Here is a 133,722-nt window from a genome sequence, read left to right as displayed (position 1 = left end):
AATGTACTGTACATGAGCTAGTGGGAAAAGTAGCAATAAGTGGTGATATTAATTTTCCTTATGAAATCTAAAGTGTTAAATAAGTATTTTATCTGTCAACACAATGTAATCTTTAACTGAAGATTGTTTATATGTACTATTCTTAGATCTAAGTGCAATACATGGCTAACACGATATACCACATGGATGGCACATTGTTGTTGTTCTAGATGTTTTCCTGGGGTGTTAGGAATCATTCCAGAGCGGTGCGCTGGCCCAGTAGAGCACAGTGGACTGCATTTTCAGGACAGCTGCATCCTTTGCCGAGGAAATGACTAACTGTCTTAAATTAGGGCTGTGCTTTCACGTCTGGGTCCATTTATCTACTCCACTCAGTCTCATTTTCTGTCCTTGAGTCAGCATGTGTGTACATATATCCTTTCTATTATGAACATATTGGTATCCAATGGTATCTGAGAAGGAACTGTCATTTTCTTGACTAACAATAAATAAACATTTCTCAACTTGTATCCACATCACTTAACGACTGACCCATATGTGTTTGCTCTGGGTGTTTTTGTTTGTCTGACCCTGTGTGCACTCATTCATACTCACATAACTCTGGGTTGTTCCAATCCTGTATGAGTTTCTTTCTTCTATTAAACACAAAATAAGACATTTGGAAAAAGTCAGTAACCAAACCTTTGAGAGCAGCCATTTACTTCTATAATAAAAAAATAAACAAAAAAATACTGAATAAAAATAAAGTCAATGGCTACCAACAACTGTATGGTTACCAGCATCCTGAGGGTGAGTAAATGTCGACAGAATTTTGGTTGAATTGACTATTTGAAAAAAAGACTATTTGATTTCAAAGTAGAACTCTACTTATTTTACTAACCCTAACCTAACAATCTACTAATATTCTAATGAAAGTTAGTTGACATGTAGTTGCAAAATTACTTATAGTTCTATGTCTAAAGTGGACTATCAGAAAGTGTAACCTTTGTGTGTTTTATATAAATATTTTAGTTTAGTTATGTTATACTATCATATCAGTATTTTACATCCCTAGAACCCCACCAAAATCCTTAATGAAACCACTCAGTTACAAAGGCAGGTAAATTTATAGTCACATTATTTTTGTGACATTATTATACACATATGTTTGAGCACCTCTCTATTTCTTAACAATATAAAATACATAACATGCAAAAAAACCTAGCTTTATTATTTGCATTGCATTAATGGGTAAAGGAAAATGTGCTAAATTGTCAGATTTCTTAAATAATGGAATAAATGACTAACATTAAATGAATCAATCCACAAAGAGATGATTCCAGAACACATTCCAAGAAACCCTAACATACTTGACATGTTCAAATATGGACACAAGCATACATACACTGACACAAATGTTTGTGTGGACAGTTGAAAGGCCAGCTTGGCGTTACCGGACTGGGAATAGAAAGGAATGTGGTGTCCTGTGAGAGTGGGGGATTCTGAGCGGCCCAGGAACGGAGGAGAAAGTGTCACAGTACTGTAGTTACAATATGCATCCAAACATATTGCAGTTCACTAGAAACAGAAGAAATGTAACCTCAGTAGCTATAACTTTAGGAGGCACATACTGTAAGAAACAGCAGCATTTAAAGATTTACTGTATGCACTTTGAAAATGCTTTGCAGAATGTAAACTTCTCTATTATTATGATTTGCTTAAAATTACAAGTGGCTCTATCCATACAACGTGAATGAAGAGGAACCTTGGCTATAAGTCTCCAAAAAGATTATTAACATTAGTTTCAACTCCAAGACCGCAGAGAACTTGCTAGAAGCACCACTCACCAGCGATGACTAAAGTTTAGCAAGCAAGCAATAATAATAATTCCTCATACTTAAAATAAGTCTGTTTTGTTTGTCTCAGCGGCCACTTCCTGCAAATTGATCAACGAAATTTAAATAAATTAAAATTGACAATGAACAGAACAGGTGTATTAAATAATTAACAACCAAGAAATCTAATGATAAGTCAAAACGAGAATAAAACAAAACCAAAACAGGTTAAGACTCGGACTAGTTGCACGAAAAGGGTATTTTGTATATAACAAGCAAATGAAAGCAGACACACAGTACCAGGAAATCGTCTTGTAAATAGTCATTATATTATTAGAGTATTGTGACTAAATCTGTTCATTAAGTTTTAAAACCATGCAGTGTGACAGAAGAAATGGGATGTTTATGTTGTTACTAATGTAATTACGAATAGTCCATCCATGCTGGAAGCTTGATTACTCACACCATTAAAAATGTACTAGAGGGGTTAATCAACAAGGCTACTATGAAGAGCACAATCACGCACAGAAGCCATGAAGAGACCTCGGCCAACTACTGTGGACTCAAGCATTAGGGTTACATTCACACGACCAGTGTTTGGGATTGATTACCTCAATTATAAGTATACAGTAGGTGTGAATCTTCAAATGTCCTTTTCACACAGCAGCTTATAACAGTGGCTCAAATCCTATCTGAATGAATGTGCATCAGTAACTCATGTAATACCAAAGAGATGCTGACATAAAACTGTAAAAACATATCACATTTGAGATGATAAAAGAGGATCTCTTGGATACTGTGTTTGTCCAGTCCGGTTCTGTTCACACAGTAGGAATTCAGTGAAAGTTGCTGTAAGTCCTGGAAATTAGTTTGGTTTATAGAATTTGTTTGTCGCCCATATATATATATATATATATATATATATATATATATATATATATATATATATATATATATTTGTGTCCAAAATATTTGAAATAGGTGAGCAATGGGGTGATGGAGTTCAGGGTTAAATCTGAAGGGCTGGGGTAATACAGTTCAGAAATGACATTCAGCAGCTTGGGGAATTTCCTGACCCATGTCATGATACTGTCTCTGCCCCTGCCTTCGAACTTCCTCTAAATAGTTTCATGCTGCTGTGGGAGTGGGATTTTATGAGAGTCTAATATACATTTATTCTCACAAAATTTGAACTATATACAGCCTCAAAAATAAAGCCTCCAAAGAATCAGAATCTGAAATCATATAAAGATATCTTTAAAATGTCATGGTCCTGTCATGTGATCGTCACTTGATGTCTTTAGGTGTTTTGCACTTAGCATCGTTGTATGACATCTAAGTACAGCGAGAGCTATAGCGAGCTCTCTAGCTCTAGAAGTGCTTTGATGTCATACACAGATTAGTCTGCACAGCACTGCTTTAAGTCCTCAACTTTGAGTTCATGAGTCATACTCTTGGTTTTGTTGCTTCTTACTTTTCATCAGTTCTCTTTTTTATTGATTCTTTTTTGATTAGTTCCACTTTGTCATTGGTTGTTTTTAATCATGTCATTCCCTGTGACCATGTATTAATGTCCATGCCTTAATGTTTGGTTGGTATGTATTGTTATTGTAACCTGTAACCTGCGTGTAGTCAATTCTGTTTCTGGTCATGTTTTCATGTTTAAGTCAAAATCTCATGTCCGTGTAATGTTTTAGTTGTGTTTGTTTGTATTTGGTTTACATTCTACTCAATAAACTGCACTTGAGTTCAGACTACTTGATCTCAGTGGAACTTGTACCAGTTTCAACGAAAGATGTGTCGTGAAATTTCCTGAAACAGATTACTGTAAATGTAACCCTGGAGCACAAACCAGTCTTAAGTTGCACAAGTATATTTGTAGCAATAGCCAACAATACATTGAATGGGTCAAAAGTTTCAGGACTGGGTTTTCATTAAGGCTATCTCAATATTTTGGTGCATTGAGCTTTTCTACACTGATGAGGAAAAAAGTAATTTGAAGCAGTTTAACAGAAGGCTGGAACATAACAACACATGATGAAGGGGTATGAATACTTTCGCAAGGCGCATAAACATAAATGAATAAACAAACAAAATAAACAGAAAAATAAATAAAACAGTTTCTCCTGAGTAAACCCCACTGGTCTTCAGAAAAATCCTCAAGCTCCTACATTCTTGGTTTCCTATCATCTTCTGCATACTTGAACTCTTTCCAGCAGTGTCTGATTGTATGACATTTAATTCCATCTTTTCACACTAAGGACAACTGATGGACTCTGAGGTATGCAGAAAAAAAATGCAAACACTGATTGATACTCAAGAAAGAAGCACAATGCGTTAAGAGCCAGGGGTGTAAACTTTTGAACAGAATGATCAAGGTCAATTATTCATTTTTTTCTTCTGGGAAAATATCTTATGCACATTCCTAAGTGCAGTAGGCTACTTAAGAAAGAATATCTTTAAACAACATAAGAATTTTCACCAATGGTGCTGTTCCCCCCACCTGGCTCTTAAATTAGTGTGATGCCTGGAGCATCAGTGAATGTTTGCAGTTTTCATCATTCAGTATAAAGAATAAAGTGCATGTAAAGTTTTGAACTGAGTTGTTGGTGTAAATTCAAACATCAAATAGAGATGTGCCGGTCGACTGGCCATCGATAAATAAATGACTAATTAATCTAATTGGATTAAAAAATGTAACTGCTCATGTCACATGACGTAGCATCTTTCTTTTGATTGTGATTAAGATGCAGTGTTTGCCTCTAATTTCAAATGGCTACATATAGCCTACCGTTTGTTGTTCTACTTTCTTTTCTTGACTCTTTTTTAATGGAAAAAACAAGCAACTAGTATTGCAATCCGGCCATTTGCTTGTAAAACATTAACAAAAGATTCAGAATCAGCCATGAAAATGAAAATCCTAATCAGTGCATCCAGACATCAAATAATACAAAATGACAGGGATCAAAAATAGTGTAGTAGCCATGTTTGTTACAGCAGCATCTCAGAGACATCAAATCAATTAATTAGCAGAAGTGATTGCTCAACCACCTGTGTGTAATGTCATTTAACCCTCATGCGGTGTTGGGGACGTTTTCGTCCAATAGGGGGTAAAGTTGAGTCTTATTTTGGCCACAACTTTTTCTGTGTTTCATCAAATGGAATGATTTTTGGTGACAAATCTCATTTCGACACATATTTTGGGAAAATGCTTTGAAATTTTTCAAACACTCAACAATACACTGTGGGCAAATTCACTACCCTTTCGTTATGTCCGTGGATGAAAACATCCACTAAATGAAACTGCTGTAAAAATGTATCAGATAATTTTTTTTTTTTTTTTTTGCATACATCTATTAATAAACCTCAGTCCTGATCAAAACTACCAAATGTTTAAAAAAAAAATCCAAGATTTTAACTCTTTAATTACTGAGTTCCTAAAAATGATGTCACTGATTTGGGGAAAAAAACACACAAAATGACTTATTTTCAATTTAAAAAGTGATTGTGGACTGGATATTTTTTTACCTTTTATCACAGTCTTGGGCATGTCAAAGATTAGTAACAACATTGGCTTTGATGCATTGTTAGTTTTCGTGCAGCGTTAGATTAAAAAAAAATTCTCCCTCATTTATTGTTCGTGTCTGTTTTTACCCCATTGACCTCCATTATAATGACATTTTTTGATTGCAAAGCCATGACACCATATAATCATGCATTTTTGATTGTTGGTGATTTTCCCTGTTGGGAAGAAGTAAAATTTTTTATTTTTGCAGTTGATCATTAGGTGCGACCATTAACCCTTTTGATTGGCCTGTCCAAAAATAAAAAAAATAAAACGTAGTTCCTGGCTTGTATATGGAGTTATATGGAGTATAACAGCAAATTATATTGTGTGTGTGTGTGTGTGTGCGTGTGTGTGAGAGAGAGAGATTCTTGTTTGTTGGTAGTTTTCACTGTTGGGAAGAGGTAAAATTTGTTATTTTCTACAGTTGATCACTTGGTGGGACCATTAACCCTTTAGACAGGCATGTGGAAAAAAAAATTAGTTTCTGGCTTGAATATGGAGTATAACAGCAAATTATATTTGCGTGTGTGTGTGTGTGTGTGTGTGTGTGTGTGTGTGAGAGAGAGAGAGAGAGAGAGAGAGAGAGAGAAAGTGTGAGGTCTCTTACCTTGATGTATCTGAAAAAAATCAAAATATAGACCTCAGCTCTCAGAACTACATGGAGTAAACAATAAAAAAAGAAGTGTGTTTATGCACCAGCTGCCTTTTGATGGTGAAAAGTACAGGCCAAAAAACAAAAAAACAAAAAAAAAAACAAGTGGATTTAAACACTTGCATGCCATCCTGCTGGTCATTTGATACTTAGAAAAGCAGCAATCAACATGAAAAAGGGCTTGATTTGTACCAAAGTTTCAGAAATTATTTTTTAGCTTGACCCCTCCAGCAAGCTGCAGGATGTCTTCTCCCTCTGACACCACAGAATCAGGAGAGTCAGATCCTGATTTTGTTGTGGCACCCTCATCATCCTCTCCAGCTTCCACTGAAGGCGAGGAGGATTCCAAGGATCCTGTATCGGGGTGGATTGGGAGAAACAGTAAAGTGTGGTTTTAAACCAACATGGAGACTCGCTTTCTTCAGCCTGCCAGAGGCGTGACTCCAGGGACAACGCATTATCCAGAAGTGTGTGTGTGTGTGTGTGTGTGTGTGTGTGTGAGAGAGAGAGAGAGAGAGAGAGAGAGAGAGGGAAAGAGAGACCTTTGTGCACTTAACTTGATGTATCTGAAAAAAAATCCAAATATGCACCTCAGCTCTCAGAACTACATGGAGTAAACAAAAACAAAGTAAGTGTATTTATGCACCTGCTGCCTTTTGATGGTGATAAGTATGGACGGCCTATGTGTGAAATGCTTTTCTTTTCTTGATGGTAAAGACAGTTTAAAACCTTAAAATCCTTCATTGATACACTTTTAGATTTTTCTGTAAAAAAAATCTACTTTGCATCAGATTTATGAACATAATTTAATATGAACCAAAATGCAACACCAAGTTCAAATAAACTGCGGCTCGCTTGCTGCTCTTCTCACCATCAAATGACCAACAGTATGGCATGCAAGTGTTTAAATCCACTTACCTTTTTTTTTTGTCTGTTCTTGTCACCACCATTAAAAGGCAGCAGGTGCATAAATACACTCACTTTGTTTTTGTTTACTCCATGTAGTTCTGAGAGCTGAGGTGTACATTTTGATTTTCTCAAATACATCAAGGTAAGAGCGCAAAGGTCTCTCTCACACACACTCTCTCTCTCTCTCTCTCTCTCTCACACACACACACACACACACACACACACACAATATAATATGCTGTTATGCTCCATATAGCTCCATATAGAAGTCAGATACTAAGCTTTTTTTTTGCAAATTGTACCTCTTCCCAACAGGAAAAACCACAAACAATCAAGAATGCATGATTATATGGTGTCATGGCTTTGCAATCAAAAATTTTGTTAAAATGGAAGTCAATGGGGCAAAAACAGCCACGAACAATAAATCTGGGAGAAAAAATGTAAATCTAATGCTGCAGAAAAACTAAAAATGCATTAAAACCAATGTTGTTACTAATCTTTGACATGCCCAAGACTGTGATAAAGGGTAAAATATATATATATATATATATATATATATATATATATATATATATATATATATATATATGTATATGTATATGTATATGTATATATATATATCCAGCCACAATTACTTTTATATTGAAAAGTCATCCCCCCCCCCACACTTTTTACATTTGGTAGTTTTGATCAGGACTGAGGTTGATTAAATGTGATTTTATTAAAAAAGTTCGGGAGGTGCACGATCAGATAATCATCCAATTTGGCACAGGTGCATCTCGTTTAGCTAATCATCTTAACTAGCACACAAGCGTATATATATATCCAGTCTTCCTACCTCCTGTCCCACGAAAGTTTTTCGGCATGGACGGTTTGTCAGCATTCAGTTCGCTCTGTCTGTCATCTTATCACAGGCCCAATCTTCCTTCCAACGAAGATATGTATACCGGGGATTTTTTCAGATCTGCTGCTTTTTGCACTACTACCGCGCCAAACACGGCCGCTGAACACCAACAAGCATCATCGCGTCAGCTGCTCTTCTCGCCAAGCCACATGTTGTGGCCAAAGGATCATGCAAATCCCTTAGCTCGCCTCACTCGACAATACGATTGTCCCGCCAGGACCGGGCTCTCTTATAATGCTGGATCGCACCAGCAGCAGGCTTTCAACCAGCCCGGGCCGTGCCCCAGTTCTCACCGCAGCAAGCCTCTCTTGCTTTTTCGGCCGTGGCGCAGTTCGATGCTGCCTCCACTATCGGCGAAGACCGTGCGTTGTAGTGATGCGTCGTTCGTGAAAGAATAATTTTTTTTTTTACGAATCTTTTTGGCGAACGAATCGTTCTCAGTTTACTCTCATTTATGAGGAGTTTTCCAGAGTTGTCATCCACACTGAGCGAGTTTCATATGAGTCTCAAAGAGATCGAGAGCTCTCATTTATGAATGAAAGGACTAAACCGGTATACATGTCGAGTTGATTAAACGGATACATGTCGTTCGTAAACGCCATGAACTGGTACATATCTTATCTTAACAAAATTGATGAGAGTAAACCGGGTCAGTTAGCCATTTAGCATGTCAATCTTGCAAAATGCAAAGCGCAGTTATAGGTACTGTGCACATATGCTTGTTTACATATTTAGCATACAAAACATAATTCCAAGCTTAATCCCAGATTTATGAACGTGAATATATAGACCAATATATGAACTGTCTGATCAAACAATTAAAATGCTAATTATGCAAGAAAACCTCGTGCTTTGCTCATCTGAACAATTTAAATAGACTTTATATATAGAATGCGATTATGAAGACGCTAAAGTTTGTTAAACGACGTTATGACTTAACTCTGTCGGATGACGATGCCACTTTTTAACCACGAAGCAAAGGCATTTTTCCAGAGTTGTCATCCACACTGAAATGTCTCAAGACATTACATTTGCTTTACTGTGCATGTTTAAACCTCACTGAGATGATACAGACATAAGTTTCATGCAATTATTCTGGCATGATCAATTATTTAGGGACATATTTCACCATTTACTGGCATGATTACTCAGAATTTTTCAAAAAACGCAACTACCCTCGTGTTTGGCCGCAGAACAGCAAGTCTGAGTAAATTTTCTATTGTCTTTTTGGGACTGTAATATGAAAAGCATGCGAAGTAAATATCTTTAGAAACCGCTTGAATTTGAATATCACATTACTGCAAATAACGTTACTGCTATAGACATGTCTATTGGTACAATGGTTTACAAAACTAAACATGCTACATCGCTTCAAAAGCCTCTGTTTCCGCAGTCCATACTACAACGGGAAAACAGCATCCCAAATTTATCTGCTCTGGAGGCCGTTTAAAAAGGCCTGAAGGCCAAAATGAGAGGAAAATATGCTTTTCCAACAGGATCGTATTAATTCAGACAAGGTTTGAGCAATTGTCAAATCAGCCAACAACTACGGCAGCCAAAGCAAGCACGAAGCTACTTTTACTTGCAACACGGGCCTCCACATCCCAGTATTTCCATCCTGTTACTTCTAACCCCGTTTTCTTTTCAGCGTCCTCGTGCTCACGTAGCAGCCATTAGCATAAGGCTGCCTCTGCTAGCAGTGCAGGCTACACAGGTTCTTCAAGACATCACACACCCCAGCCCCTTCCCACGACCCACAGCTACAGCAGGTGAAGCAAACGTGAGGCCGCCTCCATTTGTAAACGCGCCCTCAACTCTTCCGCTCCCTCATGCTACTAACCATTTTTCTGTTCAGTGGCCACCAGCTCCAGATTTGCCAGAAGGCAGAGGGTACCAAGACCTATTAGTGGTCAGACCGATTATATATATATATATATATATATAAAAAAATTAACCGAACCCTCTTCAGCCAACCCCTCTAACGCCAGCCCATCCCCTTTCACTCAAACTCCTTATCTACCATAGCTAACTCTCCTAACATGCCCTATCTATCTATAATGGTCAATCCTCACTTCAGCCATCCCAGCAGTGCCCGCCCCTGCAGGAGCCTTTTTTCCATATCTCCCCACTGCCGCAGCAGTGTACGCTTCTGCAGGAGCCTTCTCTGTATCTCCCCACCGCCGCAGCATTGTCCGCTCCCGCAGGAACCTTTTCTGTTTTTTCCTCACTGCCGCATGCAGTGTCTGCTTCCGCAGGAGCCTCTACCTATATTCCACCACTGCCGCAGCAGTGTCTGCTCCCGCAGGAACCTCTACCTATATTTCACCACTGCCACATTGTCTGCTCCCGCAGGAGCCCTTTCCATCCTTCCCTACTGCCGCAGCAGTTCTCGCTCCCGCAGGAGCCTCAAAAAAAAAAATAAATAATAATAAAAATAGTTCATTATTCACCTCATCAGGCTCACTTTTATGTCCAACTCCGGAACCCTCAATCTAAATTCGCGCTGGACCCTCTCTTCATCAACGACTTTGGTTCAAAAAATTTAGTAATCGAGTATTCTACCAAAAATTCCATCGATTAATCAAGTAATAGGATAAAATGTGTTTTTGCTTAATTATATTTATGCGATATTGATATGCGCAATAAATCTGATGGGTAGGATAAAATGTCAGGACACCGGACTTTTATTTCGATGGGTCGACGTACCTTTTCGGTCTGTGTATGTGATGTGACGCTAGTTTTACTTAAATCAAATGGTCAAATGCTCATGAAGTGACTGTCAGAGCAGTTCTGGAGATGTTGTTCATGTGTTCAATTCCTTATTTAGTGAGACAGCAGACGCAGAAATTACCGCGAACGTCACGCGCGCTTCAGTGTGTGTGATAAAGGAAGTCGCGCTTCTGCTCCATTCATTAACAGAGACACACAGAACATGCAGGATTTACATTTAAATAGACTGTTCCGGCTTAATATTTTCAGATATTAGTCCATATCATGATTTGATGTAAGTCCAATGACCTATTTTGATTAATTCATTCAAAAAAAAATTGGCAAATTCTGTGCCATTCCACGTTAAACTGTAAATTCCGTTTTTATGACTGGATTCTGCTATTCCCTCCACGTTTTCTGCATCGCGGAAATCATAGGGCCCTAGTCGTGGTATGTCAGCTCTATCTTGCAATGGACACATGCCACAACGTTCTCTTTATGCCCTCAAATCAAAACACTGCTGACTCCTTGCAGTATGCAATTTCGGACGCAGCGCTTGTCTCCTTCCGCCAACAAAAATGCGTTGTCACCATTTAAAAAAAAAAAAAAATCATTACGAAAGAACCTGACGTGAGATTTAAAATAAATTAAAAGAGGCTTCGAGGCAGAGGAATTTGCATACATCATTTTTTGTAATCGAGTTACTCAAGGAATCGTTTCAGCCCTCAACTTAAGCAGCTCAAAAGAGGCCTCTCACATAATCAGATAGAGGCCCTTGGTTGTTGTTCATCAGACATAAAAAAAAAAAATCAGCATTTTAAATCATGTTGTTTACTTGATTAATCGAAGCTCTCAGTTATCGTTTCATCGGCCAAAGTAAGGGCCCTCCAGCCATCGTTACAATCTCCTTGCCTATTTAGCATTGTACCGGGCTCTCCCTTCCGGTGTAGCAGGGCAGTGGCTCCCTTCGGTCGCAGTGTGAGCCTTTCGTCTGTCATTGAGTTGCGCTGCACACTCAGTGGCGGACGGGGTTCTCCCTCCCGGTGCAGCAGAGCCACAGGCCCCCTTCGGTCGTCGTGACAGCCCTCCATCCGATGCATCAAATTACACCTCGTATACAGTCGCAAGGGGGACTCTCCCTTCCGGTGCAGCAGAGCCGCAGCTCCCTTCGGACGCAGCGAGAGTCCCTCCATCAGTCGCGTTTTCTTGCCTACTCCGCATCGGACGGGGCTCCCCTCCCGGTGCAGTAGACCCATCGGCTCCCTTCGGTTGCAGGGTCATTCTTCAGTCTGTCGTTCTGAGTATGATGCATGCTCGGCGGTGGATGGGGGATCTCCCTCCCGGTGCAGCAGAGCCGTTGGCTCCCTTTGGTCGCAGTGGGAGCCCTCCTTCTGATGCATCAAACCACGCCTCTTATTCAGTCGAAAGGGGGACTCTCCCCTCCGGTGCAGCAGAGCCGCAGCTCCCTTCGGACGCAGCGAGAGTCCCTCCATCTGTCGCGTTTTTTCTGCTTGTTCAGGATTAGACAGGGCTCTCCCGTCAGCAGGAACGTGGCCCCCTCTGGTCGCTGTGAGAGCCCTCCATCCGACGCATAAATCATGCCTCATATCCAGTCGCAAGGGGGACTCTCCCTTCCGGTGCAGCAGAGCCGCAGCTCCCTTCGGATGCAGTGAGAGTCCCTCCATCAGTTGCGTCTTCTTGCCTACTCTGCATCGGACGGGGCTCCCCTACCGGTGCAGCAGACCCACGGCTCCCTTCGGTTGCAGGGTGAATAACCCCGCCTGAGGTATGTTGCATGCTCAATGGCGGACAGGGATCTCCCTCCCGGGGGAATAGAGCCGCTGGCTCCCTTCGGTCGCAGCAGGAGCCCTCCATCCGATGCATCAAACCATGCCTCGAATATTCTTGCCTATTCTACGGAGGCTGGGAGAACCCTCCGAGGCGAAAAACCGCGCCTCATGTAAACCCGCAATGGGGGACTCCCCCTTCCGGTGCAGCAGAGCCGCAGCTCCCTTTGGATGCAGCGGGAGTCCCTCCATCAGTCGCGTCTCTTTGCCTTCTCAGCATCTTCCGGATTATGTTGCATGCTCAACGGTGGCTAGGGATCTCCCTCCCGATGGGGTACAGCCGCTGGCTCCTTTCGGCTGCATTAGGAGCCCTTCAGCCGACGCGCCAAACCCAAATTTAGCTCTCTGGTTGCTGTCCTAAGCCTTTAAGCTTCTTTTGGGGAGTTATTTGGGTTCGGGCTATGCTCCGGGCCCGGACCCCTCCCCCAGGACAGCACGCCAAAATATGCCTACTATTCGCCTTCAGATTAGATGCAAGGGTGAACTCTTACATCTGAGTGAATAGATTTATGCAAAAAAAAAAGAAAAAAAAATTATCTGATACATTTTTACAGCAGTTTAATTTAGTGGATGTTTTCAACCTGAACAACGCACAAGGGTTAATGACCTATATTTCTCTATATAACTGTTAAACTAATGCAGTTCAAATAACAGAGGTGAGACCATGTTTAGGGCTGTTTTAGTTTTTCCTAAATACCATTTTATATTTTTTCAAATTATTATTATTATTTTTTTCAGGATTTTTCTTGTTCGTGACTCCTTATTAATGTTTTTTTTTTTTTTTTTTTTATTAATCAAAAAGCATGTCTAATTAATTAAAACCATGAAACATGCATTTTCATATCAATTTATTAAAAGTTTTATAAAAATTACGTTTAGGGCCTATGAAATGTTTTTTTTTTTATTGTTAACAAAATGACCTGATTTTTATTTTTAAAAATATACTGCCCCTTTAAATAACTGGTTGAAGTAGCTTCCCCAACTTATCTAGACACAAGGACTAAAGTTTCAGGCATTTTGAAAGCTAAGTGACATCAACAGACAGTGAGAGTCCTGGGCAGGAAGGGAGGGTAGTGTGAATGGAAGAGCTTTCCAAACATCACATTAGTCTTTTTCTTTTTAGAAAATCCCTCATTGAGTTACTGACTATGAGTCAGCCTTGACCATGCCTCCAAACACAAGCCAGACTACACACATTGACTCATAACAACTCCAGTCTGAAACGCTCCCATCAATACCACACATACTGACTGACCCAAAATACACATTGACACAATGTACTAATTTAGACAAATGTCTACAGACTAAAAATAGCTTCCAGTGTCATCAAGCCTTAATTGGAAAAAAAAAAGGATACATATATTTGTAACATCATGTCCAAGTAACATTTCAAACCTAAAACAGTACTATAAAGTCATTCACTTTAACAAACAAAAATTACACATTACACATACACAAATGGCGTGTGGGTGTGGGTGTGTGAAGATCTCAAGTACAAATTATTCTCAAAAACATTCCTCCCTCTTGATTCGCTCCCTTTGATGTGAAAACTGTGGTTTCCTCTCTCAAAGATCAAAAGAGATATCACTTTGAACCTTAATATATGAATCCTTAAGATCTTCTATGACCAACACATTATTATTATATTATGGTCATCCAGTGAACAAGTGTGTGCGTGTGGTCTTGTTTTTTTTTCTTCCCATTTTATATTGCTTTCTCTATTCCTCTTCTTTGTTCTTCCCCTATCATACCGAGTTATGTAGAGGTGACAAAGGGTTAGGGAGCATCTTCAAAGTGGCATTATGAATTGAAAAGAAAAAAAAGACAGGCACATAGACAGATAAGGGTAATAAAAAAGACATGCTTTGCTCCCCTGAATAAGTTTGTGATAGTTATCTTCCAGGTGTAAAAAGAAGGAGAAAAGGGAAGAAGATCCTATAGAAAAAAAGCAGGTTTGTAGATCTAACGAGATATGATGTTCTGTACATGTTAGATACAATGTTTGTTTATCTTTATTATAGTTATTCAATTTAATATTTTGCTAATGTTGTCATGTTTCTACCACTGTACAAATGAATGTAGCTTGCAGTAGTTCTGCATAGAAATTTTTAAGAATTTCATTGAACTTGGTGGACTGTACTCTGAATATATGATACTGTAAAGCTGAAAAATGCTCAAATCCCCTCTAAAACCAGCAAAGAAGACCAGCCTTACCAGACTTTGATTCTAGTTAAAGACACCTATTATGCAAAATTTTACCTTTTTTTTTCAAAATCCCTATAAATCATAAATACGGAGCCCCGGACATGACATGCAAGAAAAAAATTAATTGTGTGCACGATTTACTAATTCGTTTCCTCACTGTACTAAAACGTGGACACGATTACTATTGCGTTCAATCGATTTACTTTTGCGTTCCCTTGATTTACTATTGCGTTCCTTGGATTTGCTAAATCGTGCACACGATTTAGCAAATCAAGCGAACGAATTAGGAAATCGTGCACACAATTTATAAATCGAGTGAACGAAATAGTAAATTGAGGGAACGCAATAGTAATCGTGTGCACGTTTAAGTACATTGAGGTAACGAATTAGTAAATTGTGCACACCATTTAGCCTAAAAATTTTTCCTGCATGTCATGTGTGGGGATCCGTACATAAGCACTGTCTTTGAGCAAGCCATTCACAGAATTCTTAAATGACGACTCTTGCTAGAGCAATTAAAAGCAGTCTTCAAGTAAGAAATGTCTTCTTATTAGCTATATGTTATTCAGTCCAGAGCAGTAAGTGATTTTCTGTTTTTATTTTATTGTTTGGGTCATATTAATAGCATTGACAGCAGTATAGGTGCTGTATAGTATGCTGCTGCCACATAATACACATATCTAATATAAACATGCAATTTATTTCCCAGCTGTTTACCTTCACAGACATAACTGACTGTGTTAAACGTATGTGTATTTGACCGTTTAAGCTCAAAAAGACATGAAAGAGAGTTAAGTACTCACATGCCAATGTAATACACAGGCATAATAATCAAAACCAAACAGATGTTTTGTTTCGGATGAGATCTGAAGTACAAGCTGCAAATGCACAGCTCTATTCTGGAAAAGGGGGCGAGTAACAGCAGCTCATTTGCATTTAAAGAGACATGCCTGAAAAAAAAGCATGTTTCTGCTCTGTCAAAATAGGCTTTTTTAAAATTATATAATAAATCATATGTGGGATATTTTGAGCTGAAACTTTACAGACACACTCTGGGGACACCTGAGAATTATATTACATATTGTAAAAAGGAAATTCAGGAAATGTTACGGCACATCAAAAGTTTATGTAAAAAAAAAAAGAAGGGTTTCTTATTTTTTAATTTAAATTTAAGTAGTTTAATGTAGATACATTAGCTTTTTGTTCTGAAATTTGGTCCTTGTCCTCTATGCACACATTACACAACTTCTCAATAACAAGCTTGACATATTTTGAGATATCGGGATGGACAAGAGTACTTCCATACTTAGAAGTCACAACAGCAATTAATTATGAAAACAATAATTTCATGACTTCTCATTTTTAAATGTGTGATCAGTTACTATTGCATTTTGGGTGGTGCCTGGTGGATTGATTAGTTAGTTCTGGGTCAGGAACTGAATACTGTACAAAGTGCTTCCTCAATGATTATATAACACTGTAAGTTCATGTTTACAATCTCGATCAAGTTGCTGGTTGTGGAGCTTTCACAATAAAGCGTAGATACCTGTATTATTTCCATCAGATATAATATATATTGTTTGAAATTAGTAATTTTTACATTTCATTTTGTTTTAGAGTTAAAATTGAGTTTTACATTTATGTAAAAGATAATAAATAACTAAATCTAAGATTAGAAGATTCAAATCATAATATGTTCAGAAAAAAGTTACAATTGCAAGAATAAAGTGAAAGGAAGCAAGTGCAAGCTAGTGATTTTTAATGGAAACAATAAACAAGGTACATGAGGACAGGAACACAGGTAATACTTGGCAGGAATACACAGTCCGGGAAGATGCTGGTGTGCAGAGAATCCGAAGTGCGGTGGTGAGTTGGCAGCAGGAGAGGGTGACACAGGAACTGCGGGGAAGCGAGCCGAGAAGGTAAGTGAAGTATCCAGCGGTGAGATGAGATGAGATGAGTGGACGGGGTTCCGGGGAGACAGACAATTCAACGAGGAAAACAACACAAGGAGAGCAGAACATGAGACACGGAACTGAAACAACGCTCTGACAAACACAAGACGCTAGACAGGGCAATATATAGGGAAAAGTAATGAGTGACAGCTGCTGCTGATAACAATTAGCGGAGACGCCCACATGAAACAATCAGTGCTGACGTGAAACACACAAACTTCACCCACATAGTGAAAAACCCAGAGATCACGGTTTACCAACCGTGACAAATATGAGATTAAAGTTGCAGTATTTTCAGAATAAAGTATATTGTGTGAATAAAGTTAATTCATGTGAAAATCTCAAAATACCATGACTTATTCTCAAAATATTAGAGCTTTAATCTCATATAGGTATGACATTAGTCTAGTAATTTCAAAATATTATAACATATACTTCTCAAAATATTATTATTATTATTTTTATTCATGCTAGAGTGCACAAAGTGCTCACTGAATGAGTGTACTGAGATGTATTTACAATGCATATTTGTTCCAAAGCAGCATTAAGGCAGTATAAACAGTATGTCAAAAGAAAAGTCTCTGGAAAGAAAAACAGGCCTTCTGGCCTCAGGCACTGGGATAGAATCCAGCATCTGCAACCCTACGTGGGACATATGCTTGGATAATGGATCCTTCAAGAGAGTAAGTCAAAGGTGACAAAATAAAACTCCCTATAGAATTTTTGTGGATGAGAAAAAGACTTCAGGAGGAACCAAGACAAGTGAATTTAGTCCAAGGCTGAAAAATTGGTTTGAAAGTTGGCAAGGATATACTGGACAGAGTAATGAAGCAAAATTGTCTTTTTTTAAGATTAAGAGGCACAGGACCATGACCATATTTAAAATTAATTTTAGTGTAGGAAATTAAAGTATTTCAGCACATTTCAGCATAAACTAACTTAATTATTTATAAATAATTTAATTAATTAATTAATTAATAAAAAGCTTGTTAAAGGGATGGTTCACTTTCAAATTAAATTTTGATATGTTTTAGCTTACCTCAAGGGCATCCAAGATGTAGGTGTCTTTGTTTCCGCAGTAGTTCCCATTTAGATATTTTTAGGTCAAACCGTTCTTGTCTGTGACTCATTTAATGGAGGTCTATGGTCACCACCTCAAAAAGCATGCACAGAGGAGTCCAAATTAAACAATTCCCCACATAGCAACATTGTGTCGGCCCTGATCCGGCCCACATCTGGCATCCGTGGAAAGATGATCTGGCCCACATGCAGCGTGGAATGATGGCACTTGGGCGGACCGCTCCTGTTTGCCAGAATTGAGCCACAAGCAGGCCATAGCAATGCCACCTGTCAGCCAGAGTAAAGAAATTAACCAGAACTGGACCTTATCTGAGCCACAAAATCTATGTATATTAAATATGAAGTAATTTTAGCCTTAATAAGCCTGTTAACAAGCAGAATCACTGAAGGAAAGAAGAGAACATAAAAAGAGAAGAGCAGAAACACAAAAACTACAACTGACTTCAGCCACAACCTTAGATGAAATCAACATTACATCATTAAATCATTAAATCAGACATTAAATCTCTCAAGATCTCAGCAGAGGAGGATTAAACAACTCCACAAACAGCTTTACCAGCTTCTCTTATTACAAACCAGATTGACTTTATTTCTGTTAGACATCTACAAAAGTTTTTATTGAGAATTAACAGAGGTTTAACTCTAATGTGTTTCACCATAACAGTGATTAGTGTTTTCAAAAAATTCACATTGATGACTTGAGACACGAAACAAGCAGTTTGTGTAAAAAAACGAACAGTATTTATATTGTTTTTACCTCTTGTACACAACCACGTCCAACTGATCTGAGGGCGCGCGTGCTTTCTGTTTTGTGACGTGCACTCGTGCTCTGGCTTAGTCTGCGCAAGCGCGGACAGAGCCAGAAGTGATCTCTCACGCAGGTACGTCACTCATTGTTTACACTTACTGTCTATGGTTTACACAGAGATTTCGGAAGTGTGACCTTTCACTGTGAAGATCTAAACATATTTAGGCATACAGGAAATTGCAATGGAAGACGATTTCAATATATCAACAGACAACGTTGAATTTTTTTCACAACCATATTTATTTGAAGATCAAGTACTCAGGAGCGATGGAGGAAGCATCCGCTGCAGCAGCATGTCTTGAAGCCTCAGAGAGACAGAGATCTCTTCAAAATGGGTGGTGTTTTAGTAGCAAGTGTTGTGAGATGCCAACAGAAGTGGAGAGCATATGTTGTCATGAATGGAACAACTACAAGACGATGAGGATATTGACAGTATCGCATCACACACCTGCCTGACTGAAGAACCTGAGTTTTCTCCACAGCGTTTTGCACGTTGTGTTTAGTTTGCCACATATAAACTGGAGGCGACGTCCAATGCCAGAGGGACCCAATGGCATGCTGTCAATAGAGTGAGTAATGTGTTGTGTTTACTATAATCGCAACGATTATAGGGTGCATTATAAACAAATTAATTAATTACAATTACTGCATTATATTTCAGACAGTGCAGATTGGTGGCGTATCGTGTGATAAACAGTAAACAATGAGTGATGTTCATGCGTGAGAGGTCACTTCCGGCGCTTTCCGCGCTTCCACAGACCAGAGTTGTACCCGCGTACACGTCACACTATAGGAAGCACGCGCGCCCTCAGAATAGTTGGACTTGGTTGTGTACGAGGTAAAAACCATATAAATACTGTTCGTTTTCTTACACAAACCGCTCGTTTCATGTCTTAGGTCATCAGTGTGTACTTACGATAGGGAATTGTTTCATTTGGACTCCTCTGTGCATGCTCTTTGAGGTGGAGACCATAGACCTCCATTATATGAGTCACAGACAAGAACAGTTTGACCTAAAAATATCAAAATAGAAACTACTGCGGAAACAAAGACATGTACGTACATCTTGGTTGTCCTAGAGGTAAGCTAAAACATACCAAAAATTTTGAAAAGTGAACTATCCCTTTAAACTGTTTATATCTAAAACATTTCCCACCAGAAGTGTGTTTGTGTAAGAAGGTGTGTGTTTTTGCATTGCAGCATTGTTGCAGTATGTCAGTTTTTCTGTGGTAGGTTTGTGAAATGAGGACGTACTCCCTTTCAGTTCCAGTGAAGTGTCCTCATCACCACTGTGCTTTTCATTATCTTCCGTGGCCTGTGATTTAGAATGATGGAACTGTGGGTGTCACATTTATATGATTAAAAACAAAGAAAGACAAACAATCACTTTTTAGCATGACAACCACATGTTGACTTTGTGCTGTCTTATAAAACCCAAAACAGTACAAATGTGTTTAGCAGTAAAACATAATTTTTTAATCTTTTAGGTTAGATGCTAAAAAGGTTAGGTTAGAGCTTGATTAGTTAAACAGAAGGGTGGATTTAAGGACACACGGAAACTTACTTATTTTTAACTGTTCTTTTCGATGTGAACACTTAAAACAGATTTCTGTTCCTTTGCCGTATTTACAAGGGTGTATGAGTTAATTTTACACAATACAAATAGCTTAAAAAATAGTGCTTGTTGGACTTGATTGACCAACTATCAACAAAACTGACCTATCTGAAGAGGGGTTAATGCATTACATGTAATGCAACTTACATAATCAGATTACTTTTTTTCAAGTAACTAGTAAAGTACTGCATTATTTAAATTACGACAAAATATCTTAGTTATCTGATTTTTGAATACATAATGCAAGATAATTTGTTTTTCCATTTATTCACTGGCACCTCTCTTGTCCCAGTGTTGATATAAATTTGGTGTGTGGAAGCAGGGGCATGTCCTTCAGTCTGAGGCTTATTGATTTCACTTTTGGTGTGTAAAGTCCTTTTTCAGTTGCCTTTTTTTAAATTAAAAAACAAACAAGCAAGCACAGCCCAGGTGACAAAAATTAACAAAAGTATCGTAATTTATTACTTTCCATGCAACTAAATAATACAATTAGTTACTATTTTTTAGAGTAAAGCAACATTTGTAATGCATTACTTTTCAAAGTAACTTTCCTCAACAATGGAAAAGAATGAAGTGGCTTCAACAACTGTCTGCCTTTTTATATCATTTGAAAATGAAAGAATGTCTTCAAAAAGCTCAATATATTAGCAAAATTACATTTAAGTGTGTACAAAAAAGATAGTCTTTTCAAATGTATATGGATTAGTGTAGACATAGCCTTAAACATTTCCTTTGCGGCTCTGTACATATTTTAGATGGACTCCTGTGTCAGGAGCAAGAGGATTAACTGTTTTAATGGCATTCTGGATCATGTCAGAGGACTATATTTTTGTTCTGAGCTGACTTTTACTGCAGAACGAGGCACATTGCAATGGAGAGTTTCACAAAAAACATTTTTGAAAGATAAAGTAGTACTGGATCTGACAGCAGCTGGATTGCATACTGTAAGTAAATGATTTCATAATGCTTTATCTGTAAATGACAGTTTCAAATTGATAATGTTTGACTTGTGGGCAGTAGCAAGAGGACATTGATACTGTTTTTTTATGCAATGACTTCCAATCAAAACAATGGTCTGTTATTGAAAAGCCTTAAAGGGATGGATAACCCAGGAATTAAAATCATCTGTGAAATGTAAAAAATAATATATTTTAAAGAATGTTGGTATCCAAACAGTTGACGGTAGCCATTGACTTCCATACTATGAAAATCAGTGGCTACCATTTGGTTACCAATGTTCTTCAAAATATGTTCTTCTACAGAAGACAGAAGCTCATACAGGTTTGGAACAACTTGAGGGTGAGCAAACGGTGAAATTGTTTTTATTTTTGGGTAAACTATCCCCTTAAAGAAGCCTCCTCTTAAAAACTGATCATTTCAGACAAAGGGTCAGAATGAGGGTTGAAAATAATATTTTTTTCACATTTTTTTCTTTTCTATTTTTCTTTTTATTGTAAAAATAAATAAATAAACCTTGAAAACATGCAGACATAAAAAAAAAATCCATGCCATGGCCGCTTTAAGATACTCGTTACTTGGTAGATAAAACACCTGCTTTGGCTTCAGTCTGACTTCATCAAAGAGCTATAGACACTGCTGGAACACGCCTTCTGTGGATGTGTGAGTGTTTCAGATGACAGACCTCATGTTTGTTATACAAGCAGAAACATGGAGCGTAACCACTTCACATGTCAGTGTGGGAACAATGGCGAAGACCTTGATGAGAATTCACAGTGTATATAAATTCCCCTGAACCTATCGTCTCCAGTGCAGCTGTTGAATGAAGCTCGTTTGAGAACACAGAATGTTATCGGCCTACTGGGGCTCTTATATTAGCACCCTGAAAGATGTACATGACATTTAACAACCACGCCAATTTAGTTCATCATCAGTAGGACTGCAGAAGAAAACACATGGACTTCTGTGATGTGACTCATTTCTAAGGATTATGGTATAATTGACAGAAAATTTAAGGACAAATTTGTTTGTGCACTTATGTATGATTTATGATAAGACTAGGAGCATTTATTAAATAAAGCAAATAGAACATGAAAGTCTCATAAGGGTAACATCTTTAAAAAAGATAAATACTAAATTTGGCATGTCGCAATTGGTCCCAAAACACACAAGAGCCAATGGTAGTTACATCACTGATGTCAAACCTGTGTTGTAACACTTTTTGAGGTGGTAATCACTGAATGAGTACAAGAACTGTAAGATTCAAGTCTAAAGATTTGGATTATAACTAAGATAGAATTTATATTATTATTGACTATTATTGCTATTTTTTTGTTGTGTGTCAAAAGTATACTTGATATAAACTAAAAAGAAGAGAACATATTTTCAGTCTACTTTTTATGTAATTACCAGTGACATAACAAAACTATACTTAAGTAAACATGGCTTATACTGACAATTATACACAAAAAGTCTAAGTATATTTGCCCTAAACTTATCCTTAATCTTTTGATTGAGATATACTTAAAAAAGTGAAAGTATTTTTTTTTTCTCACACATATTGGATTCTTTGAGGCAGTACTGTTGCAAATGTTTTACATACATCATATAAACATATGCTCAAGTTTAGAGTAACAAATCAGCTTTGGGTGAAATTGCTTAAAGTAAATAATACATGGGTGGAGCCACTGGTAGTGTACAAAGCTTCAAGTATAAAAATTAATAGTTGCAACTTAGTAGTATACATAATGTGCAAAAAACAATATATACAGTAGTAAACTTTGAGGAAGATGTTTATATTTATTTAAATTAAATTTACAAGTTTAATTTCAGTATAATTTTTTTTTCATTGGTATGCTGAGAGAATCCTTCAAATTGTACTTCATAAATGAAAAGTTGGCTAGAAGCAAAAAACTAGTACCGTATTTTTCGGACTATAAGTCGCACCTGAGTATAAGTCGCATCAGTCCAAAAATAGGTCTTGATGAGGGAAAAAACATATATAAATCACACTGGACTATAAGTCGCATGAACACGAGCTCGGTTCATGTCAAATTAATTTTGATAAATAAGTCGCACCTGACTATAAGTCGCAGGACCAGCCAAACTATGAAAAAAAGTGTGACTTATAGTCCGGAAAATACGGTACATTAAAAGTTAACCTATAAGTTCACTTGAAATATAGTTCAGAATATAGTTGCAATACAAAATATTTGTATACATTCTCGGCCCGCCTCTTCATCCCCGTTTCCGATTATATGGCAATGTTCCAGGGTTGAACGAGCGCGGTTATAGGGCGATGCCTCAGGTTGAACAGACGCTCGTGAGCTATCTGTCCCCGGGTGCTGCATCGTCCTAGACGGCTCTGGCCTAGCCCTTCTAGCCACTGTGAACAACTTCAGCACTAGTGGTCAAGGGGTACGTGGCAGCAGGTCAGGCTGGTGCATGTCTGCACACCATGGCGGTGTTACAGGTGTACCAAGCTGACCTGCTTAAAGAGTTGGATGAAGGCGAGGAGATTAGCTCAGGAGGACCACTGATCTTTCTCTCCGCACCACCAAAGAGGCTGTCTGCGCCATTGGGCAGTCCATGGCAGTTATGGGTGGAGAGGCATTTATGGTCCACCCTGTCAGATATGAAAGAAAAGGACTGCACACTGTAGAAAGGGGTTACAGAATCCAGTTAGACTCTCCTCCTCCTCCCTTCAATGGGGTTCTTCCCACCCTGGTGGGTCCCGAGCAGGCTCTGGTAATGGAACAAGAGGTACAGTAGATACTTTCTTGAGGAAGTAGGCCGTCAAAGTGGTCCCTCCTCACCAAAGAGAGTCCCGGTAATTTATAGTTCAAAATAAGGACTGGGGGTTGAGTACAATTTTAGATCTGCGTCAGTTAAACTGCTCAGTCATGACTGAAGTTCAGGATGCTCACACTCAAACAAGTCATGTCTCGGATCAGATCCGAGGACTGGTTTGTCATGATTGATCTAAAAGATGCATACTTCCATGTCTCCATCCTTCCCAGTCACAGGGAGTTCCTGAGGTTTGCTTTCGGGGGGGAAGCTTATTATCAATTTATTCTTTGTCTTCTTTCAAGGTTCTTCCTTTTGGCCTTGCACTCTTAGCCCGCACTTTCACAAAATGTGTGGCTGCAGCTCTTGCTCCCCTGCGACTCCAAGGCATCTGCATACTTAATTATAAAGACGAATGGTTGATTTTAGCTCATTCGAAGCAGATGGCGGTTCGACATCGAGATTTAGTTCACATAAAACAATTGGGGTTAAGACTAAATGCAAAGAAAAGTGTGCTTTTTCCAGCTCAGAGGACCACTTATCTGGGCATGGTGTGGGATTTGACCACGATGCAGACACTTCTGTCCCCTGCTCAGATCGAGGAGATCTTCACTTCAGTAAAGAAAGTGAGAGGAGACCAGTCACTCGTTGTCAAGCATTTTCAGAAATTGCTGGGTCTGATGGCAGCTGTGTCCAATGTAAGCACAGAGCTGTGGAGAAGGGCGGATAATTTGCTTGTTTGCCATGGTCCCCCTAAGAGAGGTCTTCCTGCTACAAAATGGACCCTCAGCCGGAGGATAGTTGATGACATCTCCATTGCTTATGAGTCCTCTGACCCCCTCCCCCCATGCAAGATCAAGGCTTACTCTACTAGAAGTGTGGTGGCCTTCTTGCAGGTGTGTCTAGGACATCTGCAATGCTGTGGCTTGGTCCACTCCCCTCACGTTTGTCAGGTTATATGGCCTAGATATGTTCTCCTGTTCTCTCGCCCTAGCTTTCACAATGGAGCCAGGATTTGTAACTCTGCTGCAGTGGGCATACTCGTTCCCATAGTGTTCGAAGCAGCTCGAGTTCCTGGAGGGGAATGTCTCCAGGTTACACATGTAACCATGGTTCCCTGAAGTCAACAAGACGCAGTGTCTCAGGCCATACTTCTGGCACCTCTGCAGGCGCTTGCTTCATTTCTAGGAGCTGATGCCGGTTCCACTGCACATGCTTTTATAGCTTCCTGGTTATTTTCTCACCCGCCCATGATGTCTCACCCATCTATTGGACTGATTACACATGAAATTTAGAGCATGGTCACGCTGAAGGCATTCCAATAACTTTCGAGGCAGCGTTTCGTTCCATGGTTACAGGCTGAACCTGGAGACGTATATATAATGCCATTCTGAAAAATAAAATATATATATTTGAGATAATTGTGAGATAAAAAGTCCCAGTTACCTTTTTTATTTTTTATTCAGTGTTAGAAACAGACTTCCATTAACATTTCAGTGGTGCAGGATAAAATAGTAATGCTTCTATATGAGAATGTGTTGCAATAGAATCAGTTTTGATTTAATGTTAACTTGAAAGTTGTTCAAAGCTCATTCTGTGCCTTAGCAAAGACAGAAACTAATTTGCTTAATGTGTGCTTGTTAAAAACCTCAAGGGGTGTCAATTAAACAATACTGATGATGTTTGAAGGGAAGCATTTGTGTGAAGATGCCTCCAAGTCAGAGTTTGATGACAAGAGTGTGCAAAAATGTTAGAATGAACAAAACAGTGCAGTAGGTGATCGAAGCTTTTAGCCATTGCACTCTGCATACAACTTATGTAAAGGCTTGCATGGATGTTGTGGTGTGAGGCTCACCAGCGTGTGTATTTGTGAACTTTTCCATAGAGTCATCACTACAAGTTTAAGATCGGGTCTGGACACGCATTTGTCATTTCAAAAGCCTGAGCAACCACATGTCAGTAATTCCGAGAGGGAAGTGGAGAAAGGACAAAGTGGAAAAGAAACAACAACAAAAGAAAACAGAAAAGGACCTTAGACTGAGAATTAAAGGGGTCATGACATGGGTTTTTCTTAATACTTTTAATATGTTCCCTGAGGTTCAGTTATAATGTTAATAAAGTTTGTTTTTTCTTCTGTGTTTTTTTTTTGCACAGACACACACACACACACACACACACAAACATATATGTATGAGATACATTTTCAACTTGACAGGGTGCTTTGGAAACACTGGAATTATTGGGGTTTAGGTCTGAAACTATACAGGGTTTGAAAGTATTGTTTGCCCCAATGCATGCTACTTACACATTTTGGGTTTCCAGTAGAAGTCCATGGGAGTGATGCAATTATTTTTTTCTTTTAAGTCTTTTTAAGGCAACTCATTTTAATCTGCGGCCATATTTAAAATGGCCTTCTGGATGACATCAAGTGATCTCCAAAAAGCATGGCAAATGGCAGCTGGGATGAAGTGCATGGCAAATACGGTTCAAAACAGGCAAAGCTAAAAAAACAAAACAAATAAAACTCATCATTGAGAGGCAAAGAAGATCCAGGCTGAACTTTTCAAAATACCAGAGTCCAGTTTTCAGCTTTGCATAATCTGGTCATCTAATAGTTAGCTGGAGCCCTGGAGAGGCCTACAAGCCACAGTGTCTCGCACACAGTGTAAAATTTGGTGGATGATCACTGATGATCTGGGATACTTCAATTAGACTTGAATCAGACAGGACAATGCTCTGTGCCACACACCCAGGTCATTCAAGGTGTGGATGGATGACCACCAGGTCAAGACCCTGTCATGGCAAGCCCAATCTTCAGACTTGAACCCCATTGAAAACCTCAACCGCATTGAAAACAAAGCTGAGCTGATTGAATAATTACACCGGGAGTGTGAGGCTTTAAAGTCACCCAACAGCAAGATGAAAGACTGGTGAAGAGCATTCTATGACACATGAAAGTTATGATTGAAAATCAGGGTTATTCCACCAAATATTAATTTCTGAAATACAGAGTTCTGGTATGAAACTCTGGATGGCACAATCCCATAGGTCTAACTCAATCTGACCTAATTACATCATTATCACATGGTACAGCTGATTGATGCTCTTCTGTAATGGTAGCCAATGAGCTCAACATTTAAAAATATGACTAGTGCTTGCTGTAGCAGTTTGCAGCATGCTTCAGAAACCCTCCACCTTCCCCAGCTCTACCTGTATAAATCTGATACAAGGTGATTCATGTATGTTATATGGGGGTTATTTTATGTATGTTGTATCTGCAGCAGCAGTATTTCTTACATGCTCACAGCAGCATGTTGTGGATGCAGCAGCAGATCTATTCTGCCAAGACCAAATACATTAACACTGTAAAGTACATTACCATACCAATCCATCCAAGAGTTGTCATGATAGAACTCTTTCTAAGTTAAAACGTGCTGTTCAAAAATGAATATGAACTTGTTTTCTTTGCATTATTTGAAGTCTAAAAATGCTGCTTATTTTTTTATTACATTTTCTGCAAATAAACATACATATAATAAAACATATCAGATATTAAAAAATGCTGATATTAAGATATGCCTATTTACATACACTAATAAATTAAGCACTAACAATAATATATAAAAGTATAGTTGTTTGTAAAGCACAATTTGCTGTAGAAAAGTAGCTTTAACTCCATTATTCCACCTACAGTAGCCCTAATTGTATTTAACACTAATATATACAACTTATATAGACTTTTTGCCAAACTGCTTTATAAAGGATTAATGTAGAAATGTTATATAACTAAATGTGTTACAACACTCCCCTTTCTCCTCTTGTTAACTTCTGGACAGGATTATTTACTGTACTACTACATTTCATGTAGTACAATACATTATTTCACAATACAGTATTTTAATTTGTGCACAACAATCTGTCTTTCCATTAGATATTGTGGACTGAATTGTGATTTTTGTTTATTGAAACAATTCATTTCACAATTGCATAAAATAAGTGCAAAAAAGGAAATGTAATTATATAATAAAACACTGCATGGATGTAAAATGTTTGTCAAAGGAATTCTGTAGCAATTTCAAACACTTGCAGTTGTCAAAGTATAGCAAAGATGACAGTATCCTCAAGGGACTGTAGTTTTACAATAACTAGCCAGTATTTTTCAGTTAAGAGTGACACTGCATTCATTTTGCAAACAGTGTATTCTCAGCCGTGTTGTCTTTAAACTAACATACAGAACACAATTTTCATCACTCAACACCGCCGATGTCAAACAGGGCAGAGAAAGACATGAAGCCTCTATAAATAATGTTCCTTGTAAAGATGTCAGTACTAGGCCAACACAGCTGAACACAACACAACAAACATACACATGCATGGATGGAGACTCATCAACACAAAAACATAATGTGCACAAACATGGCTGAAACTAGCAGAAAAAAAAATCAGGAAAGTATTACGTTTTTAGGTGCAGATTATTTGCATTTTGACAACTGAGCACATTCTTGTTAGCGATTCATTACTTTAATTTAATAATTTAATATAAGTATTTACAGATAATGTATGTATTTGTTGTACTGTCTGTCCTTTTACTGTAAAACAATAATAACTGAACTGAATAGATACATTACAATTTTATGACACAGAAAATAACCCAATGCAAACAATCTTAATGGTCCTAAAAATAAGATTCACCACCTTTGTGTGAAATTATTTTATTTCATATATGTGAAATGTGTCCCAGACGTGTTTCGCTGAGATTGCTAACAAACCCTACTATGGGAGGACCTGAAGAGGCAGACATTTTCCCGTGACACACCGTAGAGTGCATACAGTGCAATATGAAGTTTGAAATGTTCACCATTCAATCCTTTACCTCTAGTGTTCCACTCAGACCATGTTCACATAAACAGGCTTCAAAGCACAGCTGTGCATGACAATAAAACCTACTGCGCACATAAAAAATATATATAAAGCAGTTCATTGACCCATTCTCCAATCCCATTAGCTTTCTTGTAAGTCTCATACTGCACGTCATGAGCCTTTACTTTCATCATTTAGTGCAAACACTTCTCTTTTATGTGTTTACTTTTAATTGAAATTTGAAATGTTCCTTTGACATGATTTCCTCTATCAGTTCAGCACCATTGGAAATCTTCATTGAACATTTGGCATGCAATGCTACACGGCTGCCTTCATGGTACAATCAAATGATGAACTTAGAAAGCACAATAAATTAATGGGAACTGATAATGTAAATAAACATTTAAAAGCATATACTTGGTTTAATATTGAGCTTGTTTTATGAAATGCTTTAACAAAATGTCTTTGTGTGCCACTGTAGAGGGGCATCATTGAGAAAGTATTTTTCCCTCTTTGCTTTTGCTTCCATTTTTGCCCAATTGTCCCTTCTCCTTTCTCCTGTCCATTGTCTTAGCTCCTGATTTTCCTTCCGAGACTTTACGTCTATCTCTCTGTGTATTTGCTTACTTTTCGTCCAGAGAAAGATATAAAGCCACGGAGCACTTCTGAAGATAACATAATTTTATGCAGCCAGATGAACTCTAACTGCACTTGCAGCTCCTCACCACCATGTTGGACAACTGCTCCACCTAGAAACAGAGCCAAGACAAAATGACTCATTCATGTTAATTCATTCAGGCGAAAATTACCATTTTAACCACTTGAGCTGTTATTTTGATTTTTTGAGAATTAGGCATATGCAATATTGGACCCACCGGTGGGTCCCCAGAGTTGATGTGGTTAAGAGACTGGGGAGATACAGATATTTTTTGTGCATAACATAAAGTACTTTCCACTTAAACGTTTCAGATAATAGATATACCAAATTGATGTAACGCCAAAGAACACACTATTTCTGTGATGCCTTAAAAGTATATAGACACCAGTTCTGGGATATCTATTAACCTATATGCAGGAAGCTGAGAAGCAATTAAATTCTGAAATCCGTCAGAAAGAGGCCTTTACCTTGTGTTGTCTTCCCACATAGTACAGAATGGGCAGAGGGTCGAAGACTTCAGGTACGCAGCATGGCTGAGCCGATGCACCAGGGTTGTGATGTTTGTACAAGGATAATATCTATGAGACACAAATACACATGCTATTTGATGCTGCAATGAGACTGCAAAATAAGTGTTCATAAGCGCAAACTGTTATGTGAAATCACATTGAAATGCATTGAGACAACTGACCCCTGATCTAATTTAGAGCACAGAGTGATTTGCACATGATAACAGAGGGCTTAAAATTGTATTATGGTGTCTTTTAATCATGAGTTTAGTTGTGTATTTGGTAGAATATTTTAATGTAAACAAAATGGTAAATGGTGTAAAATTGCACGATGAAACAATTCAAATTGGTGTAACATTAGTTAAAATTTTGTGCATGAATTTATTCTGTTAATCGGATTCACTTAAATATTAAAATATTCATTATATAAATTATAACATTTCTTATAATCCCCTGCTAACTATTGCATTTTAAGAATTTACTGTGTAGTGACCAAAATAACATTCATAAATGACAAAATGATCCTAAATTGTAGCTCAAATTAGCAGTCCGTAGTTTCCAGCTCTTGGCATTCTCTCAAACAACTTCATGGAGTGCATCTTTACGGCCTTTTAAACAGTACTGAAGCATTTGTCAAGTATGTTGACTGCTTTTCCGTCACTATCTAGTCCAACTTTCGCAAATCTTAAAACTATTTATATTTCCATACAAAAATAATTTAAGCAAAAGGATTTATATCAAATGGATTTACAATAATAGGAATCATTGCTAAACATGTATGGCAACATTTGATAACTTTTCCAAATTAGAATTTCTAATAACTCATCAGATGTGAGATGTTGGTTTGGTGGTGTACTCAGTTCAGGATGAGTATGGCAGCATTCTGAAGACAAACTGTCTGTCTATTTAATTTCAAATAGTTGTTTGTGTTTCGTTAAGTCAAGTGACCTTTATTTATATAGCACTTGAAACATGTTTTGATGCAAAAATAATTCAGCTCAGCTGTAAAGCAGCTCAAAAAAGACAAACATAAAGAGACATTATTCAGATCAATTTGATCACGCTTTGATTCACAGTGTCGTTTCGTTTACATATATGCGGTTGTTACACTAATCTTGCCTTCTAAGTGCCTCACATATCCATCTGGATACTATCTACATTGTAAATGAACTAAAGTACTTCACTGCTGTGAAGAAGAAAGTTTCCCTAAAAAGGAAAATCCTGTCATTATATAATTTCCCTAATGCATTTCCAAACCTGTATCAGTTTTATTCTTCTTCCACAGAACACAAAGAAAGATTATTTTGTAAAATGTTTCAGTTTTTTTTGTCCATACAATGAAAGTGGAATTTGTTTTGAACCCCACTGACCTCCATATTATGGGCATAAAAAAAAGCATTCTTAAAACTGGTGAAATTTGAAGCATGCATAGGTACAACTCAAAAAGCTAAAAAGAGACCACTAAAAGAACATCACTGTTATAATTCTAGATGTAATGACATAAAATGTATGACATTTCAGCCCTTGGGGTAACTAGTCATTCAAACCTGGTTTTTGCCAACTTTGCACTTCTTCTCAATCCTTCACAAATGCCCCTCTGGATAATACTGTACTTCTACATTGAAAATGAACTACTGTTCACAGCCACAGGTGCAACACTGCATACTTATTACACAGATTTCAACTCAAAGAAATCTGTCATCAGTTTTTCTTAGCTTGGTGTTGTGTATCCTTGGCTCTAGAAACGACAGGAAGCAACCAGAGCAAAGCAAATACTGCAAGCAGGAAATTCAAGGCTGCATTTACACTGCAGTTCTTGATACCCACTTTCTGTACTGTATCCGATTTTCTTCTGATGACTAGCTTACATTTTCTTTTAAAAGTCACTTATATCCGATGTCTGCATTTACACTATACACTTGGCAAAACAATCCATGGTTGGTGGAGAAATCAATTTAACCTGCGGACTAAAAAACTTGAGAGCGGCTATGTATGAGGTGTTTCTTGTTGCTTATAGTGCATTCAAGAATGATCATGTGACTTTTATGTTTGCCAAGTTAGCTGTAAATGCAAAAAAATCGCATTGCCTGAAAACCCCCCTCTTGTGAGCACAAAAACTTTTTTGAGATATATGGGAGTTTTTGCTAAATTGACATGTTTTCAATAGGCATATTTTTTAAATTGCAATTTTAATTTGTGCAATTTCAGTTTGTGCAATCTGACGGGTACAGAATCGTGTCTAGTGTAAAAGAAACCAATTTCACTGGAAAACTGTGGACTTGGCAACACTGCCCAGGAAAAGTGTCCACCGCAGCTGACGTCATTCACCACCTTCGCTTTTTCTATGATGTACAACTCACATTAATGGGAATAATCGATCAGTGTGCTTACATGGCAGATACAAATGCACATATCGAATTCATATCAGATTTATTTCCACATATGAATAAGGCCTAAAATTTATCTGAGAATACCGGAATAAAAAAGCAACAAAAAAACAAAACAAAACAAACAGTGTGTCACTTGAACCATGTAATCTAAATGTGGCCTAAACGTGATGTTTTTTGTACTAAATTGTAAACAGACTAGAAATAGTGCATCCCAAATCGTGTAAAGAAAATATTTACCCATAAAGGTTCTGGTGTTCCGGGAAAGTGTTCCTGTGTGTGGTTTCAGGCTAATATTGGAATAAGCCTTTGCACAGCACCAAAAAAGATTTTAAATATTCTTTTCAACTTGTCCAGGTGAAGAAAACTGGCAAGGAGCATGTTCAGACATTCTGTAGCTTTTGTTACGCAGCCACTGGTGAAGTACATGCTTTTAAATACATATGTGTCAGCTGCACTGGTCAAATGGGACAGCTCCCTACCTGAGAGTATTTGTTCTCAGCATTCCAGATGTAGGTACAGGAGCCCATGCAGTAGTTGGCAAAGTATCCCTTCGGCTTGTGGATCCACTTCCAACCCAGATCTTTCCGAAAGTCAATGTAAAGCTTCCGCATACAGCAGGTCTCGGTTTTTCTGCCAGAGAATGTTGGGAAAGAGTGAGTCTAATTATCTTATTGTGTGTTCAGTGGTGCTTAATTGCATTAAATTTTTACACCTCAGCTTAAGATGAGTGATGGTGAATTATTAAATTACAGTTTTTTTTTTCTGATGTATTTCTGTGTGGCAGTCCACCAAAAAATGCCAAACGTCCATCTTGGTGAGTGCTTATTTAAATGCAATCAGTTATTAATAACATTAGTAACTTTAATAACAATCAATGTATTTAATAATGCATTACATCATTCAATTTCTGTAAAGTAGGATATTATTTTTAGTAGGCTAAATTATTTAATTTGTAGCTTTTTCCTATAAAATTTATCATATTGTTTGTAATTTTTTGACGGGTCATTTTTGAGTTTTTACGAATGCACTGACAGGGGCCACATGACAAAGTTGTGCTAGGGATCCCTAGAAGTCCAGAACCAGCACTGCCAATATCACAATATAAAGCATATCCAAATTTGGTCCAAATAAGAAGAGTATAAGTATTTGTTATCTGTTTTCCTATACTGTATCTATAAACAAAACATAAAAAGTGAGAGAGAGCAAATAGACTTACTCATCACAAGTTTCATCAGTACCAACAGCTCGTTTCCTGCGAGCGGATGCAGGGGAGATGCCATTAGAAGGCAAAGATAAAGCCAGAATATAAGGCTTTGCCATCATGTGTTCCAGAACAGCAGTGTCACCTCTCTGCTTGTCTAGTCCTGAAAATACCCACATACAGTACACAGAGAAAAAGAAAAAATATATATATAAAAGATTATATCGGTTTCTTTTGGCATACATTTCCAGAACTATTTTTCAGATTATTTAGATTTTCATACCTGATATACTGAAGAGGAATTTATCATTACTCTGTTGGTCTGTTTTACAGCCACAGTATAACCTCAGCTCTAAACTTTCTTCCTCTTCTGTTAAACACACAGAAACACACACAAGTTTATTGGGGTTTTGCACTATATAAGTCATTTAACACATGCACTAACATCAAGGGTACATAACAATTGGTCACATAATAATAATATAGTGGTTTCAGCTAGTTTCCAATCAGTCAGCCAGTTAATCTTTTAAATTAAGTAGATGAAGCTATCAGTCGTTACTTGTAGCTACATAGCTTTGCTTTCCAAATGTACTACACTTCTGTGAAAGGTGGCCATAGTTTTACCGTGGTATTTCGAATAAGACCGTAGTCACATATAAATTCATAATTCTGGATTATAATGGCTAAATTAAAGAAACCCTGACTGCTTTATTTGTTTCTGAACTTTTTCACCTTTATTAGACATGACAGTAGGAGACAGGAAATGATTAATCTCAGTCTCAGACGTCAGAAAGCCCACACTCTGTTAGCTAACTGTCTGATGCATATGGCACACTAAAATGAAGACAATTTCTAAAAATGTCGAAATCTAATTGTCTGACTTTTACAGGATTTCAGGGAGACTAGTATGCATCTATCTTTAACAGTCTGCCAAGAAACAAAGCCATTTTTCAGAACAGTCTTCCAAAAGACAAGTTCCAGAACTGCAATAATAAGGACTTAAGAGGAGCAAGTAAAAAAAAAAACATTCTGTATAGTATCTTTAACTTCTTAACCCTTTGTAAACATAGATGTAAAAATGCTGAACTTAAACCTTGCTTAAAAAAAATGCTTTGGAAGAAAGACCTAAGGTTGATTATTGATGAGGTGAAAGTTATAATGAGTTAAAACATGTAGTTATAATGATATAAAACACTTACTTTCTTTTATATAACACAATTTTGTATGTTATATAAAATAATTATTGCACAAAATATAAAAAAAATAAAAGCCATATGTCTTACTAAGTAATGCTCCCAATTTGAAGTTGATATCGCAAAAAATGAAAAATATGATTTTGTTTAGGTGCTATATCAAAATAGCTAATGAATGAATCCTTAACTCCACTGTTTTTATTTAAATGCATTTTCCTGTCACTAGTGTATGCATTTCTGTTACAATATTACTAATATTAAAATAAATAAATAAACAACCCCCAAAATATGAAACATTGAGATTCAGACCTTTCCAACAATATGTTTTGTAAATATTAGAAAAAGTTTTAATTATAAAATATTATAGCAAATTCTTTAAGGCTATATAAAAAGAGAGCCAAGCAGTTAACAGGTTAAAATACATTTAAAAGTTTAGTGAAAAGGACTTACAATTCCCTGAATAAACATACTGAAATTGCGAAACGTTACTGCTAGAGTTTTACATTTTCTGAAGGTAAATGGTGTTTGTTTGTACAAAAATAGTTTTGTTATAATTATAGTGTTCTGAAAAAAGCCCACTCACAAACCATGAAATTATGAATAAGATTGTGCTATTCCTTCAATCATTTTTTGTGCCAGATCCAAATAAGTAAAGTAACAGTAAACCTCTCAATAGAGTTTCAAGAATTATTCTTGTTTGTTGCCTGATTATGTGCCAACATTCAATGCTTAGTGTTTCTAATTTATTCAAATCCTAATCATAAGTATTCAAAATAATAATAATAATACTCTAGCAAACACCAATAATAAAACAGATTTGCTCACTTCCCTAACATATATTTTAGTACAAGTAACATTTCATCCAAATTATGGTGCTTATGACAATATTCATAATATATTTATTAAGTATAACATGTACCATCATGATTATTATACTCTTTTAAGTGTTGTGGTCTGCAAGTTCTTATTTGTTCTCATTTCAGCTCCCATAACAGAATCCTGCATTATTGACTCACTGAGGTTTTAGGTTATTACATTTTTAAGTACATGCCCAAGAAAAGGTAGACTGTTTTAACCAAACAGATTACGTGGAACATAATTTGGGAATGAGTGCATCTCAAATACACTCATCAATCACAACTGGGAAACTACAACTGATGTTAGCTGAATGCTGCCATGACCTTACCTGAACCCTGCAGCCATTCTATCATGGTCTGTTTCACGTCAAACGAGAGCCAACGATTGGACAAGTCTTTGGAGACAAAGCGAGTGCCCAGATATCGAGCCTGATCGCCCGTTCCACGATACAGCTCCAGCCTCTGCTCCTGGTCCATTGTAGGATTCTTAATCCGAAGCCGAAACTCTGCTTGAGACAGCAGCTGGTAGTTTTGAATCCTCTGCTTCATCTCTGACACATTAAAAGTCATCTGATGCTTTGTGCCATTCTGAACTAGAGAGAAAGTGAGAGACAGACAAGTCACGGTTATTTTAAAGCTCAGACAACAGATCGCACTTTTGTCAAATTAACCATTAATGCACAAAAGAACAAAAATGTGCCAAAAATCTGAAAGATATTTCGAGTTTTGTTTGTGGCACTAAATAAACTAGATAGCTATCCATGAGCAGAACTGTATGTTCGGCTTTGTTTGTGAATTGATCATTATTTATCGGACTGTAATTTATTGCTTTTTATGTCAGTCAGATGGCAGTTCTTGGCCTTTATATAGAGGCAAGACAGCATTTGTGTTGTATGGCTTAATGAGGCTCATCCTGCCCTTGCCTGTATTGTGGCTGTAGCTGTGTAATTTAAAAAGAAAGCTATCATTAACCTGTGTTCAGGGTTGCTATAACTGCTTTTGCTGCTGTTTAACATGGGGCCTATGGTGTGGGATGAGTTTCCTCAGTATCATTATGTTAACAGTCATCTACTACTGGCTAAACCTCAGCTCTCTGATTTTTCAACCTGCTGGATAGACTTTAGGAGCTTTTCTAGCACCTAATGCCAGTTTGACCTATCCCAATCGTCTAGCAAAAGAAGCTAAAGGCCATCTGCATAAACATAGCCACAATATTAAGACCGTGTCTTACTTACTGTTTGACCAAAGCAGTTAGCCAAGTCTTTGTTTTCATATTCGAATAATACCAATTTATTATTAAAACACAATTTACCATAAAAAAAGATACCTATACGACCAAGTGTCAGCTGCTTAAAATAGTTTTCAAAGTTGAAGACTGAATGAAAAAAGACAAATTAGTTTATAATATAGGGGCTATGTTTATGCCACTCGTCACAGTATCGATGAAAAAAATGTCAAGACTATCAATCCAATGATATCAATCCACAAATGTGCCTTTGAACGCAGCCTGGAATCATAAACACCACACTTTTTGTTCAATCGGACAGATGAGACTGAGTCTGGGTGATTATCGCTCTCGCTGTGGGTTTTGTTTTGCTGGGGTTTAAGAGACACTTAACATTCAGTATACTGCATTATTGATTTGACTGCACTGACACTATTGGATGAGAACTAAATTTGAACTATTTTGAGCTTGATGATGACATTATTGTCTTCTGTTTAGCTGCTTTAATGATTAATTTCCTTTGTTTTATAATTATTTATTAATTTCTTTGTCAGTGAACTAAACTGAACTGACTCTAGCTGAATAATGACACTATTGACTTCTGTAGAACTGCTTACTGAATTATTTATAAGATTGATGAACTTTACACAGTTACTGAAGTGAACTGACTTGAACTGAATTATGACATTTGAATTCCTCATATTGGATGAAGTTTGCATCGTTGATTCTGTTATTTTCCTATATACTGTATTACTGTGAAGCTGCTTTTACACAATTTGTATTGTATAAAGCACTATAGAAACATAGACGACTTGACTAGACTTGCCAGCAGTTTATTACTTGGGGTTTAATTAAAATAAATCTTAATCCTAACTGTAAGAATCTGACCTAGCAAACGCACATCAGACGGAAAACTTAAAAGAGACCACGCTGAATGACACATCCATCACTCATCCATGATTAGTAGAGTATATTAAAGCAATTATATCTTTGTTTTCAGCGTGCTTAAATAAAACTTAAAAAGAAGGAATAACTGGATGATTTATTCAGATAGCTTGTAGTGATACATTTTAATTAGCTTGGCACTAACGGGATCAGTTGAACCAGTTCAGTCTTGATACATGAGATCTATACAATGGTAGTCACACCATCCAGTGTTACATTCAGAGCACTAGGGTTACAGTGGAAGGTTTATAGCTCTAGAAAATTGAAATAACCATCCAGCTGCACACAACTACTATCTTCAGCAACACTTGATTAAACTAAGAGTTTTCCCTCAGCAAACTCTTAATTTGTTGCTTGCTGAGTAAGAAAAGTACTTGTAGTTGTTAAGTTTTGGTGTGGTGTGGTGTAGGATTAAGGGATGTAGAATGGGGTAAGAATAAGCCATAAATATGTGCTTTATAAATACTGATAAATAGACAATAATAATAGGCTGTGCATGCTAATAAGCAACTAGTTAATAGTGAATAGTGTTCCGTCATCTAAAGTGTTACTCCTACTGCTATCAATTTTTCTTTTGATTTTAGAATGAAATGTGACCTGGATATGTTCTCATAAGATTTACACAATAGCAATAATGCTTTCTCATTAGCTTGGTTATAAACAGAGAGAGAGAGAGACATTTAATTATATCACTAATATTACGTGAAAAAAAAGAAATGTACTGTAGTATTTGTTGTATTGTCTTAATAAATAACCACATGGTAAAACATCCAGTAATGTGAGAGTATATATATATATATATATATATATATATATATATATTATTGTTTTGGGTTGAAATGTGACCCACATGCTTTTCATAAGATTATGGCTATAATGAATAGTTTTTTTTTTATTTTTTTTTTATTAGCTTGGTACATGTTGGACATGTTCTATTCCCTGTTGAGGGATATGTATCACATTGATTTGGAAACTGTTTTATAATGGGTCCAATGTATCAACACCTGTGGTCATATATAAAAGGTGCCAAGGACTGAAGGCACTGCTCTTTGTTGATGGTGGATCAGATGAGGGTGGAGAGGGATTTCTAGTGTGTGTGTGTGTGTGTTTACGCAGGCTGGCACTCAAGTAAACCCAGGACAGCTGTCCTAACAGGCACTGAGACAGGCCTATCATTAGTAATGGGTGCAACCAGATTCCAGCAGGCTTAAAAATCTGCCTCTACAACACACGCTTTACACTCCTCTCCTCTTACTATCGCCATCAATAGAATCATGACTATCTGTGCTGCTCCAATCACATTGAGACATGACACACTTTCCCGGCAGATGAGCTGTGCAGTCAGGACAATCTTTGACATGTGATAACATGAGATGTAAAACAGCACACATGCAGAAGAACAGACTGAAGGGCCTGAAGAAGGACATGGAAACTTGGGCATTGCTGCAGGGCATGGCAGTAAATCCAGAACTCTTGATTTGACAGCATAATTTATGAATACACAACAGTACAGTCTTTTTCTTCATCTCTTTCATCTACCTTCAGCTAACAGATACGGAGTCTAGCAAGCCATGAGGAAAAATAAATGTTCCAAATCAAATACGATGTGGCAAAATCTGCATTGTAGCAAGTTAAAACATCTATGCCACTGAAAGAAAACATAATGGAAAGAACCATGAGCACCACATTAGACAATGACAGAAATCCATAATCCTACAAAAACCTGAAAAATAATCCTGAAAAATATTTTAACACACTCATTTGCTAAAAGTAGTGGTTCTATCTATTTCAAAATGGACAACACGCCCAGATAGCAACATTGTGTCGGCCCAGATCCGGCCCACATCTGGCACCCATGGAAAGATGATCTGGCCCACATGCAGCGTGGAATGATGGCACTTGGGCGGACCGCTCCTGTTTGCCAGAACTGAGCCACAAGCAGGCCATAGCAATGCCATATGTCAGCCAAGAGTAAAGAAATTAACCAGAACTGGACCTTATCTGAGCCACAAAATTTGTGTGTATTAAATATGAAGTAATTTCAGCCTTAATAAGCCTGTTAACAAGCAGAATCACTGAAGGAAAGAAGAGAACAGAAAAACAGAAGAGCAGAAACACAAGAACTGCAACTGACTTCAGCCACAACCTTAGATGAAATCAACTGAAGATAAAAGAAGGCATTAAATCTCTGGAGATGTCACCAGAGGAGGATTAAACAACTCCACAAACAGCATTACCAGCTTCACTTATTACAAACCAGATTGACTTTATTTATGTTAGACATCTACAAAAGTTTTTATTGAGAATTAACAGAGGTTTAACTCTAATGTGTTTCACCATAACAGTGATTAGTGTTTCCATTAGTTGGGCTCTTAATTGGGCTCTTATTATATAGTTTGTTTTTTTTGGCTGCTGTGACGGGTGTGTTTGTTAAACACATTTGCAGCTTCAAAGAAAGCTAGAGTGACATGATATCAAGTGTCGGCTGTTATCTGTTGATGGTTTTTTAATCATCATGAAGTACACTGGTTCATTGATGTTTTTTTTTTAATCGAACAATTATGTTGTTCCAGTAATACATTCATATTACAAACCCTGTGTTTCTGCCACATAAGATCCAGCAGTATTATAACAATCAGTTAAAATCTTTTAACAAACAAGAGTTTAAAAAACTTAACCTATGCTGACACACACAGATATAAACAATCAACACATGAATCTCAATAATGGTTACTCAATAACTCAATAAATATTAGTCAATATTTAGATAAACTGATCAATTCAGAACTTCACTGAAAAGCTACTGTCACAACAAAAACAACAGCAAAATATAAGCAAATATTCTGAATTAAACAAAATAATAGGACAATTCAGCTGCATAATTTATTCATGTTGCAATGCATGCTGGGAGTTTTGTACTATGCTAATACCCAGCATGCATTGCAGCAAGGTACATTTGATTGTCACCATTGTTGAGATTCATGTGTTGATTGTTGATGTCTGTGTGTGGCATCATAGATTGAATTCTTTAAAATCGTTAAAAACTTCTAACTGATTGTTGTAATATTGCTTGACCTCATGCTGGAGAAACACACTGTTTGTGATGTGAATATATTAATGAAACAATTGTTAGATTTAAAAAAAAATATTAGCAAATCAGCCTGTTTCATGAGGATTATAAAATCATCAACAGATAACCGGCATCACCTGACCTCAATTCTCTTTAGCTTTCTTTGATGCCGCAAATGCGTTTCACAAACACACCATCGCAGCAGCTAAAAAAGACTAAAGATAAAATAAGAGTTAAAAGAGTGCAACTAATGGAAACGCTAATCACTGTTATGGTGACACACATTAGAGTTAAACCTTTCTTAATTCTCAATAAAACTTTTGTAGATGTCCAACAGAAATAAAGTCAGTCTGGTTAGTAATAAGTGAAGCTGGTAATGCAGTTTGTGGAGTTGTTTAATCCTCCTCTGGTGAGATCTCCAGAGATTTAATGTCTTCTTTTATCTTCAATTGATTTCATCTAAGGTTGTGGCTGAAGTCAGTTGTAGTTCTTGTGTTTCTGCTTATCTCTTTCTTTGTTATTTTCTTTACTTCAGTGATTCTGCTTGTTAACAGGCTTATTAAGGCTGAAATTCATATTTAATATATAAACAGATTTTGTGGCTCAGATAAGGTCCAGTTCTGGTTAATTTCTTTACTCTTGGCTGACATGTGGCATTGCTATGGCCTGCTTGTGGCTCAAATCTGGCAAACAGGAGTGGTCCGCCCAAGTGCCATCATTCCACGCTGCATGTGGGCCAGATCATCTTTCCACGGGTGCCAGATGTGGGCCGGATCTGGGCCGACACAATGTTGCTATGTGGGACTGAGCATATGATGCTTTTCTATTTTTTGTTCAACAAGTTAAGAGGATTACAAGAGGATTGTTCTGCTTTCTTAAATGCATGTAAAAGTATTGCAACAATAAAAATCCACAAAATAAATGATTATTGGTGTTTCCTAAGGCAAACATAGTTATGTCTACTACTAGAACAAACCTTGATGTTTAATATATATTTTCACATACAGGCTGGAATACATTACACCACTTTTGCCCTGATTTACAGTCTGGACAAGCTGATGCTAGTTGCCAAAAGTTAGAGTCAGTCTGCAAGTTTGAGTTGAAAGATTTCATAGATTTTTTTTTTCTTTACCTTCAGACTATGATTCCATCAAGTCGGAGGATTTCAAAACCTGTGTTGGAAAAAGTTACTTTGAAAGTAATGCATTACAGTATCGGGCTACTCCACAAAAAGTAACTAATTACGTTACTTAATAATTACTTACTTTTATGAAGAGTGATGCATTACGTTACTTTTGCCTTACTTTTTGTCACCTGGGCTGCATGGGCTTGCCTTGTTTTTAATATCAGAAAATATCTTGTTTTTGGCACTTCTAAAGGCTCTTTCACGCCAAAAGTGAAATTATTAGCCTTAGGTTGAAGGAAATGCCTCACTGCCAATCTCTGTTAACACAGAGACCGGAGAGGTGTCAGTGAATGAATGGAAAAACTAAATAACCTGTGTTATTTATTTGAAAAATTTATTTTGTCGTAAATACTTTAATAGTTACTTGAAAAAAGTAATCTGATTACATTCCTTGCAATGCATTACCCGCAACACTGATCAAAACATGTTTGATATTTTGATCTGTTTTTAGAAAACATGTTGTTTTCTTTTGTCACATGTTTCTATGTCAGTTTGAGCCATGCAATTTTGCTTGAAACCACCTAGCAACATCCCATTACAGTTTAGCAACCAAATAGAAATGTTCTAAAAACTTACTCTAAATTCTTAGAAAGACCCAGGAAACCACACACTACACCCTAACACTGGGGCTGTGATATTTGCTTGGTTTAAGCATGGGGTAACCATAACCTCAAAGCCTACTAATACTCTAATGAGCGTTAGTTAACATGTAGATTGCAAAGTTACTAAGAATCAACAAAATGTTTTACGCAGATTATCAAAATGAAGTGTAAACACAGATTTCTTCAGCAAATGTAAATATCTAATTATTCATTTACATTTGTGGCTCCTTGCAGAATTGGAATTGCTTCACATACTGCCCATCCATTAATTCTTGTGTAACGTAGTCTTGCCAAAGTAAGCAATTACTACAGTACAACAGACTGAAAATATTGAGCGTGGGAGGCCTTGCACTTGCATAAGGACTTATTTCTTTAAATGTATTCCAGCTTAAACAAATGTAAGAAGCCTTACACAAACACAAGAACATAAAGAGGACTTTTGTCCCATGAGGGAAACCGCAAAAGGGGGAATTCAATGTTGCTATTTGGGACTATTTCCTCTAAATCTTAGTCACACCTCAGAAACAAGCCTGTCAAAAATAGAGCAAAAACACAGAACCAGTAAGAGACACAAAATAGATGGCTCAGTTACAGGAAAGCCCCTAACCCCAGAGGAATACACAAAAAGAAAACAGAATAAGCGAAAAGGACAGCGGATCTGACTTTTCTACCCTTATCAACAGTTTCTCGCCCATATTTCTCTGTCTCTTTGTCCTAGGTTTACATCCTTCGAGCAAGACCTGTCTCCACGGAGGTCTTTATTCACCGCACGTATCACATCACAGGCCTGATGTTTATGTCTGAAGTGTTTGAAGTGGTTAAATGAGGTAAAGAGTGTGCGGGATGAAAGCAAGTGGGTGGTAAGCATCAAATGTAAAGGTATTTTCCCATCAAAAAACAGATGTTTTAACAAGAGGTCTAACAGGTTCAAGACAAAAACTGTGAAAAAACCCCAGCTTGATCAGAGCAATCAAACAAACTGATTGTTCAGAAAGAACAGACAGAAGTGTGTTCAAAATGTTCACCCCCTAGCAAGAACTTGTTGTTAAGGCTTCGAGTTTAACAATCTAACACATGAAGCCAACAGCAAAAACAACTAGCATATTAAAATACCCCCGATAGTCTGAGCGCAACAATGAAATAGGATGAAATGCTTCCTCGCTCCCCGCGCGGCTGCATGACGGGATCTGAAGTGAATGCATGAGGGGTTTTTAGGGGAACACAGAACACAAAGCTATGAGATCATGATTCATCACATGCGAGTTGTTACAGCATTAGAGAACCTAACATTAATCATCTGAACTGGAGATGTCGCTCTGCTTTCCACAGAGCTAAAGAAACTAGACTTGAATGACACTAATATTTCTGTAAAGAAAAAATATATAAAAGATTAAACCTTTGTAATGACTGGATGACTTCATACTTTTCCACTTAATTACAGTGGCTACTTGCCAAATCAGCGTATGCATTACATTTATGTATATGACATGAGTTACACATATGTAAATTATTAGAAATGAAAACAATTTCATAGCCCATATAAATATGAATGTTCATGTACTGTATGTGTGCTGCGTTTTTTGACATATGACACATACTGATGTATATATCCTAAAATCATCAATACATGTTGATGTTATATAAGTAAATCTAAAATATACACATGTATTTAAAGGTAATCATACAGATTTTTTTATAAAGATGCATATATATATATATATGTTGCTGCATATAACATTATATAAAAAAGTTCATCTTATTTATATCTCATAGGTAACATATGGCAGATTCACTCTTGATATAGGCAATATTTGTCATATTTTACATTTACATATAAGTAAATAGAAGACATGTATTTTTGGTGTCAGTTCACCATATTTAACTATGTAAAATAACCTAGACTGGCACATACATGCAGAAAATCATTGTCTAGGAAATAGCTCAATTTTACAGCTGTCCAATATAATTATAATGTGATTATTATATAAAAATATATCTCTGCAGAATGCCGACATCAATAGGACATGATGTTAAATTGTCTCTAAAGATGGACACTTCTGAAGACACTTCTTACCTTGCCGGATGACGAACTTGTGCACCTCCTTGCCAAAGTAATCTTCATTTTCAGCTTGCACAGAAATGGGCTTCATCTTCATTTCTTCGCTCAGTTCAACACTGCTGTTGTACAGAGAAATCATGGTATCTGGGATCTTCTGTCCTTCACTGTCTTTCTCTGATTCGGGCTCTTTGTCCATGCGCAGTTTGCTGAGGATCTGACCGCGGATGGCCTCTATCCGTTTCTTCTTCACTACCTCCAGGTCCAGTGTTTTGCACGTGGACATACTTCCTGTTCTAGCCACCATGCACAGAGCCATCAGTACCAAGCAAAACAACCTCATGCTGCCAAATCTGAGAGCAAACTGTCTTTAGGTAAGGAGAGAGGCTCACAAGAGTCTGTGATTGATGCAGAGTGTTTGGATCAAACAGACACGGCAGTGTTGTTATTATAGAGGTGATGCTACCGATGATGATTCTGGAAAGCACCTTGAATAATGAAGCCAGCAAAACAGCTGATATATAATAAGGGAAATCCCTGATGCTTCACCTGTTTCAGAGGTCCATCCAGGTGCAGTTTGGCCAAACGGAACAACACATAAACTAATAATGCACTTTTACATATGCCTCTAAGCATACATTATTTAAGCATAAGCTTTTCTCCTTTCGCCACAACTTTATTGCCGGCTCACTGCTGGCAGTCATACACAGAAATGCTTATGTGAGTCCATACGTCTGTCTCTTTTTCTCTCCTCTGGTCTTGGATAAAACATGCAGAGGTCCAGATACAATGACAGATCTGTGAGCGTGTTTGCTCACTAACTTTCCTCTCTACTCGCAGCTTCTCTGGTCTTGATGTTTCAGCAGATGTTTTGTCATCTCACATGAGAACCACTAAAGAAGTCCTGTCAACTATTGGGCTAAACCAGACCCCATCCAGCTGCATCCTGCATTCGTAATGAGACAAAGGGACGTGTCCAGCTTAGATTTCCTCAAAAGTTTGCTTTTACAACTTTAGGTTTTCCTATGCTGGTCAGACTGATTTTCCAGAAGCATTCGGACAATCGGATAAAAGTAACGGTGACTTGCAGAGTTTGAAAGATCTTAATTTAATTAACATGCAAACCTTTTGTAAACCCCCCCCCCCCCTGCTGTAAGGCTCTGTAAAGCACCTAAAACATGGTCAAAAAGGTCAGTCAAGTTTAAATAACTGTACAGAGCAAAGACTTCACAAGTTATCAGTCAAAATAACTCTTTTGTATTAGACTTTTTTTTAAGGGCTACAACCTCATGCTCTCTTCAAATAAGCTTTTTCCGCTACAAAGACAAGTGGAAAGATCCATTGACACGGCTAACCAAACACACTGGTCGCTCACACACAGTTCAATTGAAAGGAAAACAGATCCTCTCGGAAAATACCCTGACGTGTTGGCCCCGGTGAAGTAATATGTCAGGAAAAATCAAACTAACCACGTCCAACCCACGAGTTTCCAGTGTCAGATGGAGTAAACAAAAGGAGTGAAACAAATGAACCGTCCACCAGTACTCAGGCAGTAAACGCGGCAAGCGCAGCAGTGACAGCCAATGTCCTTTTTCCTTCCCGTCTTGCCTTTGTTCTTTTCTGTTTGTCCACCTTTATGCCTTTTGACCTCAGTCTGGAGTAAAAAAGACCCTCCTTCTCTCTCGTACAGCACTCTTTTTATTAGCTCCCTCTTGTAACACACTCCCTCTCCTTCCTTGTCAGAGCTTGCTGGTGACAAAATGATTTGCGAGAGCTTTATGTTCCAATAACTTCCCACTCACTCGCTCTCTCTTAGGGTTGCTTTTGCTTTACTAGTGCTCTCCGCCCAGGAAATGAGGCTAGCAGACTCTCTGAAATCTGTAGCTCAAACAGCACTTCTCTTATACTGGCCAGGAAGCCCTTAGCAGCTCCTGGAAGACACAGTGAAAGGACAGACAGGTAAATAACATGGGCATGACACTAATGTCTGGCCAAACTAACCACACACCTTTTTAAATGACTGCCAAAAGTGCCAAGGTAAGATGATGAGAGACACACTGGAATGCTCTCTATTGGATAAACACACTCCCAAAACCGAACCTGACGAGCTGCACAACACAGCACTGTTATCAAGGCCACATTTATGTCATGCGGTGAGCTGATGTCCACTTTGATGTTTATTTTCTGGCGTCTGCATCAAATGTTTTGAGGCAGCTAAATAGATGTGAAACTGAAATGTTAGACACATGTGATCCAAATATACATTTGGCTGGATCCAGCAGGCATTGGGAGTTTTTTTTTTTTTTAATAACAATGCCATCTCTGTACTGAAAGAGCTAAACAGAATGATATTTTAAATAATCAGTCTGCACAACACTATAGCAACCAGTTACTTGCATGCTCTCAGATAACCTCACTGCCCTAGGAAAATACATTGAGTCAAAGGGAATCTACAGTGTACTATACTGTGCTGGAAAATAATTCCATCATGCATTTTCATAAAGTATCAAACATTATGCAAAAAACTGTTCCCTTTTCATTGTGCTTTTCAATTGGATTTGCTTGATTTGTCTGAAATGTGAGTAGCAAGGAAATTAAACGTATCTCTATCATTTAAATATATTGTCTTTTCTATGCTTTGGTAAGGTGTAACTGATGTATTGTTCTTAAAATAAAGCTAATCAAGCTTCAATATGTTTTGGCAGCATCCTTTTTCGTGTGTTTCTGGCCCCCTCTTGTGGAAATGAGAGCAGTAAACTTGTCTGCTGGTTTGAAGTCTTAACAATAAATTATTGCAAATTATTTAACAACTGCTATTCTATTGCTATTTAACATGACAAAAAATCGAAACAATACATCCATCACCATAGCTATATATGGATGTAATACTTCAAACTCCCTGAGGTTACTGTGGGACAGGGTCAGTCCAGCACCATTGGTTTGTGTTTGTTCAGCCAACACTGACCTGCAAACTATAGTCAAGGAAACAAGCAGGCTCTGAATCTGAGAGATAATCTATGATTAACTATTTAGTGATTGTAAAAGAAAATCTATATTTAGTAACTAAACAACACTAACGATATACAGAAATTTTGATAACATGCCCAAATAAATAGAAAACAACTTATTTCATATTTAGTTTATGTCGTAAGTTTTCCTTTTAGTGAACAAGATTTCAGCAATAACAGTTAGAGAGCTCTTTAATTAAATTCTTAGTAGGAATTCACTTGTAGGGCTATCTACTGAAATTACATTTTTAATTAAAAATGCAGTTACGAAGAATAACACTGGGAGGATTTTAAAGGGATCATTAATTAATCATCCTCATGCTGTTTCAAACCAGTAAGACCTTCGCTTCATCTTTGAAACACAAATGAAGATATTTTTGATCAAATCTGGGAGCTTTCTGACCCTTCATAGACAGCGAGGGAACTACCACGTTCAAGGTCCAGAAAGGTAGTAGGGACATGTTAAAATAGGAAAGTACCATTACACATGCATGTGCTGCTGCTGATGCGAGAGACTAGAACTCGGATGCACTGCTTCTTGTTTGCAAGCAAAGGAATGCACATGTGGTTCTCTCCTGAATATTAGTTTAAAGGGGTCATATGATGCGATTTCAAGTTTTCATTTCTCTTTGGAGTGTTACAAGCTCTTGGTGCATAAAGATCTGTAAAGTTGCAAAGTCTCAAATCAAAAGAAATATACTTTATAACATTTAAGACCCATCCACTCCCTCCTAAAACACCTTGTTTAAACGCCCACATGTCTACATCACAATGTGGGAAGATTTGCATAACGCCGCCCAAATGTTCATGCAAAGATATAAGTTCTAACCTATGATTCTCGCTGTTGCTGCTGGCATGTTGAGGAGATGCTGTGTGTTTCATTGTGAAAGTGAAAATACTTTGTTTGGCCTTCCAAAAGAGGACACAACTAGAAATCAGTGGTGGTTATGTTGTATATACAACACCAGAACAGTGTGCAGCGCATTTTAAGGAGGACTGTTTTCTGTTATTCCTGTTCTGACTCACAGTCTGTACATACGTTTACATATAAAAGATTTGTCACTGATGATTCAAACGTGAGTTTTGAGCAGTGTAGAGCAGCGGTTCTCAATTCCAGGCCTCACGCCCCCTGCTCTGCACATTTTGTATGTTTCTCTTATGGCTTTTATTGGTTTTGTCTTGTAGCGCTGGTGTTCTGACCAGGACATGCATCACAGTATATTAAGGACGTAAAATTTCTGTCACATGCTTGAGGCATTCGGCCAATCACAAAGCACTGGATAGCTGGCCAATCAGAGCTCACCTCGCTTTTCAGACCGATGAGCTTTGTAAAAAATAACGTGTTTCATGTAGAGTATGTGGAAAATAATGTGCTTTTTTAACCTTAAACTGCATTAACACATTTAATTACACCAAATACACAAAATAATGTTATTTTTAGCAACATCACATGACCCCTTTAATATTGTGAAATATTATATATGTTATATAATATATTATACATAAATATATGAGTTTTTAAATATAAATCAATCACATTTTATATTAGGTTAAGTAATTTGTACTTACATTACAGTAAATACACATAAGACTATGGATTTGCTATGCAAATATGCTGTTCTGGAAAATTCCCACATTTTGAGATATAGTTAAGTTTAAGAGCAAGGGCATGGTTAGGGTTAGAAATATCTGTAACATAATTATTTTTAATGATAAAATAATTATAGTAAAAAATAAAAAGAAAAAAAAAAGAAAAGAAAAAAATCATTTGTGTAGCGCTTACTATATTTGACCAATATGGAAGCCCGTTTCCGCCATTAATTAAAAATAAAACAAGGTAATTGCGACTTTCTCAGAATTGCTAGTTTATATCGAGTTCTAAAGTCAGAAAAGCATTATATAGATCGCAATTGTGAGAAAAAAAAAAGAAAGGAAAAAAAACTATTACGTTGTTTTATTTTTTATTCAGTGGCAGAAACGGTCTTCCATAGACCAAAGCAAGCTTTCGTACATGACATTTTCCGTGAGCTAGCACCCCCTAGCGGCCCACTAAAACTTGAACTCTCGTTGGGTTAAAGTACAATAAAGAGGAGACATTAAATAATTGTAATGTAACATTATATATAATAGAGCACCAGTGGACAGACAGCGCACACAGATGAGCCTCACAGAAGTGGAAGGGCTGTGTCCCATTGCTCAGCGATCACTTACACCAGATAGAGCTCAGATCCTGACCCAGCCTGACGAAGATCCGCTCAGCTGCTGCCAGTTTTTCTCCTTTATTTCTTCACGGCGTCTGCGCGTAACTACGCTCCTAAAAGGACTCGCTGGAGTGAATAAATCGACGAATATCCAGTGTGACGTCTCCACATGCCGCTCTACCGGAATGACGGCTTATGGTTACTAGGATGCAGCTTTCTGGAAGACGATGCCTCAGAAAAGTGCAGGCACTGAACTGAAAGAACTGCGTGTTTGGAGCTCATGAAGAATATTTGAACAGTGAAATAATGATCACAGCCACAGAGGAAGTACTGATATTCTGTAACATACACGTTTTGGAACTGTAATTGAGTCGTTCTTCAGGTAAGATGACCAGGCAACTTAATGTGCTTCTAATTCACATTCACATTTTAGCTTTTGCATTAGACTTCTTCTTCTTCTTCTTCTTCTTCTTCTTCTTCTTCTTGATATCATGGTAAGTCTTTTAGATGATAAACAGTTCGCAAACAGTTTCATTGAATAACTCATCATTCTCATAAATATTTAATTAGGTATTCAATAAATAGACAAACTTAAAAAAAATCTTTGAAGAAATCCTCGAGGCTACTGGAGGACAACTATGACAGTGTGAATGAATTAAACATGAATACAGTTACAGCATCGCTTGTAGTAGTAGGCTTAATAACAGACATGTGCTTTATTATGTTATTTTAAGCTTTGCAAGTATATAGGCCTACAATTATTTCAATTTTTTATCATTACAGTAATTGGTTATATTAACTTAATGTTTATTGCATTAGTTGTAAAGTATGTTTTGTCAGTTACCTGACATAACTGACTTTTTTATGAAGACAACTGAGTAAATATAGGCAAGTTAACTAAAATAAATGAATAAATAAATAAACATTATTCATGCCAACTTATGTGAATGCTCCTCTCTAATTTAGCTTTAGTTTCCAGGAATTTTGGTGAAAATGGTAACACCGTATTTTGATATTTTGTGATTTTGCAACTCCATGTCAACTAGCAGTCATTAGTGAATCAGTGGACTGTCAGCTTAATATCTTCGAACACTTTATTTTCATTTCACCTGGAGATATTCTACGGACTTACTTTGCAAGTCAAGTCAACTTTATTTATATAGCGCTTTTAACAATATAGATTGTAACAAAGCAACTGAACAGCATTAAATAGGAAAATAGTGTGTCAATACAGCAAAAAGGCAGTTCATCATTTAATGATGTCATCATCCAGCTCAGTTCAGTTTAATTAGTATCTGTGCAATCAAGTCAACAAAATCGCTGGAAATTAAGTGCGTGTCGAATTATTCTACTAACCGTAACCTAACAGTCTACTAATACTCTTATGAGAGTTAGAGGCAAAGTTACTTACAGTCAACAGAATTTCATTAAAGTGCCATCAAAATAAAGTGTTACTGTGAAAATAAATCAACACCATTCAGTGACACTCTAGAGAATTTTGTGCTTCCGAGTTTGTGGCCACAGTTTGGAGAGGCTCCTTTTTTTAGTTTCAGCATGGCATTGAATGCCCTTGTGCTCAGACTGAGGTTCATATTGAAATAGTCTGACAGCAGCATCTGACCTACTGATGCTCTGAATGAGAGCAAATCAGCCCAACGCTATTGTAGCTAACTCTATTAATGGCCATGGATTTTGAAATGAATAGCATGTATGGAAGTGGTGTTTAGGTGTCTATACTTTTGACCATATACTGAAGTGTTTCTTCTTAAACGTGAACTCATGTTTTGACCTTTTAATTGTGCATGACTGTGTGTGCTTGTTCGCTTGCAGTATGTAACTCTTCATGCTCTCTGGGAGATGGATAAGTATGAGAAACTGGCTAAGATCGGCGAGGGCTCATATGGAGTGGTGTTCAAATGCAGACACAAGGACACCGGTCAGATAGTGGCCATTAAAAAATTTGTTGAGTCTGAGGATGACCCGGTTATCAAGAAGATCGCACTGAGAGAAATCCGCATGCTGAAGGTAGATGCTAGATATGGAGATGGTATGCTTACTGTACTTACTGCAAATCCCTCAAACATTTACACCCTATACATAAACATTTTCATTTGTATCCATGCAGCAGCTGAAGCATGTGAATCTGGTGAACTTGCTTGAGGTCTTCAGGAGAAAGAGACGTCTTCATCTGGTCTTTGAGTTCTGTGAGCAAACTGTTCTAAATGAACTGGACAAACATCCCAGAGGGTCAGTCACATTTCCTTTTTGTATACAGTATGTGTGTGTGTGTGTGTGTATATATATATATATATATATATATATATATATATATATATATATATATATATATACTTTGAATATAAAGAATGGTACTTGACTCACAAATACAGCCCCTAGCAATATCCAAAGTAGAAAATTATTTTATGCAGATTAATAAATAAATAAAATGACAGGAAACATCAAAGAAACTCAGTAGTTTTTTTATTTGTTTTGTTTTAAGATATTTCAAGCTTTTATTGACCCCCCTTTTCATTTTTTTATTCAACTGTATATATTAAATATTTAATGCTATTGTAGTATTTATGCAATATTGAATTAAAATATAAATATTTCTAAAGCTCCTTTTTTTTAGTGTCTATTCAGTGTTTTATTTATTTATTTATTTAATTTTAGATTTTTAGATTTTAAAATATCTTTCTGGGGGTAATATCTCAACCAAAACTTGTGTGCAATTAAATTTTGATTCAGTAGATTAATCGACAGATCATGTAATTTGAATAAAAAGTAAATTTTAAAAATGTTTTATAACTATATAATGTTTATACTGTTGTCTCAAAAATCACCATGAAATGAAAACTGACCCTATTTATTTGTGTTCCTAGTCTTCTTGCAAAAATGTTTGCCTCTGTAATCTTCCATTCAAATGCAATAACTTGTCTGCCCCTAGAAACAACTTTGTTTTCAGCTGACTTCACCCATCGCTCTTTCTTTTCAACCCTTCCTCTCCTACGACCTGCAATGCTCCTTGATGGATTTCTTGATTCTTGAATGATATTTCATGCTGACTTCTATAGACTGTACCTAGCCGTTGTTTTTCCAAGCTCCTAAACTGGTCAGACCACAAAGGTTGTGGCTGACCAGCATTCTCTCTCTTTCCCAGAAGGCCTTTCAGTTGTAACCTTAGCTGCTTCTCAAAACAAAGGAAACAAAGGAACTGGTTGCCAGTGACTACAGACCATGGTTACTGCAGATATATGGGAGCTGCACTGATATTTAGAGAACTGTTGGTAGATCCTGCCACCTATGCCAAAAATGTTAGATCAGTCTAATCTGTAGTTAGCAGAATATATGAGGCGTGATGTGAACATTTGTCATTTTTTTCTCTTTAGGGTTCCTGAGGCTCAACTCAAGAGTATTGTGTGGCAAACTCTACAGGCCGTGAACTTCTGTCACAAACACAATGTCAGTATGTCCAACCTCTCTTTTTTGTCTACCAGTGTTTGTCACTTCTGAATGCTACAGACAACTGTGAAAAGTCACACTATTGAACAACCTCATTTTTGAAATGAGAAGAAGACAACTAACAATAAAAAATGATGTCTTGGAATAAGTTGTTTATCTCATGACATACATCAGGCTCTCAGTTCGCATTAGTGGTGAGGATTTTTGTGTATTTTTATGAGTAATGAAAGAGTCACTAAGTCGGTGACTGTTTACATGTGACCTCACAATGTGAATATTGGTAGCAATACGTTAGCAATATTTTGATCAAAATGATGCAACTAAGCTCATAATCTCAGTAGCCATAATTGTAATAAAATGTGGTGTATGCAGAATCCAAAAACAGATATATAAACATTTTAAACACATATATTCCACCAAGTGCACCATAGACAAAAATGCTTCAAAAATGAACTTCATTAAAATTTCAGAAATATCCTTCCACTTGAATCACTGGAATCTCTCAACAACTCACTGCCACCAATCTCTGCTCCGCATCTTCTTTCAGAGAACATGATCATGGAAGCATAAGTCAAATTTTGATATTCAATGACATTGATATTCATTTGATCCGCATTGCCATACATTTTGACATTTATTATGGCATAGAATAACCATTCAATAGATCCATAGAAATGTGTTTTGCATTTGACGTACTGAAACAGTGTCCAGTAATGTACTGTATGTCAGTTCATCTTTAGTGCTGAACACTGGGGTTTGCGGACAGTGGCAGTAAAAATAACCACAAAACGTGAGATGCAGGCATTGGGAAATGCAAGGTCTAGAGACATGTTTTGGTGCTACATTCTTGCTAGATCAGTTATATTACCTGTGTTCAGGTGATTTTTTTAAAGATATCTTTAAAAAAATCCCTGCCTTATTATAGTGGGAGTTTTGTGTATGTATCTCAGTCTTTATGTGTGTCTACCAGTGTATCCACCGGGACGTCAAACCAGAGAACATTCTTCTGACCAAGACCGGTGTGATCAAACTATGTGATTTTGGCTTTGCTCGCATCCTCAGTAAGTGTCACTCACTCTCTAGCCATTTATGTGCATTTAGCATCTTCACTTCATTAATGACTTATTTATACTTCCTACCTATATCAGCTGTCATGTGTCCTGAGCTCACTTTCAGGGCAGCGTGAAGCCTCACAGGTGCAATCAGCCAGTCAGGATCTGCTTACATGCATCATCCTTGGGTTTCAGCGTATTGTTACTATAGGCTAACACAAGGTCTATCCATCAGCATGTTGTAATCCTTTATGTATGATGCACATGTAATTCTGAATCTACAGTATGTGTGCCTAGCTACTTATACATGTTTTGGGGACACATTTGTAATCCAGAAATGATCTCTTGCAAAACCTCCTTTTCAGGATGCCCTCATTTGTAAAAACGGTATAAATTAAACAAAGCTGTATAAATTCTGTTAGGGTTAGTAAGTGTGTTATATTGTATTTATAAGTAGCTGCATGTAAAAACAAAAAAGTATATGGAAGGCCCTCATTTAGATAACTGTAAAAATGTGTTTGTGTGTGTGTGTGTGTGTGTGTGTGTGTGCTTGAAACAGCTGGTCCAGGTGATGATTATACTGATTATGTGGCAACACGATGGTACCGGGCCCCAGAGCTCTTGGTTGGAGATACTCAGTACGGTCCCCCAGTGGATGTCTGGGCCCTCGGTTGTGTCTTTGCCGAGCTGCTTTCTGGAAATCCTCTTTGGCCGGGACGTTCTGACGTGGATCAGCTGCACCTCATACGAAAAACACTGGGTACTAAAAGTAAAAGAAAGGAAGAAGTTTGAATGTTGAAGGTTGTATACAAAAGAGTCCAAACGTCTGAGATCGCTTAAAATTTGGAAATTAAATCCAATTGAATCCTAGAAATTAACTGAAAGAAATATTAAAAGCAAAGATATTTTGAAACATTTTATAATTAGGAACGGTCCTGTTTACACATGTTATCATCTAATTGGTGGAAGCCCATTTCTGGCAAAGAATATAAATACCAGAATAGCAAGTTTATATTGCAAATTTCTTAGAAAAAAGTCAGAATTGTGAGAAGTAAAACTCGCAACTGTGAGAAAGAAGTCAGGATTGTGAGATAAAAAGTCATAATTACTATTCAGTGGCCGAAACAAGCTTCCATAGTCAACAGTTGTAGTCAATACAATTTGTTTCTGCCATTTGACTGTGATAATGTTTTTGTAAAAATATTATCATAGTTTAATTAAATAGCAGATAATTATTATCCATTGAACTTTCACCACTTTAAGAGCATATTTAATTTCACTTGTATGACTAAAGTTTGGTCTAAATCTAAAAAAAAAAAAAAAAAAACACTGACTCTTGACCTCTGAACTTTGACCCTGATAGGTGACTTGATCCCACGGCATCAGCAGGTGTTCCACTCCAATGTCTTCTTTAGTGGAGTCAGCATCCCTGAGCCTGATACCATGGTAGCATGAATTCTCAAAAAAAATACACACCTACTTGTAAAAAAACCACATCAGTGTGGAATGTTACTAAATTTGATTTTATTATTGTAGGAGCCACTAGAGAAGAGGTTCCATGGTGCTTCTCCTCATGCTATTACTGTGATGAAGGTGAGATGTCAATACAGGCTTATTACAGGGCTGCTGATGGCCAAATGGGTGCCCTAAGCAGAACTGTATTGTTGTGCCCCTCCCTATTATGAAGAAAAAAAACACCCCCAATATATGGGTCAAAATAGAACTTTAATAAAATATAAAAGTAAATTGACTGCAATTAAATTGTATTATTTATAAATTACAATTGTAGCTATAGACAGTTACCTATGACTATGATTTTATTAATAAAGTTTGATTTTATTGTGTCAAGCATTAAAAAATCACACAAAAGAAAATAGTTTTAATACGATAAAAACATGGTTAATATTTGTAAGGGTTGTAATGTCCACATGTTTTTGTTGAAAAAATAAATAAAGAGGCTGTAGTTTTCTTATTGGAAAAAGGTGGTAAAAAATTAAAGTGGATAATGAAATTAAATGTTTGATCAATATTAAACAAGGATTTGATCATCCTGTAAGTGTAACAACAGCAATTATCAGGCCTTTGGCACCCTTTGCAGGCATTTGTTAAAACGTAATATACATAAATTGTTTATTTTACTTAGTTTTTTGTATTTTAACAGTGTTATACAATGAAACCATATGATTATTATTAATTAACCAGTCATTATTGCCTCATTGTTTTTTATGTAATGCATTTTAAGTCTAATTAAGAGAGATGTATTATTAATTATTATTAATTCATTATTAATCATTATTGTCAACAGCCCAAAAAGTTTCATAGGGTTATGAATGTAAGTTACCTGAAAGTGATGCACAGGCTTCATCTGGGCTTTTTTTATTTTTATTTTCTCTAAGCCAGATTGATTATGTTCATATTTACTTTTAATTTGTGGACAGTTAATTTGAAGATAGAACAAATGTTTCCTCAGAATTTCCTGTTGTCCATGAATATACTAAGATTTGCAAAGTTTTGACATGGCATTCACAACAAGAAGAAATTATGGGCCATATGCACAAAAATATTTGCTGATATCAATACATTATTTGAACAAATCAAAAATCTTTTGAACAACAAACAAAAAAAGTTATCGGGCCATCTTGGGTTGGTGAATACCCAAGTGCAAATCAGACAAATTACCTAAAATAACTTAAAATGTGGAAACTTTGGACTTTGCATTTTGCAGAATCAGGTAAATTCATGAAAATGTGTGATGCCATACAAACTAATTATCTTTTAATGCTTGGATATATTACATTTCTTTTTGCCAGCATCGTGTTGATCACTTTGTGTGGTGAAGACTGGGTTAGGAAAAAAATAAATAAATATATAAATACAGTCGTCCTAAACTTTCCCCCTGACTATGGTTCCTGAAATATGAAATCAAATAACTTTATTGTAGCACCATGTAGTGGCATGGATGTTTGTGGGTGGGTCTAAGTTTGTTGCCTCTAGTAGAGGTTTATAGTAACAAAGTACAGGTTGACTTGAAAATCTTTACCCAAAGGGAAACTTTACACAAGGACTGGTGTTTTCGGTCTCCAGTTAAATGAATGACTGATCAAAGCTTGTGTAAATACAGCTGTACTCTCCTTTATAAGTTGAAAACCGAAAACCTGGAGCATGTGAATACCTCAAATCATAACTACAGCAGGACAGTTCATCACTGAAAGTGATAGTTCACGCAAAAATCTCAATTCTGTCATCAGTTACCCACCCTCATGTCTTTCCAAACCCTTAAGACCTTCGTTCATCTTCGGAACCGAATTAAGATATTTTTGTTGAAATCTCTGACCCTCTCATAGACAGTAGGTGTCCTACCACGATCAAGGCACAGAAACGTTGCAAGAACATCAGTAAAACAGCCCATGTAACATTCAGGTATAATTCTATGAAGCTACGAGAATAGTTTTTGTGCACAAATAAAACTAAAAGAATGTCTCAGATTATGAGACACTGTGTCCCCTAGAGGGCGCTTTTGGGGGAATGAATCATGAGTCTAAACACAACATTACTCGACGCTGACAAGCGGCAGCATATGACGTCATGGCAGGTGTGCCCGAGAGTTTAAAAGGGCACCTGTAAAAAGCGTCATCCACTTCTTGTCTGGGATGCAGCATATATGTCTCCTAGAGGGCGCTTTTGGTAAACTGAATGCCCATGCTACCATGCTAAAAGAATGAGTGCCTAAATGGCAAACTAGTGCTGTTTTAATTTTAGTCTAGTCTTTGCGTGAAGCTGTCATTTTAGTTTGTATTAGTTTTAGCCACGTTCATACTATTTTCTTAAAACTAATGACATTTAAGGTGATGAAAAACTGATCCACAAAAAGGCCACAATGCATTGTTTTTATTTGTAGGCTAGTTGTGTAGTAATAGAGGTGGATAGTAAAGAAATTGTTTATTAAAGAAATGTATGTGTTTGTTTGTTTGTGTTTGTGTCTCTATAGTCCTGCCTAGTAATGGATCCATCTGGCAGGTTGTCATGTGAAGAGCTTTTAGAGCTGCCATACTTTCAGGAGGATGGGGGAACGGGATGGGGCAGAGAAACTGATCGTCTCCCAAGACGCTATGAGAAAGGCACGAGACGCAGAGCTCCCGCGGTATGAACCTACACTTAAAAAAATGTTGGTAATAGCAAGAAATGGAAAATCAATTCTGTGACTCGAGTTTAAGATACTCACTTAAGTCATACAAATTGACTTGTATTCCAACAATGCAAGTCTGCAGGTTTAGAAGATTTATTTCCTTAAAAATTACAAAAATTTAGTTAAAAGAAAGTTTAACATGGCACCAAATTTTCTTTGTGAATGTGTGGTCTTCTCCTACAAGCTGTTAGAGGATGAGCTGAGGATTTGAAGGAAAACAGCAGAGTAGGGGTTTGAGAGAGAATTCTTCTCCTATTGTGGCAGGCTCAGACTGCATCGCTGGGATGGTGGCAATAGTTGGAGTGCTAATTTCTTCCTCAATCTTGCACATACGCAGCAATGTAGGTAGTCGTTCATCAAAACGCAGAACGCTAATGTCAAGTTCTGTGTGTTTGATGACTGACCACAGCTTTGCCCAAACTTGAAAACTGCTTGATCTCTGATGAATGCAAAGGACAACTCAAAACGGTTCACTTTCTTTTCTTTTATTTCTTAAAGATGGTTTGATAGATTGGGATGGAACAGAATAGGTTGATAACCTTTAGGATACACAAACCAAAACCATGAATTAATTACAAATAAATCACAAATAAATTTCAACAACACTTTCTCAAAGTAATAATAAATAGATGTTACTGAATGCTCAAACAAAGTAATTTAGATTAACCTAGGATCTCTAATAGTTAATTATTAAAATACCAATCCATAATTAAACTTATATAATTTAAACAATACACATGCTTAGAGTAACGTTACTTCTACCAAGTTCTACGTTCGCATAATAAAGTCTTCGCTATTTAATTTAAATTGCACATTACAACCAAGCAAAAAATCATATAGCCTGAACTCAACACATTCAAACACAATCACATTCTGTCCTACCAGTTGCGTCTTTGGATGATCAGTAGCTGTGGTTAGGGTATCTTTTTCCAGGAACGGGTGAGAGGGCCAACTGAGCTCTTACCAAACATTTCAATGCCATGCACTTCCTGTGGGTGCACCGATAAATATGGTCCCAAGAGCACTTCCGAGAAGTTGGTTCCACCTCCTGTTGTATGGTTGCCCCCTGCAGTTTGGGAGTGCTCTGAGTATCCTGGGTAAATCTAGGTTGGAGTGCTCAGTACAACTTGTAACCATGAATTGACACAACAGCTAATGAACACAAAAAACGCTACATACATAATGTGAACAGATCAGTGAACTGAACAAAACACAGGGCTTAAATACACAGGGAAACACTAAATGAGTTAACTAGATACAACTGCAACTAAAGGGCAAATATAAAAACATAGCAACTAATGAATAGGGATGAAGGACACATGAACTAAAGTCTGGGACATACTAGAGCATTTTAAAAATGTAATTATTTTTAAATGATTTTTTAAACTGGTGGAGACCACAGTCTTAAGGACAGTTTCTACTGACATTTAACATTATAATCCTCTGAACGCACACAAAACATTATTTTGCCTGACCGTGAGACCATACATCTGCAGACTGTAATATCATTTTCAAAATGAAACAAGATCAAATGGAGTATGATCAACATTGTCAGCTGGTTCTCCTGGCATGAGTTTTGTTATACGGAAAGAAAAACAAAGGAGAAAAAAATAATATAAGTGATATTCTTTCTCAGTACTTAACTTTTGTGGCATCTGGTTGGTAAGCTTGCTCACTTTTATTGGCTTTCACGGGTACCACATCAGAGGCAGCCCAACCGATAGTCATAAATATCAAACATGTTTTATATTTATGATTTGAGATCTGGGACGCTTCATCTCAATCGGGAGGATTTAAAAAATTGTAATGACACTACACAGTTGAGGATTTTTTGAATCAGGCCGCACTCCCCTGATTGCTCAATTTGGGCTCAAAATTGGGCTTAAAATCTTTTAGGGCCTGTTTACACCTGAACATTTCATGCGTTTTCTCTGATCGGATATCCATAAAACTTGTTAAAATGTTTCCATTTACACTTGGCCACATAAATTTGTAGTCGCAAAAAGGATCGAAAATCTGATTTACAATTCCCGAACTAAATTTTAATTTAATAGAGTTCACGTCAACAAAAAAATCGAATTATCTTAATTATCAGCTCAAATTAAGATCAAAGACCACAGTAGGACAGCACGAGGTGATCAGCACTAGAAAGATAAGTTTGTCTTACTTATTTGACCGTCTGCGTCTTACTTTGTTTTAATTGTGGCAGTTTGTGCGTCGACTTCCTGAAGAGATGCTGCAGCCGGTCTTTATGTGGTTCCAACAACTAGATGAATTTGCACTTGTCCAGTTTTGTCTGGACAGCCCAGACCACCTCCTGAAGTAGTTTGAGCAATTGGATTTATATCCATCTCGAATGCATTGCGGACTGCTTTTACATCTGCTCTTTTCACGATCAGATAAATGCATGTACAGTAGTGACCAGGTGTAAACAGCCCCTGCCTAAAAAGAAAAACCACGCAAAAGCTTCTCAGTCAAACACAAAAGCCCATAATATGCATGAAATTGGGAAACATTTACTGATGTTACATATAGGTACACTGTAAAACCCGACAAGTTAACTTAACTCAAACCGTTTGAGTAAACCGATTGCCTTGACTGTAACACTAGACAAGTAAACTTAACTCAAACGGTTTGAGTAAACAGATATCCTTAAGTTATGTTAACTCAAACCATTTGAGGAAACCGATTGCCTTAAACCGTTTAAGTTAAAACTCACAGTTATGAGTACTCTGAACTTAATTCAGTTGAGTTCACTGAAAGAAGATATACATTGCAATTAAGTAATTAAGTGATTAATTGAGTGATAATTGAGTTTAGTGATGAACACCTGCTGTTAACAAACAGAATTACTGAAGAAAAGAGAGAAAGGAACTACAGCTGACTTCAGACACAGCCTCACTCAAACCTGACAAGTTATGTTAACTCAAACCATTTGAGGAAACCGATTGCCTTAAACCATTTAAGTTGAAAAAACTAACAGTTATGAGTACTCTGAACTTAATTCAGTTGAGTTCACTGAAAGAAGATGTACATTGCAATTAAGACTAACTAAGTGCTGATTGAGAATTAGTGATGAACAGCTGCTGTTAACAAACAGAATCACTGAAGAAAAGAGAAACATAAGAACTACTACAACTGACTTCAGACACAGCCTTAGATGAAATCAACTGAAATAAAATACATGAACTCTCTCAAGGTCTGATTAAACAACCCCACAAACAGCATCACCAGCTCCACTTATTAATAACCAGACTGACTTTATTTCTGTCAGACGTCTAAAGAAGATCTTATTGAGAATGAACTAAGGTTTAGATGTTGATTTATTGTTTCATTTGAAGTAACCATGTTAGAGATCACTGTTTGCTTTAGTTGTGCTCTTGACCCTTGATTTCTGTCTTTGTGTTTTCTCTGGCTGTTATAACCGTGTGTTTCTAAAACACATTTGTTGTATTTCAAAAGCCCAGAAAAATGCCATCAGGTGTTAACCTGTACCTAGATGTAGGTTGTTATACTTTATATTGGTGATGATAATTATTCATTATTATTCACAATTATTGAGCCATACGGAGTCTAATCTTTGATGAAGTAGGTGTAGTGTAATTTGTAGAAGTGGTTCTAGTAAAAAATGACACTAAGAGCCAGTGGTTCTGTGATAATCAGTTAATATAAAAATGACTTTCTAAACATTTTGTACACATACATTTTTCTTCTATGCCAGTAATTGGTCAAACACAGACATTAATAATCAGAATATGAACCTCTACAATGGTGACGAAAAAAAACATGCTGCAATGCATGCTGGGTACTATTGAAGTACAGAACTCATCCATGGCTCCCAGCATGCTCTGCAGCATTTTTTTTTATGGTCACCATTGTTGAGGTTCATATTCTGATTATTGATGTCTTTGTGTGACTAATTGACACCATCGAAGTCCAAGCTGTTTGGAAAGTCTTTGTATTATCTGATTATCACAGAACCACTGTCTCTTAGCATCCATTTACTATAATCAATAAAAAACTACACAACACCTAATTCATCAGAGAGTAGACTCCAAGCAGTACAATAATTGATGATTATCATCACCAATATTAAGTATAACAACCTACACCTAGATACAGGTTAACACCTGATGGCATTTTTTCTGGGCTTTTGAGTTACAACAAATGTGTTGTAGAAACACACGGTTATAACAGCCAGAGAAAACACAAAGTCAGAAATCAAGGGTCAAGAGCACAACTAAAACAAACACTGATCTCTAACATGGTTACTTCAAATGAAACAATAAATCAACATCTAAACCTTAGTTCATTCTCAATAAGATCTTCTGTAGACGTCTGACAGAAATAAAGTCAGTCTGGTTATTAATAAGTGGAGCTGGTGATGCTGTTTGTGGGGTTGTTTAATCAGATCTTGAGAGAGTTCATGTATTTTATTTCAGTTGATTTCATCTAAGGCTGTGTCTGAAGTCAGTTGTAGTAGTTCTTATGTTTCTCTTTTCTTCAGTGATTCTGTTTGTTAACAGCAGCTGTTCATCACTTATTCTCAATCAGCACTTAGTTAATCACTTAATTACTTGAATGCAAAGTTTCAAAACTTACATGGTTTAAATCAAGGCAATCTGTTTACTCAAACGGTTTGAGTTAAGTTAACTTGTCGGGTTTTACAGTGTAGTTATAAAAACAGTCACCTCACCAGTTAAAAGTGTATATTAAAATTGTAGAACTGCAGCAGAGAAACTGAATTTGAAATTGGGTTTCTAACCTTATTATCAGGGGTGCACATAAGTGGTCTGCAGGACAAAAATAAAAAATGATTGACAGCTGTTGCACAATTACCATTTTAGATTGACAAACTGTAATTCTGCAACAATTTCTACTGAAACTGAAAGCATTAATCCTGGCTATCGTCTGCCGTTGTCAAAGCAGAATCGGTGTGTTCCAAACGGGATATATCGCCCTACGAAGGGTACTTCGGAGTGAAAACAATCATGGCCGCAATATAAAAGGGTCGTTCCAAACCGAAGTGCTCAAAACTGGCCACTTCTAAGGGCCCTTCGGAATTAAGGATTTCGAAAGGTACAACTGATGGACACTTAGGGCCCCCATGATCCTTTGCACTGATTCTTTCTATGATGACGGTGACTTTGTGTGGGCACGGGATGATGACGCAGAAGAGAACTTCAAGAAACAGTTGTTTGGTCCCCTACACCCTTGAACACTTAAAAGCTCTCACTCTGGAGGGTAGACCCTTTAAATGGATTAGGGAGTAACATTTCATTTACTGATGCACTTCACTCGGCAGTGTGGCAACCTGCCAAAAAAAAGATTTGCTTATTTTAAAGTTAAAAAATTATGAAAATTAAATAAAAAAATAAATATCAGCATCCCATTTTTAAATTGACTATAAAGTAATTGTATTTTTATTTAATACTATCTTTTTAGTTTGAGATCTAATAGTACTATCACAATTTATTATTATTTTATTTTAAAAAAAACGAACTAATCTATCTAACTAATTATTACTATTATTAACTTTTTATAGTTATATTTAATGGGTAACTCTGTGTGCAGTGTGAGGATCAAACCAAATCTCCATGTGCTCTTATGAGAACCAGGCTGAAAAACTTTTGTGCACTCCTGCTTATTATACATGTTGCTCACTTAACATTAGTTGGTTATTAATTGGTTATTAATTTAGAGAAATTTTGTTTTCCAGCCTCAATACTTTCCTCAGCTGACCAATAGTAACATCTCACCAGCACCTGAAATGAAGAATAAAAACAGACACAAACATGACCATCATCTACCCAACATCTGACCTTGGGACTGGTGCAAATGTGTTTGGTTGGGCAAACATGTTTTCTGTTGATGCATTTATTGCAAGCAAGCCACAGAGGATAGCAGAAATGTTTTAAGATAGGAGTACTGACACTGTAATATTATTAATATTACCGAAACATAGCTATTTTAACAATCAAAGGGTTAGTTCACCCAAAATTTAAAATTAGGCTGCATTTTACTCATCCCCGAGGCATCCTAGGTGTATATGATATTCTTCTTTCATATGCATCCAGTCTGAGTTTTATATATATATATATATATTGAAAAATTATCTTTCAAGCTGTTTCATGGCACTCAATGGGTGTCTCATTTCTTCAGTCCAAAAGACATGAAATAAAAAAATATTTCACACATTTTTTTTATTTCACTTCTTTTGGACTGAAGGAATGCAACACCCATGAGTGCCATCAAACAGCTTGAAAGATCAAAGACTAATTTTAATATAACTCCGACTGGATTCGTCTGAAAGAAGAAAGTCAAATACACCTAGGATGCCTCAGGGGTGAGTAAAATGCAGCCTAATTTAAACTTTTGGGTGAAATTACCTTTTCCTGTTTTCGAACTATTAAAAAGTTTATAGATAGTCATTGAATCTGATATTCTGCATACAGTAGCCGGAAAAAAAATATTTTAACTCTGAAATCACACAAAGGTTATTTATTATATACATTTATAAATTTAATGGAGCAAAAAGTTCTAAGTGTATTAGAGTATTATACATTAGTGACAAAAACACATACTTTATGTCTGTTGAGCAAAGTGGTATGTTTTTAGTATGTTTGACAGTTGTTTAAAGGCCACTAAACAAATGCTTAGAAAAGAGCTACCATTTTTTGTTTGCAGATTCAATTTGATCATGTTATCTAATGCAATAACATTTAGATGTTAAGTGTGATTTGAGTGTCTAAATGTCTAAAAATGTATTTTTGTGGCCACTGTATGCAGGCAAGTGATGGAAGGTAAAATTGACCATGCATTGGACAGAAAGAGTTACGATAAACTTGACAGTATGAATAATTGTCAGTGTGCTTTAATGTACTGTAAGATAGTATCAGTTCTGTGTGCCATTAAGAAAATATTATATCTGCACTGTTTTAGTGTTATGGATACATAAATAAAAATGTGTTTGTTTGTTTGTTTTCTTGTCAATTTCCTGTTTATTTTCCGTCTAGAAAATGAAAATTTCCTAATCAGACTGTAAAACACTCTTTATGCTTTTTGTTGTTGTCAATCATTTGTACATCCCATCAAATTTTCATGTAAATTTCTCTGTTATGCTTAAACTTTTATAGACATTAGTAGGTAATATGGCAGACCTTTATTCAAAAATCACTAACTGAATTTTGCAAAGTTAAAGTAAATATGACTTAGGATACATTCAATTTGGGTTAAATTGTGGCAGTGTTTGTCTGAAAATCAAACATTCAGTCTAGTAAGATTTCCTTTCATAAATTATTAATACGTTAAAGTGATTCATTTGAGCTACATCTTTGTTTTGTATCATATGCAATTTTGGTATCACAACAAGTTCCGAACCACTTACAAAGGTAACAAAGAAACTTTATGGACTATTCTTACATGCTTAGCTTACAGTAATGTACAATTCAATTATAGTTAAAATATTAACAGAAGCAAATAATTAAGAGATAAAAAGATATGACAGAAGAAAACAAGGCTGTTTCAGCTCTTTCAGTGGGTGAGATATGCATACAGGTTTCCAGTCATTGATATTCTGGATGAGACAGTGATCTGTAGCCCTCCTGACACTTGGCTTGACTGATCGTCTCCAGCTCTTTTATCAGATTACAGGCTTGAGTGACATATGGTCCACCGTGTACTGGCACTGCGCTGACCTAAACTCGTCAGAGACATCCCTACAACTTCATTAGAACTAATACATCATTACTTTTAAGTTCTTGTTTTATTTCGTTTCTTGTTGTTTGTCTTTGGCAGACATACAAAAGTTAGAAAGAGTCCTCTCCTCTGGAACCTTTACACAATGTATTGTGTTACACCTGGGAATCAAATCAGGCTTAAAGGAATATTTCACTCAAAAATAAAAATTATGTCATTAATTACCCACTTTTTTGCTAAAATTCAAAACAATATCCCACAGAAGAGAACTTGTCACGGAGACGAACCCCGTGATTCCCTCTGCTGGCCAGCAGAGAGCACCCTCACCTGAATATTGACACACACGCATCCTGACGACACTACATTTCCCATAAGCCCCGTCCTTGGACTCTGATCACCTGCACGGTGCCACTCATCAGGACTGTGCATATAAACTGGACTTCCACAAGAGTTCAAACGCGAAGTCTTGATTTGCTGTGTCTGTCATTTCTGAGCGTTATTACCCGTGTTTGATTTCCTGTTTCCGACCCTGCTTGTTATCCTCTACGTACCTTTGCTGCCTACCTACCGACCCCTTGCTTGTTACTGGATTTTGATTCTCTGTTCTTCCCACGCTGTTGATATTGCTGGTTCTGACCATTGTCTGTACGATTACGAGCCTTTACAATAAAGCCTGCATTATGGATCCCATGTCGAGTTCTGGTTCATTACAGAACTCTTTTAAAGTGTTATGTGATTCAGATCTTAGGAAATAAGAATTGGACTCGGTTGTTATGAGGATACCTTTAAACACCTTTAAAAATCTCCAGGCACAGATGGAGTCACCAATATATATATATATATATATATATATATATATATATATATATATATATATATATATATATATATATATATTCTTTATGGGTTATGGAATGTATTGTTTATTGCCCTGAAGGAATGTATTGAAAATAAGAAATGATGGAAAGTATGATGAAAGGTGTAATTATACAGATTCCTATTCAAGGCCTATCATTGGCTGAAATTTAATTTTTTGTTCATTCTTTGTTACCCCCACTCCTGACCCCTAGACAAATGATAACGTAATAATGATAATGTAACGGTGGTCATATTGCCCACTGCTTGACCACCTGTCCCGTATTCCACCATGAGAAATATAACTATGGGATAAAATCACATATTTAGAATATACTATCTGTTGGTTCTACATTAATTTGGAGGTTCAATGGGAAATTATTACAGTATAAATATATTAATATGCAGTTAATAATAATATGCTAAATTAATTACAGAATAATGTGTTGTTGTTTTTTTAATCGTTTTACAGACAGCACTATGTTAACCATTAATAGATGTTGGTGTTGGTAATGTTAGTTCATTTTACTGCTGAATATGCATTTGAATTTAATTTTTAATTATACAATTTTGTAAATTCCCTAGAAAGAGATCGGGACGGCCCCCACCCGATGTAAACAATTAAGATGTTAAAATATATTTAGGCATGTCATGTAATTAATAATAACAATTTATAATAAGTGTTTAAATTATTATTGCAATTGATACTTTTGTGCATGTTCTAAAAAGTCTTAAATTTGAGCCTAAAAATCCTCATGTGGACAGACATCAAACACTGAGTTTGTTTTCTTTGTTTAGCTTCATTGGTTGCTCTCGCTGGAGTCTGTGGATTATCTGACTGCTGTAGTGAGAGATGTTAAACCCGTGAGGACGCTCTGCGCCACTAGAGGGAGTTTGTATTACATATTAATGGAGTTACAATAAAAAAAGCACACACCTTAAGCAGGTAGAAACGAAAGTAGAAGGACGAAAGTAAACGACGCCATTTAACCCTCTTAACTTTGAGTGTTTCAACTGTCGCATATTTTTAGGTAAGTTCAGAACTTGTTCTTCGTGTGACCATGTTGAGATATTAAAATGAGCTGCTGCTGTTTAGGTTTATGCTCTTCTTAACATGGGATTTAAAGCATAAATATTTTTTTCAACAGTACAAACTAACAAAAATGGTGGAAACGTTAAAGATTATATTACTTTTGGTATCATGCGAATACACAATCTTTGTTTAATCATTAAAAAAACAAAACGGTTGTGTACATGTATGAGAAATATAGGCTATATAAATTTATATACGAACATTTCTTGATCAAAATCGGCTTGAAGGCCATTTTGACACAGAGATGTATTATTGTACTATGATGATCACATTAAAAGCATATTAATGAAGCAGTGATTGTTAAACAGACACAGTGTCTCATTAATAAGTGGTGTATGTAACTGTACTCTACACAGCAAAATCCCCAGTGTTAATTTAACACGCTGAAAGAGGGGTGAGTGTGGACACATATAAACACTGAAGCAGAGTTGAAGTTAATGAGATAATTAAGAAGTTAACTGAGTTATGATTGACCATTATTGAAGACACCTGATGTTAACAAGCAGAATCACCAACCGAGAAAATCACAATTTGTGTGTCACCATTATAGTGTTCAGTGTTTGCTTTAGTTGGGACAAATTTGTGTGTCAATCCAAGAGCAAAAATCATCGGGTGGTGATTATTATGTTTTAATGTAATCATTGCTTGATTTTAATTACTGAACTCATTTACACTCTCTTCTGTTCTTATGGATCATTATTGATTGTAACAGCTTTGGTTCCACAACAAAAGAGTCTGTATTTTCTATACATTTTGTAGGCATGTCTTGTCATTCAGATTTTTTTTTTTTAATCAAAGAACTTTTTTAATTTTAGGCACACAAAGATAACAAGAATCAGCATATGAATCTCAACAACGGTGACAAACAGCATATTCAGATAAACCGATCTACTCTGAACATCACAAAACTAGATAGAAAAATTCACATAAAAACAGCAAAAATAAAATATAGTTAGAATAAAAAGTTAAAAGACAGTTCAGCTCATAATTTATTCATGCCGCAATGCATGATGGGAGCCATGGATGCGTTTTTATTGGCTATAACATGCTTTATTGATGGTCACTATTGTTGTGATGCTCACGCTGATTCTTGATGTCTGTGTGTCTAAACCAAAGAGTTATTTCTTTATGTAGAACTAGCTTTTAAAAACATGTCATATTATGGCAAAAATGCTGGATCACTTTTTTATCCACCTAATTTATGTACACCGTAAAGAAACCTGAACTCAGGCATTCAGGTCACTCCAAGACAATTAGTCCAAACCACAATCAAATCCATAAGATTGTATTGGCTCTTGTCTGTCTGTTATAACTCAGTTAGCACAGCCACACAAAATCTAACATTAGTAACTGAAGGGTCAAGATCCCAACTAAAGCAAACACTGACCACTATAATGGGGACACACAAATTATGATTTTTCTCGGGTGGTTATTCTGCTTGTTAACATCAAGTGTCTCTACACTGTTAAAAATTGTGCCGTTAAATAACAGTAATTTACTGGCAGCAGGGGTGCAGCACTTATTTTTTTACAGTATTTTACCGTAAATTCTACCATGGAAATTAACTCCACTCCCACTGCTTCAAACAGTTCGAGTTTAAAAGCTAGCATTCCTACGATGTTAGTACTGTAAACTTATTTAATTTCATTCGAGTCCACTGAGAAGAAATATTTCTTAATATAAAATGCAAACACTTAATGTGTTCTAAGGTAAAGTAACTAAATACATGACTTTTACTTAAATCGCTGCAGTTCATTGTCAGCTATAGCACACATTTATGTGCTGAAGTACTTAACACAGAGATCACCACTGCGACTCCACATTTACTGTCTTTATATAAAGCAGCAGAAGATCAGAATTTGTGGCTCATCATTAACTGAAGCACAGGCTCTACTCTCCAGCAAAAATGGTGAACAACAAAACTACAATAAACTAACAGATCTCTCTTGTGCAAACACACATTAATACAGTCGAGTTCAATATTTACTGTCATTATCAGTGTATGACTTTACATAAATTTTTTTCTATGGATGTTCACAAATATTTTAGTTAAATTAACTTTTTTTTTTCATTTGGTAAATCTGAAAAAGCAGGGGTGCCAGTAAATAACTGTTTTTCTACAGTTTGTTTCCTTTAAATTAATTACAGTTTATTACTGTTAAATTATGTTTCATGCTGTTTTTTCTTCATCTTAAATCTTTAACCCTTTAAACCCCACAACAATGAACACTTATAATGTGTGCACACCACAGAGTGTTTGAGTAACACTGAATTAGTGAAGTTAATGAGACAATTCTGTGATTAATTGATGATTGAGCATTAGTGATGAACACCTGCTATTAACAAACAGAAATACTGAAGAAAAGAGAAACACAAGAACTACAACTGACTTCAGCCACAGCCTTAGATGAAATCAATTGAAATAACAGAATTCATCAAATCTCTCAGGATCTGATTAAACTTCTCCTAAAACAGCTTCACCAGATTCACATTACTAACCAGACTGACTTTATTTCTGTTAGATGTCTACAGAAGATCTTATTGAGAGTTTAATAGGTTTAGGTTTTGAATAGGTTTTTTTTCACTACCATGGTGGAGATTAGTGTTTACTTTAGTTGGGCTCTTGAACGTAGCTTTTCAAAAACTAAGGTTTTTTTTTTTTACATGCTGTAATAATGCATCTTTGGAACTTGTTATAGCAAAAAAAAAAAAAGTCTGGTATTGTTGTTTATAGATTAACAAAAACAAACACTATTATTTTTGATCCAATCCCGTGTCCCTTCTCTTATTGAATATTGATACTACAGCAAAAGAAGGAACACTGCTGAGCCATACCTTAAGACTGTTAAGAAAATTTCATTCATAAAAAAAAAACCTTTGCTGAAATTTGACAGACACATCAATAATCAGCGTATGAATCACAACAATTGTGACAATCCACAAAATAAATAAACAGATCAGTTCTGAACATCACAAAACATGCTACTAAAACTTAAGACAAAAGCAAAATTATAAGCACATAAGAATTCAAGAAAATAAGTGAACCATTCAGTGTTCACTGAAGTGTTGCAGACACTGCTGCCCAAAATATTTAAAACTAAAACTGGCATTAAATCCATATGTTCTGGTTATCACAATACTGTTCAATCTTATGAAATTGAAGAAACAAAATTTTTTTGTAATTCACTTAAATATTTCAACACCAAATTAATATTTGATTACTGTAGCAACACTTTAAGTCAGTCTAGTAGATCATGCCTGACAGAAACAGCCATAATCACTTGACTATCAAAATTAACAAACTTCTGTAACAGTATCATAAAGATGTGTCTTGTTTCTCTTTTCTTCAGTGATTCTGCTTGTTAACAGCAGCTGTTGATCAGTGTCTGATCTCACTCATTAGTGTTCATTCTCTCTGTCAGGTGGACTATATTAGTAAACTCATGTAGCAGGCTTCCTTCTCGAAAATGATGAATATTACCCAGAATGCAATGTTTTAATGAAGAACAGTATGTTACTGTCGAAATTTGGCCGTTTTTTTACAGCGATTTTTAACAGTGTAAGTTAATGCTGTTAAAGGGATAGTTCACCCAAAAATGAAAATTTGATGTTTATCTGCTTACCCCCCAGGGCATCCAAGATGGTTACTTTGTTTCTTCAGTAGAACACAAACAGAGATTTTTAACACAAACCGTTGCAGTCTGTTAGGCTTATAATTTATGTGAATGGCAACCACGGCTAAAACATACAATAAAACAAACAAACAAAAAAAACATACACAAATAAAACCAAATTAAACCCTGAGGCTTGTGACGATACATTGATGTGTAAAGACGGCTAAGGTCTGCAGCATCTGTTACAATGTGTGTTTTTGGTATGATTTAAAATCACTGGCTGTTACACAATTGAGCTGAAGTCTGTTTGTTATAACTGATGTATTATTATTATCATTATTGTTGTTGTTATCATATTGATAGAAATTGTTTTTCACAATTTTTGAAGGTTCAAATCTATAGTCATTTACAAAAAAAATATATATATAAGTATTCAAAAATAATTTTTAAAGAAAAACCTTGTTGAGATAACAGTTAAATATATTGCATTGGTTTTATAATATGAGGATGGTAAAAATTCTGCAAACGTCATCCAGATTAAGAGTGCAGTCCTACTTTGTTATAGCTGTATTGTGTCATTATACGTCAGAATTTAACTGAATGTTTCCACATAACAGATTTGAAATTAGTCTCCTCACAATCTTTTGGCAAATGAGAGCAGGAGGACACTAAAATGAGCCTGCATAAAGAGAAAGTTAATGATTTCCCTGCCTCTAAAATGAGTTGTAAATCTCCTGGATCCAGCTGTGTGCATGTGAAGAGTGATCAGCCCACAATGAAACATCCCCTTAAACTCATTAATGCAGTGGGCTCTGACTCCAGGTAAGACACTGGCCATTTTACACAGCTATTTTATCTAAAGTGACTTGCAGTCCATTACAGAAGCCTGCGGTGAGTGAGTGTCGTCTCATGGTGCCATCACACAGACACACAAAATCACATTCCTGAACCCTCCATGATGCTGTTCTTCATTGGTGGAAAGATCTTCCCACATCCCAGTTCCTTGTAAATGTTTTCCTTGTAAATGTAAATCATTGATTGAATCCTGTTAACGGATCTCTCTTTTTATTTGTTTACAAAACACTTTATTGCATTATTTATTCAATTACTTTCTAGCCTGTAGCCTTCTCTGAACAGTCTTGGAACTTTGTGTTACAACACATCTCATGATACTACGGCCTTAGGATGAAATGCTTTTATTTGCATTATATATATATATATATATATATATATTAGGGGTGTAAAGGTACGTGTATTCGTACCGGACCGTTTCGGTACAGGGCTTTCGGTACGGTGCATGTGTGTACCGAATGACCGAATGCAATATTTTGTATGCAGATCATAGGTACATTTTCGTGTTTCCAAACGAACATATTAAGTGGCGGAAGTCTCCGCGTTCAGCGCAAATCCCGCCCTGCAGCTGATTCTAAGGCCGGTGACACACTGGCTGCGTGGCGTGAGCGTGGCATTTCTGCTGAGTGTCAGTTGCGTGACGGCTGCCTTGTGTTTTCTGTGTCTTTACACACCAGAATCATGCCTGCCGCGGCGCTGGCGCGCTGCTGCTACTGTAGGTGACATAGAGGGAGGCCGCCGACAGACCAGGATCTTGTCTTCACGACAACAATATCTATACTTCATGTTGAGCATAAATATAAAGCCTACTGATAAAGGACACCGTCAACAGTATTGACGGCAAAATAGACTATGTTTGACAGGTGCATTATGCCAGTGTTTCACCGCCTAAGGTTTTCAAATGGCATCACGTGAGTGTGAACATCACTACAACTAGGAAAAAAACTATTGTAATTCAAACGCAGCTACCATTTAAACAGACCTTTGCTCTTAATTCCGATCGGTCCAAAGCTATAACGAAATCTGAGCAGGTCTAAAAACTGAAACTGTTGATGCTGCACTTTACACTTTGGAAAAGTTATATATATTTTTTAAATATTGCTTAAATAATTTTTTTAATAATGCTGCATCGTAATCATAGTTATTTATTTATATTTTTCATTATATTTTATTATATGATATTGGTTTGAGACTGAGAGTATTTTATTTAGTGGAGAACTTTGCAGCAGTATTTTATTTCTTATTCTTTTTTTTATTTTATATATATTTTATTAAAAAGTATTTAAAAAACAAATTGTTAAAAAAAGTTTATAGTAATAAACAACCTGCAGTTTAATGTTTGCATTTCTTTCCCTTACTGTACCGAAAATGAACCGAACCGTTACTTTAAAACCGAGGTATGTACCGAACCGTGATTTTTGCGTACCATTACACCCCTAATATATATATATAAGTGGTTGGCATAGATAATTTTTTTTTATCTAGATTAATCTCACTGTAATCTTGGAATTAATCTAGACGGAGTATGTGTGAAACAGGCTTGCGTCTTGTCGAGGTTTCCATTGGGAAGCTTCTTTAAAAAAGAAAAATCCCCTCAAACAAACCCGCCGGCATCTTACACTGTAAAAAAAGAAAAGTTGACAACTTAAAATTACAAGGTAATTTGCTGCACAACTTTTTTGAGTTTACTCAACTTTTAAACAAATTAGTTCACTTAAGGTAAGGCCACATGTCTCCCAATTTAAGATCTTTTGTTCAGCTGATTGAGTTTTTATAGTTAAAAGAACTTTTATGTAATTTCAACTTTTAATGTTATTTTCACTTGACTTAATAAAGTACATTCAGTTGACTAAAAATGTGTTTTTAAACAGCATCACAATGTTAAAAAAACTACTACATGCTTGATATTTTGGTCCAGGTTTTATTTCAAACCAGCAGCAACACATTGGTAACTTTAGCCATACTCATTCTTAAAAAAAGTAATTAAATGAGTAGGCAGAAAAAAAAACATTCAAAGTGCTATCTCATTCAACAGGTCTTAAATACTTTAAATGTTCTATGTTCAAAAATTTAAATTGTTAACACAAAACATGTTACAAAACGAGCAATATAAGTGCAAGTTAAAGAAGTACGCTGACTTTTTGGGGCTTTAGCATATTCACCGTATCCACCACAGTTAGGGTGAGGCTCCTTTGTCTGTTCAGTGTTGGCACCCTTCATTGCACCTGCGCCAATTTCATGGTCGTTACAGTGCGCATGCTCCAACCTCCAACCCAACTTGTATGCTTGTTAACTTGAATTTACAAATTGAATTTACAATTAATTCTAGGTTGGTCCAACTTTTGAACCAACGTCTTTTCACTAGTTATGCCAACATTTTTGCATTTAATTGTCCAGTTAACTAAAATATAATCATTAGTCTAACTTTTTGTGAGTTGGATTTTTTACAGTGTAGCTGCATCCATGTTAGCACGTCACGTTTGATGTGGTAATTTCACAATAGGCATACACACAGGTTTAAAGACTCATTCTCGCCCCCTACAGACTCGTCTAGGTATACATCCGCGCTAAAATATCAAGGTGAAAGTCATCATAGCTCGCGTAGTATAGACCCAGCTCCCAACCCAACTTTGAGAATAGATTAACGGCGATATTTTTTTTATCGCCCGATAAGAGTCTCACGTTAATGCAACACATTAATGCTGATAACGGGCCACCACTAATATATAAATATATATATAAATATTTCAAAATGAACAAATTCAAATGTAAAAATAAATAATTGTTGTTATAGACAAATGGCAAAAAAAATGGGAAAGGTCTAAAATGCAGTTTTATTTATCTTTTGTCAATATCAGCAGTAGAAAGAGACAGAGATTGGAGTCTTCAGAACCCAGTGGTGTGTCCGTAAAGAGTAACTCATCTATGTTGGAAACCCCTGAATTCAGTGATGGACCAGTGACCCCTGACCCTCTGTTAGTATAAACATCTACTTATTGTTGTACATCTCAGAGATAAAGTAATTTACAAAATTCAATTAAATAACACCAAATTTAATTCAAAATATACAACATATGCATATCACAGGCATGCAACTCCAAATTGTATCTGGTTATGGATGTATTTCTGATAGATTCCAGCAATCATTGTAATCACTGCCATTGTCTCCTTTTTGTTGCTGTTTATTCAGCAGGAGGAAGATACATAGGCTGATCAGATTTTTGCCGTCCTCTACATCCCTCTGTCAGTCCTTTATCAGGCAGGACAACACCGAAACTGCCCTGCAGACACACAAGCAAGAGACTGGAGTCCTGCAGAGAGTCAAAGACGAGCACAAAACTAGCATGAAGAACAAGTACGAGAGATTATTTGAAGGAATCAAACTGAAAGTGAATGAAACCCTCTTGAACAGGATCTACACACAGCTCTACATCATGAAAGAAGAGAGTGAAGGAGTGAATAAAGAACATGAGGTTTTACAGATGGAGAAAACAGTCAAAACACAACACTCACAATACACTCCAATCTACTGCAATGACATCTTTAAAGTCTCACCTGAACCAGGATGTGAGGAGAAAGACCAAATAAAGATTGTCCTTACTAAAGGCATTGCCGGAATCGGAAAAACCATCTCTGTGCAGAAATTTGTTCTGGACTGGGCAGAGGGAAAAGCCAATCAGGGTGTAGATTTCATGTTTGTGCTTCCATTTCGAGAGCTGAACCTGATTCAAAATCATCAACACAGTCTTCATAGTCTTGTGCTGGACTTTCATCCTGAACTTCAACATCTCGACTCAAAGATTTATGAGGAGTGTAAAGTTGTGTTCATCTTTGATGGTCTGGATGAAAACAAAGTCACACTGGCGTTTTCAGACTCTCAGAAAGTTTGTGATGTGACTGAGACTTCATCAGTGGCTGTGTTGGTGTCAAACCTCATGAAAGGAGAGCTGCTTCCCTCTGCTCTCATCTGGATCACCTCCAGACCAGCAGCAGCCAATCAGATCCCCACCAAATACATTGACCGTGTGACAGAAATTCAGGGATTCAATGAGACTCAAAAGGACGAATATTTCAGGATGAGAATTAGAGATGAACATCAAGCCAGCAGAATTGTTTTACACATCAAAAAAGCAAGAAGCCTCCATATCATGTGCCACATCCCCATCTTCTGCTGGATCTCATCCACTGTGCTTCAGAAGCTCCTGGAAGAAGATCTGAGTGCTGAAATCCCCCAGACACTGACAGAAATGTACATCCACTTTCTGCTAATTCAGATCAACATAAGGAACCAGAAGTATAAAGAAAGAGATCCAGCGATACTTCTACAGTCCAATAGAGAAGTGATTGTGAAACTTGCAGGAGTGGCTTTCAAACAGCTGATAAAGGGCAATGTGATGTTCTATGAGGAGGACCTGATTGAGAGCGGCATAGATGTCACTGATGCCTCAGTGTATTCTGGGATTTGCACTGAGATCTTTAAGGAGGAATCTGTGATTCATCAGAGGAAAGTCTACAGCTTCATTCATCTGAGCGTTCAGGAGTTTCTTGCTGCATTCTATGTGTTTTCCTGCTATCTAATGAAGAAAAAGGAACCACTTCAACTTCTTGGTGCCCAAGATAAACATGACCATGAATATGACACTGACCCAGATGTTGACAGTATTAATTTAACACATATAAATTACTCTAAGACTGAGTACTTGTCTGATGAAGACTCTTTCTATGCTCTACTAACACCAGCAGTAGATAAAACCCTCAAGAGTAAGAATGGACACCTGGATCTGTTCCTGCGATTCCTGCTGGGCGTCTCACTGGAATCCAATCAGAGACTCTTAAAGGATCTACTGACACACACAGAGAACAGCTCAGAGAGCATCAGGAGAACCACACAGTACATTAAAGAGAAGATCAAAAATGGACATGGACTGTCCATTGAAAGATCCATCAATCTATTCCTCTGTCTGCTGGAAGTGAAAGATCAAACTCTGTCCAGAGAGATTCAGTCATTTGTTAAATCAGACAAACACTCAGAGAAGTATCTCTCTACTGCTCACTGCTCAGCAATAGCCTACATGCTTCAGATATCAGAGGAGGTGCTGGATGAGCTGAACCTCAAGAAATACAACACATCAGATGAGGGTAAAAGAAGACTGATTCCAGCTGTAAGCAACTGCAGAAAAGCTCTGTGCGTGTTTGTTGAGTTACGATCCTTTCTAAATTGAAATTTCTGTTGTTGTCTAGCTGATGCAAATTGTTGTAGAATGTTAAGTTTCTTATTCTTCTGTGATTTACTCTCTTTCAGTCTTGCTGGCTGTAATCTCACTGGTCAACACTGCGAAATTGTGTCATCAGCTCTACAATCCTCTGTCTTGAGAGAGCTTGATCTGAGTAACAATGACCTTCAGGACTCTGTGAATCTTCTTTCTCATGGACTGAAGAGTGCAAACTGTCAGCTGGAGTTACTAAGGTGTGTAAGAATATTAAGCATTTATAAATGTTATTGGGTTGCTGTGAACAAATCCTGAAGATCACTTGAGGTTTTGAGAATATAGGGTTTTTTGTTAAAGGGGTCATATGACATTGCTAAAAAGAACATTACGTTGTGTATTTGTTTGTTTGTTTACTAACCTTACTAAGACAGAACCAGCAGCTGAAAGTGATGGTCATTCATCCAGCTTGAAATGTCACTCAGGCTGAAATGCGAGCAACTACCATCGGGTCATCTGGTTGTAATGAAAAGTAGAGAAAAGAGAGTGTCATCGGTGTAGCAGTGATAAGAAGTAAAGTCAAGTCAAATAACCTTTATTTATATAGCGCTTTAAACAAAATACATTGCGTCAAAGCAACTGAACAACATTCATTAGGAAAACAGTGTACTGTATCAATAATGCAAAATGACAGTTAAATGCAGTTCATCATTGAATTCAGTGATGTCATCTCTGTTCAGTTTAAATAGTGTCTGTGCATTTATTTGCAATCAAGTCAATGATATCGCTGTAGATGAAGTGACCCCAACTAAGCAAGCCAGAGGCGACAGCGGCAAGGAACCGAAAGTCCATCGGTGACAGAATGGAGAAAAAACCGTGGGAGAAACCAGGCTCAGTTGGGGGGCCAGTTCTCCTCTGACCAGATGAAACCAGCAGTTCAATTCCAGGCTGCAGCAAAGTCAGATTGTGCAGAAGAATCATCTGTTTTCTGTGGTCTTGTCCCGGTGGTCATCTGAGACAAGGTCTTTACAGGGGATCTGTATCTGGGGCTCTAGTTGTCCTGGACACCCTGAAGGATCTATCGGAGAGGCAGGATTTAACCACAGGAGTGCAGTTCCAGAGATGCCCATCTTTCTGAGGGGTGACAGGAGAATCTGTTGATTCACTGTGTCAAAAGCAGCAGACAGGTCCAGCAAGAAGAAGAAGAAGAAGCGATCTGTAGTTTTCTAGAAGTGTTGGATTTAGAGATGGTTTCTTAAGCAGTGTAAGTGTAAGTGAAGGTATGACTGAAGAAGAGATCGCTTGAAGGAGGTGAGGGGGATCGGATCAAGTGGACAAGTAGTTGGATGATTGGACAGGATAAGTTTGGAAATGTCCATCTCTGTGAGTGGAGAGAAGGAGGAGAGAGAGTGTGCATTGGTCGTTGTGAAGTTATCCTCAGTCTGCGGTGTGGAGAATTGGTCACTGATGGTTCTTGTCTTATTTGTGAAGAAAACTGCAAAGTTGTCAGTTGTAAAAGTCGATGGAGGAGAAGGTGGAGGCGGAATAAGAAGAAAAAGTTTTGAAGAGTGTCCAAGCGTCACAACAGTTGTTAATTTTGTAGTGGTAGTAGGATGTTTTAGCAGTGAAAATAATTTGCTGTCAGCATTTGACCTCCTGTGGTTTGTCTCCGTGCCTCTAGATGTCCCCTGTGTTCCCTTCTGCCTTAATTCTTCTTTTACTCTTGTTAGCATTATCCAGGTCACCTGTGCCTTGTTTCTCTTAGAGTATTTTAGCTGAGTCTTTCCCTATGTTTAACACTTGGTTTTTGAGTCCAGACTGCATGCTACCTGCTTTGTATTTCCAAGTCCTTCCAAGTCTTTCCAAGCTACCTAAAGTAAGGTGTTCTTAGTTATTTGATTGTTCACATGCTCTAGTTTTGTTTTCTCCCCTCATGGAGTTTTTATTTTTGTTTTGTTTCCCAATTATCTCTCATGTTATTAATTCCTCTGTCTGAGAAGAACTTTTGTTGGATTTTTGGCTTTCAAAGACCTTTTTTTAAAAAAAAACTGCCTTGATTATTTCATTTGGGTCCAACATCTCAGCCTCTGTGGCCTAGTGGCAGATCTCTTAACCACCACACCAGAGACCTGAGTTCTAGCATGGCTTGTGACAGAAAAAACAAGTCACTCATGGACCCAGAAACACTCAGTTCCAAGGACCTATTGGCAGTGATTGCTCAACATGAGGCATCTTTTCAGCGCCATGAAGCCGTTCTCAGCCAACAAGAAGAGCTAAAGGCCAAACATTCTCAACTCCTGGCAGATGTGATGAGCTCCATCCGCCAGCTATTTGAACGCCTCCTGGGTTTTTCACCTTCCTCTGCATCACCTCCGAGATGCGTCAGGCCTTCTCCTGTGGCGGAGCCCTGACTACCGCCTCCTAAGCCCTTTGTTGGAGATCCCAGTTCCTGCCAGGGTTTCCTCACCCAGTGCTCTCTCACCTACGAGCTCCTACCATCAAGTTTCCCCACGGATCGCTCTAAGATTGCTTACATTATGACCCTTCTCTCAGACAAGGCACTCTCTTGGGCCTCAGCAGTGTGGCAATCCCAGGACGCCTGTTGTAAGTCCTACATGGCATTCGTGAAAGAGTTCAAGCGAGTGTTTGATCATCCTGTCAGTGGTCGGGAGGCTTCCAAGCGCCTACTCACTCTCCGTCAGGGTTCCCGTAGCACTGCAGATTTCGCCATAGAGTTTCGGACCATAGCTACAAAAAGTGGATGGAACCATGAGGCACTGAGGGTCTGCTTTCAGGGAGTGTTGTCTGAGCCCCTTCAAGATGAGTTAGCCACTCGAGAACCGGCTGAAGATCTTGAGTCCCTCATAGCAATGTCCATCCGCCTAGACAATCGCCTGAGAGAGTGGAGGACAGTTTGTCGCAAGGAGTCTCAGTCCCAAGTTCCTCTGAGGAGGTCCGGTTCTCCAGTTTGTATTCCTTCATCCAGAACTTCCCCAGCTCCTGAACAGCTCCACGATTCCCCAGAAGAAATGCAATTGGGCTGTTCCAGGCTTTCTCCCAACAAGAGGGAACGTCACATGAGGGAGCGTCGTTGCCTCTACTGCGGTGCTTCCGGACACTTCTGTTCCTCTTGCCTCGAACTCTTGGGAAACGAATGTCCCCATACAGCAACAGGAGGGCTGTGATGGGGAAAATTAGAGCTCCTCCTGCTAACGCCGTCCTAGCAGTTCCAGTCACGTTGTCCCGGGAGGGCCACCAGCATCAGGTCCAGGCTATGATCGATTCTGGGGCCGCAGGCGACTTTCTAGACCTAACCTTGGCTAAGAAACTTAATATACCTACCAGAATTCTTCCTCACCCACAGGCAGTTACTGCTTTGGATGGCTGACCTCTGGGACTGGGCAAAGTAACAGAGGCCACTCAATCCCTGTGACTTACCATCTTTCAACACCAGCAGGAGGAGACCCTCTATCTTATTGACTCCCCCGAGTACCCTGTTATCCTGGGTCACCCTTGGCTGCGCAGACATAATCCCCATATCGACTGGCCCACTGGCATTATCCTAAGCAATCATATGACCCCTTTAAGTTTTGATGCCTTTGCAATAAACATGAGGATGTGTGATTTTCTCAGACATCAATGAGATCAATCAATTTACTTATTCAAATCAAATTCATACATGAATTTGAGAAACAGAATTAGCCAGTAGGGATTGGCATGTATAGAATATTTAGGCTACATTATAGATTTTGCATTATAGGTCCTCTCCTCTGGACCGTAACCCTCCCAGTCCACCAAGTACTGGAATCCTCGTCCCCTCCGTCTCGAGTCCAGAATACGATTAACCGAATACGTGGGCTCCCCATCTACAAGTCGCGGCGGTGGTGGAACCGGGGTGGGCGGATTAATGCGTGAATAAAACACGGGCTTTATTTTGGATACATGGAAGGCGGGATGAATCCTCCTGTACGCCGGAGGTAGTTTGATGCAGACTGTCACCTGACTAATGATCTTGGTGACAGGAAATGGGCCAATAAATTTGGGAGCTAACTTATTAGAAATGGAACAAAGCGGAATGTTGTTAGTAGAAAGCCACACTTTTTGACCCACGATGTACACGGGAGGCTTCGACCGGTGGCGATCGGCCTTGGCCTTAGTGCGCTCCCTCACCTGGAGCAGAGTCTCGCAGGCTCTGGTCCAGGTGCGGTGGCACCGCTGGACAAACTCGTGAGCGGAGGGGGCCGCGACTTTAGATTCCAGACTAGGAAAAACAAGTGGCTGGTAACCAATGCTACACTGAAACGAAAAGAGGCCCGTGGCTGACACTGGTAACGAGTTATGAGCGTACTCAACCATAGAGAGTTGTTACCTCCAGGAAGAAGGATTCTTGTAGACTAAACATCGCAACGTTCTCTCTAAATCTTAGTTGGCTCGCTCAGACTGACCGTTGCTCTGAAGGTGATAATCTGAAGGCAGACTAACCGTCGCTCCTAACAATTTACAAAACTCTTTCCAAAATTTGGATATAAATTGGGATCCCCTGTCAGAAACCACGTCTACTGGGAGGCCATGTAACCGAAAGACATGATCAATAACAGTGACCGCTGTCTCCTTGGCTGAAGGTAATTTGGGCAAGGGAATGAAATGTGCCGCCTTCGAGAATGGGTCCACTATGGTCAAAACGAACGTCATGCCATTAGAGGGCGGTAACAAAATCTAGTGCGATGTGGGACCAGGGTCTCGAAGGGACAGACAGCGGTAGAAGAAGCCCATCCGGAGGTTGGTTAGATGACTTGCCACTGGCGCAAACTGAGCAAGCCAAAACAAAATCGTGAACGTCGCGAGCCATCAGTGCCAACCTGAATCGTTGCTTTACTAAGCCCTTAGTGCGACTTATCCCAGGATGACAAGCTACATTAGAGCAGTGACGCCACTGAATAACGTCGGACCGTAACTCCTCCGGCACAAACAACCGATTCGGTGGGCCATACCCCTTCTAAGGCCGTCTTGACGTTCGATTTGACCTCCCATACGAGTGATGAGACAACTATACTCTCAAATAAAATGCACTCGGGAGTCACCGGGCGTTCGGAAGGATCAAAAAGACATGACAAAGAATCTGGTTTGAAGTTTTTGCAACCCAGGCGGTACAATGATCAAAACGACCGAAAAAAGTGCCCACCGAGCCTGCCTGGAATTGAGTCTTTTGGCAGTTCTAATGTATTCTAAGTTCTTATGATCGGTCAAAACAATGAAAGGTACCCCCGACCCCTCCAACCAGTGACACCACTCCTCGAATGCTAATTTGATGGCCAACAATTCTCTGTTACCAATGTCATAATTACATTCTGCAGGAGATAAACGATGAGAAAAAAAGCGCATGGATGCATCTTGTCGTCTGAGGCAGCACGTTGGGAAAGAATTGCACCTACTCCCACCTCTGATGCGTCGACCTCCACCACAAACTGATGTGTGGGATCAGGGGCTATTAAGATGGGAGCCCGAAATGAAGTGGCTCTTGAGGTTGGAAAATACAGTTTCGGCCTTATAAGACCACCTGAACGTAGTACTGGGGGAGGTCAAGGCGGTCAGAGGTGAGACTAGTTGGCTGAAATTACGAATGAAACGTCGATAAAAAATTGGCGAACCCCAGAAACCTCTGTAGGGCCTTACGGGAATCTGGACTTGGCCAATCTATCACTGCCTTAACCTTGTCAGGATCCATACGTATTCCCTCAGACGAGACGATGTATCCTAGGAAGGGAACAGACTGTGCATGGAATACACATTTCCCCGCCTTGACAAAAAGACCATTCTCAAGTAATCTCTAGAGCACTCGTCTGATGTGTTGCACAAGTTCCTGGAGAGATGAAGAAAAAATCAGTATGTCATCCAGGTAAACATATATAAACTGATCTACCATGTCTCTCAACACATCATTCACGAGTGCTTGTAAAACCCCTTGCGAGTTGGAGAGCCCGAACGACATCACCAAATATTCAAAGTGCCCTCTAGGGGTGTTAAAGGTGGTTTTCCACTCATCCCCCTTCCTGATGCGGACCAAATAATAAGCGTTACGTAAATCCAATTTTGTGGAGACGGATGCTCGCTGTAACCTCTCGAACGTTGAAGACATCAACGGCAAAGGATAGGTATTCTATACCGTGATGTTGTTCAGCTCTTGGTAATCAATGAAAGGTCGTAGAGAACCATCCTTCTTACCAACAAAAAAGAATCCCGCCCCCACTGGAGAAGAGGAAGGGCGGATGAACCTTGATGCCAAAGAATCAGAAATATATTTCTCCATGGCCTCCCTCTCCGGAATAGAAAGAGAGTAAAGTTTGCCCTTAGGTGGAGACTTACCTGGAACTAAATCTATGGCACAGTCATAGGGACGATGCAGAGGGAGAGAAGCAGCACGGGACTTACTGAACACTTCCTTCAGGTCCAGGTACTCAGCGGGCACGTTTGACAAAACCATGGTCTCCTCCTGAAAGACAGAAACAGACACAGCAGGACAAGCAGAAACCAGACAAGGCTCATGACAACTTTCACTCCACAAGGTGACAGTGTTGGAACCACTCAGGTCCAGGATTGTGCTTGACCAGCCAGGGATGACCTAATATGATGGGTGCTAAAGGGGAGTCCATGAGGAGCAGGGATAGGGTTTCGGTGTGGTTGCCAAAGGTGAGAAGAGTTATGGGTTCAGTGGTGTGGGTGACGTGCGGCAGTTCCTGGCCATTGAGTGCGCTGACGTGGATCTGACGGGACAAGGGAAGGACAGGAAGGTTCAGGTGACGTGCAAGGACAGTGTCAATGAAATTACCTTCGACTCCAGAATCCAGAAGAGCGTGATAGGTGTGAGTGTTGTTGCCCCACCGCAGTTTCACCGGAAGGAGAGTTGATGATGTTGTTGAGGACTTCCCAGCGGAGATCCCACCCGATAGTAGCCTCAAACATACTACCGGGCAGGCTCTTTTACTGGACACGTGTGTAGGAGATGTCCCGAGCCACTGCAGTATAGACAAAGTCTTCGGTACCTCCGCCTCTCTCTCTCCTCCCGGGACAGTCAAGCTCTACCCACCTGCATGGGTTCGTGATCGATGACGGGACCGACCATGTTCTCTCGACTCGAGTTACCACTCTCCGGAAGATTGAGAAGGTGTGTGTGACTGGTCTGCCCCCCCAGGCGGTTAATCTGAGCATCCACGCGGAGCGCCAAGTCGATGAGCCCGTTGAAACTGGTTGGCAACTCGAGGAGGTAGATCTCCTTATGAACACAGTTGGCCAACCCATGCAGGAATCTATCCCACCTTGCCGGCCGCGGCCCGGTCGAATACTCTCCTCATCTCCTCAGAGAGGAAGTGGAACGAGGCGCAGCATGGATGGTGGTTCTTCCACACCACCGTCCCCCATAAGGCAGCCCTACCGGAGAGTAACGTGAGGGCGAATGCTACCTTGGACTCCTCCGTCACGAAGGTGCGAGGCTGTAGGGAAAAGTGCATGGAACACTTGGTTAGGAATGTTCTGCAGAAATCTGGCTCACCAGAATAACTCTCCGGCGCCGGAAGACGAGGTTCGGAAAAGTTTATTATGTCATATACAAAAGACTTAAGGCTGTAATCGATTCCAAAGGTGCCTCCACTAAGCGTTAAGCCTCTTTGTTCTGATAAAGTTTTCGGGCTGTGGAGAAGTTTTGACATTATATTTGTGCTTTTTACACTTTCTAATAAACCTATTAATGGCTAATGTCTGATTAAACTGTATTCAGCACAAACTGCACTACAATAGTATGTGAGCAGTAATAATAATAATTCATTACATTTATATAGCGCTTTTCTAGGCACTCAAAGTGCTTTACACTGGCAGGAGGTATCTCCTCATCCACCACCAATGTACAACATCCAACTGGATGATGCGATGCTAGCCACTTTCCTAAAATTAGCTTTTTTTAATGAAACTGCTCTAAAAATATTCATTGGATCATGCCGAGAACACCGATACCAATTATGCCATAGTCACGCAAACGTCCTGTACGCCATTTTGATTTATGTTAAAAACCTACTTTTTTTAAACTCCTCCTCGATCGTTGGTCCAATTTTCATAAAAATTTAGTCAGATCATCATCAGACTGTGCTGACTAAAAGTTATGGATTTCGTGTTGATAGACAAAGCTTTGGCATTGCCATCAAACTTTGTGTGTATCAATATTATCTTACACAGAAAATACCACATGAATTAGATACCTATTGGTCAAAAGTGATAAATCATATTATAGTTAAATCACATTTTTATGATTTTCCAGCAGTTTTTACTAAAATCATTCTAAAATGGTTTTGATTACTCATTGTTGTAGCTGGTCTGATGCTCCATGCCATGCTAAGCTCCCAATTTTGCCTCTGTTTCGTTTGGCCCCTTAACTTTTTCCCCACCACTAATGAGTTATCTCGTCATTTAGAAGGCAACGCTTTTTTAACAACTTTTCATGTTTTCACTGTTATACACCTCTTGAACAAAAACACACGTGAACAGGACAGAGAAATGAGCAATCTATTATGTAAACCGATGTATATGAAAAAAGAATGTGAACATCAGCAATAGACAGCATATAAATGAAAGCTGCATAATGTTACAGTAAAATGTTGACCCAGGAAGTGGCATATGTCTGTGCAAGCTTTGGAGGTATTATTGGAAGCGATTCATTGGATTGATGATTTGATAATCAAACTGAATGTTATCCAGATGTAGTTTTTGATACAAATTTGAATTTATTTTTTTTTTTTTCAAAGTTGAGTAAAATCCTCAAAATCGCTGGTGGTGGCTGCCACTTACCATACCCTAACTGTGTCAATTTAATCAGATTTGTTTTTGTTATCTTTACTCAAATAAAACAGGTCTTAGTCTATTTTTTACTTCTTATGGGGGTTTTATGGAAAATAAAATTTTCTTTTATTTTAAATTGCAGTCAAAATGTATCTCTAAATTAACTACTCCGCTCTTATTTTAACCATTTAAGCAAAAATGTATGTAAAATTACAAAAAAAAAAAAAATCTGTAATCAATACAGTAATTTAATTCTTAAATTAAATTTAATACCTTAAATTTAATTCTTAAAAATTCAAATAAGCTGACAACACTGTTGATCTACAGTTATTTCCTAAATTATTATGATCAGTGGTCTGATTCACTTTTCTCATCCAGAGTTAATTTTTTTAGATTTGTTAATTTCACTTTATTGTATAAGTCATTATGCAGAAATTATTTGGACAGTAGACTCACAGACATCAAGAATATGCATTTGAACCTCAACAATTGTTGAGATCTAAATAAGATTTTATTATTTTTTTAAGTGATTGTAATCATTTAGGAAATAACTGTAGATTAACAGTGTTGTCCGCTTATTTAAAAGGAGATTTACTTAGGTTTATGATTTGTGCTGTCAGTCATTTGATAATTTTTACCTTTTTTCTAAACAGTGAAGGTTTTTGATCATAATTCAGCAGAGGTGGATAGTCCAGGGGTCAGAAAGTAAAAGTCCTGCCATATGTTTATTTCACCCATGAACTCAGCAGCTGATTTCACTAGAGGTGGGACCAAGTCATTCCTTTCAAGTCACAAGCAAGTCTCAAGTCAAATCACAAGTCCTCAAAGAGTTAAAGTTAATGATAAGTTAATTCTGGTGTAATCAGCTGCTGAGTTCATGGGTGGAATAATCAAGCATAAATAGCTGAGCTGAAGAATGCACAGATCCACAGTGAATTGCAGCCAAAATGTCCAGTAACATAAAGAATAGTTTAGAATAGTTCAGCGCTATCATCTAAATGTGATCTATAAATGAGCCTGTACACTGTATGTTGTTCAATTCAATTCAATTCAACTTTATTTGTATAGCGCTTTTTACTATACAAATCGTTACAAAGCAACTTCACGGAAAATTACGTTTCTACAATATTTAGTAGTAGCTTATAAGTGGTGACAGTCAGTTTGTGTGCGTATGACAGGATTTGTTCTGAAAAAATTAATACAAGTCGTAGTCAGCCAGACGATGAACATTATTAACAGCAATTGTGTCTGAACCCCGAACATTATCAGGAAGGCTATTCCAGAGTTTGGGAGCCAAATGTGAAAAATCTCTACCTCCTTTAGTGGACTTTGCTATCCTAGGAACTACCAAAACTCCAGTGTTTTGTGACCTTAGGGAGCGTGATGGATTGTAACGTGGTATAAGGCTAGTTAGGTATGCAGGAGCTAAACCATTTAGGGCCTTATAGGTAGGTAATGATAATTTGTAACTGATACGGAACTTAATAGGTAGCCAGTGCCGAGACTGTAAAATTGGGGTAATATGATCATATTTTCATGAGCTGGTAAGGACTCTAGCTGCTGCATTTTGGACTACCTGTAGCTTGTTTATTGAAGATGCAGGGCAGCCACCTAGAAGTGCATTACAATAGTCCAGTCTAGAGGTCATGAATGCATGAACTAGCTTTTCTGCATCAGAAACAGGTAACATGTTTCGTAGCTTGGCAATGTTTCTAAGATGGAAGAATGCAGTATTTGTATGGGAAATATGATTTTCCAAAGACAAGCTGCTGTCTAATATAACACCCAGATTTTTGACTATAGAGGAAGTATCAGTGCATTCGTCTAGTTGGAAATTGTAATCTACAAGATTCTGTGTACTGTCTTATCCGAATTTAATAAGGTTTCTTAATAAGAGGCTTAATAACCGCCAGTTTAAATGGTTTTGGGAAGTGACCTAAAGATAAAGATGAGTTAATACTATTGAGAAGCGGTTCTTCCGCTACGTGTAACAACTCTTTCAGTAATTTAGTGGGTACAGGATCTAATAAACATGTTGTTGGTTTAGATACAGTGATAAGTTTATTTAGCTCTTCCTGTCCTATAATTGTAAAGCACTGCAGTTTATCTTTGGGTGCGACTTTCACGTGCACACCTCCCCACCACAGACACTCCTGCAGCTATTGAGGACTATGATGTGTTTGCTCTTGAATGGGCATTGTCATCCTGGGGTGCATTTGCCAAAAGCATCGTTAGCCAACTATGGTCGCAAGTTCCGTCGTTACCAACATAGTTCAACGATTCGATGTTTCCCGAAACCATAGTTCAAACGAACATTCGCAAACTGCATCGCAAACTTGTGTCATTGGAACGACAGCTCTCCACCTGTGGTTAGAGGCATAGTTCGTCGTTAGTTTGCTGTGTGCCGTCACTGATTGCGCTGCACCTCGGGTGTGTTCTATTCAGAGTTATCGATCCTATGCCCTATTCCTTTAGAAGATTTCACCATCCACTTTGAGTGATTTAAAAGACTTGTTGTGGTTGTGGTTTAAGTTTATTACCCAATTCACCTTCTTTATTATTATTACAAATTCAGTTTGAAACTATATAGCAGCGTGGCCCTCGCAATTATTCTCCCTTCGAAGTGCCCTCTGAAAGCATTAATCTTGCCGATTGGAATGCAGCCAGCGTTTCATTTGTGCGAAGAAACGGTGAGTTTGTCGAGTGAGTTATGTTTGTAAAAACATTCCAAAAGACATATGTCTCATATAACAATGTTGGTAAAACAGTGTGTTAGAGGTTATCACATTTTGAATGTTAACACTCAGATCACAGTATTTTTATAGTAAATGAATGTACCAAAACAAAGTAATAACAATGTATAAGTGAGTGATTTTGTTGTTTTTACAGAATTAGAATATAGAATTCTCTGTTTGTGAGTGAATATATATATATATATATATATATATAGAGAGAGAGAGAGAGAGTATATACACTGTTTGCAAAAGTATTTTTTAATGTTTTTGTGTGTTTATTTAATGCATCAGCAAATAAACCATGTCATGCAAAGATGTCAGGAGGTATGGGCGAAGAGGACATGTCTCCCAGCAGCCAGTTATCACCAGAGCCATGCACCCTCTTCAGCCACCTGCAAGCTGCAGAAGTGACTCACACAAAAGAGTCATGTGTGCTTCCATCACCCATCCATCAGGCCATCACCACCTCCATAATTTTCCAACAGCATAATAATGCAGTGTAGCTAACAACTGAATCAAAAGCATCATTTCTTCTTATTGCCCTCTGAAGATGTGATTCCTGATGTTAGAGGCCCAGGGTGGAAAATGCCTGATGTTGGAGACCTGGACTTTGAAGGCAAAGGCCTGGTTGATGCACATGTATCTGTACCTCCAAGGATCCTTCCATTGCAACAGGCCCCAGGATGGCCAAAAATTCTCTTCCTCTGTATGGACAGAAGGAACTGAATTGATACCCCATCAATCTTGTTTGCTTCCCTTACATGTCAGAGCCTTCCGTTTTGTCACACTTGCAAAGTCCCTCCACTTATTCCTGACTTTTGGGCTTTGTTCATATCCATAGCCAGTATCATTTATTTTTTTAGTGATTTCTGCCCAGATTTTATTTTTGTCAGCATTTGTAATGCTATTTTTCATCTTTGAAAATAGCTGGACTTTATTATTATCCATCTCCTCCAAAAGAACTGCAATTTCATGCTTTGAAAATAGGGGTTTTCGTGTAATTTTCATTAACACATGGCAGAATGGCAAGGAGACTTAATAAAAATTGAGCAAAATAAGCAACAGGTGTCCACAACAGTACATCACAGATTTTCAGAACCCATCTTTTTTCAATTGTAGTTAAGTAGCCTATCACTATTAAATAAGAAATAGTATGCATATGAAATTGTGAAATTATTGACATTGGGATCAGAAAAGAGCACATTTTTAACTCCGTTTATGTATATAATGTATTGCAGAATAAATTAATGATTCATTATTACTCGACTCCTACGTAACGTCATTTCAAAAGCATAATTTGAGTCGAAGAAAAGAGAAAATAAAACCAAATTACTGTAGGTGGCGGCTCAAACCAGCGTAGTGAGTAGTTAGCTTGTTTTCATAACGATGCATCGTACTATGGTGGTTAATAAGCGAGTTACGTCATTGTACGGGAAACGCACCCCAGAATGATTGAGGAACTTACCCAAAGCACACAGGCAGATGCTGTCAGCAGACGCCTCATTGACACCATTCTCGGAAAAGTTCTTTATTTTTTGTAATTTAATTAAAAAAAGCTAAGTTTCTTATTTTCTAGATTCATTGCAAACAAACTGAAATATTTCAAGAGTTTTTTGTTTTAATTATGATGGTTATGACTTACAGCTTGAAATAAAAAAAAATCAGTATCTCAAAAAATTCTAAAAGATCAATCATTAAAAAAAAAAGATAAAAAAAAAAGAAATTTTCAAGATCTCCATAGCAGGTTTAATTATGCACTCAATACGTGGTTGGGGGTCCTTTTTATGAATAACTGCTTCAATGTGTTCAATGAGCTGACTCCGGCTTCAGTCCACTCCTTGTTAAGCTCTCCCAAGTTCTTGAATCAGCTTTTCCTAACAATCTTCCCAAGGCTGTGTTCATTCCTGTTGTGTGTGCACCTTTTCCTACCACACTTTTTCCTTCCAGTCAACTTTCTATGAGTATATTTTGATACAGCACTCTGTGAACAGCCAGCCCTTTCAGCAATGACTTTCTGTAGCTTATCCTCCTTTAGGAGGGAGTTCATTATTGTCTTCTGGACAACTGTCAAGTCAGTAGTCTTTTCCATAATTGTGGTTGCATGTTCTAAACTAGCCCAAGAGGTACCCAGTATTTATATTAAAAATTATTTATCAAACTAATCAAGCTCAAAATTGAATATTCTAATTGTTTGAGATACTGAATCTCTTACTAAACTGTAAGTCGTAACCATCAGAATTAAAACAAACAAATACTTCAGTTTGTGTGCAATGAAACTAGAATATAAGAAAGCTTGCTTTTTTTAATTAAATTACAAATAATGAAGACCTTTTTCATGATATTATTTTTTTATATGCACCTGTATTTGTCAATCAAGTCTCAAGTCCTAAAATCTGTGACTTAAGTCTGACTGGAGTCAAGTCATGTGACTCAAGTCCCCCACCTCTTTCCCTAATAGTGTTAAGGGTCTGAATACTTAAGCAATGGGAATGTTCTTTTTAAAATGTTCTGTTTGCAAAGTTATCACATCTGATTTCATTCATCTTTATGGCGTACGTAATTCAGATGTGAATTGAAAACTATATTCAAGAATTTTAGCATAAGGATGCAACATATGAAAATGTGAAAAAATATACTTTCTGAATGCACTGTATCTCAGTGCTCATATTTCATCTGGGAGTAATCGCTTTGTTTTTTTTTCCTGTTTAGACTGCGGTTCTGTAATCTCACTAGTCAGCATTGTGAAATTGTGTCATCAGCTCTACAGTCCTCAAACTCTGTCCTGAGAGAGTTGGATCTGAGTAACAATAACCTGCAGGATTCAGGAATGGTGATTTTTTCCCATGGACTGCACTGTTCAAATTGTCGCCTGAAGATACTGAGGTTTGACTTCAACTTTGAGTCTTTCAACTTTTTGGAACATATCATGAGATATATGTAAGACAATGTACAGTCATCTAATCCTGATCTGAAAATAAGTACTGACAGGATGATCAGGACCTTGGTTAGAAAGTGTTTTTATCACAATGAATGGGTTCTTATTGCAATAATGGTAATCTGACTACATGGTCCCTCTTATAACACTGCTACTTAGTAAATAAATATAGAGACATTATATATTGATTTGAGTATATAATGATTTGTTATGTGAAAAGAAATAGACTGGAGTGACATAAGAAAGAAACTTATTTTAACAGTACAACTGCCAGAGGTCGCTGTATACCTAAAACCGCCAGCGGGTAAATTTTACCCAAGTACATAACAACTGTATTTATATGGCTAAAGAACATATTATTTCACTGTATTATGCAACTGTCTTTGCAAAAAAGTGTCTAGAGTCATGAAACGATTATGTCTAGTCATCAACTATATTTTTGTCCTGTTGTTTTATGTTCAAGGGCTACACTATTCACTTTTCATTACAGTCAGTATTAAGCTAAACAAGCCAGCAATGACAACGAGAATTAGAAGGAAATAAATACATATTTGGGATGTGTAATAGGCTATTATAATACAATGTCATTAATCAATTAATAATTCACCACATTGCATAGGATGATGCCATGACAAATTCAAGCACACAGCTTCACATAATTAATTATTACTTTGTTTAAAAAAATCTTATCATTTATAATTTGAATTATACAAGAAGAACACCAATAAACTTTGGGTAAGAGAGAGAGAAAGAAAGAGAGAGAGAGAGGTTTTATTTATTACATCAGATCAGATTTTCTTCTTCAGGGAACAGGCAGACTAGAGTAAATAGCAACACAGAAGCAAAAATAAATGATACACAGCAAAAAAATCTGAGTGAAATTAACTCTGCTGGGAGTACATGTGAGACCACACTCAAGAGTGTGAAAGTGTTAAAATAGGAGTGTTAAATTAACACTGAAGCTGAGTTAAAGTTAATGAGATAATTAAGTGATTAATTGAGTGATGATTGACCATTATTGACGATACCTGATGTTAACATGCAGAATCAACAAAGACGAAAATCACTATTTTTATGGTATCACCATTATAGTGGTCAATGTTTGCTTTAGTTGGGCTCTTGACCCCTAAAGTGTTAAAGTCAGATTTTAATTGGCTGTTATAACGGAGTTTTAAAACTGATGGACAAGCAAAGACTCCGCTGACTACAAAGACTATTGTTATTCTTGAATTACTGAGTTAAAGTTACGTTGTTGATTATTGCAGCCCTATGATTGTTCAACAAAGTATTTCCAGCATTTTAAATACAATCTGAGGAATTTCTTAAAAGTTGTTTGTTCAAAAATCTTTCAAAAGAGTCTTTCAGTTATACATGCAAACATCAAGAATCAACCTGTCAATCTCAACAATGGTGAACATCCAAAAAGCATGTTGCAGTGCATTCTGCGTGCCACCTATCAAAATTCATCCATGGCTCCCATGATGCATTGCGGCATGAATAAACTATTAGCTGAATTGTTTCAGTAATTTCCTTTATTCTTACTAGTCTATTTTTGTTTTTTTATGTTTCTTTTAGTAGTTTGTTTTCTAATGTTTAGAGTTGTTCTATTTTTCTGAATATGCTGTTTGTCACCGTTGTTGAGATTCCTACACTAATTTTTGATGTATGTGTGTGCCTAAAGCAAGCTTTTCTTATGATCAGAACAACTTTCAAGAAATAATTTTAATTAGTGGGTACTGTACAATAACAGGGTTTTTATAATCAATGAGGTCAATCAAATCTGTTTAGGCTTTAATTGAGTTTGGTGATTCAGGTCAAATGCCCATGTTTTGATTTTTTTCTTGTCTGTTTGTTACAATTCAGTTGTAACAGCCAAACCAAATCTGACTTTAAAAATGTTAAGGCTCAAGAGACCAACTAAAGCAAACACTGACCACTATAATGGTGACATAAAAATAGTGATTTTCGTCTTTGTTGATTCTGCATGTTAACATATGGTCTCGTCAATAATGGTCAATGATCCCTCAATTAATCACTTAATTATCTCATTAACTTTAACTCAGCTTCAGTGTTAATTTAACACTCCTATTTTAACACTTTCACACTCTTGAGTGTGGTCTCACATGTACTCCCAGCAGAGTTAATTTCACTCAGATTTTTTTGCTGTGTATAAATGGCAAAAAAAACTAAATCATTAATCAAAATGTTGAAAAATTATGATTACATTAGGATAAAACGTCTACATTTGAAATATTGACTCTCCGTCGCCAGTGTTGGGGAGTAACTAGTTACATGTAACGGCGTTACGTAATTTAATTACAAAATTAATGTAACTGTAATTAGTTACAGTTACTAAGAAAAAATGAGTAATTAAATTACAGTTACTTATGAAATTTTGAACGATTACAAAGTGGATTACATTTGAATATTTACACACATCCACATACAGATTTAAATGATTCCTTTCCCAAATTGCATTGACTATTCTGAGACATACCACCCTAATAATTTCCGGGATGCGGAAACACAAGTCTAGTTTGTAGAATCCAATCATAAAAACGGAATGCCTAACGCGGACGGAATATCCCACATTTTGGATGACTAAATCAAAAGTAGGTCAGTACACTTGAATCAAAACATGACATGGACTAGTGTCTGTGAATATTAAGCCCCAAAAATGCAATATATGACTCCTGCACGTTCTGCGTGTCTGTGGAAATCAGGCGCGAACTGGACACTGGGAGAACCGGGACAATTCCCGGTGGCCTGGCAGCCGATTTTGCCCCACTATTTAATATCATTATTGTATAATTGCCTGCCGAATGTACTAAAGCGATCATTTGCGAATCCGCCATTTGATAATTAAATCTCTAATAAATCAGGAAGTGTTAGTCATGACTCGCGCGCTCTCCGCGCCTCCGGTTTGGATCAGACTCCGAGTATCAATGCGAGAGAGTGGACTGTAGAAGTGCACAAATGGAGCAGAGAAGCAGAACTATACTGTTCAGGTCAGTTTCATCTGTAAAGATGCTTTTTTGTCTTTGTTTTTTTATTTATTTAATCAAGCAGCAGCACGTTGCTCATCAGTCATCACTCAAAATAGGCTACTATATAAAGGACATCGTTATTATCTGTAGTAATGTTACAGTAGTAATTTAGCTGAAAAACAATCAAATTTTTTTTATAGGTTTAGGGGGAGCTACGGACAGACAACAACACAACCCTTACGAAAATTAACGTTTTAATATATTACTATAAATCCAGAGAAAATAGTTACTATTGTTTAACTGTGGTAACCAAAAATTTAAAATGATTTTACAAATTGAGTTATTTAAAAATAAATACAAATCCATTTGCAAAAAACAAAACAAAACAAAACAAGGTTATTGTATATAGGCTAAAAAAAGCATGGTCAATTTTTGTAAGGGAAAAACATGACTCGTGTACAGTATTAGGATTTTTCTATAAAGATATTGTAGTATTGTAGAGTATTGTATTGTAAAGTATAGTTTTGTTCAATCAGTTCAATCAAAGTCATGAGAGAGATGGATAACAGGGCAAAATAAAGAGACTGAAGAGAAAAATGGAAGTGAAGGTGCAGTTCAGGAGAGAACTTTTATTTATTTAGCATGTCCCCAAATTAAAGATTTAAACATTTTTTTTTATCTCAGGTCCATACCAAAAATAGTTTTGTCCATGAATTTGTTTGTATGAGTTTGATTTTTCCAGTCTGATTTTTTTCCCAGTCCGCCCCTCCTGTAAATTAATGGCAAAGACATGGTTTCATTTACTACAGATAGGCCTACTGAAGCTCACAGTGTTTTCAACCTCTGCTGCCTCAATATAGGAGTACACGAGCACATAAACATAATTTCTAGAACTGTTCTGTGTCACTTCATGTGCATTTTACTTATTTTGAGAAAACTATCATCATATCATATACAAAGAGACAGCAGTTTAAAAAAAACACCAATGTTTCAGGAGTTTATTACACAGAATACGACACATGCTTATTAGATAACTGTATTTGAGTTGATGTATATGCTTTTATTTATTATTCTTTAATTTTCACACATTTAGAAAAGTAATCAAAAAGTACTCAAAAGTAATTAGTTACATTACTTTAATAAAGTAATTGAAAAAGTTACACTACTATTGCATTTTAAACAGGGTAACTTGTAATCTGTAACCTATTACATTTCCAAAGTAACCTTCCCAACACTGTCCGTCGCTCATGGCATTTAGTGCTTCTTATACCTCTTCAGCATTCATAAATCACCTTCTTTTACTCATTTTGTCTTTATTTATGAAACTGATAACCGCTAATTCAGTGAGTGAAAGGTTTTGCTTAGCAATGTACTGTTTAAAACACAAGCAGCACGAAAATGACATAAAGTGCATACATAAAGGCATTATATAGTGGGTAGATTTGACCCACGGTGGCGCTTATAAATACCCTGTTTTTCCATCTGGTTTTATATAAACAGTTTTAAACAACAGGGAATCGTAAATCACACAATTTAAGTAAAAGTTAGTGACTGGGATACTTGAATGTTTTATTAAAAATATTTATGTACGTTTTAAAAACAGCCACAGGTAAAATTTTCCCCATGGCGGTTCTAGTGTTAAACATTATGGTGGCAGGGCAAGTTGTAACTTGAATGTGCGTGGCTGTTGGTGTCATCCACTCCCATTTATTTTAGCTGTTCAAAATGACTCATTATGCTGCTTGATGTTGCAGATTGGTATTTGTTACCATAATATTTGTATGTATTGTTGTAATTACACTGATTGTTGTGCAAATAGTTTTACGGTTTACTGCACTTGTTATTTACTAATAGCCACTATTGAATCTTAAGTCTCGCACATTCACAGAAAATAGTTTCCATGTTGCAAGATAAAGTGCATAGAGCCCCATTTGATCACATGATAACACCATTGATCAACCACAATGTACTGTACGCCACAGAGAGGCAGAACAATAAAAATAAACATTTATATTTGATTTCATTTGTATTATATGTTTATCAAAAGTCATTCACACTTAAAAAGAAAATAGGACGTTTAAATTAATTAAAAAAGAATGAGGAGATTCATGTAATATGAGCTATTATTGTTTTTAATGCTTTTAATTTGTCCATTTTATTTGTTTCATTTAGATTACCATGCTGTAATCTGACTGGTCAGTCCTGTGAAATTGTCTCATCAGCTCTACAATCCTCAAACTATGTCCTGAGAGAGCTGAATCTAAGTAATAATGACCTGCAGGATTCAGGAGTGAAACTACTCTCTGATGGACTAAAGAGTCCAAACTGTCAGCTGGAGATACTAAGGTGTCTAAAACATACAATAATGTACAGTCAGATGAGCATGATGTTGATGTGTGTCTGTAAATTGTCTGGCTGTGTGTCTTTAGGTTGTCAGGCTGTATGGTGACAGAGGAAGGCTGTGTTTATTTGTCTTCAGCTCTGAGTTCAAACCCTTCACACCTAAGAGAGCTAGATCTGAGCTACAATCACCCAGGACAATCAGGAGTCCAGCTGCTCAACCAAAAAATGGAGGATCCAAACTGCTCACTGCAGATACTCAAGTATATCAAACACTAATACTGACAGATTAAACTTGTGTGTTCATGACATATATATATATCTATATTAATGTGTGTTTGTGTGTTTTTAGTGTGGATCATGGTGGCGAGTTCACGATGACAGCAGGACTACGAAAGTGTATGTGTACAGGCACAGAAGTCTTCAGTCACAATTGTTTTGTTATTATAGATGTTTCTTTCTTTTTATGTTCAGATGCCTGTGATCTCTCACTGGACCCAAACACAGCAAATACTCAACTCATCCTGTCTGAGGACAACAGAAAGGTGACACGTGTAAAAGATCATCAGCCATACCCTGATCATCCTGAGAGATTTGAGCAGGTTCCTCAGGTTTTGTGTGGAGAGAGTCTTACTGGACGGTGTTACTGGGAGGCTGAATGGAGCGGATATAATACAGAAATATCAGTGACATATAAAGGAATCAGCAGGAAAGCAGGCGGTGACTGTTGGTTTGGATACAATGAGAAATCCTGGAGTCTGATCTGTACTGATGATGGAATTACTGTATGGCACAATAATAAGTTCACTGACATCTCTACCCCTTCACCTTTATTTAACACAGTAGGAGTGTATGTGGATGTGTTGGACGGCACTTTGTCATTCTACAGTGTCTCAGACACACACACACTCACACACTTACACACATTTAACACCACATTCACTGAACCCCTCTATGCTGGTTTTAAAGTTTCCCCTGATTCCTCAGTGTCTCTGTGTTGGATTACACCAGAAATGGGCTCTCAAGTTAGATACATGGACCCAAGTCGCACTCGAGTTGCAGTTTACAAGACTTGAGTTTGGACTTCAGACTCGACCCGGAATGACTTTTGACTTGACTGGACAAGAAGGACAATATCAATAACTACTGATATCCTAAAGAAAGAACTTAAAATGTATTTATATTTAGGGGCCAAGCACCGAAGGTGTGTAGGACCCCATTGTATTTGTTCCCGTTCTTATTATTATTAGGGGCCAAGTATCGAAGGTGCGTAGGCACCTATTGAAATCATTGGCGTTATTATTCTTCTTCTTCCGCCGCAAGTCTATAGCAGCCCATAGAACCGATTGCGGGAAAGTTGTAATGGCTTGACATTCTGATAGAGGGCAGTCCCAACATTAACTATAGCAAATTTGAAGTCTCTAACTCCAACTCTCTAGCGCCACCACTTGTTCAAACTTTCAATGTTTGTATGCTAATAACGTTTGAACCGTAAGCCAGAAAATGAAATTTATTTTTTCCTCTGAATCCTTGGCTCAAGCCAAATTGAATGATCCCCAAAATTTTGTTTAGTTTTTTCACTATTTTCATTTTTTCGAAAACCTACTTTTTCGAACTCGTCCTAGATGGTTAGTCCGATTTTCACGAAAATTGGCTCAGATCATCTTCAGACCATGCTGGCAAGAAGTTATGGAATTCAAGTTGATTCGTCTAACCGTTCTCGAATGACACGTGAACAAATTTGACAAAAAGCACGCAAAAGCGCATGTGAAGCTATATATCTCGGCAATGGTTTGGCATATTGAGACCAAACTTGGTGTTATAAATAACCAAGACCTGAGACTACCTGCAGTGTTTCGACGCAACGCCACCTAGTGGTCAGGAGATATGAAAAATGCATAATTTGGCATATAACTTCTGAATGGTTTAGACAAAAATCACACAAATGGTCTCTTTAGATTCAGCGAGTCATGTCGAGTCGAATGATATCCAATTTACCTGTGTCTGCCATTTTAGGCGTTGGCCATTTTGAATTAAGTATTAAAATGCTGTATTTTTTGAACGCAGCATCGTATCGTTACGAAAATAATTACAAAAATATTCGGCTCCATGCCCTGGAGGTACTCAAAAAGTTTGGTGGCAGCACCAACTTGTGGTCAAGAGTTATAATGAAATATCACAAAAATGCTAATTACTTTTGAATAAATTAGATTATTAAAATTAAAATGGTCTCCCTATATTCTCTGTGTCATGCCGAGAGCATTGATACCAATTATGCGAAAATTGGCCATACTTCCGGTCCGCCATTTTGATTAATGTTGGAAACCTACTTTTTCAAACTCCTCCTAGACCGATTTTCACCAAATTTAACATGGATCATCTTCAGACCATGCTAGCAAAAAGTTATCGATTTCGTGTCGATATACGAAACGGTTCTCATTTAGCGCCACCTATTGGTTACACATGATAAGCCAATTAATCATATTACTAGTTGTTGTGTTTATTGTTTTCAAGCCATTTTGCCTAAAATAATCTTAAAACGGTTTTAATTACTCATTCCTGCCGTTCGTCTGAAGCTTGCTTCTGTAGTGCTTGGCCCCGTTATTGCTGCTTGCAGCTATATTTTTTACTATATTTTACTTTTACTATATCTGCATTGATATTTAATTGTTGATGTAAATGGGACTCTTATCATATAATTTGATGACGTGTGTCTGTGTATTGTGTGTGCATTCTGAAAGGGTATGAAACAAACCATTTATGTTCTCACATTTGGTTATATTAGTGTGTCAGAATCAGGAACTATATGAAGATCATATAGATGCAAAAATATGGGAAAACGTTTAAAGATGCTGGAATGACAGCATCAAATCTTAAAACGCATCACATCTTGGAACACATCCACAAAGTTTAGAAACATTAACTTCATATATGCTGGGGTGTGTCCTGTTAAAATCAGGAGCAAAAAATCTAGACTTAAACCTATAGCACAATTTTTTATCAGTCTTTTTGCAATATATACAGATATGGGTTTCCTCTCTTTTAATGTTTGTGTGTCCAGGTTAGAATAATCATAATCCACACTAATGAAACTGATGCTTCAAATAAACATTTTGATAATCTCTAAACATTTCTTCATATGGAGCACATAATAAAAGTATTATGTCAAATTATTGTCTATTTTACATTTAAATTGGTGTGAATAATTATGGAAAAATAACTTATATGGGTTTATGTACAGTAGGTGGACAACCAAAATGGGTAATGGAGGGCCGCACCATTAACTGCAAGTCAGTTGTGTGTTAAAATCATTTGCGAAACTACCGCCACGGTGCGCAAAGGGACTGATTGCAAACTGACTTTATATTTATTTATTGATTTATTTATATATTAATTATATTTTTAATTATTGTTCTGTTCTGATAGCCTAGTTAAATTAAAGGATTTGTTGTCAAGTGAAAATAACTACAATTATCCTATAGGCTAGTGTTTATAATATTGGTAAATGATAACATTATTAGGCCTGCCGTTCTTATATCTGAATGTAATTAAATGCGACTTATACATGACTTTTTTTTCCTCTCAAAAACAATTTATTTTTAGCGTGTTTTTGAAAACCATGCAGCAGACAAAAATAGGTGATTAATCGGTTTAAATGTGTTACTTTGGGTTAACAAATTTACCTTATAGTATATTAAGCAACATTCTGGGCCTAATCTAGGCTATGTTTTTAACTTTTTGCAAGTTTCATGTATGTTTTTTTTCCCATTGCATCTGAAAATTACTTTAAGAAATGAAATAAGCCTCCCCGCCATTGCGGAAACCAAACTCCCACTTTTTTTCTTTTTTAAATCTGTTATTTGCTTTAAATTTAAAAAATCCTTTAATAAAACAGCATGTATTTTTGTCACGCACATACTTTGTTATTCGTAACCTGACCTTTATTTTGACAGATAACTACTTGGGATAAAGATTTCTGTCTGTACACTGATTAAGAAATTGTTGCGTGTTTTATGAATTATTTTCTTTATTTATTATACCCTCTAGACATCTCTGTTAAAGTTTTTAAAACATTTTATATGCGTGTGCATAAATTCTTCTTTCAGAACGTTCCGTAACGGAGAGATGACACCTCCTTAAAATAGATTTTTCCTCTGAAACACAAAAACGTTAAAATTTAAATAAAATTTATATTTTGTGTTTGGAGAACGTCAACCATTCTCCATTCCGCAGATATTGATGCTTCTGGAAACACACATTTTTTGTGTGCATTGTAAATCACAAAAAGTCTACAGAATATGTTGTCTCCCAAAAACGTTGATATTTCTTTGTCATGTCCGTAATGCATGTGTATTTCCCAAATCTAAAATAGCCTATAAAACACATTAATAGACGGATACTTTTCTGATGTCTAGCCTGTGTTTGGGATTTAGAAAAACATCAAGAAATGGTTCAATATATTGGTAATGAATATATTCTGTGAGAATTTATATTTGAGGTTTTGACTCTGAATGTCAAAAAACTGGAACTGCCCAATAATTAAACTAAAAAATTATTAGGCCTACATGATGTTTCTTATTACTGAGATACATTTTGACATTTGTATTGCCAAAAGACAGCAGCGTTGCAGAGTACAATTAAAATAGTATAAAGCAGCATATACATTAAGAACAAAAGTTTTTGTATCTTTGGCAGACGTGCATGTCTTTCGGCCAGTTTATTTTTTTCTCTCTCAGAGGCACCTCATGTCTTCTGAGAAAAACAAAACTATATTATATTGTATGTATTGCTCTTTATGCTGTTGCATAAATTGCAAAACCAAATGAGGCATTTGTCCTAAAACAGACACTTTGCCTAAACCTGGTCTGCAAGTTTGAAAGAGTATGAAAGAGCAAGCGATCCACAACTTTATTTCAATGCCCACAACCTATACAAAACTACTCCCAACCCCCTCCAGCTGGACTGAATTGTAATTGTAAAATGGACATGCTCTATCTAAAAGAAAAAATATGGTGTAACAAACCAGCGAACTGTAGAATACACACATCTGTATTAATCATTTTATATATTATTTTATTATATATATAAAAAAACACCACAATCTGGGATTTTAACCTACGTAGCTGAATTCACTGACTGCCACTGGACTATGATAACTTGATAAACCAAACTTCCCTTTTCCAATGTGTGTTAGCGCATTCATCTTACTTTGCAATAAAAAAATAAAAATAAAAACAAAAAAACTGTGTCATCAAGCAGATAATTCATGTGTGTTTCTTATAGTATTCAAATGCTGATCTTATAGGCCTAATATATTATTATTATTATTATTATTATTAATAAAAAAAATTCATAATGAACTGGACTGCCAGTGAGCACGCTTTTTTTGATGAATAGCCTACAGCAAAACTGACTTACAGCACAGATGATAATAGCACCATTTATTTTTCAACCTCACATAAAAATTATCAATGGAAAAAAACATATTTTAGCTGTAATTAATAACTACAGCTTTTTAATACCTACAACTTTCTTAAATATGAACCAAAGCACGATCATACATTATTAACATCTTACTGTTATTATTAGCCTTTCATGGATTCAGTCTTACATGTATTTATATAGCTTATCATGAATATAAACCATCAGTTTTGGACACAGCAAAGCTTAACTGCACCTGCTTTTAGAACTTTGCATTTCAGTCCAAACTCGACATGTTCATGCCGACAGAGACGGCAGAAAGTGTATCGGTTTATTTTCTCTATTTTACAAAAGCACAAAATTTTGTTGATATTCATGTGAGTGTACACAAAAATAAGGGTATACCATTGTAATGATAAAACCTTTGTGACGTAGTGATTCTAGATAGGCTGTAACCCCAATCACGCTTCACAGAACAAAACAAATACCAAAATAAGCTCACTTTTACAATTGAAAACGTTCTTTTTTAGTTTAATTCAAAAAATGGGGACTCGTTTCCTTTTTTCCTACATCTTGCTTATTCACAGCATATCAAAGTGCAAAAACAATTATGAGAACAAAAAAAAACAAAACAAATCTTATAACATAATCATCAAATGAACAACCAGAAGATCACAATCATCTTTCAGAACAGATAGAAGAGTTAACGAGTCTTCAAAGATAAATGACCTAAACAAATCTAAACAATGTCGATCAATATTCAGACACAATGCTTGTAAAGGTATCAAGTCATTTTCAGTTCAAAGTCCATAAGGGAAGCCAACAGACAACCAAACCAAATGCATTTGAAAGTTTTGTCCTTAAGCAAAGTGTTCAAAAGAAGGATGTTTGATGTTTGTGGGCTTGTGTAGATGTGTGTGAATGGGCTGTGTGAAGTATGGGATAAAAGTCCGCTAAACCCATTACTTTCCAAGAGTCAGTTGTGATTTAAGGGTCCATTTCAGAGTGAGGATGAACTGTTCAAGGCCTACCTGAATTCCAACGTGCAATCAGAATATCTGAGGCCTGTCCAAACTAGATGAGATTCACTTACGGTCACAGCATTCCAACCCCATGCAGTTTAAAACACAGCTGATAAACGAATGGCATCGCGACACCCGAACACTCGTTCACTGTGTAACTGGCGTAAGTCTTGTGACACAAAAGCTTTCAGTCTCGTTGGTTCATGATCGGCATCATACTTCACAGGGCTTACTGTCTGTTGATTAAGCATTTGTATATTCCAAACACTGCTATGGAAAGGAGCAGCTCGCTGGAACCTTTGTAGTCGAAACTCTTCCACAGTGCCGCAACAAAGCTTTTAAAACACAGTAATCTCAAGTCTTGACTAAATTCTGGCACATTTTAAACGTCTAAAGACTCCAGGCAGTTCAAACTGCTTCAACTTTAGCTCTTGGTGTAGTGGGAAAGCCTTCAACCACATGCATACACACCTGCATCTAAATTAACCTGATTTAATTTCCTTCTGGCTACTGACTCCTCCTACTTGTTGCAGTGCATTATGGGTTCTGTAGTTTTTTTTTCCGTCACACTCCCCCTCCATTGGACAAAACATCTCATGGTTCCTTATGAGATGTTGAAACATTAAAATCCTAAGAATTCTTCGTCCTCCTCAGAGGATTCTTGAAAGAGGTCGACAAGCTTTTGTCTGTTTTGTGCTTCTAATTCAGTGGAGGTTGGATAACAGGGTTTTAAATTACAAACATGAATTTGCTGGCCCCATCTGTTGGATTACCCTGTAGGGTCCTTTCCATTTTGGTGCAAGTTTGGCTGTGAAATTGTCCTTTGCACTGGACTGTGGGAAATGCCTCATCCATACCCTGTCTCTTTCATTGAATAGAATGTCCCTTCGATTCTTGTTGTAATTTCGAAGCTGTCTTAGATGGGCTTTCTTACAGTTCTCTTGTGCTCTTGCCTGCATTTGCTTTAAATGATATACAGTGTCATAGTGGGGTGCATTTGGTGACAGATCATGGCTTCTTCCTTTCAGAATCTTATCCATTGGCCCCTGTAGCTTTCTTCCAATGTGGAGTTCTGCAGGAGACATTCCTGTGGTTTCCTGCACTGCAGAATTTATAGCAAACCTGATTTCTGGCAGGTACTGGTCCCATCGTTTATGACTGTCCTCTACATATGCCGCAATCATACTTTTAAGAGTTCGATTTACCCGTTCTGTCATGTTTGTTTGCGGATGATGAGCGGTTGTCAATTTTGGCGTGACATTCCAATTCTCACACAGTTCCTTAAATATTGCAGATACAAATTGGGTACCTCTGTCGGATATAAGAAAGTCCGGTACTCCCCATCTTGTTAGTATCTCTTTTCTGAATACAGTTGCAACACTCCTTGCTGTAGCTGTACGTATAGGAAACAGTTCGATCCAACGGGTGAAGTAGTCAACAAATACTAAAAGGTATTCATTTTGATTGGTGCTACGGGGTAGTGGTCCCATGATGTCCACACCCATTAATTGATTTGGTCGTGTGCTGTTAATCTTCTGCATTTTTCCAGCAGGTTTCCGTTGATCTGTTTTTAGGGTTTGGCACTTTACACATCTCTTTACAAATTGTTTTATATCGGACCACATCCCCGGCCAGAATGCGACATTCTGAATTCTTTTGTAAGTTTTAAAGATGCCAGCATGCCCACTTGTGGGGTCACTGTGCTGTTTCTCCCATATTAGTTCATCTGTAACTGGAAGAGTATTCACATCCTTTTGAGTTGAATACAAATTACAACTTGCATGGAGGGTAATTCGTGAAAGAGCATCCGGTGCTGTATTTAATTTCCCTTTCCGATATTCAACAATGAAATCGTACTTCTGTAACTGCAGAGCCCATCGGATGAGACGGCTGGTGGTTTTTGGAGAATTCATCACCCACTGCAGAGCAGAGTGATCTGTAACGACAGTGAACATTTTATGTTCAAGATAGTGCTGCCACTTATCTAATGCCCATATTACGGCTAAGCATTCTTTTTCTGTTGCAGAGTAGTTTGATTCAGCAGGATTAAGATTTCGGCTGGCATAGGCGATTACCTCCTCTGTACCTTGTCCTCTTTTTTGGGTCAAGACCGCACCCAGTCCAGTCTCACTGGCATCTGTATACACAATGAAGGGATGCTCGAAATTGGGATGTCCGAGGATGGGTGGAGTCATCAAGCAGGTTTTCAGTTCTTCGAAGGCTTGTTGGCACTGTGGTGTCCATTGGAAAGATCTGCCTTTTTTCTTTAAGGAATTAAGTGGTTCGGCAATTCTGGAAAAATTTTCAACAAACCGGTGATACCACCCGGCCAGTCCAAGAAATCGTTGGACTTCCTTCAGATTTCTGGGAACTGGATAGTTTCGAATAGCTTCCACCTTACTCGGGTCAGCTGTAATGCCGTGGATGTTAATTACATGACCTAGGAATGTCACTTCAGGCAAGCAAAACTTACTTTTCCGAAGATTTATGGTTAAGCCAGCTTCTTGTAGCTTATGGAAAACAGCTTGGAGGTCAAGGAAATGCTGAGTAACAGACGAAGAATAGACGACAATATCGTCGATATACACAAAACAAATACTTCCTCGTAGTTCTCCCAAGACAGTCTCCATAAGACGTTGGAAGGTGGCTGGGGCGTTTTTAAGCCCAAAAGGCATTACATTGAAGTGAAATAGCCCAGCAGAGGTGGTAAAGGCAGTCTTTGCTTTACTGGAAGCATCCATAGTAACTTGCCAGTACCCACTATTAAGGTCTAGAGTGGAGAAGATAGAAGATCCTGAAAGTGATTCCAAGATTTCAGTAAGGTTTGGCAGTGGGTATGCATCACTGTCAGTTATAGAATTTAATCTGCGATAATCAACGCAGAATCGAAGTTGTCCATTTTTTTTTCGGTACTAGAACTACCGGGGAAGACCATCCTGATTTTGAAGGTTCCACAATGCCGGTATTCAACATTTCCTGAAGCTGCTGTTTCACAATGGCTTGTTTGGAAGGAGATATACGATAAGGTCGTTGCTTTATAGGTATTTGATGATGTGTGTAGATTTGATGTTGGAGTACATCTGTCCGTCCCAGACGAAGGGTGCACACCTGAGGATTTGTTTGTAGGATGTGACTTAACTGTTGCTTATGATCAATTGGTAAGTAAGCTGCATCCACTGCTTGATTGATGAGTGTTAGGTCATCCTCATTGCCACTATCATTCAAGGATAGGGGTAACATTAAGGGTGGAACAGAACTTAATAATGAAATACTTGGTATAGAACGTTGAGCTGTATTTCCACCTGGCAGACATGGAGACCCCATTGGTGAAGGTAAAGGCACACTGGCATGACCAGGCTGAAAAAAGTAGTCCACATCTGGATCAGAGATAAATGAATACTGTCCCAGAGAGACGTTTATCTGCATTCCACTAAAGAAGATAAAGTCTAGCCCCAAAACAATACAATAAGCAAAAGCTTTGGTTGTCAGCACAGCAACAGGTAAGGGGCAAATTTGATCATGTACTTTAAGTGAAATATTCAACCATCCCAAAGGCACTTCAGCCTTTCCATTTTCTTTTTCTGTTGCAGAGTAGTTTGATTCAGCAGGATTAAGATTTCGGCTGGCATAGGCGATTACCTCCTCTGTACCTTGTCCTCTTTTTTGGGTCAAGACCGCACCCAGTCCAGTCTCACTGGCATCTGTATACACAATGAAGGGATGCTCGAAATTGGGATGTCCGAGGATGGGTGGAGTCATCAAGCAGGTTTTCAGTTCTTCGAAGGCTTGTTGGCACTGTGGTGTCCATTGGAAAGATCTGCCTTTTTTCTTTAAGGAATTAAGTGGTTCGGCAATTCTGGAAAAATTTTCAACAAACCGGTGATACCACCCGGCCAGTCCAAGAAATCGTTGGACTTCCTTCAGATTTCTGGGAACTGGATAGTTTCGAATAGCTTCCACCTTACTCGGGTCAGCTGTAATGCCGTGGATGTTAAATACATGACCTAGGAATGTCACTTCAGGCAAGCAAAACTTACTTTTCCGAAGATTTATGGTTAAGCCAGCTTCTTGTAGCTTATGGAAAACAGCTTGGAGGTCAAGGAAATGCTGAGTAACAGACGAAGAATAGACGACAATATCGTCGATATACACAAAACAAATACTTCCTCGTAGTTCTCCCAAGACAGTCTCCATAAGACGTTGGAAGGTGGCTGGGGCGTTTTTAAGCCCAAAAGGCATTACATTGAAGTGAAATAGCCCAGCAGAGGTGGTAAAGGCAGTCTTTGCTTTACTGGAAGCATCCATAGTAACTTGCCAGTACCCACTATTAAGGTCTAGAGTGGAGAAGATAGTAGATCCTGAAAGTGATTCCAAGATTTCAGTAAGGTTTGGCAGTGGGTATGCATCACTGTCAGTTATAGCATTTAATCTGCGATAATCAACGCAGAATCGAAGTTGGCCATTTTTTTTTCGGTACTAGAACTACCGGGGAAGACCATCCTGATTTTGAAGGTTCCACAATGCCGGTATTCAACATTTCCTGAAGCTGCTGTTTCACAATGGCTTGTTTGGAAGGAGATATACAATAAGGTCGTTGCTTTATAGGTATTTGATGATGTGTGTAGATTTGATGTTGGAGTACATCTGTCCGTCCCAGACGAAGGGTGCACACCTGAGGATTTGTTTGTAGGATGTGACTTAACTGTTGCTTATGATCAATTGGTAAGTAAGCTGCATCCACTGCTTGATTGATGAGTGTTAGGTCATCCTCATTGCCACTATCATTCAAGGATAGGGGTAACATTAAGGGTGGAACAGAACTTAATAATGAAATACTTGGTATAGAACGTTGAGCTGTATTTCCACCTGGCAGACATGGAGACCCCATTGGTGAAGGTAAAGGCACACTGGCATGACCAGGCTGAAAAAAGTAGTCCACATCTGGATCAGAGATAAATGAATACTGTCCCAGAGAGACGTTTATCTGCATTACACTAAAGAAGATAAAGTCTAGCCCCAAAACAATACAATAAGCAAAAGCTTTGGTTGTCAGCACAGCAACAGGTAAGGGGCAAATTTGATCATGTACTTTAAGTGAAATATTCAACCATCCCAAAGGCACTTCAGCCTTTCCATTGGCCAAATATAAAGGTCCAAAAGTCCATGGACTCAGGCTTTGTTCCGTGGGATCTAGATCTTTCCATAAGCTTTCATGGATTAGGGTATAGCTTGCCCCCGTGTCGACAATGGCTTTACCTATCCAAGTACCAATACTGACAGGTACAATTAATTGTTGTGGTACAACAACATTTTTCTGTCCAGGTGTGGAACCAACTTTTGTAGGTAAGGCATTTGCAATAGCTACAGAATTGTTACTAGGTCTACCTCTGAATTTTGAAGGAAAGGTTGGTTGCGTGTTAGACGGTGGAGCAGACTGTGAGGACAAAGTAAACTGTGGGCAATTACCAGGAGCATGATGGCCCTTACACCTCCAGCACTGCACTGGCGGTTTGTCTGCAGGCCTGTTGACATTGGGACCTTTAGACCCTGCTTGACTGGGTTTGGAACTCAAACGATAGTCATACTGTAACTGTTGAAGATTATCCTTTTCCAGTTGTTGTCCAAGTCGTACCATTTCTTCCACAGATGACACCCGACCACGCAGCTGGCTGGCCAAGTAGGGTTTTAGGTTTTTTAGAATCATCTTAACTAATTCAGGCTCTGTCAAACTAGGGTTCCACCTTTTACAAAGTGCTCTGTACGTAAAGGCAAAGTCCCTTACCGACTCTCTCTCACCTTGAGTTCGAATTCGGACACGTTCAGCGAGTTCATCCTCATAGTCTTCAGAAAGAAAAGGAGTAAGGAATGCCGATTCAAACTCACCCCAGGTAGTTATCGTAGCTCTGGCTACCTCCCACCAGTCTCGGGCCGTGCCATATAGGACTGTTCTGAAAGTAGCTAGAATTTCTGGATCAGACAGAGGATGTAAAGCAAGAAAATCCTTACATTTGGTTATATACAACAAAGGGTCTGAGTCATCTGACGGTCTTCCAAACGTAGGGAATGTTAACTTGAGGTGGTCACTCTTGACAGCAACAGCATTTAGCGGAGGTGATACAGCAATGGAAGGCTGTGACAATTCAGCTCCCTTCGGAGGGTTCAGAGTAGTTTTATGTTCGGTACCCACTGACAGTTCATTTACTTTATCACTTAGGCGGTCAAGCTGAAGGGTCCAATGTGAAAAATCTTTAACAAATTCGTCGTGACTTTTTTGAAAGTTTTGTTGGACAGCTTTAATGCCTGAGAAATCTTTAACAAGTCCATCATGACTTTCTTGAAAGTTTTGTTGGACAGCTTTGATGTCTTCTTGGACTTCCTTTTGAAGTTGCTCTACCATGAATCGAATATCGGATAGCAGGGACTTTGTACTTTCTTGAAGTTCATCGGTTATTAACAACTTCATTGTCTTAACCATTTGGTCAGTCTCAGTTTCAGTCTGTTGTTTGTTATCTGACAAAATCTTTGAAATTTGTTGTGTATGGTTATCCACTTTAGCAGCGAGACTTTTTAATTGACTTTCATGTTGTGAAGAACTCTGTTTCAATTCACTAGTAAGTGCACTTACAGCTGCCTCTTGTTTCTCCAGGAGATCAAACATTTTGTCCCAGTTACCCTGGACCTGGGTGGTAAGATGTCCAACCTCCCTTGCAGGTGTGGGAAACGTCCCAGGTAATTCATACTGGGCCCCTGAAGACACTTGAGAACCATTCCCTACTGTCCCTGCTGGAGAAGGAGTACACAGTTGCATTTTTGGGTTTCCATCCCATACAAGAGGTTGCACAGACGTGTTAGGGGAAAAGGTTGAGGGAGCAAACTGTACATGGGTTCTTGATTGTAATGCAGTGGATTGAATGGGGGAATAGGGATAGTTGGACACCTGAGTTTGCAGCCCAGGCATCCAGACTGGAGTGGCAACATCTGGAACATCAATATCCACAAAGGTTGATGATGGGTGAAAAGCATCTGCCATTATGTATTGTGTAAGAAAGAGATGGGATATTCTATATGTTATCAGTATATGAAGTACAAAAAAAAAAACAATTGATCACTTCACATTAATACCACTCACATATAAACACTTGTGATAACCCATAGTTCACAACTGAAATTACACCCTCCTTGGTTATTAATTACAATCTTAACTCCACAAATTCAAAGACTTGAGTTAGTTTCTACACAATTCACATCTAGTAAATGCACTTAGATAAGTTTCAGTTACATCTTACAACTTAGTTCATCACGGTTAGACTCAAGCAGATAAGTAAACAAAAAAACATTTCATCAAAATAAGGATCATCCTATACTTTGCTTCAAATACTATAAGGTTTACAATTTTTCAAGTTTTCAAGTTATCAAGTCCCTGTTTGGGCGCCATTTTCTGTGACGTAGTGATTCTAGATAGGCTGTAACCCCAATCACGCTTCACAGAACAAAACAAATACCAAAATAAGCTCACTTTTACAATTGAAAACGTTCTTTTTTAGTTTAATTCAAAAAATGGGGACTCGTTTCCTTTTTTCCTACATCTTGCTTATTCACAGCATATCAAAGTGCAAAAACAATTATGAGAAAAAAAAAAAAAAAATCTTATAACATAATCATCAAATGAACAATCAGAAGATTACAATCATCTTTCAGAACAGATAGAAGAGTTTACGAGTCTTCAAAGATAAATGACCTAAACAAATCTAAACAATGTCGATCAATATTCAGACACAATGCTTGTAAAGGTATCAAGTCATTTTCAGTTCAAAGTCCATAAGGGAAGCCAACAGACAACCAAACCAAATGCATTTGAAAGTTTTGTCCTTAAGCAAAGTGTTCAAAAGAAGGATGTTTGATGTTTGTGGGCTTGTGTAGATGTGTGTGAATGGGCTGTGTGAAGTATGGAATAAAAGTCCGCTAAACCCATTACTTTCCAAGAGTCAGTTGTGATTTAAGGGTCCATTTCAGAGTGAGGATGAACTGTTCAAGGCCTACCTGAATTCCAACGTGCAATCAGAATATCTGAGGCCTGTCCAAACTAGATGAGTGTGGCAGGGGAGGTGTGGTTCAGCGAGGTCTGCGACGGGAGAGAGAGTGAGGAGATCAGCGGTGGTAAGTGAGTTAAGTGAGAAACAAGTGACACCTGCTTCTCATTGCAGTGATTGGCGTGGGGAAGCAGTATTTAAGCCGGCTGGGAACCAGAGGAAAGTGAGAGACCTGAGGACTCGTGGGAGAAAACGACCGACAGAAAGCGAGAGCCTGAAAGTATCAATGTTATGATTTATGCGCATGTGGCGCGACTGTGTGTTTCGTTCATTTTGATTCAGCATAATAAAGTTCCCACGAGCCTCAGTACGCCGACCCTGGTCTCCTTCCTTCTCTGCCATACGAACATTATCACACTGGTGCCGTAACCCGGGAAGGAAGGAGAACGACGCCGCCATGCAAACCCCGTCAGGAACATCGGGAACGCCGTTTGCGGAGCTCATTACATCGCTCGCGGGCCTGCATCAGGAACAACATCAAGCCCTGCTGGAGCTGCGAGCCGACCACGAACATCGGTTTCAGGCAATGATGCAGGTCCAGCGGGAGGACCGCGAGCTGTTCCGGAGCATGCTGGACCGGGAGGTTCGGACGAGGTCGGCCTCCCCCAGTTCCAGCCCTGCTGCCCACATGCCTCTTACGAAGATGGGGCCAACAGATGATCCGGAAGCGTTCCTCGATTTGTTTGAGAGGACGGCCGAGGCGTGTGGGTGGCCGGAGGACAGCTGGCCGGTCCGGATAATTCCGCTGCTGTCAGGGGAGGCCCAGAAGGCTGCTCAACAACTGCCCGTCCAGAACCTCCTGGTATATGCAGACTTAAAAAGAGCAGTGCTCCAAAGGGTCGGCCTCAGCCCCGAGCAGCACCGTCAACGCTTCCGGTCGCTAGAACTGACCGAAGTGGGCCGGCCCTTTGTCTTAGCCCAGCAGCTCCGGGACTCCTGCCGCAAATGGCTGTTGGCCGGAGGAAGCGACGCCGAGACCATTATCAACACCGTGGTGCTGGAGCAGTTCATCTCACGACTCCCGAAGAAGACTGCTCAGTGGGTCCAGTGCCACCGGCCGGCGTCGCTGGATCTGGCCATCCAACTGGCGGAGGATCAGCTGGCGGCGTGTTCCGGGGTCGGCGAACCCCTTCCATCTGTCTCTCTCTCTCTCTCTTCCCCCCCCCCTCTCTCTCCTCTTCCTCCAAAGCCTGTCCCTTTACCCAGGTCTCGGTACACGGGGCCACCGAGGGCCGCACCCCGTTGGAGAGCAGGGACGGAGCCGGCCGCCATGTCACGGGGTCCGGCCAGGGGATTGGGGCCGCCGCACGGGGAGGGTCTGGCTGAGCGACCAGCTGCTTCCCCACGTCAATCACCTGACCCACTTCCAACCACTAGGGTGGCGGGGAGGCCTGGGCCGGCCTGCTGGCGTTGCGGGGATCCGGGCCATTTTGTGGACCGGTGCCCGGTTATGGAAGTGGGGACGTGGGTCCGGATCCCGGACGACCCGCAGGCTGCCCCCGATCAAGCCGGGTTGTACCAAATACCCGTGAGTATTAAGGGGGGTACCTATCAGGCTTTGGTGGATTCAGGTTGTAACCAGACCTCCATCCATCAAAGCCTGATACAATCCGGGGCATTGGATACGGGCCGCGTGGTTAAGGTGAGGTGTGTGCACGGGGATATAGTGGAATACCCCATAAAAACCATAGGCATCAAATTTAGGGGACAAAAGCATTATGTGGAGGTGGCCGTTAGTCCGCGCCTCCGGCATCCACTAATCTTGGGTACCAATTGGCCAGCTTTTGAACAATTATTGGGGTGTTTAACAGTGGATGCCTCTGGGAAAAAGAGAGGCCCGGTTAGCGGGGCGTGCGCTCAGGTGGGAGAGTCTGTACCCGGACCCAGTGGGGAAGCTTCAGGGGAACCGAGCGAGTTGGTGAGGCTAAACCTTTCCAGCCGCGATGACTTTCCCCTGGAGCAGTCCCAGGATGAAATCCTTAAACATGCATTCGAGCAGGTCCGTTCCATCGATGGGCAGGTCCTCCATCCTGACCGCACGCTCTCTTATCCGTATTTTGCCGTTATTAAGGACCGGTTGTATCGAGTGACCCATGACGCTCAGACAAAGGAAGATACGGCCCAATTATTAGTACCTAAGAGCCGTCGGGAAATGCTTTTCCAGGCGGCACATTGCAATCCAATGGCGGGGCATTTGGGTATGACAGCCACGCTAAATCGTCTAATGACCCGATTTTTTTGGCCGGGCATTCACGAGAACGTCCGCAGATGGTGCGCGTCGTGTCGGGAATGTCAGTTGGTGAACCCACCGGCCACCCCAAAAGCGCCGTTGCGCCCTCTACCTCTAGTGCAGGTCCCCTTCGAACGAATTGGTATGGACCTCATCGGGCCATTAGAACGATCCGCACGGGGACATCGTTTTGCGTTAGTCATAGTGGATTATGCAACACGATATCCCGAAGCAGTGGCGCTCCGCAATATCTCGGCGAAGAGTGTGGCGGACGCCCTGTTTCGTTTAATCTCCCGCGTGGGAATCCCAAAAGAGATTCTCACGGACCAAGGCACCGCGTTTATGTCACGCACGTTACGCGAATTATACGAATTATTGGGCATTAAAGCGGTACGGACCAGCGTCTATCACCCACAAACAGACGGACTGGTCGAACGATTTAATCGCACTTTGAAAACAATGATTCGTAAATTCGTACAAGAAGACGCGAAAAATTGGGATAGATGGCTAGAGCCCCTCTTATTCGCTGTGCGCGAGGTCCCCCAAGCCTCCACGGGGTTTTCCCCCTTTGAGCTTCTTTACGGACGCCAGCCCCGCGGGGTGCTGGACGTCCTAAAAGAAACTTGGGAGGACGGACCTTCGGATAGCAAAAATGAAATTCAGTATGTCATGGACCTGAGAGCAAAACTCCATACACTGGGGCGGCTCTCAATGGAGAATTTGCTTCAGGCCCAGGGCAGACAAAGCCAGCTGTATAACAGGGGAACTAAGCTCCGAGAATTTGCACCGGGAGATAAAGTGCTCGTATTACTGCCAACCTCCAGCTCCAAATTATTATCAAAGTGGCAAGGACCCTTTGAGGTCACACAGCGAATAGGCGATCTCAATTATGAAGTAGTACGAACAGATAGAGGCGACTGCAGGCAAATTTACCACCTCAACCTCCTTAAAAAATGGAGCGAAGAGGAGTCAGTGTTGCTAGCGACGGCAGTGAGCGGAGAGGAGGATCTCGGGCCAGAGGCGATCATTAAAGAAAAATCCCTCGCCCTGGCCCCGGGAGGGGATCACCTCTCGCCCTCGCAGCTCACTGACATTGGACAGTTACAGTCCGAATTTGCAGACGTGTTTTCGCCTCTACCTGGTCGTACTAATCTGATTCAGCACCATATTGAGACAGAGCCGGGCGTGGTGGTTCGCAGCCGGCCATATAGATTACCTGAACACAAGAAAAAGGTGGTTCAGACAGAATTAGAGGCGATGCTGGGGTTAGGAGTAATCGAGGAGTCCCACAGTGATTGGGCGAGCCCGATTGTTTTGGTCCCCAAAACGGACGGCTCGGTGCGATTTTGTGTGGACTATCGCAGGGTGAACGCAGTGTCAAAATTTGATGCTTATCCAATGCCACGGATTGACGAGTTGCTCGATCGGTTAGGTACAGCTCGCTTTTATTCGACATTGGACTTGACAAAAGGATATTGGCAGATCCCCTTATCTCCCATGTCTAGAGAAAAAACAGCCTTCACCACGCCGTTTGGTTTACACCAATTTGTGACGCTTCCGTTCGGCTTGTTCGGGGCCCCCGCTACGTTCCAGCGTCTCATGGATCGAGTGCTGCGCCCGCATGCTGCATATGCCGCCGCCTACCTGGATGATATTATCATTTATAGTGGCGACTGGTGGCGGCATATGGAGCATGTGAGGGCTGTCCTCGAGGCGCTGAGACGGGCGGGGCTAAAGGCCAACCCGAAGAAGTGCGCGGTTGGGCGGGTGGAGGTAAGGTATCTGGGCTTCCACTTGGGTCACGGGCAAGTGCGTCCCCAAATTGACAAGACGGCAGCAATTGCGACTTGCCCCAGACCCAAGACCAAAAAGGAGGTGAGGCAGTTCCTGGGGCTGGCGGGATATTATAGGAGATTTATTCCTGGTTATTCGGACCTCACTAGCCCCCTGACTGACCTCACTAAAAAGGAGGTACCAGATACGGTCCAATGGACGGAGCGGTGCCAACAGGCCTTTACCCGAGTCAAGGCTGCCCTGTGTGGTGGACCGCTCCTGCACTCTCCTAACTTTTCTCTCCCCTTTTTGTTGCAGACTGACGCGTCGGACAGGGGGCTGGGCGCGGTCCTGTCCCAGGAGGTGGGGGGGGAGGATCGCCCGGTGCTGTACATTAGCCGGAAGCTCTCTAAGAGAGAGGCTAAGTACAGCACCATAGAAAAGGAGTGTTTGGCCATCAGGTGGGCGGTCCTCACCCTTCGTTACTACCTCCTGGGCCGGGAGTTCACCCTCTGCTCGGACCACGCGCCCCTCCAGTGGCTCCACCGCATGAAGGATACCAACGCGCGAATCACCCATTGGTATCTAGCTTTACAGCCATTTAAGTTCAAGGTGATTCACAGGCCGGGGGCGCAGATGGCTGTGGCCGACTTCCTCTCCAGGAATGGGGGGGGGGGGGGGGGGCTGCAGGCCGGATGGCTCCCCGGCCTGAGTCGGGCGGTGGGGGTATGTGGCAGGGGAGGTGTGGTTCAGCGAGGTCTGCGACGGGAGAGAGAGTGAGGAGATCAGCGGTGGTAAGTGAGTTAAGTGAGAAACAAGTGACACCTGCTTCTCATTGCAGTGATTGGCGTGGGGAAGCAGTATTTAAGCCGGCTGGGAACCAGAGGAAAGTGAGAGACCTGAGGACTCGTGGGAGAAAACGACCGACAGAAAGCGAGAGCCTGAAAGTATCAATGTTATGATTTATGCGCATGTGGCGCGACTGTGTGTTTCGTTCATTTTGATTCAGCATAATAAAGTTCCCACGAGCCTCAGTACGCCGACCCTGGTCTCCTTCCTTCTCTGCCATACGAACATTATCACAATGAGATTCACTCACGGTCACAGCATTCCAACCCCATGCAGTTTAAAACACAGCTGATAAACGAATGGCATCGCGACACCCGAACACTCGTTCACTGTGTAACTGGCGTAAGTCTTGTGACACAAAAGCTTTCAGTCTCGTTGGTTCATGATCGGCATCATACTTCACAGGGCTTACTGTCTGTTGATTAAGCATTTGTATATTCCAAACACTGCTATGGAAAGGAGCAGCTCGCTGGAACCTTTGTAGTCGAAACTCTTCCACAGTGCCGCAACAAAGCTTTTAAAACACAGTAATCTCAAGTCTTGACTAAATTCTGGCACATTTTAAACGTCTAAAGACTCCAGGCAGTTCAAACTGCTTCAACTTTAGCTCTTGGTGTAGTGGGAAAGCCTTCAACCACATGCACACACACCTGCATCTAAATTAACCTGATTTCATTTCCTTCTGGCTACTGACTCCTCCTACTTGTTGCAGTGCATTATGGGTTCTGTAGTTTTTTTTTCCGTCACACCTTTCATATTCATCCGGAAGAAGGAGGCGGGAACCGGCGGACAATCAAATAACATTTAATTATTCAAAACAAACACAAAACAGCGCACCAGCCCCTCACGGACGACTGGTGCGCGCAAATAAAAAATAAAACACAACTAAAATCCCAGGCCTGGTCCTCTCTCGTCCTTCACTGTCGTCGCTCCAGTTTTATATCCTTCCATCTCCTCCGTGGGCCTCGAGACCGGCGGGTCGAACAGGTGTAGCTCATCTCCAATCACTCCACCGGCCTCGCTCCCATGTCCCTCGGCCCCGCCCCACTCGTCACATACCCCCATCGCCCCTCGCAGGCCGGGGGGTACTCCCGAGACTGTGCTCTACTCCCCCCCCCCCTTCCCTCTGGGGGGGACCGCTCACGGGGACCTGCGGGAACCTGGGGGTAGGACAGGCGAGGCGAGAGAAAAGGAGATGGAAGGAGGAGCGACAGAGACGAGAGAGGGGAGAGAGGAGAAAAAAAAAAAAAAAAAATCCGGTTCCCAGACGCACCCCTGCTCGGCCCTCCACCGGCTGGGTGATCTCCTCCGCGGTGCCTGGCGGTGGCACTGGACGGCCCTCGGCGGACGGCACGACACTCCTCCGCCGCCCGGTGGACGGCGACGGCACCTCCGGTTTTGGGCAGCCGGCAGGAGTCCCCCGTTCCCTGCTCCTCCCCGTTCCGGCGGATGGCAGCAGGCTCCGGCCACCTGGCGAACGGCGCCGACTCCTCCGCTCCCTCACGGACGGCAGCCGCCCCTCCAGATAGCGGGCGGTCGGCAGCGAGCTCGCCCGTCCCCGGCAACTCGCTCCAGTCCACCGCCTCGAGCGTCCATGGCGGCACACTCCTCGCCTGCTCGATGGCACCGCGGATTCACCACAGCGGCGAGGGATCTTCAGCAGCGCGTCCCTCCTTCTCTCGGGCTTCGGCACCACTGTAACGATAAAGACCTTCATATTCGGAAGAAGGAGGCGGGAACCGGCGGACAATCAACATGAAACTTTAATTACAAAAATAAACACAAAACCGCGCACCAGCCCCTCACGGACGACTGGTGCGCGCAAATAAAAACCAAAACACAACTAAAAGCCCAGGCCTGGTCCTCTCTCGTCCTTCACTGTCGTCGCTCCAGTTTTATATCCTTCCATCTCCTCCGTGGGCCTCGAGACCGGCGGGTCGAACAGGTGTAGCTCATCTCCAATCACTCCACCGGCCTCGCTCCCATGTCCCTCGGCCCCGCCCCACTCGTCACAACCATTTCAGAATCAGAATCAGAATCAGAAAGAGCTTTATTGCCAAGTATGCTTGCGCATACAAGGAATTTGTTTTAGTGACATAAGCTTCCAGTAAACAGAGACAACAACACACAGACAAAAAAAAAAAAAAAAAAAAAAAAAAAAAAAAAAAAAAATTTACAGGAGAATTACAAATTGGCAAATAAATAAGTGTATAAACAATTGTGCTATAAATGATAATGGAATAGGATTGAGTGAGGTGCAGGAATGTTCTAGGATGGAGGGGTAACAAATAAATAAGGATATTGCACATTTTTGCATAAGCATACGTTTAAGTGGGAAACATTTAACTGTTCATGAGGTAGATTGCCTGGGGGAAGAAACTATTCTTGTGCCTTGCTGTTCTTGTATTTGTGGCTCTGAGGCGCCGGCCAGATGGCAAAAGTTCAAAGATGGGGTGACTTGGATGTGAGGGATCCAGAGTGATTTTCTGAGTCCTTTTCCTCACTCTGGATGTGTACAGTTCTTGGAGGGTGGGCAGGGGAGCACCAATAATCCTTTCAGCAGTCCGAACAGTTCTCTGTAGTCTTCTGATATCTGATTTTGTAGCTGAACCAAACCAGACAGTAATTGAAGTACACAGGACTGACTCAATGACGGCTGAGTAGAACTGTTTCAGCAGCTCCTGTGGCAGGTTAAACTTCCTCAGCTGGCGAAGGAAGTACAACCTTTGTTGGGCTTTTTTCACAATGGAGCCAATGTGATTGTCCCACTTCAGGTCCTGAGAGATGGTGGTTCCCAGGAATCTGAATGACTCCACTGCAGCCACAGTGCTGTTCATGATGGTGAGTGGGGAAAGTGCAGGGGGGTTTCTCCTAAAGTCCACAGTCATCTCCACTGTTTTGAGCGTGTTCAGCTCCAGGTTGTTAAGACTGCACCAGACAGCCAGCTGCTCAACCTCCTGTCTGTAAGCAGACTCGTCACCGTCCTGGATGAGGCCGATGACTGTAGTATCGTCTGCAAACTTCAGGAGCTTGACAGAGGGGTCTTTAGAGGTGCAGTCGTTGGTGTACAGGGAGAAGAGCAGAGGGGAGAGAACACATCCCTGAGGGGCACCAGTGTTGGTGGAGCAGCTGTTTGACATGAATTTCCCTAGTCTCACTAACTGTTGCCTATCTGTCAGAAAGCTGGTGATCCACTGACAGATAGAGCTAGGAACAGAGAGCTGGGTCAGTTTGGTTTGGAGGGTTGTTGGGATGATGGTGTTGAAAGCCGAACTAAAGTCCACAAACAGGATCCTCACATAAGTCCCCAGTTTGTCCAGATGTTGCAGGATGAAGTGCAATGCCATGTTGATTGCATCATCCACGGACCTGTTTGCTCGGTACGCAAACTGCAGGGGGTCCAGTAAGGGTCCAGTGATGTCCTTCAGATAAGCCAGAACCAGTTTTTCAAACGACTTCATGACGACAGACGTTAGAGCCACAGGTCTGTAGTCGTTAAGTCCTGTTATCTTGGGTTTCTTTGGAATGGGGATTATGGTGGAGCGTTTGAAGCAGGAAGGCACTTCACACAACTCCAGAGATCTGTTGAAGATCTGTGAAAAGATGGGGGCCAGCTGGTCAGCACAGATTTTCAGACAGGCTGGTGTAACGCCATCTGGGCCTGGTGCTTTTCTTCTTTTGTTTTTCTTGAAGACCTGGCGCACATCATCTTCACAGATTTGAAGAGCAGGAGGTATGGAGAGGGGGATTGCAGGAGGTGTTAATGGTTGTGTAGGGAGATGGTCAGAGTGGGTGTTGGGGGTTTCAAATCTACAATAAAACTCATTCAGGTCGTTAGCAAGTCGTTGATTAGCCTCAGTGCAAGGGGATGGTGTCTTGTAGTTTGTGATGGCTCTCAGTCCTCTCCAAACTGAAGTAGAGTCGTTGGAAGTAAACTGGTCTTCCAACTTTTTAGCATAGGTCTTTTTAGCCGCTCTAATCTCTTTGTTCAGTGTGTTCCTGGCCTGATTGTACAAGACCCTGTCCCCATTTCTGTAGGCATCCTCTTTGGCCTGACGAAGGTGTCTGAGTTTTACTGTAAACCATGGCTTATCATTGTTGAATGTTAAATAAGTCCTGGTTGGAATGCATATATCCTCACAGAAACTAATATAGGATGTTACAGTCTCTGTGAGTTCGTCCAGATCGGTGGTAGCAGCTTCAAAAACGCTCCAGTCTGTGATGTCAAAACAAGATTGTAAATCCTGCTCTGTTTCGCTGGTCCATCTCTTCACAGTTTTTCCTACAGGTTTAGCAGATTTAAGTTTCTGCTTGTAGGTCGGTATAAGATGAACCAGACAGTGATCAGAACGTCCCAAAGCTGCTCGTGGAACAGAGTGATATGCATCCTTTATTGTGGTGTAACAGTGATCCAGTATATTACTGTCTCTGGTGGGACAGGTAACATGCTGTCTGTATTTTGGCAATTCATGGGAGAGATTGGCTTTATTAAAGTCCCCAAGAATGATTAAAACAGAGTCCGGGTGTTGTTGTTCTGTGTCTGTGATCTGATCAGCGAGTTTCTGTAAAGCTGAGCTCACATGCGCTTGAGGTGGAATGTAAACACTAACCAGAATGAGCGAGTGAATCTCCCGCGGCGAATAGAACGGCTTGCAGTTGATAAACTGCGTTTCTAGATCAGGACAGCACATCTTCTTTAACACAGTTACATCTGTACACCACCGTTCATTGATGTAAAAGCATGTCCCGCCGCCGCGCGATTTACCCGTTGATTCTGCGTCGCGATCCGCTCTAAACAGCTGAAAGCCCGGCAGATGGAGTGCGCTGTCCGGTATGGCGTCATTCAGCCAGGTTTCCGTGAAACACAGAGCAGCAGAGTGAGAGAAATCCTTATTTGTCCGAGAGAGCAGAAGGAGTTCGTCCGTTTTGTTGGGTAGAGAGCGGAGATTTGCGAGATGGATGCTAGGCAACGGCGTTCGAAATCCGCGCTTCCTGAGTCTGACGAGCGCTCCCGCTCGCTTTCCCCGTATGCGCGTCCTGAAGCGCTTGATCAGCGCCGCTGCTCCTCCGATAACAATGTTCAGTAAAACGTCTGTATAATAGAAATCCGGAAAAATATCATGTGGTGTGTTCTGTCGAATGTTCAGCAGTTCATCCCTGGTGAAACTGATCGTGTTTGTTAAACAAAAAACAGGAAAAACGAACAAAAACAGTACAAACACTGGAGAGCCAAGCACTGAAGCAGCCATGTGCGGCGCCATCTTGGATTGGATTTTACAGTTCCAAATGAAATCATTCGTTTTCTATATGAGCAAAAATGATATTACTTCATATTTAATATATACACAGATTTTGTGGCTCAGATAAGGTCCAGTTCTGGTTAATTTCTTTACTCTTGGCTGACATGTGGCATTGCTATGGCCTGCTTGTGGCTCAAATCTGGCAAACAGGAGCGGTCCGCCCAAGTGCCATCATTCCACGCTGCATGTGGGCCAGATCATCTTTCCACGGGTGCCAGATGTGGGCCTGATCTGGGCCGACACAATGTTGCTATGTGGGATGTAATCAACATTCCAAGTTAATATTCTATACTTTTTGTATAATTTCTAGTTTTTCATGTCGCAGGTTTAGCGTATTATTCTGGATTTCCCAACTTATTCTGTCCAAAGGTTTTTTTTTTTTTTTGTGTGTGAGTCAGAGTAAATTGCGACACAAATAAAGTCTCATTCACATGCAGACTGGAACAGAGGACCAAGGCCAAGGGCAGGATATTTAGTTCAAAACCTTTCATTAGCCTGTAGATTGAAATGAAAGCCCCTTTATACAACATAAGAAAATTGTGTAGTTTTAATGGTTTTCATAATGACTGTTTAATAACCTTAACATGCAGTAAGAGCCTTTGTGTAAATTATTTTTTTAATCTCACGTTTTGAAATTCACTTTCTAAGAATATATTTTAAATAAGTTTTCTTATGATTTTTAAGGATGTAAAACTGTTATATTATGAAGTTATTTTTGTTTCATTTTGTTATTTGATCTTTTACAAAAACAAAACAAAACATAATTCCAGTCAGTTTGCAAACTGTCTCTTTGTATGGCGTTATTTTTGTGCCTCAATCCTGAGCGATTAATTGTACGTTTTGAGCACAGAGAACTATATTTTGCAATTACATTATATTTTGAACAGAAATTAATAAATCGCAAAAAAAATATTTGCTTGAGCAAAGAAAAAACGTTTCCGTGCTAAATAAATGTATTTGCTTGTTTGCTATTATCCATATTAACGTGCAGTATTAACCCTTCTCACGCAGTTTACTCAGGTGCACTCTCACAAACTTATTCTCTGCGCTCCTGTCAAGTCTCTGTCTCTTTCAACCTCTTAATTCTGTCCGCGCTCAACTCTTGACACACGCTAGCTCAATTTCCAACAGCGTTACAAGTGTGCCACAAAATCAACCAATCGGAAAATTAAAGGTCAATTGTGATTGGCTGTTGGTCTCCAATCAAATTGCTAGTAGAACCAAAGCCCGTCGTCTGGTCCGTCTACGTTTTGATCATTTAATTTCCTATTTAGAATTCAATAACAATTTTTTTTTCTAAAAAATAAAAAATGTCAAAGCTCTTTACATTCTTTGCATGTGATTTATCAACACCTAGTACATCTTAAAATATACAGCCCATGAAAAATAAAAGTTCCAGATGGACAAACATTAAATGCATAAACCAGTGTGAATAAACTATATCTTAAAATAAATTTGGAGGTAGGTTGAAAAAGCCAGATTGGGAAGTTTTAAGTAGTTGTACAGCTTGAAGTGTGAAGTTTATTCTTGTACACAGATATGGCATATTCATGGCAGTACACATTTGTCACTTAAACTCTTTTAAACAGAAATCCTGTCACCCCCTCTAGTTGACAAAGTGTTAAGGCCTTCATTGCTCAGGTAACAAAAGTTACTAGGATTTTTTGGGAAGTTAAGTCTGACCAGTTATACAGCAACACGAGTCAGACGAGTCTGAAGATCTGAGCTGAATTTGGTGAAACATTAAAGTTCTAGTCGGTGTCAATTACTCTTATAATTAATAATAATAATAATGTTTAAATATATGTTGGCTTTCTCAAGCCCAACAAAGAATTCTAAGAAGAGAAACATCATTGAATTTAGTATGTAATAAAACTAATATTACTAATTCATTTCATAAATTTAACTATATTAATTTTCACAATTATTTATTAATGTCACACACACATACCTATTGCCTTTAGACTTAAAAGACGAAAGTAATAAATGTTACTGACATATTATCATGGAACTGTTCAGTCTATTATTGATTTTGGATTTCCACTTCACTTTTATCGAAGGAGACAGAACTATTTGCACTGTATTTATCAATGGGACAATATTCATACAATACTAAAGGGGTCACTTGCAAGTCACAGCAGCACGAATTATGTGCCCAGCCACATCTGTTTCAAATATTATTCTATTTAAGAGTAAGCGGTGGTTTCAGACATTACAGTGCCACAATTGCTCTGACTCTTATTCTGCTGAAAGAATGAAAAGACGTGCTGAAGGCGGAGCGATTCGACCAATCAGATGAAAGCAGCGTTTCAGCGCCGCCCACAAGTGCGCATGAAAAATTGAAGCCATAAACCGATTTGTAAACCCCAAAAGACAACATGAGATATAGAGCCAAAAATGAATTTTCCGTTTGTTTGTGAAAAAACCATTTTTCCATTTCTCGTCCTGAATTCTAAATAGGAAATGATAGGGCTTTGGTTCTACTAGCGATCTGATTGGAGACCAACAGCCAATCACAATTGACCTTTAATTTTCCGATTGGTTGATTTTGTGGCACACTTGTAACGCTGTTGTAAGTTGAGCGAGCTTGTGTCAAGAGTTGAGCGTGCATAGAATTAAGAGGTTGAGAGAGAGAGACTTGACAGGAGCACAGAGCATAAGTTTGAGAGAGAGCACCTGAGTAAACTGCCTGAGAGGGGTTATTACTGTATGTTAATATGGATAATAGCAAACAAGCAAATACATTTATTGAGCACAGAATCATTTTTTCTTGCTCAAGCGATTTTTCTTTTTGCGATTGTTAATTTCTGTTCAAAATATAATGTAATGTGCTTGCAAAATATAGTTCTCTGTGCTCAAAATGTACAATTACTCGCTCAGGATTGAGGCACAAAAATAACGCCATACCTTTGCGCCATCTGGTGGTAGTATTAAGGACGATTTTAACATGTGACTGACTTGCAGGTACAATTGGAGATCTTGGAAAATGCTAACATTAGCCTGATAGCACTGAAAAAAAGCCATCCAAAGCCATGCGCCCTGAACGCATTTATGCACACAGACCAGAATACCAGAGTCAATATTACTACAATAGGCTATATCAGCTGTTCCCAATTCCAGTACATGTTCTAAAGTGAAGTAAACTCCTGCACAGGGAGTAGGGAGCAATGAACACGGTGTAGGGATCATATCAATTGGAACACAGTTCATTCACGTAGCTCAAGTTGGTCATCTGAATCGGGTGTATTAACTAAGCGAGACATGTTAAATATGTGCGCGAGCACTGGAATTGTGAACCGCATGTGTCATTAACCAGCGAGAAAAATACTACAGTACCGGGAACGAAGACTGGGTTGTTGATGTTTGTCTGCCATTCTAGCTCTGTCTGCACAATGTGTGTGAATGCACTAATGATGTATTGTGTCTGTACAAACAGGGTGAGCAGAGGTATGCAGATACATATGTTGACAGACAGGTAGGAAAGATATTTAAAATGCTTGGTTTGAGTGCTTTGATTGGATGTACATTTCTTGGTCCTACGCCTTCCACAGAATATATAAATACAGATAAATAAGTTTAAACCACTTAACTTAATGATTGGTATTGGGATGTGAGGAGACTTTCAACCAGTATAACAAAAAATGTTTCTGAACATAATCACCTGTTGCACCTTTAACACTGCAGACCTGTGGTGGCGGTACACACAGTGGTAATAGGCATTTGGGTTGTCCACCTATTGTAGCTTAACAATATCGATATCAGCAAGAGAAGTGTTTTTACCCAAATATCTGCACAATTGCAAATGTGATATTGGTTTTATACAATAGTTAAATAAACTTAAAATTAATATTATGTTAAATTTAAGACACAATATAGGAGGGTGACCATAAGGGATTTCTGTATTGCCTAAAATATCCAGGTTTTGGATGTTTGCTCTGTGCAGATTGATCATTGTATGACATTATAACACAACAACTATAGAGAGCATAGTAGATGGCTCCTTATCCTTTCAAAATGCTATCGCGGTACTTTGGTGTCATACAATGATCGTCGCACAGTTTGAACGAACGAACAAACATCTGTGCATATTTGCATTGCTTTGTTCTTTTTCATCTTCTCACGCACAATGTGCCATGATTGGTTGATTATGTACACTACCTCCATGTTATTGGTCAAACTACTTTGGATGTTTTAGGCGATATAAAGTCCATATAAATGGGATATATGGCCACCCTACAATATACAGTATGTGAAGCTGATGTCATGGTGCATTAATTTCTGGGAAACTGCTTTGTTTAACCACCATACTGGGAGGATTGCACTGCCTTTCCACTATTGAGTTTATGGCAGTGTTTTTCTTTTTTCTTTCATAATTTTGAAAAATGTCCCCATTGTATGTCATTCATGCTGCATCGAAAATTGCAGTAGTAATTCAGATTATCTTTCTTAGAGAAAACTAAAAAAAAAAAAACAAGAAAATGCTTAATGCACCAAGATAGTTATATTAAAAGACCACATTCTGTGTGCACTTTACTAATAAAGCAGAAAAATGTACAGAAAAATAAAATATGAACTATAAATATAACTCTTAATGTGTAAGCCATTTTAAATGTTTTCTTTATTATTGTTTTATAAAGAGAGGAAAATGTTTAATGTGTAATTAAACGTGTTGCGTTAATATTCTGGGCTCATCTGCATGCCTTTTAGCATCACCATCTTAGTACAGAAATATCAGTGACTTATCAAGTCAGCATTTTAAAATGCTTCAAAACTGTTCACAAGCTCCCAGGGATTCAATTTTGGTTGTCATTTGTTGAAATAAATATAAATACGGTGTGTTCATGTCTGTCCATTGAAAGTGACCCACAATTTCTGATTCTACTCTGTGGCCACAGAAGAAGGTATATATTTAAAATTACGTTATTTAAATCATCAGTTTGAAGAAGTTGGCTCAGATATGAAGACAGTGACTTGCTGCCACCTACTGGAGGTTAAAGTTTCAAATTTTTTATATAATTTAATTGTTTTTAAAAATCTTTTCATATTTCAGTAGTCATTTTTAAAACCCAACTATTATAATTATTTATACTATGTTGAACCAAAGTATTTATTTCTAAAGCTAATTTTTGTATTGTCTATTTACTCATCTAACACAATAGCTGTGTCCAAAATGGCATACTTCCCTACTACTATATACAGTATAGTAGGCAAAAAAGCAGTAGGTGAGCCAATAAGTATCTCTGAATCCTTTGTATTTATAAAAGACTAGGCAAAAATTGAACTAATTCCTGAAGATTCGGACATACGTATACCTAAGACTCACAGAGCTCCTTCTTCAATAAAGGCAGTCATCTTCTCTCAGCTCTCCTGTTTCCATTCTTGCCTAAGAGAAAGAAACAGGGAGTCCTTTTCTCTTTGAGCAGTGTCACATCAGCTCAGTGCCCATGTGCCCTACCCTTCCCTTGTACCCTCGTCTTACCGGTGTGTTTCACACAAGAAGACCAGCACCCCTCCTCTGCTGTGAGTGGCTTGGTCTCTTTCGGCACTTGTAAAGAGGACGGCACATCACCGACAACGACTCTGTGTCCATGGCACCATCATATGCAGGAGTCTGGGAATGCTCCAGTGAAGCGCACCCCCTATTCGTCCCAGATCAACCCCTCTGCAGCAGCAGCTCTTACCATCATAGACAGCACTGATGAAATAGGGTATAGCAAGCTTCCCCCTCTGGATGAGGTGGTCGCTACCCATTTATGCCTGCCATCTTCCCTCGGTTTAAAGGCCCATTCAGTGCATCCCTCAAAGCCTTGCAGGACCACCTCGGCCTTAGCCAATAAGGCGTATGCAGTGGACGGTCAGACCGGATCAGTGTTGCATTTGATGGCAGTCCTCCAAGTGTTTCAGGCCAAGCTTCTCCGCAGCATGGATGAGTCAGGCCATGAAAGCAATGGCGTAGACAATCGGCAAAACAACGGCCAGTTTGGTGAGGTTGGAGCGCAAAATCATGTTTGATCATGTTCAGGGACACTGAAAAAAATGGCCTTCCTGGACTCTTTTATTAGACCCTGCTGTGGATGGGTTCAAGTAGCATTTCTCGGAGGCTAAGAAGATGTCACAAGCGCAAGAGCTGTGTCACTTCTTTCCCAAGTGCTCTGCTTCCACAACTGCCAGTCACCAGTAGACCCACGCCACTCAGCTTGCAAAGTCGGTGCAGTCTCAACCTTAACCGCAGTGGAAGTCTGAATAATTTGCAAATATAGATCCTCAAACCGTTCTTGAGATTTGCATTCAAGGGAGTGGCCTATTAGTATGTAGTCCTTCCGTTTGGACTGCCTCTGGCACCATGCATTTTTACGAAGTGCATAGACGTGGCTCTTTCCCTTCTGAGACTGATGACACAATTAGCTGATTCTAGCCTGATCAGAATGGGAATTGGTCGCTCACAGAATGCTGTTCCTCAGCCACTTAGAGAACCTTGTGTTGAAGATCAACCTGCAGAAGAGGTTTTTTTTTTTGCCATAAAGCAGGCTGTCTTTGTGGGAATGATTTTAGACTAAATGCGTTCATGGATCACGCTAGAATGATCCCTGATTCAGTGATTAGCGGTGTTGGCGCTCCCAGATGGAGATGGTGTGCAGGAGTCCTAATCTGTTCAGTCCAATGAAGGTACTGAGAGTATAAATAGAGCACTGACGTAACCACAGTTCCCTGAGATAAGGGAATGAATGCTGTTTCACTTGCTGCACTATAAGACAATTTAAGATTTGATCAGATTGGAGTTGAAACATCCAAAAGAGCCAAAATCCACAAAGAGGCCCGGGACAAGACAACTTCATAAATCTGTGCACGATACCCTGGTTCCATGAGTCTGAAGCAAGTCTGAGATGCCAAGACTGAGATTCCTTCTAAACCGTTTTGACCTTTGTTCATCACAGAACATGTCCTCATGTTCACAGAATGGCACAGAGACTACCTTTAAATTAAAGGACTTATGAGCAAATAATCATTTCAATGCACAACTCCATATATGTAACCCACACATTTGACTATCATGTCCTAATCTGTCATCGTGTATGTATTTTGAATAACTATTGAATAGTTTTTAAGGTTTATTCATCTTGGGTATGTATGTGTTTGAAAATTAATCCTCTAAACGTTTCTATCAAATAATACTTTGTAAAATGTATTATATCCTTGTTATAGAAATCATATTTAAATTATACTCTGTAAGAATGGGAAAATTCGGACCATGTGACTGATAATATAAAATGTGGATTTATGTATTGGGAGGAGAAACATAGCAGCACCCTGAGCTAAGACAATGGGCCCTATCATACACCCAGGACAATGCAGTGCAAGGTGCAGCACAAGTGTTTTTGCTAGTTTCAGCCTGACACAGTTCTCATTTCCCTGTCCTGCACCACTTGTTTAAATAGCAAATGCTTTTGTGCGCTTATGGGCATGCTGGTCTAAAAAAGAGTTGTGTTGCATGTATCAGAATTAGGCTACCTATTTGCTTGTGCACAAGCAACTCCATTTCCTCTCTAGAGATGCATTCAGTCTTTGTGCTTGCCAATTCCACCATGTAAATAGCAAATCTGTCATGGCACACGTTAAACTGCCTCTTAATGTGAATGGGAGATGAGACTTTGATTGGTTTATTGCATATTACGCCCAAAAAACACCCATTACTCATTAAGAGAATAGGTCCTTTTCACATGACATCACGCAACTTCCATTCTGACGCGAAGCAGGGTATTCTTACTTTCGCCAGCATAGTAAAGCTCTATTGCTTCCAGCAAGGAGTTCACTCAGACGCTTGTACAACTGCCACAAAAATCATTAGAGTATGACTGCTGCTGTCTATTCTCATCCTCATTCAGGGAGAGGCGTCTGGCTTCTCAAACGAACTTACAGAGGCAGGAGTTGAAAACTGAGCACTGCAGTCACTGATTCCCGCATCTCTTGCGCACTGTGTTTGCTGTCTTTATTGCAGTTAGATGAAGTTGGTTAGATATATTTCTCAAATAAACAAACGTTTTAGACATTTACATGTGGTAACAGAAAGCCTTTTCATTCAGTAATTTATGTCCTGCTAAATACAGCACCTGTATGTACAAGAATAGTTTAACATAACAAGCTTGTACTATTTAAAATCAATAAAATGGGATCTATAATTTTCTGTTTGATTATCTAATGTAATTCAGAAATAAATATTAAATATATTAAGTTGATATAAAAAGCTTTTAGTTAAAAACGCCAGCATGTGTTTAAATAAATATAAAACTCAGGTCATAGTTGTTTTTTTAAAGATCACATTGCATATAGCCTGTAAATAAAATAAAATATGATCGATCATAATAATCCTGATAACAAAATAGGGTATGCAAGAGCAAGGATCAACCTGAAAAAAAGGCATTCGCCTGGGGAAAAAGGCCTTTGGGATAAAGTTGTCCACTCAGTTCACTAACACCAAGGACACAAGGTGCTTATGGCGGGGATTCCAAGTGGTCACTGGCCATAAAACTACAGCAAAAACAATGGACAATGACCCCTGTCTTCCTGATGACCTCAATGAGTTTTTTTCTCATTTTGAGGTTAAGAACATTGGAGCTGCATACATGCAGGGACAGTCTTCTGTTCAACAGGTTCTGCAGCTGACAGTATACAGCGTCAAGAGGGTCTTTACTAAGATAAACCCAAAGAAGGCTGCTGGGGCTGACCAGATCCCAGGTTGTGTACTACAAGGGTGTTCAGAGCAATTAAAGGATGTTTTTTTGTGATATATTTAACATGTCTCTCAGCCAGGCCATAGTACCCACCTGTCTTAAAAGCGCCATTATTAATTGTTTTGAGCGGCTAGTGATGAGTCAAATCAGGTCTTGTCTCCAAACAAATCTGGACCCGCTTCAGTTCGCGTAAAAAAGCGAACCGCTCTACTAAGGACACAATCTCCACCCTGCTCCACCTAACATTCACACACCTGGAGAACAAGAAAACCAAAGCCAGGATTTTACTAATTCACTTCAGCTCAGCATTTAAAACCATCTTGCCTCAACAACTGGTGGAAAAGTTGTTACTGCTGGGCCTGGATTCAGGAGTGCGATGTGGATTATGAACTTTCTGACAGAGAGATGACAGACAGTCAGAGTTGGCAGTTTAGGATCTAAAACAGTAACTCTGAGCACAGGTATGCCACAATGGTGTGTTTTGAGACCTTTATTGTTCACGCTGCTGACTTATGATTGTACTGCCAGTTTTAACAGCAATCATGTCATCAAGTCCATAGATGATACCACTGTTGTTGGCCTTATTACTGATAATGATGAGTCCGCATACAGGGAAGAGGTGGAGAAACTCACAGTCTGGTGCACTACGCATAACTTGGCTCTTAATACCAACAAGACATAGGAGATAGTCATAGTCTTCAGGAGGGTTAGCCAACATCATCATCTACCCCTAACCATAAACAGCTCCGAGGTGGAGAGGGTCAAAAGCACCAAGTTTCTGGGGATCCATTTGACCGACAAGCTGACTACCAGAGAACACACATCAGCTTTCATCAAGAAGGCCCAACAACGCGTTCACTGTCTTTGAAGGCTGAAGAAAGTGGAACTTCCTATTCCAGCCATGACCTTGTTTTATAGAGGGACAGTTGAGAGCCTGTTGACCAATTGTATCTCATCCTGGTTCGGCAGCTGTACAGTGGAGGAGAGACACAATCTCAGCAGGATTGTGAGAACAGCTGAGAAAATGAATGGTGTCTCATTGCCACAGCTACAGGATATCTACACAGAGTGCTGTGTACAGAGAGAGCTGGTGGCATCCTGAAAGACTGCACACAATCCATTTTATGGATTGTTTACATTGATGCACTCAGGAAAAAGATACTGCAGCATAAAAACAAAAACAACTTGGCTGTTAAACACCTTTCTTCCTACAGCAGTCAGGCTGCTAAATCAGAGTTTGTGAATTTATTGTGGTTCTTTTTTATTTTTTTAATACACTTAGAGTATTTTAAATAATTTTACTAGAGTATTTATGTCTCAGTATTAATAAATCATTTTTACTGAAATATCTATGTTTTTTTAAAATGCACTGAACTGTAAGCTGTTGACATGTGAAACACAATTTTGTTTCTATGCAACATATATAAATGACAAATAAAGCATCAATCAATCAATCAATGTTACAGGAACAGATGTGGATCTGGTGCAGAGCAACTGATGAAGAAATGCTGCCATCAAATGCTTTGAAAAACAAAAACGGAAAACCTGAATTAAAAGTATAAAGTAAGATTGTTTTGAAACTTCTAAAACAGAAATTTAAATGACATTGTGCTAATAAAATGACAGCTTCTGTATGATATGTGTGCATTTTTGCAGGATCTGAAATGTCAGACTTGTGTGAGCTGTAAAGATGGAGAATTCCACAGCATCATCCTGTAAATGGTCTAGTGGTATGGATGAGACCCTCCATCACTCCACCTGCCCTTACTGTCTCATCTTGGCTGGATGTTGCTGTTGTCTCTTCATCCTCAGTTAGCTCAGAGCAAGAGAGAACATCAAGAGAAAGACCAAAAGACACTGAGGATGTGATTTTGGTCAAGTTTGTTCTGCTGGTTTCATCAGTCAATATAGCCCAAGTTTCAGAAGCTTCAATAGCATCATCAAATAATGATATGAAGCTTCTGAAACTCAGGTTCCATTGACTGATATTGTATGAATAGATACAGAAACTAGCAGGACAAACCTGACCAAAATCAAGTTATGTGTTCAGAAAAAAATTAATAAAAATTGACCTGCCCAACTTAACTAGAGCAGCTGAATCCTTAGCCATCTTAGAGAATAGGCTAAAACATATCTTGCATCTTTATTTGACCCTCTAACTCTAGCACTGTCTATTCTAACTTTATTCTTAAAATATATATATATATTCTGTGAATATTAATAATAATAATGATAATAATATTATATAATAAAACCTGCCAATAGAGCATTGCAATAGTGCAGTCTGGACAGAACAAGAGCTTGTGTAGCATTTTCCAAAAAAAAGGGACTGATCTTCCTAATACTGTATAAAGAAAATCTGCAGGACCAGGCAGTTTTAGCAGTGAGGTCTGAGAAATTCAGCTGATCATGAATCACAACACCAAGGATTCTGGCTGTTGAAGGAGTTATGTAGATGTCCTGGATGGTGGAATTGTGATGAAGAAATGAGTTTGTGAAAGCCACAAGCAGTTCTGTCTTTGTAATGTTGAGTTGAAGGTGATGGTCCTTTATCCAGCAAGAAATGTCTGATAGACAAGCTGAGATGCGAGCAGCATTGGATCATCAGGATGGAATAAGATGTAGAGCTGAGTGTCATCAGCATAGCAGTGATATGAAAAACCATATTTCTGAATGACAAAACCTAGTGATGACATGT

General features: G+C 38.7%; 3 protein-coding genes across 4 annotated transcripts; 2 read left to right on the top strand and 1 right to left on the bottom strand.

Moving 5' to 3' along the window:
- Positions 1-28,506: 28,506 nt before the first annotated feature.
- Positions 28,507-45,147, bottom strand: LOC132108261 (transforming growth factor beta-1 proprotein-like). Its single transcript, XM_059514940.1, has 7 exons — positions 44,581-45,147; positions 35,808-36,071; positions 33,712-33,798; positions 33,444-33,591; positions 32,707-32,857; positions 29,796-29,906; positions 28,507-29,419 (listed from the first exon to the last, which is right to left on the bottom strand). Exons 1-7 carry the CDS (start codon positions 44,903-44,905, stop codon positions 29,372-29,374), a joined length of 1,134 nt encoding a protein of 377 aa, XP_059370923.1. The 5' UTR covers positions 44,906-45,147; the 3' UTR covers positions 28,507-29,371.
- Positions 45,148-49,494: 4,347 nt separating this feature from the next.
- On the top strand, positions 49,495-64,548 carry LOC132108532 (cyclin-dependent kinase-like 1). Of its 2 annotated transcripts, none has more exons than XM_059515231.1 (10): positions 49,495-50,153; positions 51,602-51,796; positions 51,900-52,018; positions 53,161-53,233; positions 54,204-54,294; positions 54,845-55,045; positions 55,649-55,731; positions 55,822-55,878; positions 58,274-58,426; positions 64,191-64,548. In XM_059515231.1, exons 2-10 carry the CDS (start codon positions 51,629-51,631, stop codon positions 64,290-64,292), a joined length of 1,047 nt encoding a protein of 348 aa, XP_059371214.1. In that variant the 5' UTR covers positions 49,495-50,153; positions 51,602-51,628; the 3' UTR covers positions 64,293-64,548. The 2 variants fall into 2 exon arrangements, with proteins under 2 accessions (XP_059371214.1, XP_059371213.1); XM_059515230.1 differs by having other exon boundaries at positions 49,499-50,153; positions 51,897-52,018.
- Positions 64,549-67,928: 3,380 nt separating this feature from the next.
- LOC132108323 (NACHT, LRR and PYD domains-containing protein 12-like) lies at positions 67,929-98,686 on the top strand. The gene is made up of 10 exons (XM_059515027.1): positions 67,929-68,055; positions 72,349-72,553; positions 75,442-75,558; positions 75,774-77,768; positions 77,886-78,050; positions 92,058-92,231; positions 97,443-97,616; positions 97,700-97,873; positions 97,963-98,009; positions 98,085-98,686. The coding sequence occupies exons 2-10, from the start codon at positions 72,405-72,407 to the stop codon at positions 98,684-98,686; spliced, it is 3,597 nt and encodes a 1,198-aa protein (XP_059371010.1). The 5' UTR covers positions 67,929-68,055; positions 72,349-72,404.
- The last annotated feature ends 35,036 nt before the right edge of the window (positions 98,687-133,722 follow it).

This window comes from Carassius carassius, chromosome 28 (assembly GCF_963082965.1).
Source record: "Carassius carassius chromosome 28, fCarCar2.1, whole genome shotgun sequence".
NCBI lineage: Eukaryota > Metazoa > Chordata > Actinopteri > Cypriniformes > Cyprinidae > Carassius > Carassius carassius.
Note: the sequence above shows the minus strand (reverse complement) of the source record. Positions and strands in the feature narration are given on the sequence as shown.

Excerpts from the sequence above, each read along its gene's own strand:
- LOC132108261 (XM_059514940.1), bottom strand. The coding sequence starts at position 44,905 with ATGAGGTTGTTTTGCTTGGTACTGATGGCTCTGTGCATGGTGGCTAGA. Across the intron at positions 33,799-35,807 it reads AGAATGGCTGCAGGGTTCAG|AAGAGGAAGAAAGTTTAGAG; the intron begins GTAAGGTCATGG and ends TGTGTTTAACAG. Across the intron at positions 29,907-32,706 it reads CTGAGAACAAATACTCTCAG|ATATTATCCTTGTACAAACA; the intron begins GTAGGGAGCTGT and ends TGTGTCTCATAG.
- LOC132108323 (XM_059515027.1), top strand. The coding sequence starts at position 72,405 with ATGAGCCTGCATAAAGAGAAAGTTAATGATTTCCCTGCCTCTAAAATG. Across the intron at positions 72,554-75,441 it reads GCAGTGGGCTCTGACTCCAG|CAGTAGAAAGAGACAGAGAT; the intron begins GTAAGACACTGG and ends TGTCAATATCAG. Across the intron at positions 92,232-97,442 it reads TGTCGCCTGAAGATACTGAG|ATTACCATGCTGTAATCTGA; the intron begins GTTTGACTTCAA and ends TGTTTCATTTAG.
- LOC132108532 (XM_059515230.1), top strand. The coding sequence starts at position 51,629 with ATGGATAAGTATGAGAAACTGGCTAAGATCGGCGAGGGCTCATATGGA. Across the intron at positions 51,797-51,896 it reads GAGAAATCCGCATGCTGAAG|CAGCTGAAGCATGTGAATCT; the intron begins GTAGATGCTAGA and ends GTATCCATGCAG. Across the intron at positions 52,019-53,160 it reads CTGGACAAACATCCCAGAGG|GGTTCCTGAGGCTCAACTCA; the intron begins GTCAGTCACATT and ends TTTTCTCTTTAG.